This window comes from Molothrus ater, chromosome 2 (assembly GCF_012460135.2).
Source record: "Molothrus ater isolate BHLD 08-10-18 breed brown headed cowbird chromosome 2, BPBGC_Mater_1.1, whole genome shotgun sequence".
In the NCBI taxonomy this organism is placed as follows: domain Eukaryota; kingdom Metazoa; phylum Chordata; class Aves; order Passeriformes; family Icteridae; genus Molothrus; species Molothrus ater.
In genome coordinates, this window is record NC_050479.2 from 76,160,800 (window position 1) to 76,288,678 (window position 127,879).

The 127,879-nt window shown below is 38.3% G+C and overlaps 2 protein-coding genes across 5 annotated transcripts; both read right to left on the reverse strand.

Moving 5' to 3' along the window:
- Positions 1–1,740: 1,740 nt before the first annotated feature.
- On the reverse strand, positions 1,741–90,675 carry YAP1 (Yes1 associated transcriptional regulator). Of its 4 annotated transcripts, none has more exons than XM_036391067.2 (9): positions 90,110–90,675; positions 86,946–87,193; positions 40,806–40,921; positions 32,437–32,550; positions 20,027–20,208; positions 18,466–18,513; positions 11,241–11,371; positions 7,135–7,247; positions 1,741–6,530 (listed from the first exon to the last, which is right to left on the reverse strand). In XM_036391067.2, the coding sequence occupies exons 1-9, from the start codon at positions 90,431–90,433 to the stop codon at positions 6,292–6,294; spliced, it is 1,515 nt and encodes a 504-aa protein (XP_036246960.1). In that variant the 5' UTR covers positions 90,434–90,675; the 3' UTR covers positions 1,741–6,291. The 4 variants fall into 4 exon arrangements, with proteins under 4 accessions (XP_036246960.1, XP_036246950.1, XP_036246982.1 ...); XM_036391057.2 differs by having other exon boundaries at positions 20,015–20,208; XM_036391089.2 differs by lacking the exon at positions 18,466–18,513.
- Positions 90,676–91,189: 514 nt separating this feature from the next.
- CFAP300 (cilia and flagella associated protein 300) lies at positions 91,190–112,042 on the reverse strand. The gene is made up of 7 exons (XM_036393699.2): positions 111,924–112,042; positions 111,412–111,493; positions 109,772–109,844; positions 104,354–104,520; positions 101,965–102,137; positions 96,545–96,611; positions 91,190–91,570 (listed from the first exon to the last, which is right to left on the reverse strand). Exons 1-7 carry the CDS (start codon positions 112,031–112,033, stop codon positions 91,439–91,441), a joined length of 804 nt encoding a protein of 267 aa, XP_036249592.1. The 5' UTR covers positions 112,034–112,042; the 3' UTR covers positions 91,190–91,438.
- Positions 112,043–127,879: the final 15,837 nt, after the last annotated feature.

Consider the following 127,879-nt stretch of genomic DNA (forward strand, 5'->3'; position numbering starts at 1 on the left):
AATTCTGTGCTATATTACAGACTTCAAACATGATGGCAGCTGGATTTCAGAACTCTGCTCTCCCTGGGGACAAACTGCACTTAGTATTACAGTCCAGTCGATAGGTGTTAGGAAAGCAGAACTCACAGATGGTAAATACAATAAATAATTTAGGACACACTAGAGCAGCTCAGAATCGACATGTATGAGAGGAGGAGAAAGAGCATTTCAGGTGAGATTGAATGTAGCATTTATATGGAGCTTAGTTTGGTGTTGGAGAACAGTGAAAAAGAAGCCTCTTGGGCTGCTCCTGATCGCTCCCCTTAAAAAGAAACCTAAACCAAACAACCCCCTCCCGACCCAATCACACTTGCTAATAGACAGGAAAATCTCATAAAACCACTTTGCCTCTCATATTCTAAGTGGAGCCAATTTAATATAGAAAATTCTATCATTAGAGTGACCAACTGTATTCCACATAAAGAAAATAAAACCAGTCTGTGACAGCCTAGATCTATAGCATTCACTGTTACAACCTCTGCATTAAAGACAGAGTATGTCTGGAGAAGTAAAAACCACGAGTTTTCCACAAAATCTGTTAGGCAGCTTTGTCAGATGTGTCAGTATTTATGTGTTTCTCACTCAACATGCTCCCTCAGTGCCTGGAGAAGAACACATTGGCTGTTTTATTTAAGAGGCATTCAGCACTGGGTATGGTAGCTGGTACAAAGCTCTACCCTCTGTTCTAAAGACAATTTGATTTTTCAGTTTAAGAGCTGGATTCACCATTTCATGGCAACCAAGATTTCTCATCCTGTATCGACATCTTCCTATCTTGATGACATCTAAGTTTAGAGGGTGCTAACAGATAACCACTTCTTAATGCTAACAGATAAGGCCTGTTAGCATTAAGAAGTGGTGACAACAAAGATCAAGAAGCCCACCTTTACTCTTCAGAAGGAACATATACACTCTGGATGCTGATACTGTAAACAAAATCAGTGGCCCTGGTTTATCTCTGAATGAACCTCCAAAACAGGAGGTGCTATACAGATCATAGCCTTATTCTGTTGATGATCCAATATGAAAAATGCTTTCTTTGGCTGATAACTGGCACTTGCTTCCTTGGAAGCCTATTATTTCTGGCTTACTGAAACAAATACTTTTTATTTTTAACTAAGTGTTGAAAATATTTCAAAGAGAATTGCAAAGTGAGGCCTGTAATACCTGGACCAAATATCCTGTTTTGCAGTAATACAGTCTATTTAGGGCTACCTCAGAAGGTCACTCATACTTCAACTACTGCAATATGTCACCACCTTATAAACGAGAGTGATATCAGCAAACAAAATTGGTACCTTATCATTCCCTGGTACTGGCCACCTACTCCCAGGTGGAAGGTGTGATGTTACATTTAAATTTAAAGGATTTGGGTGACTAAAGCTGGCTATGAACTCAGAAGTACAAGACAAACTGATAAATCCATCAAGGGCTGTACCCTTAACCAAGAAAACACAAATTTGCTGAATTCCACAGGGTTGGGGCATTTGGTGCTGAGCCATAACAACTCTGGGACTGCTAAAATGCAAACAGCGTATGACTTTGGCCTTTCCAAATTGCACTACATTTAAAAAAATCCCATCTTTCAGACTGTTATACAGAAGGTCAAAATTAATGAAACCTGTCAAGATATTTTAAACTTAAATCTTCAGGCACTTTCAAGGTATATCATTACATATTTCACAATTCATAAGTCAAAACTTGGAAATGAAAATAGTGTGTCTTTATTGATAGTCTGCCACAAATTAATGCATAAACTTAAGAGTTAGCCAAAAATGTATCTGCCATCCGAACATGGCAAGCATTATCTGCAAAAAGTGGATGCTTTCTTCTAGTAGATACCCAGATGTTCTGTTACCAGGTCTCACTACAGTGCCATTTGCAATTAAAGTATTGTTTTACACAAGCTGCATGATGCTCACCAGAGTCACTGTCTCTTCATTCCTGCAAGCACACAGACATGTACACTTTAATGTTAAGCCTTTACTGAAGCCAGTGGAACTCATTTGTCTCTCAGGCGAGCTTGCACACCGTATTTGCAGAACTGGAGTTTACAACTACAAAAGCAATGACAAGGGGGACAAGAACAGACGCACTACAGTAGGCATTCCAACAATTCAATGCATCTATCTTACTGAAGGAAATCACATCTTTACATACTATTGAATGTTAAAAATGAACAAAGATGTTTAAGCACAAAGTATATATTTATACCAAATAAAACAACTGAAAAAGTATTACATAAAGAAAAATAATGTAACAGAATGTACTTAAGTACCTAGCTTACAGTCATGCTCATATCTAAAAATAACATTGTTAAGTAATATATATAATTTTGGACATAATTCTCTAACATACAACATGATTCTGTGATTCTAAATGTGGAGAGTACTTTTTCCATGATACAGAACACAAATTGTTTTATACAAGCACACCTGCTAATTTGTATAAAAAACATGCTTGTAAGTGAAAAGGTCACTGTAGTACTAATTTACCATGTAGTGTTAATCATGTTGAAATTGTCTCTTCTCCTTTTGCATTGGTGAGCGCCAACACTGAATGGTACAATATTTGATCCATATGGTTCACTGACACTGCAACCTGTTCCCAAGCAGCAGCCCTAGCCGGGTGTTAACAGTACAGCTCTGTACAGCTCCATCTGTCTGCATATAGTGTATTTAAAACTAACAGCTATTACAATTATTACAATGATTTCTGTTTCAATATATACATCAGTATAAAATACTACCAAAACACTTTTGCATTTCAAACAATTTTAACCACTTCATCAAACAATGCATTTGTAGAATTAAAAAAAAAATCCGAATTAATATTGATTGCCAACAGTACAGCATCTCTATGGTATGTTTCCTAATAAGTGAGAGAACGGAAATGTCTTAATTAAAATAAGTATCACAAAACATAATTAACGTTAGAGCTGTTCAAGGATTCCCAGTTTGTCAGTATCTACCCTAAGCCATGCTATCCAAATACAGTATAAGCCATTTAGTGTTTCTACAATGAGAATAAAACATTCAAATATTAAAGCTGTGACAAACACACAAAAGCAAGGAAAAACAATTTGTTCTGTACTCATTTCTGTTGTCGTGAGGTACAGCATGTCAGGACTTTGCACTCAGTGCATCAGATCTGGTTCTGTGCAAGGACTGAGGAATGAGATGCTGCAGAGAGGGACCTGAGGGTCCTGGTCTGTGGCAAGCTGAACATGAGCCAGCAGTGCCCTGGCAGCCAGGAGGGCCAACCCTGTCCTGGGGGCATCAGGCACAGCAGGGCACGCTGGGCAAGGGAGGGGATTGTCCTGCTCTGCTCTGCTCTGGGGCAGCCTCACCTCCAGTGCTGGGGGCAGCTCTGGGTGCCACAGCATAAAAAAGACATTAAACTACTGGAGAGTGTCCAAAGGAGGGTGAAGGGCCTTGAGGGGAAGCCACTCTTCATGGCTGAGGTCACTTGGTCTGTTCAGCCTGGAGGAGACAAGGGGAGACCTCATTGCAGCCTGCAGCTTCCTCATGAGAGAAGAGGAGGGACAAGTAAGATCTCTTCACTCTCAAGACCAGGGACAGGACCCAAGGGACTGGCCTGAGGCTGAGTCAGGGGAGGTTTAGGTTGGATGTCAGGAAAAGGTTCTTCACCCAGAGGGTGGTTGGGCACTGGAACAGGCTCCCCAGGGAAGTGGTCACAGCACCAGCCTGACAGAGTTCAAGAAGCGTTTGGGCAGCACTCTCAGGCAGGTGGTGTGAAGCTTGCCTCTGTCTGGTGCAGGGGCAGGAGCTAGACTTGATAATTCTGATGTGTCCCTTCCAACTCAGCTTATTCTGTGATTCTCTATGTGCTATGATACCTGGATACAACTGTGGAAGACAGCTGAAATAAAATCAACTCTGAATTTCCTTGCTGTTGTGGTTTTATGTCAGATTGTTCAAGTTAGGAAAACTTAGTGTGTTTTTCTTTTCCTGAAGGGAGGGAGAGAGAGGAATTCATAATGAAATTTAAAAAATGCTACTAAAATCCCTACCTTGGACACAATAACACTGCTTTAGGAGCTACTGTGTCATTGCACAATATAAGTGGCCTATTAATCGCTGAATTATTGGTGTAGCAGAATACATATAATTGTGAATGTGTTTTAAAAATTATTAAAACTTGCCTGTATCCCATAACAAGCCATAAAATTTTGTGTTTTTCAAACACTAATACATTTATGTAAAGTATTAAATGTACATTTCTAGTGGCAAATTTCAAATCTCTGCCTCTGCTGCTTCAGTTTTTAAAATAGGATTTGGTTAAGAGTTTTCATTCTTTACATCATCCTAAACCAGAATTATTTCTGAAGCATAAAAGAAATCCAAACTGCAATAGTAATATCATGGGGTTTTTTATTTGTTTTGCTGATTTGTTCCTAGCTTAAAAAATAATCAGTGTCTTGAAAAAAAATGCAAAACAGTAAACCCCAAAAAAATCTCTCCTCAGAGAAGTCCCTGCTAACTGAGAGTTTTTTTCCAAAACTAAGTTTCACACTTACAGTATCTTTATAGTCATGTTATACACCCTTGAAAATAAAGGCTCACTGTTGAGAATGGTGACAGGCCCTTAATTATAGAGGTGTTAACTGGTGACACTATTTTTCATCAGAAAAAAACCCAAAAGCCCCACAAAAATTCTTAGCTTATATTGAAAGTTTGATTCACGCTCATTTTGTTCATTTAAAAATACTCTTTGGAAACTTGTGTCAACTCCTGCAGACAACTTAGTGATACATCTTTTCCTGTTAAAATAAAAATGATTCATATTCACCTCTACCCCATGCTAAGCTCTACTACTAATATACACTTCATTACCTGCTCATGTCACCATCTAACACATATCTTTACATTCTTCTATATATAGTGTCCAGGGCTTATTTTTCACCAAACAGAACTTGACAACTGTTACACTTAGAAGTTTTCATCGAGAAGTTTTTTGGTGTTCTAGCCTTTTCATTGCAACACATAGTGATATTAATAGTTCAGAATTTTTGTCCCTGTTAACTTAAGAGAAACTTTTCATAATTTTTTTTTCCCATTAAGGATTTTAAAATCTGAACTCAGTCAGAGATCAAAACTGAAAACCAGAAGCGAGATTAGATGTAATTTTAAAATGGTTCTGCTACTTTAACCTGCACTTAAAATTTGTACACATGACAAAAGACTCTTAACTTTTACATTGCTGTAATCAGATTCTAATTCAACGTCTCACAAATACACATGAAAAATAAGCCACTGGTCATGAAATCTAATGATTACATTCAAAGCTAGCCTTTAAAAAAATAAAAAAGTTACAGGCAAAACATACTGGTTTATGTACTCACTAGCTTATCAGGCTACAATAGGCATGGTTTAAGTATAAAAAAAAGCAGACAATTTAGATTTAAATAAGACTGTGTGAAATCAGAAAAAAAACCCCTTAGATTTCACTATTAAAAAAACCACCCAGAACACCTATAATTACTTCCCATCCTACAGCTACAGTTAAACCAACTAACAAAAATAATCAAAGTATTTTTGAAAAATGGAAGTTAGGCTAGAGTATGTGGCAACAATCAAAGTTCATATATGTTTCTATGTAAAATGACTCATGATTTACTATAACATAAAATACAAACAAGAGCACTTTGTGGCTAATGCAAGAGCTACTAGTAGGAACACTTAATGCCAAACAGTCTCTTCAGCCCTCCTTTACGTCTTATCTCCAAATCAGTATTGACTTCTTTTGACCAGATACATCATTTTTGGCTTGTCACCCCAGTATGTCATGTTTTACCACTTGCCACAGGCAGCAGGAGACAACTAGCTGAGCAAACTACAAGCAGTGACATGCAGAAATTAACTCTCAAATCGGAGTACTTAGATAAAATGATACGCAAGCGCACACTAGGACAAAAGGAATGGCATTCGTCATCCAAAATAGGCTCATCATCCCTCCCCACCCCCCTCCAACAGTAGTTGCAACAGCAATAGAAAAAGATCAAGAAGATGTCTGTTCTTCAGAGTCAACTGTGAAAAAAAGTCAGCAATATATAACAGCAGCGATGGACAAGGAAGAGCAAACCCAAACAAACTTGCTGAGTATTTGTTCATTTACTTTTTCTGAACACAAGCCAAAGTGCATCACACTGGCTTGTTCTGAACTTCAGATACAGATGTCCTAATCTCCTTAGATCCTTCACAGATTTAGAATTCAGTCTCCCTGAGGCCCCTATAACCAAGTAAGAAAACTCTCTTTATCTAGCTTGGTGGCTGCCAAGACAGATTCCATGTCATTAAGGATGTCAGAGCTCAAAGCCTCTTGCAGACTTGGCATCAGTTCTTCTCCTTCTATATTCATTCCATCTCCTTCCAGTGTCCCAAGGTCCACATTTGTCCCTGGAATGGCTTCAAGGTAGTCTGGGAAACGGTTCTGATGGGATGGTATGTTACTTTGGCCGATACTGTCACCTAGTTATAACACAAAGATGGATATTAAGTATACTGGAAGTACCAAGCCTACAATTTATCAGGACAACTGGTTAAAGGTTAATCATGTACCTCTTGCATCATACAAGCAGTGTGACTCATAGAAATCCATCACAAACCCCAAAGATAACTTGGCTGCATGCAGATGTACAAAGAACATGCCTTTGTTTCCAACTTGCACCTACTGACCCAAATCTTACAGATCTTTGATGGCATTTAGCACAATTCAATTTTGACACTTGAAGGAAAAAGACAATACTGAGTCAAATATAGTTTTGGAGTAGTATTAACAACTCTGGATGAGGTACTATTCTTAGCCCTGAACGACATTACTTCAAAAAGCAAACACACTTAAATTCCTTATAAAAACAGGAGTGATACTACTTACAAGCAATTTCCCCATCCTCCCAATACACTTGATTACAAATATATTTTTTCCTAAATCTAATGTTTCTATCAGAGAAATAGGGGAAATAGGAAAAAACAATGCAAAAAGTATCAGAGCTTTTCAGAACTGCTTGTTTTCATTGCAAACGGATACAAGTGTATTTGGAAAACATGCATTAAAAATGTACACAAACCAGACCTGTATCCATTTCATCAACACTGTTCAGGAAGTCATCTGGGGTTCTGGGTACACTGTAACTGCTCATGCTAAGTCCACTATCTGTGCTTTCATCTCTGGAGTGATATGTTCCACTGTAACAGAAGATAAGGAGGAAAAAAAGTGAGGGTAGAGCACTGAAAAAGAATAAAATAGATGCTTGTTTTCAACTAATTTATGGGCTTTGAAAACATTGCTACCATGAGAAATCCCCTATTCTAATAAAAAACTGAAGCATTTGTTTGCATGAGACACCTGGGTTTTATTTTATGCAGACCTTTTCCAATTAAAACTGTATTATTTAGATTCAATTAAACTTAATGAGAACATGTGTAAGCAGCTTTAAGAAATGGCCTACTTGTGTTGTGCATAATTTTAGTCTTTTCACACCCACCCAGCTAAAACCTTTCAAAGCATATCAGACAATCCATAATGATTATAAAAATAATAGGAATTATGGTGCACCCTTTTATGTTTCCATAAGGATAAAAAATACTTCTAAGTAATGTTCCCATGTTTAATCAACCACTGAAGTGTATTTTTAGGTCACTGCTGTTATAAATAGTTCAAACTCCTTTAGCAATTCTTCAATTGCTTCCCACTGCTGCATTACTGCTTGTTCAGTCACACATGTCAAGGCAAGAGAGCACCCAAATATAAATCAAACCCTGGTACAGAAGCCATCCTATAAACAAACCCTGCTCAGAATGATCTTGCTGACAGAACAGTTAACCAAACTGATGGCATGGGGCCTTACATGCCTTCACTTTCTTACTTGCCAGCGCAGCAAGCAAGAGCAAGAGAGCCACAGTGGAAAATGTGGGAAGGGGAGGGGAAGCAGGCCACTGTGTTGAGATTATATAGCCTGGTTTTGGCAGCAGGGGTCTGCAGGGATCACTGTGTGACACAGCAGGAGGAGCTGATCCCATGTCAGTCAGCTGCTTCCAGGTGTCTCCAAAGTGGTCCAGCTGCCCAAAGCTGAGCCCATCAGTGACAATGGTGGTACCTTTGTCATAACATATTTAAGAAGAGGGGAAAAATGCTGAGCAGCAGATGGGAGAGAAGAGTGAGAATATGTAAGGGGAACAGCCTGCAGACCCCAGGGTTGGGGCAGAAGGAGGGGCAGGAGGTGCTCCAGGCACCAGAGCAGAGATTCCCCTGCAGCCCTTGGTGGACAGACCATGGTGAAGCGGCTATGCCCCTGCAGCCTGTGGAGATGCCAGGGGGAGCAGAGATCCACCTGCAGCCCGTGGAGGATCCATGCCAGAGCAGGGAGATGCCTGAAGGAGGCTGTGACCCCATTGCAAGTCTGTGCTGGAGCGGGCTGACAGCCCCTGCAGCCCCATGGTGAGAGGAGCCCATGCTGGAGCAGCTTTGCTGGCAGGAGCTGTGGCCTGCATAAGCAGTTGTTGAAGGCCATCATTACCTCTCTCCCCCTGCATCCTCTAATATTCAGTATTCACAAAATATTTTCAAAATCTGTATTTCTTCAGGTTATGTATTCCGAGATTCACTGAGAATCCTTACCGATTTTCCATCTGGCATCCTCAATGAACATCAACTTGATTTACTGTTCAAATTATCATTTGAAGACATACTAATCCTCCTCATGATGTACTTGTGAAGTATATAGTATATGCCTTTTTGTCAGGTATGAAGACCAAAAAAAATTATGAACAGCTATTCAACATCAGATGCCAGAAGAATGCCTTCAGCAGCTATGTATATAAATATATATATATTTGATTCCATGAAGGCAACAAGAAAGGAACCTAACATTTCTTTATAGATAAATCATAAATACTTCTCTTTTTTTAGACTGATTTAAGAACAGAATCCCCACACATTCGATACAATCCTAGTAATTAAACTTAAACAATTTAGAACTTCTGTGAACAAAAATCTGGTTTACTTTATGGGACGAAATACTAAAAACAGAACTGAGCCTATGCTGAACTAAATCACTCCAGTGAAGAAGGCTTTTTGGCTGTTGGTCTCACACTTGGAATATCCAGCACTTCTCTTCAAATCGCTCCTTAATACACATTTCCTCTTTCTTCAGCATGGATTTGTTCATTTAGTAGTCACACCACCCAAAATTACCACATGCAACTAAACAGCATTACCCAAAATAGAGTGGATTCTTCTTCAAATAATCATTGTTAAAATATGTGAATACAAAAGAAGAAATACCAATTTAGGAGTTAAACAGAGAACTACCATCACTACCAGTATAAATCTAACCGACAAAAATACATAAACAAGTGTGGCAAATCAAAAGGTGAAATAGTCTAATGAAGTCTGCATTGATGAACATCAAATTAAAAAAAAAAAATCAAATATACCATAATGTTGGTAAGTACTGAAGACAGCAGGCAGATTTGATTATGCATTTTAAACCACTACTGAGCATTATCTCAAATTGCTCCAATGTAGTGATTCTCTGTGATTTTTTAATGCTTCTATTATATAGGCAGCAGAAAATATCAAACAACCTAAACTCTGAATAGATAACTCCGGGGTTACTAAATTTAGTACTGTCTCATGAGGAACTTTATATACACCCTGTAAAGATAGAAAGGAGCATTTCTTGAAGTCTGAACTTTAAGTTAAGGAGTATCAACAAGACCTTTAGGTCATAGTCCGAAACTACTGGACTGCTTTCTGAGACAGCAATGCATATTCACAGAAATATCTCCTTTCTTAAAAATCCCTTTCCCACACCCATATGGCAGAATTAAGTGCGGTGCCACACATACACCTGCCTAGAAGGGGACAAATTTTCAGACCAAAACACAAATTAAGATAATCAACTCAAGCCAAATACAGATTTGCAGTATTTTGTATGGGGTAAGGGCTACATTAAAAAAAAAAAAAAAAACTAAACCCAAACATATATGCAACCAGGCAAGCAGTATCTTTTTGCACTTTGCAGTAAATATCAATCTGCCATAAAATTACAGAATGCATATTTGTCCTTTCTAGCTTTTTCCTCTGTTTCTAGTTAATGGCAAAGATCCATCACTTTATATTTTATGTGTGTAGACTCACAATGGATAAACTGCATCAGTCCACTGCCATGGCCATTTGAAACCTAAAGATGCACTTCCTTCAGGTCAGAAGACAGGTTTTGAAGATGTGAGGACCTGTATGATGCACGATGGCACAGCCTTCCAGCAGTTCAAGCTAGAATTTTACTACACCACATTGATACCATCCCCTATCTACAGAGGCTTCCCATACAAGAGGAAGTCAGGTTTAAATTGTCTTGTCTCTTTTATTTCATAAGACAAAGCCAGCACAGTCGAGGCTCACCCAAGAACACCCTACAGGATGAATTCCATGTAGGATTATCCCTCCAAAAAACATCAAGTTTTCTAATCATAATTGTCTGTGTAGGAGATAAATCTTCCCAAAGGGATTACCCAAAATACAGATATCACTTATCTCAAGCTGCAGCAGTGTCTCTAAAGTTGTAATGTTTGGTGGGAAGCATTTGCAAGCTGAAATTTGAACAGTATTTCCAACAAAATAAACATTTCAAGTCAGAGGGATTTAGGAAAAAGTTTTATGAAAGACTAGTCTATATTGTAAGATTCTAAATCTTGAATGAAAATACCCACTTCAAAATAATACAGCATTTAAAATGAAACATGCCACTATTTGTAGACCTAACATTAGCAGAGTAAAAATACTGCTAAATACCTGAAGTGGAAGGGAGGGGTGAATGGAGAAACCTTAAAATGAACCTCAAGCTGTAATCCTAAATGTGCCTCACAGTTCATTTGATCTCACAGCGAGCTATTCACAAATTGAGTCAGTAATTTGAAATGACTGTTAGTCAACAGATTATGCAGAGGCAAACATGTTATGACTTTGAATAAAAACCTTCCTACAAGTCTGAACAGACTACTTCCTCCCACAGGAGACAGCTTTTAATCTTCAGCGTTTACTAGACTTGCCATTTAAGGAAAGATTCATTTACAGCTGTGGCTCTTGGCACGGACAGATGTTCAAAATAAACTATTACATGTACCAAACAGAATTTTAAATCAAATTTCTTTCCTCTAGTAACTATTTCTACAAACCTGTTAAGAAAGGGATCAGAACTATTTGTAGTCATTGTTCTCAGTTCCTGAGACATTCCAGGAGATGACACAGGGTTTTGAGATCCACCGTCTTGTTCCATTGTTGGAAGCTGGCTACGGAGAGCCAATTCCTAGAACAGCAGGAGAGGGAGAAAGAGAGATCGTGTTAGGCATTTGAATGCACTTTCTGGATACATAAACACATGACATTTTAAATAATTGATGCTTTTACTGCTTCCAGTTACAAGAGTTAAATGAAATGAAACTCAAGTTTCTGAGGACAAAGCAAGAATCTGTACTGGCTTCAATGAAAATGCAAGTTCCAGCAGCCATGATCACCATTACAGAGATTGCACTGTACATGTATTTATGAATATAAATATCTGTATGCTTACACAAAGATTTTCTAGTTCACTTCAGTATCTTTCTGCTAAGTTTATACTTAAACCAAGACAAGAATTGTTAATACTATCTGAGCCCTAATATAACCTGTATAGCTCTGCTAAATAGCATTTTATCCAGATTTCTTTTAAATTCTGATTTAGTTCCTAGCTTCCTTTGTACCTTTCTTGTTTCAGTCAGCAAACTTTCAAGTCTTTCCCTAAAAGTTTCCATTCATTCTTCCGGTTTGAGGCATGCACTTGAAATTTCTGACTGATCAAATCAGTGATTAGTTCCCTATGTAAATTCCAAAGCTCCTCAAATGCGGAGTAATTTCTTAGTAAGGCCTAGACACTGCACTTCTGAAGCTACAAACCTAATTGCATATAATTTTTACCCATCTGAATGTTCACCAGCTTGAATCAAACCATTCATTAAGCTTGTAATTACTAATTGACGAAAGCGTTAACATAAAATACATCACATTAAGGGCAGATGGAAATAAGCAACGTTTGATGTAATTTCCAGTGACCCCTCTCCCCTTTTTTAACAAGTAATCCACGAGTTACACATGTGAAAATACAGTCATTTTCTTCAAGCAACTCTATTCAAACATCATCAATGTCCCACCAAGACTGAGCTTTGTTATTGCAGAGACTGATAAATCTATTGACTATCCTGTCACCATTGCTGGTAGTATGTGATTTCCAGGCTGTGCCTGGGAAGATAATCTCAGGCAAAACCAATTCTGTCAATCTTGACAATACTTAATATTTCTCACTTTTAAAATGAGAGATCTTCATCCATTTTCAATGATAAGCTTAAGGACTACTATACTGTAGTCTCTTAGTATATAAAATTAACTTTGCCCCAATTCTTTTTCCAAGTGATTTCTTTCTAAGAAATTTAAGATTATTTCATTTTATTTCCAGCAGACTGTGTATTGAAGCTTCCCTGCTGACAGGTTTTTTTTTCTTTTCTAATCTTCATATGCTTCACTCTTATTCCTGTGGATTACTATTCTACATATTCTTTTAGGCTTTATGTCTTGCACTAGAAAATTTTCTCACTACAGCTAACTAGATCTCTGCAGAAAGTGTACAAGCATACCATTGGTTTCTGTGTTCACCACACCCAATTACTACTTCAAGTAAACCTAGTCCTCTGCTCATCACCACTTATCTGGCCACTGTTCTAACAAACAGTAATAATGCTCCATCCCCATTTTCAGATCACAGGACATTAAACATCTTTTAATAATTTCTAAAGGCTTATCCACATGATTTTCAACTGGTTATGTAATAAAACCAAATGTAAAGCCTATATAATGACCTCTTACTTCACAACTAAGTTTGCAGCCATGTATCAGTGAGAAGTTACCTGATATACAGGTAGACTCATCCATATCTAAAAAAGAAAGAAAGAAGCGTTCTTTCCTGGAATTTCCCGAACACTGATCTGAAGAAGGCAGAAGGTCTTAGACCAGCTATCCCAGAGACAGCTCAAGAACTGCTCACCCATGTGCTGTGTCCTTTTCCCCTTCCCTCTTGGTTTGATCTGTATATTACATCTTTATTTCCTTGGGCTGCAGTCCCTGATTTGGATGAAGAGGAGGAGCCAAAAGTGCCAGCAGAGTGCAGAAGCAGCTTCATCACACACCAGTGCCACAAAGAGTGGTAACAAGGCAAAGTCTACATGGAGTCATTTCTGTATATGAACTAAAGTGACATTTTATCTCCTTTGTGTGGCCTTTCTGGAACTGGAACTGCCTCCTGATTCAATAGTTGTGAGGAAGAGAAGAAATCCAGATGTCCCCTTTTCAAGAGCTACTGACACCAGGAAAGAAAAAAACCCACAATTTTTCTTCTGTTACTATAAGAAAAAAAGTCAGTACAAAGCCACAAAAAACTCAGAAAAATAGTGAAATTACCTTTGTATTTTTCTAAATCCTCAGAGTGTAGGAGAGATTGAAGTTTCATCAATACATAAACTCAAATAGTACGGTAAAAATAAATGTAGCTCAAGACGCTAGCCAGCTAAAATAAAAAAAATCTCATTTCTCTAAAGGCCCACTATAGAGATGTATTAAATCGGGAGAGAGAATTATATTTTGCCTATTCTTTGGCATGTACTACGTAGTGAAACTAGTATTTTTAAAATTAGTACTGCTTTTATCTTTGTTTTAACATCGCTAAAAATGGAAAACTGCAACTATTTTTAACTATTTATAAGTAGCATTACTGCTACTTTTACAGGAGTCAGAAGCACTTTCCCTTCAAAAGAATGTTATTACTCATCTAAGTAATAAATTTATGTCATTCTGGGAGTCTGAAAGAGAAAGGAATTACCAAAAAAGACAAGCTATTGAGAAACAAATACAGGGCAATTTTTAATAATTTTGTAAGACAAGCAGAGTTTCCTAAAGGCCTAAAGACTATTTTTCCTAAAAGGTATAAAAAATGGAAGCTGAAGTTGTGTTGCTAAAGAACAGTCTTTTCATTTCTCCTTCATTATAAACCTGTTTTGCAATAAAAAAACATTGTAGGTTTTCTATACTTAAAAAAATGTATGGGAGTGTCCAAGTCTCTCCCAGCTCCAAAACAGAGCAATGTGAACTCAAGGCTTTTAATTCATGCTTTGAAATATGTGCTTTATTAGAAGTATTTAAAGTCTGAAGGCAAAAATAAAACTATGACAAAATCCTGGCTTAGATTTCTATGAATTGATCGCATCCTATTTTTTAAGTATGTCAAACTTGTTTTAAGTACCTCTGGGAAAAGAAAAAAAAGTATCATTCCTATTGTTAGCACAAAAGCTGAATTTTAGTTATTACACACACCAAAACGATCTGTCATCTCCTTAAATAATTTTAAAAATAAGGTCAGCACTGTGTAATTTATCTGGCTGACCTCATGCACATTTTTTTTTTCATAATTCCAGACAGATTAAGTTTTACATTAAGTTACAGGTCATTCACACCATGTTCAAATTAACTTTATATAACTACCCTTTTAAGAGCATTTTTATCTTCACTGGCTTTTGAGGAAAGGCAGATGACTTGTGCAACTCATTTATATTCTTACTGTATTAAACCTATGATATGCTACTCAATTTTCCTTGATATATCCTGATAATTGGTTTTGCAAATTTACTTTAAAAGTGCCAATTTTAACATTTCTGCCCCCAACCATCACCTGACTTTCAAATGATCCACAGGCTTTCCTGGGATGGGACAGAAGTTTTAGGGGAAAGAGAAGACCACAACACTTACGGGCAGACTTACAGCACAAGTTGCTTCTTCAGATTAAGTGCCTGCATTTTTGTGAGGGCCACAAAGTTACAGCACACAAAAGAAACAGGGAAGACACGGGGACTGATGGAAGACAAATGAACTCAGCAATGAGGAGTTGGGCAATTTGTGAGGGCTGAGCAGGAAATGGACCATTCACTGCTTCAGTCACAACAACCAGCACAGCCAGTGAATGCAGTTCTGATTTACTATACAGACTTTTAAACAAAGTATTTATCCATAAAGATCTACACACATGAGCAAGCAATACAATTATTTTGTTGATCTGTAAAGCTTAGAAACAAGCTAGAAACAAGCAGCAGATACAGGATCAGCAAGCATATACAGAGGAACTTATCTCATAAATATGTAGTATGCTGATCTTATTAGCAAATACTCTAATATTAGCAGCAAATAAATAAGAAATCTTCCATTCTCAGCACAAGAAAATAATCTGCACAACAACCAAGAATAATGCCATCAGTACCTCGACATTATTTGCCTCTATTTCTTTCCACAGCACACTGTAAGGGAAGAAATCTGTTATGTAACTTCCTGTTCAATTTTGTGACATATACAAAACTTGATTGACATCTGCTCTACATTAGAAATTGTTGACAATCAGATGCTAACTGCAGGAAAATGGAAAGAGAGCTAGTGGGGATGGAGTGAAAGTCAAGTCATGCAATCTCTTTATTAAGACAGACATTATTAAGGTTTCACAAATAACTGATGATGATAAGCACAAGTAACTGAACAGATGCTTGGTGTTTTTAAATATCCTGGATGTATGAACAGTTCTTGCTGATAAACAGTAAGTCTGAAAGTTGTAATTTTTGCTACAGGTACCTTTGGCATTTTTAGAATTTCAGTAAAATACATCCTCATTCAAACAAGAAGAGTCTCTTACAGTGCTTTCTATAAAAAATTAAGCTGAGCAATTATTTGCTCTTTCCAGAAGGTAAGGCTTCCATACACAACACTTGGAATGTTAGTGTCACCACAGGATACTGCAGTTCCATGGCAGAGCAACCACAACCTGGCAGGAACACTGTGGTTACCCAGTACAAAAAAAACCTGATCATAGATTTAAATACAACCACGGTACTGTATCCAGGCTACATAGGGAATAAATGTCAAGAAGGATCAGGATGTTGGGCTAGATGACCTCCACCAGTCCCTTCTAACCTAGTGATTGTGTGACATGAAAAGTTCAGATACAGTTAAAAGTTAAGGAACATTTCTCAGATGTTTTAAATCCATCTATAGAAGAGATTTCATTGGATGCAAGCTTCAAGAATGCCAGTGTAACATAATTTCTTTACAAACAAAAGACCTTGGCAATCCCTCTCTAAAATAGACTTAGCTGTCCCAGAACTAAGAGCACTGGATATATGAAGATTTAATTTTTATTATTTCTTAAAAGAATATATAGAAGTTGGCAAGAGAAAAAATTACTCTGCCACCAAGCACAGCTTTATCATTAGGGAAGCAGGTAATTCCTCCAAACTTCATTAATTTTATTCAAAAAGAAATAAAGACCTGTCTGCAAGAAAAAGTTGAACAAAGAAATTTTAATTCTTTCTTTACATTTTTCAGATTAACTAGGTCAGCTGTGATCTGATCAGATGTACAGACTGGGACATCAATAGCAGCAGCATCAGAGAAGACAGACTACATTTGCCTCAAGAAGCATTTAGAGAACCAGAACCCTGAAGCAGTTCTCTAAGCACTTTCTTCCACCTGTGGCTATTCATTACTTTACTGAGGTGATATGAAAACACAAAAAGTACATTTAGATGGTGTGACACGAATAGTCTAGTATTACAGGACTTTAAAGGTGACATGATTGTCCACTCTTCTACCCAACAGATCACTCACACACACCTTGACTCATTAGCAAGTGCAGACTAATAAAACTGATCCCAGGCAGGAGGTACAGTAGGAAGCAAGTTTAAATATAAATAGAATCCTGATTTTTGTATGACTCCTTTCATCAGTTTCCACTCCAAACAGAGCAGAGTGACCAGTACATATACATTTAATGAATTATTAGTATTATCAGTCCCTTTGAGTTTTCGCTGTTTTGTAGGATTTAAAGCCATAATTTCAAGAAGTTCCAAAAACCGCATCTTGCAGAGTACAGTATGAAACTGATAACAAACTTCTCCATTTCCTGTATTTTTTTGAGTTGGCAACAGGAAGAAATTAGTGGAAGAGTGAACAATGACAGGGCTTCAGACACAGAAGAAAACACAGAATAGACTTTTGGCATTCTGTAAGAAAAACATCCCCTATGAATGACCTAATTATGCCAGAAGATAAGGTATTTTACTCCACTACTGTGGAGTAGTTCTCCTTTGTTTATTCTCTTGTATACCCATTATTCTTGAGGACTTTTTTTTCTCCTCCAGAATAGAATCTAATATTGATTGATAAGATCATTATGTGGCTAATGCTTTGTTAATTAATCAAATTACTACATCTCAATTAAAATGCTTCTGTTTAAGAGTGGCTCTGGTATTGCCAAACAAGAAAGTATTTATTCCAGGGTGTCAGCACTAAGGTCTGAGGTTTCTGTATCTCAGAACTAGTAACATACAAGGTTGTGGTACTCTTCAGAATGCAACAGTACATCAGTACTCATGGCTTCCAAACAGAGGATACTTTCATTTATTCTGTTTTTCTTGCCTAGTGCATACAGAGGTTTTTCTTAAAAAACAAAGAACAGTACAAGCTAATATAAATATTGGTACTAAGAATCAGTAGATTAAAATACTGTAAACATTAGTAGACATAAAGTTCTCTGAATATATCCATAAATCCACCCTTCCAGATATTCATTCTATGTTCAACTTCTTTAGCAACTGAAAGAAGACTACATTAAGCTGTTTATTATGCTTCACATTTTGAACAATTTTATTTTGGTCTGAGCTTTTCATAATTGCTGTTTCCTATACAGAAAATGTATGTGTGCAAGAGCCAGTTAAACGTCCAAATGGAAAAACTATACTGCATAGCAATTATTTTGTTCATCTAATCTATTAAGTAGTTCTGTTATACTATGCATGCTTAAAAATCATAACTATTTCAAGTGACTCTTCATTAACTGATAACAGATATCCTTCTCTAAGATCATACCTGCTTTAATGAACTGATAAGAACATTCATATGAACAGTACTTAAAAGTCACCAACTACTACCTTAGATAGTTTGCTTCAAACAAACATCTTGATGACATCAGGACTGGAACAGCAGTATCCTCAAGAATGCTAAACAAGAAGGCTGATTTCAATGTAAAAAAATGTGCAATGAATTCCTCGTTTGCTCTTAAATATTGATATAAAGTTGTGGTAATGCAGCACTCCTAAAAACAGTGTTAGGGCTGTGACCAGAAAAGTGATTCAAAAATGTGCATGGCAGAGGCTGGTTTTTTGTTTGTTGTTTTTTTTTTCTTCTTTTTTAGAATGTTTTCATGTAGCAAAAAGTTCCCTGCTAGCCTAATTTAATGCTTTCATTTTTCTAATTACGCTGAAACATCAGTTTAGAGCCTACCTGATGTTTTGGAGAATTTGCTGTGCTGGGATTGATATTCCGCAATGCCTAAGAGTAAAAATAAGATGGATAAAAATTACTTTAGCTGCACGGTTTACCTATGCAGGCTGTCTTATAAACACCATCTTGTAGTATCAAGCCCCCAAGACAGGCCAGATGAGACAGGATAAGGGAGTTAAGAACTGTGAAAATCATGACACAGTGAAACAAAACTCACAGATTTACCAAGGATGCATATTTGACAGACAAGCTTAACGACTAAGGAGACCAACATGAAGAGAATCGGTCGTCACCTGCTCCAAAGTTAGTCAGGTTCTCAATGACAACTGAGGCAAGAAGACAATTAGAAGGCCTACCTAGAAGCATGCTAGCACAGGGTAAAATGTCTGTTTGTGGATTAATTGCAAAGCAGAAACAGCAGAAGCCCAGATGCTTAAGCAGAGAGAAAGTCCTGATGCCACCTTTGCAATGTATTCTTACCTAGAGTACTATAAAAAGTAATGGCTGTAAAGATGACCCATCTTACACCAAGAGATGCTGAAGATTCCTACAAAATAGTCCTTGACTACAAAGGGGATAACGGAAGTCAGATTCCAGGACAGAATACTGCAGGTGATGAAGAAAGAGAAAAGCTGTCTTTGAAGACATTAAGATGTTATCCTCTTCTGATACAAGACCCATCACCCAAAGTGAAAAGGGAAAGATTTTAGAAGGTTTTCCTCAAAGAAAAGATTAGTGCTTTTTCTGCCAGTGTCAAAAACCCAAAGAAATATCTTAAGTATCTAGCACAGGTAGTTGTAACTATTAAAACACTCAGATTGAACAATCAAAGCAGAAGGCTTAGAGTCAAAAGGAGATCAAGCCCAAATTCCAATCCAGAGATTGCAAAGTCCAGCCCTACACTTTAATATTTGCTACAGCCATATCCATATAGTAGAAAACACTGAAAGGCATAGTTTGCAGCCTTATTATGAAGTTTGAAATTCTTCAGGATAAGAAAGCCACAGGTTCAAAATGTAGCACAAGTTATTCAATTATTTCATGCTCACTCTACTATTGAACAGGTAAGATTTTGGCAACAAGGCATCTCCTCAATGTATCTTATATAAGATAACTTTGAAAATACTTCAAAATCCTATAGACTGCAACAGGTTCTAAAACTGAAGACTTTCCTCCACTTTAAAGGGAGAACTAAAGTAATTGTGGGAAATAACTTTTTGCATGACTTGGAACTCAATGAATAAGAAATATATTATTAGGAGGAATATCCAATCATATCAACAGTCCACACTGTCATCTTTATAGTTTGTGAAGCTTGCTCTTAAAGAGTTTTGTTAGAGGGAGGAATGAGGGAGGAAAGCAAAATTCTTCAGTCTAAAAAAATCAAACACTTTCACCACCAAGCTGATATCATTAAGAGAATGAATTCAGACCTTTTTAGATCTCAAAGCTTTTTGTATGGTCACTGGTCTCTAGGACTCGCTGAAACAACAACTTGGAAAAATCAAAACATAACATACAAAAGAAATAGTGGAAGTAGGTGTCTAACCTGTGGCCTCACCTGCCGAAGCAGTTCTTGATGCTTCAGTCTCAGCCTTTCTTTCTCCATCTGTAGCTGCTGAAGTCTCATCTGTTGCTGCTGATTGGAGCTACTCCCTCCCATCACACCACCCTGGGGACTCTGAGGAGCCAGAGGAGGTGGCTGTTTGACTGGAGCACTTTGGCTGATTCGCTGATTCATGGCTAAGGAACCAAAACAATAAACATTTAAAAATAAATTCAAACAAATACATGCAAGGAAAGTAGTATTCATGAAAGGTATACATTAAAAAATATACAAAATTACAAGGCATGACAGTACAAAACATGCAGCTACATTAATATTCAGAGTGTGAAACATATGCTTATGCGTGAGCAATTGATGTGTGCAAAATTAACGCAACAGTCTCATGGTTAAGACCATGTACTTATTCTAAAAGCTTCTAAAAACAGTTTAATGGGCAAACTGGTGAAAAATTCAAAAGTGGTAGTAAAAAATATTTCAAGTTGAATTAGAAAAATCTCTCTTCCTTCTAATAAACTATTCTCACTACAGACACAAATAGTAAATAACTCGTTTTATTCATGTGGAATCACAGGTACATTTAACTTGAGAACACACAGAACGACAAAATGGATCATTTCACTTTTACCAAAAACAATTAAAGGCTACCTGTTGTGGTGCAAGGTCATGCAACCAGCATTCACATCCTTGTCACATCACTATTTTAGTGTTAGAGACTTCATTTAGAGCTTCTTGATATGCAAAATTACAGTTGGTGCAGAAATGACAGATGAATTATACAGCCATAAATATGGACATCAACATAGAAAACATTTTGCTAGTGCTTAATTTTCTTTTATCCCCCAGAATTATGCATTGCATTTTTCCTGGGGAGCGGAGACTAAAAATGGAGCTTTGAAAGATAATGCACAATGAGAACCCATCCTCCCTTCCCCTATAAAAGCAAGGCCTAAGACAATTTTATTTTATAAAATAATACATAACTGGGACGCATGAGGCCTGATTTCTCCCTCACATGACACCAATATGGTTAAAGTCAACAGAGCACTAGAGTTGCCAGAGTGAAAGAGAAGGTGGGAAAAGCTAACTGTATTGCAAGGGCACTATTTTCAGGGGCTTTCAGCTTGGAATTAGCTCTCCATCTCTATCGTGTTCCCTGTAACAGACTGAATCTGTTAACACTCAGTATTCTGCAGAATGCATTTGCTGAAGCAATGATGGGAGAATGGCAGGGATTTTTTTTTCTGGAAATGAGGATTATGGTTTACAGAAACTAAGAAAAAAAGAGAGAGGTTCTTTTAGGATGACAGGGTGAAGTAGGGAAAAAAAAATCTGCAGAATTAGTCTGAATTAATGTTTTCATCATATAGAGGATTCCTGGAATACTAACATTTCTAACTACCATAAGAAAGGAGAATTCTCTCATAAAAAATCTGTATAATCTTTTCACTGAAAAGCCCTTCAGCCTCCACTGTCTTTTGAGTGTTCAATTTAAGGTAACGTAGTGCTGTTCTTCTGTTCCAAGAAAGCCAACATATATTTATCACATAATACTAAACCAATTAGAGACCCAACCCTGCAGTCTACCCTTTCAACTAATCCACTGGTCCAGCACAGACTCAGTCTAATGGGCAGAAGGGTCATATTTTCATGAGTCCAGCCAACATAAAATGCTGTAAAATAATTTACAGTAATTTTAAACAGTATTTCATGCAGTTACTAGTTAAAGAGCTTCATACATATAATTGCTAATATGATAGAAGTTCCTGTAAGGTAAGTGAACCTGTGAAGTAGGATACAAACTGGATCCCAGTACCAAGTAGAAACAACTAGGGCTGCAGTTCAGTTCCAACCTACAAGTCTCATCCTGATGCAGCATGAAAAAAGAACAGTGGGAAAATGACATTCCTGTGGATCAAAGCCTAAAATCAAGCAGTTGATGTTACAAGACATCCAGCACCACTTCACCATCAGAACTGAACTTCAGGACAGAAGGTGACCAGAGCAAGCCAATTAACCAGCTTTGCCATGCATGCTGTGGTTTCTGGGCCAGTGGCAAGAAGAATAGCCCAAGACACTACCTAGAAACTGTTAAGCAAAAGTCCTAACACCATCAACAGCTGTCCTGTAAGGATGTGGGCAGTGAACATTTAACTACAAGCACCAGGAGCTCCACTGGGCAATATCTGCTGGAAGCTTGACAGCAATTACTCAACCTTCATTTATCAAAGTAGAAGCAAAGTTGAAGCTGGAGAAAACAACGCAAAAAGCAAGGCAGCCCATCTAGCAGCTTTAGATAAGCTAGACGAGATATTGCTGGAGTGGGGAATAGATCTCCTCCTTTCTCTCTTTTCAAATCTGGAACCAGGACCATGCCTTTTGCTCTGTATATCTTACTCTCTTTCACAGAATAAGCAGAAATGAAGTTAATAGGGGACAACAGAAAACAGCATTCTCCTGCTGTTAGTTAATTCTGCAACCCTATCCAAAGTCTGTGCTACCTCTCAGAAGTTCAGGATCCAAACCTTGCTAATAAACAAGATGGAAGGTCAATTACAGTGTAAAGTCAAAAGGGAGAAAAATTCAAAAATTACAATCACCTGAAATGAGCGCATTTAAGTTAAAAGCAAACTAGCTTGTAGAATTTAAGTACCCAAAGCTGAAAAATGTCAATTTTCTTTTGGTTAAAACCACTCCCTTTATAGTCTAGTCCCCAGTTATATAATCATGGTTTCAGAGTCCTACCTCAATGCAGTTCACAGCCAAGTCATGTTACGGATAACCTCATAAAAATTTAATAGTGTCTAACCTTAGTTAAACACTTCAGTGCAGTATCACTAACATTCCTTTAACATGTTATGAATTTGTTTTTCCTGCAGGCACCATACAAGTATCTCTTTTCCTCAAAGAGGCAGCTTTGTATTTCCTGCTCATGCCACTTTCTGCTCTTTTTATTTCTGACAGCTGCTTGTATTATTCCTGTTCTCTCTGACCACTGTTTGCCCCATTCTTCTCATCTACTGACTTTGCAACTTTAAGAAAGAAATCATGTTTCTCTGATGTTTTCCATTTTATTCCCTCATCCTAGATCCCCCAAATGTCTTCTAATGTCCATTTTGAAAGTTTTTCTAAGAAAAAGCATATCTAAAGCAGGAATATCGTAAGATATTGAGACTTTGGTGCATACTTAAAATTCATCAATAAATATTAGGGGATCACTTAATTACATGATTTGGTAATTATTTGGAAACTGAATCTAAAATTCCATTTTCTATATTATTATTATTATTAACACATCATTGAAAGGATGTTTCTGAACATTTTATTATTTCAGGAAAGTGCAAAAGACTTCTAATTGATAAGATTTTAAACTGTCCTCAGATTTTTTATATGAGCGAACTCTTTTTAGCTGTGAAATTCAACTAAAAGTCAGGATATTAGAAGAAGATGCTGCTAACTGAATTTTACTGACTTAACATATCCAAGTGAAAAAACCACAACAATAGTATCAATGATTTTCATACACCTTGGTGATTACACAAGCATGCTATCTTCAAGGGAAACTCAAAGAAGAATGTAATTATCTATAATTTCCAACACAGTATTTAATGAAAAGGTGGGGGGGGGGGAAACACATCTTGTTTCAAGTGACAGGAAAAAACAGAGGGTTTTAAAGCTTTTTGGTTTTGATTTGGGTTGAGGTACTTTTGCTTGCTTGTTTTGTTGGTGAGCTTTTTTTTCTTTTTACATTCCCAATTCCCCATTACTTACCAGGACACAACTGCAGAAATCTGCACTCTAAAGAATATGTTTATTAATGTGATCTCAGATAGCAGATTTTATTTTTTCTATACCTCATGTATTTGTAATGATCCTGACATGCACAGCTCTTATCAAGTACTTCAAATTCAAAGGTGAAGAGCTTCATTTTATCTGTTAGCTAGGACTTATGAGTTTCTAATACATTTTGTTCCTTACCTTCCATGGCTATGGAAAGCATTTAAATAAGGGGCTCTGCACCCACACAGCGGAGGATGCAAAGACCTCACAGGCAGAGCAGGAACAAACAAGTCTTTGTTTCTAGAAGAGGGGGATTTGAGAGAGGAGGAGGGGCAGACAAGTTAAAAAACATGGGCAACTTAAGACAATAAAAAAGATCTTGTCCTAAAATACGGCTTCACAATCTGCAGAATACAGTCAACTGCAATTGCTGCAATATGTTTTTGAGAAAATTACTGGTCTTTAAATGCTACACAGTAAATGTTCTACTGTCAGCAGCAGAAATGCCTCTTCTGTACTATACCAGACAATACCTGACAATTCCTGAAAAAAGTTTAGACTGCTGTTGACATACATGAAAAAAACCAAACAACCAAAACCCAAAAAAAAAAAGGACGAAGAGAGAGAAGCAATTACCAGGCATTGGTGTTAGAGAGAAAAGGCCAACAAATTTTCAACAACTCAAGCATAAAAGGCTAATTTCTCTCCCAAGTACTCTGTCAGCTGAAAATCCCAAGTCCCAGGGCAGTGACAGTTTGCAATAACACAGCACCTCTCTCCTATGCAGAATTACATGCAGAGATTGCACCCTTAGTGATTAGGAGACACAGCTGAATGTTGTTGTTTTTTTCCTACTTATAATTCCACCCTTCAAAGCTAAAACCAATTTTAATCAGCCAATTCAGAGATACTATTTAGCTGAACAAACAACAACAAAAAAAGCTCAGGATGAGAGCATGCTATAGCTGAGTGTCCTTACTAATAAGAATCAATGTTTTCATTGGGGGAACTAGAGAACTTGTCCCCTTCAGCTGCATTTTGAAACTAGATATTTTGAAAATATTGTGCATAATTTTTGGCTGTAGTCAGGTTTTAACCTGGTGATAGTTTGCAACACTTAAACAAAGGCAAAAGTCCTCTTTGATTACATTTAAAAGAGCAGTGAAGAAAAAAAATAATACCAGTAGGATCTGAAAGAGTCTCTGAAGTAATAAAAAACATGTTCCAAGGGGCTTTTAAAGAAAGGCTTTCTAAAACAATTTGTTGTTTAATCAGGATGTAAGTCATGTTTCTGCATTGTATTCTTTATAATATATTGCTATGTTACTCTAAGGAAATCCCACTCACAGTTTCATAATGCTGCTGTTATGAAACAACCTAAAAATTAGCACAATAAAATACTGCATTGCTTTCAGTCTCTGATTAATCTGACAATCCTGGATCTTAGAATATGGGGGAAACCACAAATAGACTGTTCTCTGGGCTCATTTTGCTGCTTTAAGTGTACAAACAAATCTTAGTGTCTTAGGCAAATAGAAATATTCACAGACTCCTGAGGTGAACTTTTCATTAAAGCAAGATATATCCAATGAAAATACTATTACAGAATCATGTCCAAACTACAGACTGGTTACTCTCCACTTATCAACTAGTTTCATTCAAATTAAATTAGTATTTTTCTTTTTGTTTTAGTACCACTATCACACCTGCTGGTTAAAACAATATAAATTAAGTTCCTTTTTCTTTGATAAATCTGCCATTGTTTTTGAAGTGTTTCTGTATTGTCAAATGTGGATTTGACAATAAGACTCTACAGCATGCACAGACTCTTGAATTGTCAAATGTGGATTTGACCATTAAGTCTCTACAGCATGCACAGACTCTTGAATCACTGGTAACTGGAGTAAAAAGCTGTGTCAGTTCTTTTCCCCCCACAGCAGTAAACAGCAGTATTTATAAACCACTTTCACTCAATGTATGCCAGTTTCAGAAGAACCAAAATATTCTGGCCAGCCAGAAAAGCAAATATAAATTATATTCAGCAGTAAAGTAAGTAGCTTTTAGGAACTTCAGTGCACACATATAAAACAAAACTCTTTAAATAACAGGCTCTTATTAGAATTCTCTTTTAACTCTCTACATAACTCTTTTTCACTTTTCTAAAAAAAATCAATTTTAATTTTGGAAGGCTAAACAAGTTTTAAATTACTTTACTTACAGAACACAACTGACACTGTAACTATCAGCACTACAGAACTATATAAGACACAGTGCACTGGACAGATTATGAGAAGAAACCTGAACTAATGTTGTTTAAATTTAAATTTTATGTATGAAACACTGAAGACTACAGGAAGTGCAGGAATCTGAGCTAACCAAGGCCTCATATGCCTGTCCAATGACTCTCTGGCAAAATATATTTAATGAAAGCTAGTCCACATGTTAGACCAAAGTTTAATCAGCAAAGAGTCTACATAAGGCTATTAGCTGTGAACAGGTTCGCTGTTTAATCACCACATAATACTTCCTGGGTTAACTAACCAAAAGACAAGCTTCTTTACAATTTCTTATAAAATAATGTGATAACTTTTTAAAATGCAGGTTTCCTTTAATTTGAGTGGAACAAACCCTGTATATATGCATCTGCACATCTTCATCTTTTTTTTAATTTGTCATATGCCCATTAGAAATAATTAAACAGAAATCACAAAATCAAGTAAAAACTACTGCAAAAACAAAATCAACAGTATACTGTCAAGAAACACTTCTATATAAAAGAAACTACCATCATGTTTCAACACGACTGAATTCAAAGACAAAAAGCCTGATGTCTTTGAATTTAAGATCATATATGATTAGATATAGACTATATAATTACTGTGGGTACATATATTTAGATTACAGATAATGAATCATGTTCAAAATGATCCACCTTCAACTTTTAACACAGTATGCTCATTAACAGGAAAGTGCAAACTGCTGTGTTAGAAGGATATGAAGGAAAAAGTGTCCCTGTTAGGAGTGCAGTTTCCTTTCATTATCACAGCTGCTTAGCACAACACTGCAAGCATGCATTATTTTTACTGGCACCCAGACATCATTAGCAATAAATCTCCTTTCCCAAACAGGATTCAATTACTCTGAAAACAGAACAAACCACAAAACAGGTGTAAACTTACATAAACCTACTGTCCTGATAAATTCTTAAGAAAAGTGTGGGTTTCTCTCTCTTTCATAGTCTAGAAATATTCTATATAAAGTAGGTAACTGCATCCTGACACAACACTTGTGGACAGATTTAGTGATTTCTTCAGTGAACTTCAGTTAAGAGGTATAAATATATCCTGCTTTCAAACAAACGCAGATTTCACTTTCTGGTATAATCATACACAACAAATAATTATTTATTGTCATTACCATAAGGCAGCACCTGCCTTTTACAAAGGGATGCTTACCAGTGAAATTTCATCTGCCTCTGCAGATTTGCAGCAGGCTTTGACAGAAGTCACTGGTTCACTGAAAACTGATGCTGCTTCATCTGTAAACATCTCTGACACACATAGCAAAATACAGAAGTCTTTACCCCATCCTAAGTGATCTCCTGAAACTGTTCTTCTGGAAAAACAGAGATAGGCAAGTGAAAAATCTAATACCACTGGACCTTTTTTAGATAGAGTCAAATCCTCCTTTGTTTTACAGGGTATATAAAGAGGATATGCCATTGCATTTGCAGACCAAAGCCACTTGTGGTCATGCTCTGCTTTTTGTGCAAAAAACTGAAGGCAGATCTGGAACTTAACAAGTCTTAAATGCTACTATGATCAGACACAAAGTCTGGGCTTTTTTTTTTTTGACTAGACAAAGGCCAAACCCCAGTTTTCCAATCTAGAGCTCCAGTTCTATCCTGTCCAAAAATCTGCATCTTGAAAGGCATCTACAAACTAATTTGAAGGAATTTATTTTAAACAAAGTGCTAGATAGGTAAGGAATAAGAAAGCAACACTACGGAATACCTCCTTTTAATTTCTGATACTTAAAAATTAGCAGATGCTCTGAAGCTTAAGCTTTAATTGAATTTCAACCTTGTTGTGTGTTTGCTTGTTTTTTCTTTAAACAGAAATGATGAATATATGTTTCAATTAAATGTACACTTTACTACAGTGTTTCTGAACAAGCTCTTTTTCACTTTTTCAAAGACAGTTTTTATACTACAAAAAAAAAGGAAGCAGAAAAACCTGGTGTACCTTCTCTGTAATCATACTATCATCATCACTTTTATTTCATTTTCTAATTATGCAGTCAAGCAGCTACTGTACGGAGGGCCCCTATGGCACTTTTCCTAATGATATTAAACATTGTTTTGCCTTACTCTCCCCCTCATCCAAAATTCATGCAGAACTTCAAAGAACATTATCTCTAAGTGGGAGTGATAAAGTCGTGGCAGTGATTTCAACCTGAGGTCACATATTTTGCTTCATATCCCATTATCACAGCTCCAAGAATTGGAAAACCAGAAGGAAAGAAACTGGGAGTGTGCAACATTGGTATGACCATAAGTTACAAGCCTTTAAAACCCAAGAAAACTCAAACAATATCTTGTTTTACTCCAATCCCTACAGACACTTGTCTGACTACTCTACTGGAGTAGTAAGGTCTCCACACCAAACTTAAACCAGCAGAAATCAACTGCCAGTTTTCCAGTGTTTTCCCACTTCAACTTCATCTTTGAATTTAATATATTAAGGACCCTCAAAGGGCAAAGTATTTAAGGTTGCATTTCAAAACAAAGTCCTATCATTGGCAAACATAAATAAGACTTAAAATCCCTTTAATGGTATTTGATACAAAAGCCAATTTTTGGAAACTTACAGCAAAAAACTAAACAATTTTAAACCTCAACTGGTTCTAGGAAATTTGATTTTATAGGAAAAGCAGATGTTCTTCTACCTCACCGACTCCAGCCACTCCGAATTCATAGCTGACCTGCTTCCTAACCAGATGTCTGAATATCCAGAAAATGCATTATGTTATCTGAAAGGCTCAAAAATCCAGTAGGATTTGTGAAGAATGAACATTGTGACCAATGAACAACAGCAGAAAAGACAAAACAGTCCAAAAGACAAGTTCAACCCGATAGTCCAATTCCATTAAGGAAAAAAACCCTCTTCTAAATAAAATTAAAAACCAAGGCAATTTGAGGCCTCTTACTTAGAGGCCTGCAAAGGCACTGAGAAGGTAGGACAGCATGTTTTTACCAGATGCTCCATCAGACAAGAATCCTGCTGACACAAGCCCAAGGACCAACCCCCTCCCATCTCCCTACTCCTTTGATCCCATGTCATCATTATGACTGCCTGTGCTTGGGATCAGAAGACCCTCCTTTCATACTTAGTTCTTTCCTAGATATTAAAGTTTGTGAATTACCCTAACACAAAACTGTTTTAAAGTTGTATTTGTAGACTTGGAGGATGAAAGTCTGAGCCACAGGACTTCACTGACACTTAAATGGTGTAGCTGAAGACCTCTAACCCATTTCAAAGATGTTACACTTGAGTCTTGGAATGAAGTTCTTATCTTCAACTTGGAGCACTCAGGTTTGAGACCCAGCCTACCTACAGCTATTCTGACAGAGGCTCTTTTTTGATGCATTATTTCTAAAAGCCTGGTCCAAGAAAGAATACATACTAATTACACTCCTTTATCTTTTGTTTAAAAGCATGAATGCTATACCAGAATGCTCCACACCAAGTCAGTCCACCTAAAATAATTTTTCCAACTGATTTTCCTTCCACTCACTCTTTTCTAGCCACAATAATGGAAAATTCCAAGCACTATTTAAAAAAGAGCTATATCCACACCTACTAGAGAAAATAAAGATGAATGCAAACCTTCCATCTGATGAGGAACATACAGAGACATAAAGGCTGTCTCCCTGGAAGCTGGGAATTCAGAAGCAATAAGGGCAAAAACTCTTCATACCTTCTGCTTCTGAATACTGGAACAGAGGAGTATGTTTGCACATACCATTGAACAGATTTGTTTTCCTCAATGGTTCTTACGATTGGTGAAAGTGGCAGAGAGAGACATTAATTCCTTCTTCATTTTCAATTAGCATTACCATTAGCATCACTGTAATAACCAAAAGCTTCAACAAGACAAAGATGAATTTATCCTGCTTCCGGAAGTATTAGTAGTCACAAATATTGAAAACCAAACACTTATATTAAAGCACAGTGATAAAAAAGGGTATGGTCATCCTCAGGGGAAAAATACAAACAGAAGTTTCAACCTATATTAAGCACAGAAAGGTAAACTTCTGAGTCATTCACATGCTATTTATTTAGGGTCACAGCACATATTTGTTGAGGATCTCCACATAGTAAATAAATGCAAGCTCAGTAATTTAACTCTGTCAAAGAGATTTTTTTTTCTTGACTGGAGTGACTTAAGGAGGTCACAAGTAAGAAAGCAACAGGAATAGAATTTTGAATTTTCTTGGCTCAAATTATAAAAACATAAGCCACAATACAATGTGTACAACTTAGGTTTTCAAGGAAAACTCCTTCAAGCTCAACAGCAGCTAGCAGCTTGTCTCTATTTGCCGTCACTCTAGATCAGAAGAGCCCACATGCTTTTTTTTTTCCTTTCCTGCCCCTTTCAGTTACACTTGAGCTCTTTGACTGAAAAGGTCTGGAACAGATTAAAAGTCCGACCACAAAATAAAGAGCCTTGGCATGTACTCAAGCCTGTCTGGGATACACATACACAGTGGGCCCAAAAAGGGAAGCTATGCAGCAAGAAACCCTTAATCAGTCTTTTGGACATTTCTAACTTCTTTCAGTTTAACTGCACAGCCTTAACATTTGATATAGTTTCAGTACGCACAAGACAAGCAGCTTTTGCCCTTACAGTTGGACTACTCTATTTACCGGAATACAAAATAGTTGTGAAAAACAAGATTCATCTCACTCACAACCTCTGTCCATTAAGGCATTTTCCACACCCCTTTTTAATTTCAGTTAATCTTTAGAAATGACAAAGTAATGCATGTAAAGGAAAAAAAGATACCCTGCAAGATTACCTGAGTAAATGTAATTGCAAAAGGCAACACTGATTTTCAAAATGACTGCTTCCTTTTCAGCCTTACTCACATACTAAGTAATTGTGAAGTTGCAAATTACCCACACACTCCTCTTGCAACGTGCAAACAGGTCGGTAGCTCTGGCTGGTGTTAAAGCCAGCATGGACATTTGCCAAAGCTGACACCCCACCTTTGGGCTCAAGTTGCATAGTGGTTCAACCTGTCTACAAACTGGTGAGCAGTTTATAAACAAAGCATGACAATCTGGTGCTCTCCATAAGTGTAAACGGATGTTGTAAGTAAGCACTCATGCCTACAAACCAAAATGCAGAATTTCTAGCAGACATTTCAGAAAACAAAACAGAACAGTGACTGTTGAGTTTTGTAGCTCTGTATTTATATGGCATTCATGGAGTTAATGCCTCTCCCAGAAGGGGCCCACAGTTGTTGTTAGGTCAACCCCTGTAAAGCTTCAAAGGTTTTGCATCCCCTCAGCCTGACCTACTCAGTGATCTGCACACTGTTTTCATTTAGCTGCACTGAGTCCAAAAGTAAAGCCTGAAAACCACAATAATCTCTTCTTTTTTTTTTTTACTCCTACTGTTTTTCCATGGCTCTGGAAAAATAACTAAAATCCAAAGGAGTTGAAAATAGTAAGTTATTGGGAAAACAAATCAAGGGCAAGCTAATAAGGCTGACACCCACAGGTCATGGCTTTACAAAAAACCAGAAATTTTAACGCCATACTAAATACATCTTGGATAATCTATGAAAGTAGTTTAGAGTCTTCATATTATATGTGATTTCTATTCACAGTCATCAGTGCCAATACTTTATTGAAAAGCTTGCAGTTCTGCTCTTCATACAGATCAAAAATATAATTGAAAAAAATTACATAAAAGTTCTGTTTTGTTTAATTTCTCCATCCAGACTTTGTGATCGTTAAGTTACTATTTCTATTTCCAATATTAAATAGTCTTTATCCCACAAAAAGGTTATTTCCTTTTATAGTAGGAACAACAAAACTAATAATTCCTCATCATATTGTTTAATACAGAAAGTTTTGTCATGATAATCACTGTGACAAGCTGGAATTATAAGCTGGTATAAGTTTCAAGTGTATTTAAACAGCATGAACTATTATTTGACAATGCCCTCTTAAGATAGCACAAAGGAAAGTAAATATTTGTTTAGGAATTAAAAGATTCTTCTGCAGTAAAGTTTTGCTAATTTAAAGGGACGAGTGAGCTTGACTGAAACCATCTCAATAAGTAATTTCTGAATGTCACCACTTTGGGGAACTGTATGGATCATGTGGCAAAATATCAACCCGTAGCATTAGAAACTTGGGTAACATACAGTCCTGGAGGATATAAGCTAATAGTATTTATCTTAGAAAAAAAAAGAAAAAAGTTATTTAAATAAGGCCTCTACAACTCAAAATATATTTTAATCATACTATATAAAGTTTTCAAAATATGCCTGCAAAATTAAAGCTGAGTGAACTGAAGCAAATCAAGAATTCTGAATTGAGATGAACTTTTACCAAAGCGTGGGTCAAGCCTTGGGTCTAGCCAAGATGTGGTCTTGTTCTTATGGTTTATGTAGTAAATTTCTCCATCCTGGGTCATAGCTTGTTCCCATCCATCGGGGAGTGGGCCTGCAATATAGAAGGAAGGAGTTGATGGCGGGCTCTTGCTTGCTCCACCTGAAATTGATCTAAAAATATTTTAACATTCTACATATATAACAATATATGAAACAGAAGAGTTTCAAGCTCAATTCTGGGATCAAGGGCAAAGAAGTGCTGGGTGGGAAACCAAGGAACAGGAAACACTTCTATCATTTTAATTTAGGATTTGGACTTTAACTTTCAAGCTTGTTTGCCTTTCATATGCTTTTGACATATCATTTTGCTATACCATTCTAGTATGAAACCAGCAATAAGTCAAGCCTGCCAGAATGAAACCAGCACGTGCACCAGGAAAAAGAAGCATAGAATAATTCTACCTCTCACAGAAAAGTTCATCTAGTGATTAAGACACAGAGTAGCAGCAACAAGCTAACACTGAGGAGAGCCTGAAATGATCCTGTCTTTCACAAACAATTAAAAAAATAAGTGAACAAAACCAATTTCCTCTTTACTTCATACTCTAACTTTCGGTGAAAGCATTCAAAGCTTAAGCAGACAAAAATGCAAACCTGAAGAACAAGGCGGGCAAACAAGCAATGACACAGCAAAGGCAAGGAAACACCACGAGCAGTCACAAAGACACAGGGCTATGAACAGCAGTGCAATGTCTCCACAAGCAGAAAGGCACACACAGGAAAAACTACTTCTAGAAAATGGTCAAAGGGAAGTACATAATGATGTTGTAGAGTCCATAGTTGATGTCTGAACACAGCCTGAGGAATGGTTCCCATATGCTCCCATCAGCAGCTTTCAAGAAACTACCTTTCATTCCTATACAGATCTTAAACCCCTCGTTCCCATCTCTATATGATCACATACATTCACCAATACTTTGCTCAGACTAAAAACTATTTAAAAAAATATATATCTCATCTTATCTGGAAGGTGCTTCACAAATACATGGTTTTGAATTTTTATGCTCACATTGACATGAACCTTTAAAAATGTCTAAATTAGATAGAGGATGATCTTCCCTGTATTTTAGATTTAAGTACAATCCTCAAATTATACAACAAAAGATTCACTACACATGTTAAGAATGTAAAGAAATTAGAACAAACCTGCTGTAGCAGCAAGCCATTGTATTTCAAGTTCTTCTACTCTTAGTCAGTGTAATACAATAGTAAAATAGCAGAAGCCATCTGGCTGTTAAACTTGGACTAACAGATTATTCCGTATAATGTAAGATACACTAAGTATACACAAATATCATTATTTCACACATGAGATTCAGGTATACCAAAAAATATGTGCCCATCCTGTAAATGTCTACTACATCCATCTTCGAACTACATTAGCTCTTGACTGTAACTTTGTCCCAAAGTCATGCTCCTGCTGAAGAAGTCAGTCTAAAGCTGGGAGAAGAGGTAGGGAGGATAGATTAGTTTGCTTAATCTCAAAAGATGTTCTTAGAGAAATGTCAAAATGAGTAAAAAAATAATTTAATTGCATTCCAGCAATATCCCAAGGCATAATCAGGACAAGAATTTCTTACTGTGGTCTTTGAAGATCCCTTGCAAACTACATTTCTAATTTAAACTTTCATTTTGGCTCAGAAAACAAAGCCCTTCTCTAACAACTTCACTACTCCATCATTAGTGCTACAGATGAATTTCAAGTGAGGAAAAACAGTGAACACTAGCTATTTTCTTCCCACCTCTACTGCTCTAAATATTGCCTACAAGTAACGAATACCTCAGTTTTATCAGAAGCTAGTGAACAGAACAGGCAAGAAAGAGTGAAAATACTGCAAATGATGCTTAAAGCCTAAGATACTCACTGTAGAAAAGACTTTGATGGAGAAATGAGAGCTCCAGTGCAAAGAATGCTGTATTTTGTTACCATACCCGAAGACCAGCCAGCTAACCAGTGAGGTGTTTTTTTACATAGCTGGAGCACAGGAGCACAGCAACATGCCCTCCATCATCCAAATGCAGAAGTCAATGAAGAACCAAACCCACTCCTTTACTGCTGAGCCAGCATGCTAGCCATGCAGGCAGACCTCACTACCACTCTCCTCAGAGTCCTGCTAAGCCATACATGCCTTGGAGAAACCCAGCAAGAAATTCTTTGTGAACTGCAAAGCCAGAAAAACCCTCTTTGGCTTTAGGAAAAACAAAACCAGCCTTGGGGTGTCAGTCCTGCTGAGCACCGAAATCTCTACTGGTCCAGCATGTTCCTTTGTAGCAAGTATGAACAAAATGCCTTTGAAGAAGGCTGCCAGGAGCTGATCAGTCCATCCACCTGGTGGAATAATGCTACTTAAGAGATTCGGTGATCTGATGAGTACTAGATTACTACTAGAGACAAACCTGGACAAGATTCTCTTTCTAAATAAAATGCTGTGGAACAGGACAAAAAGGTCCATCCATCTGCTCACCTGGCTATCACAGCAGCAAGCCTTCCTTGCTAAGTGCTATAAATGACTGTAGAAGCAGAGCTTTTATCTCTGGAAACTTTTGGCATTAATAATGTAGCTTGCTTCCTTTGCACAACAAACTGCTCTCATGTTTCTGCTGTCATCGTTACATATTGAAAAGGCAGTTCAAAAATTGAAATTATTCTCTTCTGTAATTCCTGTTTGGTTTTGTGAGTAATTGTGGAACTAGAAGACATGTCTGATTTTCTAAAGGGTCACTTGACAAACTCTGTATTTGAGGCAACTACCAGAGGAAAGAACTAAACCCATGCTGAGGAATAGGAGACACATTCACCCAGGGCATCTAGGAAAAGTCCTTTGCAATTACATGCACATTTGCCCCCAAAAGGCTGAATAGGAACAGAATTTTTAGCGTTAGATAACCTAGGTCACAACAGCTGAGTCCTATAGATTGCTGCTATTCAGACCTTCCCAGTAAAATTTCCATAGTTACTGTAGCTCATGTTGTATAGAAACAGCAATACTGGGTCTAACCAAAAGTCCAATTAGTCCAGACATCTAGCCTGGGGTGATGGACAGATCTTGTTGGCTGCTGAAAGTAGCCCATTTAGGGACTGTCACACACTCTATAAACTTTTAAATAAAGCACCAAATACATAAAGAGACCTAAAAGGTACAGAGGATATGAATAGTCACTTGGCCTCACAAGTATGTTGGGCACTGGAACAGGTTCCTCAGGGACATGGTCACAGCCTCAAACCTGACAGATCTCACGAAGTGTTTGGACAATGCTCTCAATGGTGTGACTCTTGGGGATGCCCTACACAGGGCCAGGAGTTGGACTCGATGATCCTTGTAGGTCCTATCCAAATCAGGATATTCTGTGATTCTATCAGAAGTTATTCCTTGGGCCAGTTTCTGTCTGCTTACTAAGTGCCAAAATATCTCTCAAGTACTTCTCCAGTCTCCCCTCCAACTTTTGTAAATATTTAGCACAAACAATACCCCTGTGACATGGTCCCCCTACTAGTTCTGTTTGGTGCCTCCTATGACAGCTGAACCCTATCCCAACTGTAAGTTTAGAATTCTGTGAAATAATTTGCACAGGGAGATACAACCCTTCTAGGCAGGGAACTCAGCCTGCACTGTGGTACTTTTTGAGGACAAAGATACAAAAAATTAAATTCTAATTTCCAAATGTAAGCCAGCTTTCCAAAACTACTGGTAAGCCATACCTCTGTAACTAAATATTTATATAATGGTGTAACTTCATATAAATAACATGCAATTTTAAAAGCCTGTGTGCATGTCTCTTTGGTGCATGTCTCCACTTTTTGTGAGTGGTTTTTGGGTTTTTTTAACTTTCTCATATGCCATGGAACCTGGAATGCAAAGTAGAGCTTGCTGCTGGCAGATAGAAAGCAACTGGAAGAGTAACAAAAGCAAAAATGTAGTAGAGATTCAACCTATGCTGGGATAAGAAGTGAATCTTGCAAGACTCTACTGTTCCTAAAATTTATTTTTAAAATAAATGTAAACAAAGCCGTATTTTATCAACAGGTCAATGCATATAAGAGGGCATCTGTATTTATCTACCAACTGACTATGCATGGACAACCTAGGAACTAGAATACCTATGTTCAACCACAGGATTCACCTTCACCTCATACAAACACTGATCTCCAAGATTTTTCCCAATCTTTCTCCGTGAAAGCTGAACTTCTTCCCTTCAGTCATTGTGGTTCTTAAGCTTCCAAAAATTGTATCAAAGTCTACAACATTTACTTTAAGTACACCTTTATCCTGTCAAATTAGTATAAAAAGACACTATTAAAAAAGGGGTGGTTTTTGCAGATGAAGAAAGAAATTAACATTATTGTCATGCAGATACTTAGAAACTCGAGTTTCAGAAGAGATCATAGTGCTAACTGTACACAAAACAGAATTTTGTAGTATGACTGGCTACACAGACACAATCTGCAACTGAAGTGAGCAAGAACCTACGAGAAGAGCTAGAACTTGTTTTAGTTATTGGTATATTCCTTCCTACCCACCTGTCCCCTGAGAGTTATGAATTCAAGTGTCCATTTCCTTACCAACATTTAACATGGCACTACAGCCTTACCTTAAGAGACAATGGAATTACACTAGGTCTACAAACTTTCACTGGGAAACTCAATTCAAAATTGCCACATAAGAATGAAGACAAAAGAGGACAAAGACACAATCTGCTCCAAAGCTCATTATCGAAGGTCTATGTGCAAGCGGAAAAGGCTAAAGCATGCAGTCCTGTCAAGCCTGATTCAAGCATGATTCAGAAAGTAAAAGTATCTGAAGAACAGAAATACACTAATACAATTATACCATCTCTGTTGTATCAACTGTAATTGTATATGAAACAGCCACTGTTTATTTTCAAATGTATAACTTTACCTCAGTAGGAAATGTATAGGAGATGCTCCTAAGAATAGCATACCATTATTACTATCTTTTTGTTTGTTTGTTTTAAATCAAGGCAGAAGAAACTATGGTTTTCTGTTCTTTCTGTTTTCCTTTAGGGAAAAATGGTTAGAAACATAATGCAAAAAAATGAGAACAGTTACAATGGCTTTTTATATACATGTGGCATATTTACAAATAAGAGGCTTGTTTCCTTTCTACTACTGAAGATGCAATCCTATTTCACATATTAACCAACAGATGCCATCTAACAGAGCACTGTGCTCCTTCCCTGCATACATATGGCCCAAACTATTTTAGTTGATTACTTGTAGCAACTAAGTTAAGAAAGACAGACATAAACCCCCTCACTTTTCACACACTGATGACTTCCTATAAAGGATGTAGCTAACTAACACTCATAGAATAACTCATTCACAAAAGTCATGCCTGGAACAGATAAAACTGGTTCAGATGTCCATTAACTTCCTTGAAGAAATCTAATTTGCAGCAAGATACCCAAGTGCCTCAAGAGACAGAATTTCTTATGACAGATAACCTTAAGATTGCAATCTCATGCTAAACTACATCTTCCCCATTTTTATATTTTAACAATCTTTTGACTTGCCCTCATCACGTCTTTCCTGAGTTCTTCTTCCCCTATTTATCCAAAAAGATAACAGGTTTATCTCCAATATGTACACATCAGCTTTCACAGTTCTCTTCTCTCTGCATCTTCAGTTTGTTTTCCTGTTCATAATTCTTGCTAATGTCAAGAACTTTAATTCTGACTAAATGGTTAAAGCTTCTAAAGGCTGTCACAACAGCTCCCAGAAATCTCTCCTATGTTTCAGCACAGTAACTTGACTTACAGGCTCCTGAGGCAGTACACTAGAACTTGGACAGTAACTTTAAGGGCTAAAATTAATGAGCATCATACAAGGTCTATACAGAAAGGAAAATATTCTCCTTTGTGGCATTTCAGACACTTTTTTGCAAGTCAGTGATCTCCAGCTGTCACAATACTTACACTCGTTTTTTCCCAATATCTTTCATGAAAGGCTCTCATGCACTAGGGTATGTTTCACTGCCAGCAATATTTCATAACAGGAAACTTCTGTCTTTAAGGCCTCAACTTGATTTCTCGAGGATGAATGCCCAAATTAGAACATTAAGTAGTCTTAAATCTGAGTGCCAACATCATGACTGTAAGTTCCACTGTGCTGAAGTGGTACATAGTTACTTGACTTTTCCATTTCTCTCAAAGATTATTTGAGAGGCTACCAAGGAAGCATAAGCTACCATGAACTCAGTAATAAAAAGTAACAAAGCTAGGTATAAGAGACTTTAGTAAAAACAAATAAACAGTCATAATTTAAAGTTTGTACATAAACATTTGCCAGATCAAGTATCAGAATCACATCCAATAAATGCAGATTTGGTATTATTTAATTCAAAGGAGACTTTTGTTAATAGCAAATAAGGGTAATAAGCAAGTGCATCCAAAGAGCCAGTTCCAAGTCATACTACCTCAACTGACTTAAGCTTAAAAAAACCTAACTCCACATAACATATGATGTAATCCAGTATACACAGGAGTTCTGAGTCCTTCATGCACAATTATCAGACTCAGAACACTTGGGGAAAAAAAGCTTCACGGGATTTTCAGTTGATATTCAACACAGTATCATCTGTGAAATTAAAAATAAATGTTCAATGAACTTGTATCCAAGTAAGTACTTTCTCAAATCACAAGACAACCCACTTGCACTTTTCAACTGTTCTTTACTGCATGAACAACAATATCTATGCAACCTCACTCTCTCACACAATTACATCAAGCAAATACATGTAAATGTTCTTTAAAAAATAATCCTTGTGTCCAGATTGCTAGCTTCTTTTCTATTTGTTACCACCCTGTTACAATTTAACAGTATTTTTTTTGCTAAGAACCCTTCATTTCTAAGTACATGAAGTGATTCCTATTTTACTATCAATATTTTTTCCTGTGAATTCTTGGTACAGTGGAAGGTTTGAGGAGTTATCTTAAAATATGTCAATATTGAAACAGCAAGCATCTAGTTTTAGCACAAAAAAGCAAAAAGGCAGGACAGACCAAGGGAATTGTTTCCTTTCTCCTATTCTCCCTCCTTTAGAAGTGTCCCTACAAAAACATGCCACCTCTATTGCTGCAGGTTTCCTGGGATAAATTTACACAGAAAATAATCACACTGTTTTATTTTCACATCAGAGCCTGAGACCTTAATTGCTGTGAATCACGACTTCCTGAACTTGAACAGGACTCATTTGTTTCAGGATAATCCAGCCTCCTGGCCTAGCCAGCAAAAAGTTTGATTAACTTCCCCTCTAATACTCAGTCATGAACAGCACAGTTTGGTCACGCCTGTTAATCTTTTGGTATTGTCTGCAGCACATGAATTGCAGCATGAAACAAAGCTGTCTAAACAGACCACAAAAAGCAGCACCAGAGAATAACCCTTGGGAAGTACAGGAACAGCAGACACACACAAAATACAGTCAGACTGTGAGAAAATAAATATAACATGAACCTCAGTGACAGACAGGAGGTGACAAAGCCAGGGCAAGACCAAGCACTCAAACAAGCATGGTACCAAATTTATCTGCTTGCTCTCTGCATAATCAGATGAGAGAGGTCTGAAAACACACAGTAGATCCTATAGCAAGAACAAGAACATTTTACTGCTGTCTAGTGAGAGCCCTCCCGCAGCCCTGCCCCCAGCCAGCTGAAAAACAATTCTATATTCCGGGAAAAGACAACAAACTTCCTCCAGTTAGAGCAATAATGACCATGATACTGGATTTTGGAAGTAAGAGAAGCACGAGAGGAAAACAAAAACATCTCTGCTTCTAAACAAGACTTTCAAGGTATTTGCTTGATCCATTCAGGGAGGACAGGAAAAAAATTTTATGTTCATATTAAATGTAGGAAATGTAAATAAATGGTGGTATAACATGTCTAGTCAGTGAGCAAATGGAAGCAGAAGAACGCTGTGGAGCACAAAAGCTTAAATGTAAGTTGATATTAATTGAATGGAAATTCTGGTCTTCATCAATTTAACAGCATTTTGTGGTCAGAAGAAAATAGAGAAAAATTCTGCTTCCTTACAACTTTGAACCATTCATTTGAAAAAATAAATACATAAATCAAAGAACAGTGTTCTTTTTATTGACAACATAAATATACAAATTCTCTTATTTCAACTACCAGCCTCTTGCTTGATGAATCAGGCATCAACAAATTTAAAGTTTCAAACCAGGATAAGTAGAAGAACATTTATTAAATCTAGACTCCCTCTTCCCTGATTAGAATAGCTTGTGGTTTACTTGTACGATCTTTTCCATAAATGCAAATTTTGCTTACCTGATGCTGAGTTCATGATGTTCTGCTGCACAGAAGGACTGGTGGGAGCTGTAACATTCATCTGGGAAAGCATAGCCTTCCTAGGATCTTGCCATGTTGTTGTTTGATCAATGTGACTAGGACAAAACAAAGCAAGAGTTAGGACAGTCATGCATTCACAACAATGACCTGCTAGCACAGAAAGTTTAACAACAAAAGGTTAAGTTTGCCAACAACAGCTACATTCAAAACCAAACAAGAACTTTTTGGATTCTCTCCAAGCATCATCACTGTATGTCAGATTCTCAAACCCTCGCCCTGGCCACCACCATTTTCCCAACCAACATTTGCTTCCTTCTCTCTTTGATCACTTATTTGCCATTTTTAAATGTGACTTCACAGATTTTCAAACCAAGCCAGTTATGTCTGGAATCTCAAGCACAGTCCAGTACCTCGGCATGATGAGTTCATATCCAGGGCCTAGGGAGTGGTAAGGAACTGGCTAGTATGTAATCATTAGTGTTCCTAAACTTTCTGTGCATAGACCACATCCTCAGATTATCGGGCAGACTACTCTCCTCCCCACTGACACCTGAACAATCCCTCTGTGGAAGCTGAAGTAACCAGTCACAGTAAAGCAGTAATATGAAAGGAATGTGCAGCTGCCTTTCAACTTCAAGCAAAAAGATGAGGACAGTAAGACTGTCAAGTAACCTACCCAGTCCTCTGCAAAAGTTTGGAAGCTTAGTTTCTCTGTTTTGAAAAATGGCAAGTACATTCACGACTGTCATTCATGGAAGTATTCAATTCAACAGAAATACAAAAGTGTAATGAATCATTATTTTTCTTTTGGAGTATATGATTAGCATGCTATGCTAATGAGCAACAGATGCAGTCTATTCATAACAAGCATCAATATTATCTTCATGCCATTAAGCAACACTGCTCTGAGACGTACATGGAGACAAAGATACAACTCCAAATGCACATGAACACTGACAACAAAATTTGTTATCTGATCATTTAGAACCGGTACAAATTAAAAATCATATTCAGATAGTATTGTTATAAATTAGAATCCAATGCATTATTAACTTGGTACCATTCATACTTTAAATAAATTATCCTTAAAATTATGCTCTTCTGGATTACATGGAATGCCCATTTTCATATTCTTCAGCAAAACCACAACAAGTAACAAATTCAGAAGAACCTAAGTGAAGCAGTAGTCACCAAAATAATTACTTATGTCAAACTACTCACATTCTAATCCTCTGTTACAAGGTAGACATACCACAAACTAGCCTTTAAAGAAGTTTTAAGATATGTACATTAACACTCTCTAACCATGCACATAAGCTATTTCTGACCAAAGAGTTACAGACACACCACAGTAGCTCATTTAATACAGTATGTGCTGGTTTTGTCTGGGGTAGAGGTTATTTTCTTCACCATGGCTAGTACTGGGCTATGTTTTGGATGAATCTGGCCTCCCTCTGATCATCACACCAATAAATTATGTTTGATGGCTCGGGTTAAACCTTAACAAGATACTATTAAGCACACTGCATCTTTGGTAGCACAGGTTTTCAAATATTCAGCTTCACTGAGAAACATGCTACATACAGCAAGACTTCTTTATTTCTTTTTAAAGCCTATTTATTTATAAAACATAGTGCAACATAGTAAAGACTGCCCTATATATACTGGACTATATATAAACCTTCATACTGGGGAACAATTTTTCACTTTTCTGCTGGTCAGTTTTGCAAAGCAATGAAAACAGGTAAAGATAATACAGATGTAAAAACACTGCACTGTAATGCTTCACAGACCGTGTGTTTAAATTACTGTACCAGCATGTGCTACTCCTCCCTTACATTTCTGATTTGTTATATTTGCTCAACTCAGTTCTGGCAATAGTGGAAACTGGGAAAACATGACTGTACCCATAATAACACATTCATCTATTTCTATTTAACTCTTATAAAAATCCATGTAACGCTACGAACTAATAAAATGCAAGGTACATAATTTATAGCCTTTGTTTTTATATGCTATTTGAGTGCAGTGTAAGAAATAGAAGGAAAAATGTTTTCTCCCTGCATTACAGAACCATTTCTACAGTTAACTGTAGTAACGCACTGAAACAACATTCATCATTTTTTCAAAACACATCAGAACATGGGACAGATGAATGGACTATGGAAGAAGCAGTTTTAGATGTACCTGCAATTTTGAGCACAAGGACAGCCGTACTGATTCCTCAAGACAGCTTAAGCATACCACACAACGTACAGTTAATGTTCATATGGAGTTGTTAACAAGGGTAGCTATTTTAGGCAGTAGCAGCTTCCAGCTTTTCCCTAGCTCAGTATCACTTGAGAAAAGTCAGCATGCTCCTTACGTGACCAGCTGAACTACAATCAGCAGTCTTAGAGCCAAGAGCCATGGAGGAAAATCTTCAAAGTAAGCAAGCTGATTATATTAATATCATACTGACTGTATGACTGGTTCAATAAGGCAAACTTTTTTCCCCTCCCACTCAGCTCAGTGCTTCATGACCTACATATCCATTTCCTCCATACCTTCCCTCAAAACTTTTCTCCTCAAACTCCATAAAATCACAGTCCTCATACCTTACCTGGTCCATATGCTCAGTGTTTTAGCACCCAAAACACTTCACAACAGATCAGTTCTTTCGTATAAATTCCAAATAATGCTCAGCTGATGGAATACAAAGTAGGCAAGCCCCCACTTATATGGATGAAATGTTTAAATAAATCCTAGTACTACATGGAGGAATATAGGAATTTATTTTGTTCCTATTCACAGCACGTGGACCAGGGTAACTTACTATAAACACCATGTATTTTTAATTATCAAATTAAGTATTGAAACAGGACATTCTACACAAGTAAAGATCTTTCCCTCTGTTTTGAACAGCAGCACAGAAAAGGTCGCAATGGACATTACAAGAACTGACATCAACACTGCATTATCTTTCCCTGCATTAAGTAGATTTTTTTCTCATAGTAGCTGAATTTAATGAAAACTGCCCCAATCCTTACATTAAAGATCTTCAATTTTACATGAGGTTTACCATATCTCAATAAGCAACTAGTGTCAACACAAATAAAAGATTAAAAAATATCAGCAAATGATATGAAATCAATGTAACCTATAAATCAGCCAGTATATGTAGCATGTATTATCAAATTATAGCTTAAAATTCTACCTACTCAGGAATGAGAAACATAGCTCTGTACTGTGTGAACACAACAAAGTGAGTAAATATTCCTGGAATTAAGTCAACATCTCTAGGATAATCAAGCAATGTAAGACGTTTTATTTCACATAATGAATTCTCAAATATAACATCTATCTATCTGGCACTATTTATGATTGTTCATTTATGACATGGAGAAGCAAAACTTTAGTAAACTGGACAAGCAGAGTATAAACGAAGGAAATCAGACTGTACCATAAATGTAGGTCTGTGGTAACAGGCCTTAGAAAAACAGAACTAAAACACCCACCACATGCTAAGCATTTGTTAGCAAACTTATGTGAATTCTAGTATCAAGAAGAGTGACTGTTCCAAGACACACCACCCACCATCCTCCACCAAAAAAGACCTTCAAAGTGCTGTGCATTATGAAGAGCACAAACTGCATCTCCTCACCCATCTTCAACTTCTACAGCCAAATACAAATGATTTGCATTTTAACAAGAACAACTTCAAAGAAAAGAAAAATGTTCTAATTTTATGGACACAAAGAGAATTTCTGCAGTTACTAAGAATCAGAATTTAATTGAAAGAAATCTTTACTGGCATTAAACACTATCACATGCCTAAAGATTTGTCAGATTCAAACTCTAACCTAATTTTAGAGTTTAAGGTCTGGGTTTGTTGTAGTGGTGGTTGTTTCTTTTTTTTTTTTTTGAGGGAGAAGGGTGTTGAAGATTTTGGTTTGAATTTTTGTTTGTGTTTTTTTTTATTTTAAAGTACATTGGAAAAGAAGTAGGATATCTAGAGATCTAAAAAAGAAAAGGAAATTTACTTTTTATTTTAAGAACCCTTTGGATCCCAGTAGACTAATAAAATAACACCATTCTAAAAACAAAGCCCTTGTACAAAGTGTAATATACCTTCCCATTCATTGTCCAGTTGCTGCACTAAAAAGACAAGTACTGTTTTGTTAAAAGCCATGCCAGAATCAAACTAACACAAAAAAGACAGTCAAAGAATTACTTAAATTCTTCAAGAAAGGCTTTTCTAAGATGCTTTCAGTTTTGACATTCTGTAGTATGTACTGCAACTACAGTGTCCCCATTGGCAGGTGCACTTTCCAGGGTATGCTGAGAACTTCATTTGTGTAACAGAATTTCCAGTCATTACAAAATTATGTCTTTCTCACCCTTTCTGCCTTTATTAGCATAGAGTCACCCTATATATGCCACATCATTTATAATTAGAACTTCCCTTTCACAAAAACAGATCTTAGTATAGACATTATTAACATAAGCAGGTCAGAACTGCAAGACTATTTTACTGGCGTGTGCAATAGAAATGTAATGTTAGTAAGAAAAGCCAAAGAGAATGAACAGACATTCTAATCCTCAGTACAGATGATCATACTGCATGACATTTCAGCAACAACAAAAAAAATAAGAGGTCTGATTGACACAAAAAAATAGGTAAGAATAAATAAACCATGGCTTCTCAGTACATTTGGATATGGCTCTTCCTGAAAGGACATTTCAAAAATTTAGTCTCAAACACACAGAAGGACAAGTTTTCCTAAGTATAAGCATCTGTAAAAAACTATGCAAACATCTCTCCATAATGTAGTGCTTGCGTTTTAACAATCTAGACAAGACTTATTTATGTCTGTGAGAAAGTTATTTTCAGTCTCTAGTGAACTTGAGATAACTAACCCTGGATTTTAGTTTTCAGATTTTTGGGACTGTTAAGAATTCACTGGAAATCACATTTTATGAAAAGCAAAACAGGAACACATACCACTGACCACATCATGACAGACCTCCCAAGGGTGTTGACATGGCATTGAGTACTTTTTGTTCTGGGGATAGCTAGGAACATCTTTGTGTAACATAAGCAAGTGCACAAATGAAACTAAACCTAATTATGCTCTATTTTCAGTGTGAAATTAAAACTTTTCACTAAATCCCAAATGTCAGCTGCTCCATTGACAAGCATGTCACCTATGATTCTTTTTACGTTAAATGAATGAGATATAGATTTTACTCTTTCATTTTTTCTTTGTTTTCCTAACCAACCAGCTTCTTTAATCCACATAATGCATCCCGTTCTGAAAGGTTTTCTCTTTTTATTTATATTTGTCTATTAACTTTAAGGACTAGTAAAGAGAAAGTGTCTCCTCATAAAAGCCAGAATTATTTTAGAGCTCTCATCAGTACATTTCAGCCCGTCAGGTCTTGATGTGTATACTGAAAGTTAGCTTTCCTGGTGATTGCAGGAGAAACTGTATATTTCTGCTCTTGAAACTATCACAAATTGTCAAAAAAAAAATCAACTAACCTCTTTACCAAATCTTATACAAACTTGTCCTGTGCAGAGGCAGTGTAGGGTACCTCCAAGATACCCACTTATCTATCATTTTAGCAGGCAGGGAAGAAATCAGAATATCTACTTCTGCAGAGGCCTGAGCTCTACAGCAGAATACCAGTGTGGTGGTCTGACCATAGGGCAGCTGTCAAAGTGGCAGTATCCACTAATTCAAAAATAGAACTGGATGTATTCTCCTAAGAAAGTGACAATAGCTGGAAGGCCTAGATCAGTTTGGCAGATGAGCTAGGTAAATTTTCCATAGCTGCATTTAGAAATGGGATGAAAAAGAGGGTTTTGAGTATAAGGAGCCTCGACATGAACTGGTCTAATTACCACTCTCAAAAACTGGAGTGCAGCATGCAGAGACTTTTGGGTTATGGTTGCTGATGATCTTAGGATATTTACACACAATGGAGTGGATTCAGCTTTGCCTGAGGACAGAAGGCGTGACATTCTTTGTGCCTGCACCCTTTTTTATCCTATTCAGGGGATTTTCAGAATTGGAAAGGATTAAAACATGAATCTAAGTCTTCAGATATATGGGCCATTTTTAATTAGCATAGCTGACTTTGCAGGTGCTGTAACAAAATTACAGATTTATACTTTAAATACATCATTTGAGATTATTTCAATTCCAAGCAGCAATAGTACAGAGAAAAGCCTGAAGGGGAGATGAGACAGCTCATTACCTCTACCCTTAGTTCAGTCCTCCATAAACATTTCCCTGAATTTGCACCATTCTTAGACAAGGATACACTCTTAAACTGACTGTAAACCCTTTAAAGACTTTTCAACTGGCTTTGTAAAAAAAAAAAAAAAAAAAAAATCCAACAATATCCAGCAAAAGAAAAGGCTGGTTACAGAGCAATGAAAATCCCATCTGCTGAGAGATTATATTCCACCCATTGCTGGGGAAAGCACTGTTTCTCCACTTGTGTAGTCCATTTATTTGCAATATTTCCTTAGGTTTCAGGACTGTTACAGCCTAATTTCTACAAAAGTACATGGCAGTAAAATCCAGAACTTCCTAATCTCAGTGTTTCCCAAAAAGCATCAGGAAAAGCCCCTAAAATTTTCAACAGTTTATCTCTTAAGGATGGTAATGTCTCCAGGCATGGTCTAATTGCCTGAAAGAAACAGAAACATGGATACAATTTTCTGAATATTCCTGCAATACAAAAAATGGCTGTATTTTTGAGTTTTCCTTATTCTTCCTTCTGCTTGGCAGCCTTAATGCATTACCTAAACAAAGCTTGTGTTGGACTACTCCATCTACACCACTGATCATGTTCTCACCAAACTGCACCACAGACATATAATGCCAGAGAGTACACCAGTAAAATGACAACAGACATTTCTAACCTTCATTCAGCTTGCAGAAGCATAGCTTAAAATTGACATTCAAGTGCTCAGTGTGCAATCCTGTGGTGCCACAGCTGTGATTTCATTAATTGTGAAATAGAACGAAAAGAAAAAAGTAAGAGAATGGTGGGCACAAGCATCCTGTTGACCAGGTGGGAAGAGCCTGTCAGAGCTTAAGTTCCTTAACCTTAGTATGAAATAAAACCACATGCTATCCCATGAAATTACAGTCCTAGGCAGCAGAAATTCTTCCAGCAAATTAATGGTTTGAATCTGAACTAGAACAATGCAATAAGGGAAACTTAAATGCATCTGACAAAGTCTAATTCATCAAGAAACAGATTTTGCACACAGTCATTACTAGTCAGACAAGTTCTTCAACAAATCTCTCTGGAATTTATTCCTAAGGTGGTTGAATATTGCAAGATACTAAGAGGTACCAGAAATTCCAGAAAGCATGGCCCACAAAGCTGTGGACACTGATCCACAAAATAAAGAGCTTTTATAGATACACAAAACACAGTATTTAGTATTAAGGTATTCAAAGGCAGCTTTCATTAGCACTGGCCTGCCTGCAGACAGTGCACAATACATACACCAAGGACTTAAAAACTAAGCTTCCTGTTCTGATTATAAACACCATGCTGCTTTGAAGCTGCAGAACAGCACTGTACTTCTTAGGAAGCATTCGCAGACAGGTCCTCACTTCAGAGTGTGTAATGCTAAAATGGATGTGAGGGCAGTAGGCAGCCTGACCACACATGCACGATTAAGAGGTGAATGCATGATATGATGTTCAAAGGTTTGCCAAGGTAGCCCCACTTTTATTATAATGTGCTCTTGAAACAACTACCTTTTCTCAAAGCCAAAATGGAAGCAATAACATGCTTACTTTTGCACTTATTATTCTTTTCCTCCTGCCCCTTTTCCTGCCCTGTATTTAAGGACCTCATACAGAAAAGTAGGGCTGGCATCACAATGCTTACAAGTTTTAAAATTGATTCCCAGAAGTATTATTCTTGGATACCACTGTGGATTTCCCAAATAAAATAATTTTCTGAGTTTCAGGAACAAATAAGGAGTAAAAGGACATTTTCATTTCCAGAGCTTTTTCCATTACTTTGAAAACTGTAAGACATAGCAGTATTATAGAGAGTGAAAAGTCCTTGTTTTGCAGTCTTTTTACCAGTTCAATTAATTTCCAAAGTCTATAAAGGATTAAATGCTTTGATCACATTCTCTGTCATCACATTTATTTGAACTTCCCCTCTCAGTTCCCCAGCAGAAAAAAAAAAGAGGCTACTTTTAATGGAAACCTCCCTTTCTTTCTACCCTACCCCCAAAGTTAAGAAGTTTGCTTTTTATAGCTAAGTCATTCAGCATATGAAGAATTCATCTTTTTTTCTCTCCTTAATTTTCAATGAAAGAGATAAAGATACATCACCATGGAGGGCAAGTCTAAAGGAAGAACTGTCTCTGCTGCTATTTCAAGTGAAATTACGATATTTGTTTGACTTTACAGATACCCTCCTACACTCCTGCTTAGCAAATGCAGAAGGCCTCCCCAAGATGCCGTCTGTAACACTAAAGACAAGATTACACAAACACTAGCTTTCACATTTATTAAGGGAATGCAGATGATTTTCAGAAGTGATGGGCCATGGAATACTTTATCACTTTTGTGTACTTTTATCTCTGAGAGTCTATCTCATTTCTCTCTCTTAAAAGAAAGCAAGAGGGAAATCAAATGCTTCTTTGCATGAAGAGAAGCCAGGCAATTTTACGCCCCTCTCAAAACACCCTGCTTTTGTTGCCTGAAGGTTTTCAAGTCAGAGAGGCTTGCCTAAGCATGCTGCAATAAAAGCTGCTATAGCCAGCTGCCTTAGTATCTATAGGGGGCTGTTCCTCGCAATCCTGTCAATTAACCCTGAAGCTAACCACCACTAAGGAAAACAAAATATGAAGATAAAAAGATTCTTTAGGTTGTTTCCTTATTGCTCTAAGTAGGAAGTCTCAGAGGGCAGTGCAAACTGGTTGCTTTAGTGTTCAGACAATGATCACTCCCAGATGGCCTTGACAGGATGAGCTGACTCTTAGGGAACCATTAGGTAGGACCTACTGGAAATGAAGGCACAGCTTTCTGCTACAAAATGAACCTGTTTTTATTGCCATTAAAATCATTAATATTGACTTTTCTTTTTAATTTATGTTTCAGAGCTCACACTTCACACCTTAAGTTGATCATCTGTTCAGATGTTCTCGGTTTAACTCATAAAAATAGTCTTATGGACTATCGTTTCCCTCATTTGAGGGCTGCACTTTATTCATAAAATACCCAAGTCATCTGTTTCCTTCTTATGACTCTGTTTCAGGGAGAGCTTTTTATTTTTACAATTCAGACAACCAACACGTGCTGCTGAGGTAGGAGGCAATTATTCCTATCCCTAAAGACTCTGCAGCATGCTAAGTAAAACAAAGAAGAGAATCTTCCAACAGCAAGTTGCTGCCTGAGTCAGTACTTGTAAGATACCTGCTCAGTCAACCCTAGGCAATCTTGTATACTGTTTTTGCCAGCAGAATATTCTTTTTCCTCCCCCACCCTTCAACCCCCTGAAGACAGATTTCACAAGTTGCAATCCACCAGAGGCAACAGATTTCTTGACCGCAGATACACCATATTGTCTGAAGGCTATGCTTTGAAAAGTTATTTTTATTTACACATTTAACCTAGAGTAGCAAAGAAAATACAGAGTAAAAGCCTGAGAATAAACTAAACTACTTAGTGTATAATTTTAATTATCATTTAAATGTACAGTATTCTTAAATATAATAGCTATTACATTTATCTTTAAAAATGACCTTAAAATGTTTTTGACCTGAGGCTTTTAAAGTTGCAGGTTCTACATTTCTCTTCACCATTCAGAAAGAGTTTAAGAAGCATCAGTTTAAACAGTATTCAAAGGCCCCTTGTAAAATAAGCAAAGGAAACTAAAACTAATTTTGAACTCAAACTTCACTGTATGTTTCAGAAGTTATAAACTGGAAATATTAATTTACTTTTTGGTTTATTATTAAGAATTTGGATATTCACAGAAATGGAAAGTTTGAAGGGATTACTGGAGGTCATCCAGTCCAACCGCCCACCTTGAGCAAGTAACAGAGTTATAGCAGAGTCCAGGATCGAACAGAAACTAGAAGTTTGACTGTAAAATCAGCAGCAAAACAAACGATAGCTTTCTAGCAATTAAAGTCTTAATTTATTTCATTAAATCATCATAATAAATACCAATACCTCAGCATTTATGTATTTGATTTGTAGTAATTTGATTTACTTCCTGAGTATCTTCTGGAACAGAGGGAAATACAAATAGGGATGACAAAATATGCCAAGCACATGATTTTATCTAAAAGCATATCACTTATATTACTAACAGTTCTTAAAGTACTAACAGTTTAGTCTTTGCCAAAATTAGCAACTACCACGCTTTACTTATAAACATAGTGAGGTATTATTTAGAAGTTGTTCAACCCTTAGATGCAAAATAGATCACAAAGCAAAAATCACAGATATCCTAATTTCACCGAATTTCAGCAGAATTGTAAGTGTTGAGGTTGCAAATGAAGCCTATATAACTTAATGTTATCACCTTATCTTAGTATAAATTAATCCCAAATTTATAATCCCTGCAGTCTTCATCTACTAGTTATGAAAATCAGCATTTGTCATTGGGGGAGTGGGATGTTGAAGGGATTGTGCTGCTGCCATGAGAGAGGGGGATAAACACTGTTTTTAATTATTGTCATACATTTTTAAAAAACATGTACTCACTAGACTCATATGTCTAGTATTTAAAATCATGCTTACTAGTAACAGGCCTCTCTAAAGAGATGAATACATCCTACTCAAGACAAGAGATCGGACTACAGGTCATATACTAATGATTACTACTAACTTCAGTCTCAGAAGACAATTGCGTGGGTTTTTTAATGGCTAACATCATTATAATCAAGCTTTCTTTCTAGCATTGCCCCTCCCCACTTTCTAACAGTTGAGTTTAGAGACCTCCCCAGCCCAAATTTTATGCTTGGATAATATAGTTTATTTTTCTTCAGGAAGTGAGATCAGTTCTCAATACAAGAACTCCCCTACAATGTTTGCTCACCATTAGTCAGCACTTCCCTATGACCCATCCCTTTCCTCCACTCCCTTTCAGTTCCAAAAGCTGCCATTATCGGCTTCCAGCTTTTTAGGATTTTTGCCTGCAAATTCACAAACTATTTTAGAAATCCCCTGGAGGGTGAAGCAGCTTTTTTTCCTGTGAGTATTGTCACTTTGAACTCTTGGACAAACTGAGTTCCTTTAATCTCTTCTATAAAATAGACTTCCTATAGCCAAGTGTCTTATCACCATCCTATAGGACAACTTTTGTCCATCAGCTAGGCAGCCAAAATTGTTTTGAAACTTTCAATTAAATCAAAATTCTAACTGCAAGCTCTGGAGGTTGTCTAGGTTTTGTCTATTTGCTTGGGTTTAGCTCATTCAGTCCTTAGCATATAAAATTCCAAAGACAAAACATATTTGTTTCACAACCCATGTTTGGAAAATATAATGCTCCTGATGTCAGAAGAGCAAATGTGCATATCACATATCAGTAATTTCAACACATGAGTAATAAGACACAGCTTTTCTGAAATTTAAGCAGTAGATTAGAGAACACAGTTAATGGAACCGTATTGATGCCAGTTTTATGCCAAGCTCCCAGGAAGCAAGCCTGTATAAAGGTTACCTGATACACACCTGCTGGGGCAAGGCGCCTAAACTGCACATGAACAATTACAACACTCAGTGATTCACTGTCACTGCAAACTGCAGCATATATCCACTCTTGTCCTTGAAACTCACTACTCTAAACTGTAATCTTCCGATCAGAGGATGCAAACAGTACCTGAAGGCAAAAGATGAAGGATATATAAAGAGGAGATTGAAATTCCCAATATATTTTTTAATTCATAATATTTCTTAGATATCCACACTTAGCTTGCTAAAATTGAACACCAAGCTAATATAATCCTTTTGGTCTGCCCCATTCCAATAATCTTTGATATTCCTATAAAATGTCTGAACTGTATTTATCAAGGTGAATCAATTGCTTCTAGTCACCATCAAAAGAAAGCTTATTGTAACAGATGTCTTTTTTTCCCACATAATTTTTACATTCTGAATTATGGAAGAAGAAAACAAACCACTCTGCTCTTCAGCTCCAAGTTTCTTAGTTTTGAACTAAGATGCTTGAATAAACCAAAAAGTAAACATTCACTTGGCTAATGCTTTCTAAGTTGTGGTTTAACACTTCGTAGTTCCAGGTACTTACACAGCAACTTCCTTCCAGAATTTATCACTAAAGGTTCAGTAGCAAACATTCACTGTTTCATGTTATCTTAAAATTTATTTTGCAATCACTTCATTATCACTGCACAGGTCATAATTTTAAACTTTATCTCAAAACCTTTTAAAAGTAAACTGTACAGTAAAAAGAAAAAATCTATTCCTAGATACTGTGATTCTAGTTGTATAAACTGGGACATTAAACATTCTGGTCACTCTTCTCTGACATCTTATTATCCTTTAAATATATTTTCAGAAATCTATTCCTTTAGAAAATGGTTACAAAATATTTATGTTCAAATGAGACCAGAAAGGACTGTTACATGTCTGACAACATAACCGGCTTCTTTACAAGCAATCTACTTACATTTTTATGTATATCAAGAACAACAAAATTTAAGAGTACACCAAGAGCAAAGACTATACTGTAGAAGACATATGAAAGAAAGTCAACCAAGCCCTGGAGTTGACTGGATGTATTTCAGAGTCCCATGTCTTCATGCTACATTTCTCCTCACCTCTGACTTGACTACTCATATACGCTGAGCTTGTCAGGATTGCAATCTTAAGTAACTTGCACTAGTCCTGTAATCTTGCAGTCTATCTGGTAACTCTCCTACTCTACTACAGGGAACAGCTGCTTGGAAAGCAAGCATCACCCAAGCAGCCAAATATCCCCTTCTGTGCTAGAGCATGCATGGAGCTGGCTGGAAGCTGCAGCTGCCAACGCTGCTCCCACATGTGGGAGGAGCAGGGCCTGGGGCACTCTCGCCCCGCTCACAGAGCAGCCAAAACTGTTCTTTGCTGATTCTGCCCATGCAATCAGTGGGGGATTTGTCCCTTAAGTATAGTAACTGTAGTGAGACCATATCAGTGTCAGTACACAGAAGACAAATTAAATCTGCTGACAGACTCATGCTGCTACAATATACTTAGAAAATCATCTGAGATGAGGGATTTCAAACGAATCAATTTCCTGAATATCTTCATGAAATGTTATCTAGCACCTTATCTGAAAATCACTGGATATGTTAAAGTAAAAATGTCCCGCAGGTGAAAGCTGCTGAAGAGCAGTTTGCACTAAAATAAATCACATCCATTAAAAATTAATTTGCGTCCTATCCAGAACTGTGCAAGGATCTAATAAACTGCTTAACTACTGAACACCGGTAGCTATTTTGTGAGATAATGACACTCAATTTCTGTACTTTCATAAAATTGAAGAGGACTACACTTCAAAACAGCAGATGTCAAAACATGGTTTACCTGATTCTGTAACTGCTATTTATTTATTTATTTATTTATTTATTTATTTATGGTCATGTAAAAAAACCAACATCACTGTGAACACTTCAGCACAGTACTGGAGGTGATTAATTAGGGAGTGGCAGACGAAAGGATGAAACATCAAAAGAAAGTGAATACTGTAAGCATAAAAGAAGAAACGTCTTGCAGAGGGATCTGGCAATCTTGCAATATCAACTTCTCCCAAGGAGTCAAGCTGCATGAAGAGATGCTGAAGTAGCCAAGGAAGGAGGTGAAAATCTGCAAATTTACAAACCACAGGAAGAATTCTTGCCAAGAATGAACCAACTGTTGAATCCACTGGACAGAAATATACTGGTCTGGGAGATTAAACCGGGAGGCAGACTCTCACCAGACTTCAACAGGAAGTACTGAATAAAAACATTATGAACCCTCTCCTAACTTGCAGGCAGAGGAAGAACACAGACCACTTCATCTCAGGTGGGAGAATGAACCCAATTTGTTGAGCAGAAAACTACCACAGATGAGCAACACAACTTATCAGAATACCAAGAGTAACAGAAGGACACAGAGGCATCTGTGTATCAGCAGCAGAAGAACAGTGAATGAACATAATGGAGAAGAAACACTAAAAGCTGATTTAAAATTCTCCCAATGTTAAGAACAGATTCGATTTTCAATCTGTACAAGCCAAAACATACTTGCAAAGCAAAACTACAATTCTTTCTTTAAGCATGTATCTGAAATTCACTGTAAGCATCAACTGAGAAATGAAAAAAACATAATCATCAAAAGCTGCAAAGCAGTAAGTTTTACAGTAAAAATATATGCCAGCTGCATATAAGAAATGATCGCTTCCCCATGTTAGACTTATTCTTTTAGCATTGTGCAATGCTCTTTTGAAAATACTGACCTCCCAGAAATAAAAAACAAAAGTTTCCTCACTCTCACATTGCAAATTATTAGATTAAATGCTTTTAGTTCACCATAACTGGTAAAAACCAAGATTTTCCCTTAGTTTTGAACTGAAGGGTTTTCTAAATATGCAACAAATATTCCAGTATCCTGTAGAAATGTGCACATACTCTATATAAGGTGGTAACACTGTTCTCAGCACAGAGAATGCCAGTACTGACTTAGCAGTTTTTTGCACAAAGCTGCCCATTTGCTCCTTGCTCTCCTTGTTTTTGCTTTGCTGATCAAAGGAGTTGCCAAGTTTTTTCTTTACCATTACAAGCCAGGAAAAATGGCTCTCCTCAGAGAGGCCCCTTGTGAAGGTCACAAAGGTTAGCTCCACGAGACCTGGAGTCTGCTCTGATGCTGGAGCGATTGGCTGGCTTCCCTGCAGTTAACCTGCATTTCCCCTCCTTCACAATACTGCACTGGTTATGGAAACTAAATATGAAAGAACTTGGTGGGGGAGGAAAGAATTTCTATGGAGACACATTCTAAAACACTCCCAAGTTCTACTTGTTTTAGCAGCCTGAAAACCTAGCATTCGAAAACAGTTGATTTCTTTCTGGAGAACTCAAAAATTTCAGCCTGCAAGTCTCTCTATTTTGAAAGGAAAATCCAAAAATTTTGGGGTTTTTTGGCATTCAAATACATAGACACTAGTCTGCCTTGGTCTGGAAAAAGTTTAAGATGTTTCCTTGCCCCATCTCTGGACTTAAACAAGAGGAACCCACATGTCACACCATCTTAATGAAGACTAAAATGAAGCCAACTAATCCAGATTCAGATTTGTAGCACTTTCCAGCTCCAGAGCAATATCACACCCAAGACACTTTTTTACTTCTAGGTCCTAAAGTTAAGTCATGAAGACATTTTGAGATACAAAACAATCATTGTGTTTTAGATGGCTGATTAAATACACTTCCCATTTTTCATAAATTCAAACCTACCAATCCCCAGGTAGCCACAATTATTCAGGTTTTTCTTATACATAAAAAATTTAACCCATAGTGTATACACTGAAAGCTCTAAGCCACTTCAAAGCATCTACTTCCAGAAAACTGATTCAGTGTTGGTCCAAGTAGGGGAAAGTAGTACAAATTTTGTATCTTGAAGAATGAACTTTCTGAGGCCTCATATTTTGGGGACACAATTTCCTACCACTTTACAAATAAAACTTTGATTCTTAGCGTTGCTCAAAAAGCTTTCTTACCACTCCGAAAGTCAAGCCAGGCTCTTTCCTCTCTATATAACTATAGGTGTGAAGTTCTGTCTGCAGTGCCATCACCCATATGTTTGGACACATGAAGCCAATTAGAATTCAGCCAATGTGTCTGATGCTGAATCTACCTCTGCAGCTGTTTTGAGTTCATTACGTTACCAGGAGTCAAAACTACTTCCAGAATAGTCAAGATGTACAGCCCCACTAACTAGGTATTTCAAGCTGTTTAAGTACTCTCAAGATTTAACAATACCTAGTAAGAGAGAGGCTCATACTACAGTTTTATCTTCCTAGGTGGAATCAATAGGCTCCCTCTTCTTAACCAGTTGCCTCTGTTCACAAAACATTAAGGAAAACAAACTTCTCTATTGGGATGCAAAACAAAATACTGAGAATGCCAGAATCCTAGGCTGAAAACAATAAAACATATAATTAAAGAAGGAATATTATAGTTCATATAAAAGCACAGAAATGGAAGTGGGATTTTGACCTTGTTCACCTGTAAAAAGATGTAACAAAAGTAGAGACACCTCACGAGGTCTCCAGAACTACTTCAACAAGTTTAAATGTAGATGTAAGGAGAAATCCATACAATAGCCATATTGTAATAAAAAGCAAAAAGTATACGTAGGAAAGAGCTGCATCTGATCATCATCAATATTTACTGGAGAAACTTTTAAAGAGGTTCAAAAACACAATACCAAATTCCTTTTCTCCTCATTTGCAGGAGAGCTTTTACCACCAACACTTGTCATTTTTTGTCAGCAGGTATAATGAGGCATAGCACACTTCTAGCAAAAAGCTTTATCAAACTTCTCAAGCCTCTTTAGGGATGGGCCACAAAGGTCAGCACACCTAACACCTACCAAACCCAAGCCTTCCTCCATTCTCATACAAATGCTGGGTACACAATGTGCTGGCCCGCAGAAAGCACAGACACCAGATCACCTGAGACATTTGCAACACCAAAACATTGAAAGTTCGCTTAACTTTCGAACTTGCCATGACAATAAAACCCCAGAGGAGAAAGAATTGGGTCAAGAGTCCATAACACATGCTATTTTGCTACCAGGCACATCTTTGACCCTCTCAGTACAGAACAGAAATTCTTATCCTTCTGACTGATGTTGCTATGCAGACAAGAAGCCTCCCATGGTACATGTTGTGGAAACATTAAGGCATTTCTCCTGCTTTTGTCATTCAGACAATACAAGGCAAAACCCCCTTCTTATACCACCACCTACCCACACCACACCAGGGGGCTCTGCTGGTGTAATCACATTTTTTGACAAGTATTACTTAATGATTATATTAACCCATTCCTATCTAAGGAACTAAATTTATTATCTGAAAAGTGTGAGGCAACATCAGCTTTCTGCAGCTCCTGCTCTTACAGCCCCCACAGTTAAGAAGAAAGAAAAAGCTTTGGTCTAAAATATCTAAATATCCAAAAGTAAAAAGCCAACAGTAGACACTGATAAATGAACAAAAAACCCTCACCATAAGCAGCAGCAAGACAGGGATACCACTCAAATCTGTAACGGGAAAAGGCTAAAGTGTAGGACTACAGTTTTGTAAGTTTTTGTGTTAAAGGTTCAGATTGCTGTAATGCTTTAATAATGACACAACTGGGCCAAGGAATAGATGCACTGTAACCAGCCTCTTTCTGCTGTATGTAATACAGGAAGGACATCCAAGACTATTTTGGTAAGCAACCCCCTTCAAAAACATACTTTATGAAAATGCTGAGTAATTCCCTGATACAAGACTCAACCAATATAAGAATCTTTGGAGTGGTTGTAGGACCAAGTGTCTTACATCAGTCCTGCAACCGTAGAGAAGAAATATGCTCAGACCTATCATCTTTTTTGAGCAAGTTACAGAAAAATTACTACTTACACCTATCTTTCTTAAAATTTGAATTGAAAAGAGCTTCATGTATGGCAAAAAGCTTAAATGCTTCATTTAACCTATGTTTCATTTTATTTTATAACTTACAATGTAATCAAGAGGTCAATAAGCTTATAATTTCCAAATTAACAAAACAAACCTCCATAAATTGACATATAACATTAAAGGAAAAAAATACAGACATAAATGTGGATGAAGATCAAAATAATTCCATTTTATGTTTTCCACCTGAGTAATACAGATGTCTCAAATCATGAATATGACACATGACTTCCAAAGTTAGGTTTTTACCTTAAAATTTGACAGGCCTTATTTTTTAATTTAGCCTATAAACACCAGTAAACCTCTGTTGTTAGTGCAACTTCCAAGATTTTTATACCAGAGCAACTGGACCAAAGCAATCTTTACTATAATTTCATTGTTCATACCAGACATATATCCATAGAGGTAAACCTCATCTACTAAAAAATTAAAACCCCTTTGTTCCTGATATTTTAAATACAAAGTTTTAAGAGAATGCAGAGGTTTTCCAATAGGAAAGGGGAGCAGGACTAAGAACACAACAAAAACATACATGCCAAAATGTTTGCTATAAGATAGCTTAGCCCAGTGTCTCCAAACTTCCTTACCACAAATACAGGAAGAAAAGGATGTGCTAGAGATGAACTAAGCATTATTTTACTCCTTAATTTTTTTTTATTAATGGTCCAAAATACATGTTCCTCACCCCACTGGACTGTCTTTCACATCACTTGGGTTATACACACCCCTAAACCCCATACTGTCTGAAAGATCAATGTCATCCTTGTGAAATGCACTCAGTTTCAGAACTTGGTCTTTTAAATGTAAGTTGAACAACTTACATTGAAAGGCTGACAGCAGCTATACTTTAAATCAAGGCTAAAATCATACATGCTTTCATCGTAACACTTTTATTTTTAACGGGGATCACATTTGTTACATTCTACCAAAAGTTTTTGAGACTTGTAGAAGTGTAGGGAGGAGACCAGACAAAGCTTGTCATTTAACAGCATTTAACAGTGCAAAATACTGTTTTGTAAGAAGTTACATTGCTTCAATTTTCCAACTGGGGGATCCATTTAGGCACATTACAAATATTACCTGAAATTATAAGTCTAGAATGACAGCTACTAGAATTTCTGTTGCCTGTTTTCATAAATGCAAAGATAAATCTAATCTGAGATTCATGCTGAAGGAGATTCAGTCTGAATTAATTCTCCACCAAATACAACAGGATTGGGAGAGGGAGTGAAAGAAGGAAAAAAGATTTTTTCTAGTACAAAGCTGAGTCCAAATCCAGAAGACAAAAATCATAAGCAGCAATGAAACCAGGCCTGATGCAAAAGGCACCATCCACTACAGAGACAAGATTCCTCTATTTGCTGCTTGCTGCAGACAAGAAACCTTTTAGTTTGCTGATGATTTTAACATCAGTTTACATCTACAAGGTGACCAGATAGTGACCGATCACCTCCTGAAAACTATTACTTCAGAGGATGATGACTTTAGCTTGAAGGATGATGCTCTATTAAGAAAACAGCTATGATAATTTACAGAAATACTTACTTGTTCTAAATGCTATTACTTTTTGCTAGATCAAACAATCAGGTGGTGTATTCAAGCTACTGAGAAGAGGGACAGGTTCAGCAATACTCTTAGTGATTTCTGAGCCATTGGGCCACAAGGTTCCATTTCCACATATGGATAAACAGAAAAAAACAAATAAAAATCGTGTGCCCAGAAAAGTCAGGAAGACAGACAACACTTGGAGAAAATCAGCCTTACATTGATCCAACACTCCCTAGGCATATAATATTAGCACCTCAAGACAGTCATCAGAAAGCCTGAAATTCTTTGTGAGTACAGTTGCCTAAAAAACCCTAGTAAAGCAGCAGGGGAAATTATGGCCCACTTTCTAAGCTTACATTGGTTATGAGAGAGTGCTATTTACAATGTCACATGCTGGAACTTGTTCCCAAGCTAGCTAAACCTACACGCTTAATTGACTCAACAGACAATGCTGCATTGTTAAGACTAATCTCTTCCTACAGGCTACAGTTTCCAAACCATGAAAGTTTTTATACATTTTAATTTTTTTCAGCAGTTCTGAAATCAGAAAACTTCAAAATACACATGCACATACAGACACACAGTATAATAGCGACTATCACTAAAATTCACATATCCATATGCAAACTGAGTCATCAAAAACTCCAAGTACTTTAAAGAACACAGGAGCCAGCGGGTTTTTAAAGCTCCTATTTCAGACATCCAAGATGGAAAGGACCAAGGAAGAAAAGCCTGGGAGCGTGTTCATGTCAGCATGGAGCAGCAGGTCTCACATCACACTAGATTTTGACTAGGTCACCTTATAAAGTTTTTGTTTCAAGTTACTTCCCAAGAGTAAGGTTTTGGGAACTTCTAATTAGTTTAAAGTCTGACAAGTTCACAATTAAAAACCAATTTAAACAAAAATTACTGAATGCTGCAGACAGACTAGATTGCAGACAACCTTAGTTTTGCACAGTAAACAAATTTTATTAAGTAATTCAGCCATGAAAAGAAACTCCAGTTTTTAAATATTTGTATACCAACTATCAAAATAACTGCTGAATTCTGGAATTTAAGTGATTCAATTAATTTGAATCAGCAAATTTATTTGAATATATTATTGAAATTTAAATTATATTTGAAACAGCAAATTGGTTCAATCACTTTTATAACCAGCTTCAGAAAACTGAATTTTGATATCTTAGGATCCATCAAGATATTTTGATTTTAAAATACTCCTTCTGACTCCACCCTACCCTGAAACTGATGAAAAGAAACAACGTAGAGAACACTACTAAATCTTAAAATTTCTCGAATAGCTTTAGGAAAAAATAACAAATAAATTGGAAAATTAATAAAACTATGCCTTCTCAAACTACTGCCAAATGTAAGTGATTAGCAGAACTGAAGTCTTCATAACATCACCAAGCAACTCTGAGAAGAGTACTTGAGTTGTTTAAGTCAATCATGATCAGCTGCTCTAAATGCCTATAAACACACACCTAACAGTTACCAACATACAGAGACTAAAAGTCCAGATAAACATTAAAAGGCATCAGTGTACACATGTACTTTTATTTCTCTGTACAGACCTGCTGTTTAATGAGTTCACCTTTGAAAATTTTATAGTTACATAATGAAGATTTGTATTTGAACTCCCTCTTTTTGTTGCTAGTATCTCAACAGGATAGCACTCAACAACCAAAACAATCATCCTCATTAAACAACACTGCTCCACTGAAAAGACAGCCTCCAAAAGGATATATTTACATATATGCAATGTTTCTCGAATAACATGACAGCAGGAATGACATGCTGAGTGAGCACTGCTGATAAAACCTGGTTTAGATAGTCTCCCATGTCTCATGTCTCATTGACTCAAGCTGAAAACAGCCTTCTAAAACATTGGAGGGATAAATTAACAACCATCACGGCTTTCCTCTATAATGCATCTCCTAATTTTTCCACACCAAGAAGCCATCAGGTTTATACTGTAGGAGGATAAAACACCTTTGCAAAAACAATGTATGATTGATTCCCTTTAATCTGAAGGGGTTTTTAGGCTGAAGGGCATCTGGTCCCACTTGTTTCACTTTTTTCTGATCTTCACAAAAACACCATTATTCAAGCTGACTGTAAAAATTAAAAGAAAAAGATGTAGATAGAAAATTGCTAAATTACTTAAAGCATAAAAAATGGACTCCAAAAAGTCAAACCATATTGGAAAGATGCTCTTTCAATTGCCACAGGGTCTAATGATATTTTGACAAGACTGCAATTATGCTTCTGTTATAAGAAGAGATCTTGTTCTCCACGTCTTGCCAGGATAATACTGCTTTTAATTAATGCTTTTGTTGTGAAGTGTTCCCTCAGGCAGTAATAACTTTTATAATAATTTCAGTATGCAGCATGTATTTCCCCACACCGTTTACTCAAAATTTCTCATCATTTGGCCTCACGGATAATGCCCAGGCCCTTGCTTCCCAGAAGGCTTCAAAACATGGCTAACCCCCTGCCATGCTGAGCAAGACACTGTTAAAACACGTCTTCGCACAATTGTTTCCTCTGCTTCCCTCAGGAAGAAAGAAACATTACATGCCTATCAGACTGGCACAACCACAAGAGAACCAAATTTCCTTACAAATATAAGTGCCAGTATCACTTTCAGGAAGCAGCACACGTCTTTCTTCTTTTCAAGTAGTTAATGCACACCTTTTGTGTACATTTTAAAAAGAGTTGAAACCATTGCCAAAGTGTCATAAGATGCTGATCTTCAATTCCATTTACTGATCATTAAAACTGGGTAAAACAATACAAGTGCAACTTTTCTTCTTAAAATCCACTGTATAACCCACCTCTCAAACTTGTAAAGTTATGCTAAAGGAAGTTCCAGACCAGAATTTCAGTGAACAGGCCATTACTGAAGCTGTGGAACTACAGACAAGTATTTATCCGAAGCTTGAGATAAGTACAGTAATGGGTGGGACATATTATGAAATCCCTGTCAAGAAAACTAGGCCTCAATTTAATCCACTCACTGCCTCTTTCTACCACAAACAGCTGTGAAGTAACTTGTTTTTGGTTAAATGCTACTAATTAATAAAACATGACTGTCTAAGTCCACAAGAAGGTGAGAAGTTTCAAACTAATTTCTATACGTCAATTAAAATTGGCTTTACAAGGTGTTTTGATAGATTATATTGACTTGTTAAGTCAATAAACACGCTGCAGGGACTCATTTTTACCTGTCATATGTTCTCTGACCATTTTCAATAAAAGAAATTAAAATATTAAATCTCACTTTCACTGAAATATTCAAACTTTGTGCCTTTTCTTTCCTTAATTTAAGTGGTCTCTGTATTTTAGCAGGTTCAGTTCTATAAAGTTTGAGGAGACAGTATGTTCCAAAGCAACAGTACATTTATACCTTCAACATAGGGAAGAATTAATATTACAGTTGCAAACAAAATGACAAACAGTATTTCCAATTATTTTTCGTTACTTTTTATTTCTTTAATAAAACAACTCCAGTATTCTGCCTGATCTCTAAAAAGCAAAATTAATTTCAGAATTCTGTCCCCATTTCAGGCACAAACAGCTTCTCCTGCATGGTCTTTGCATGAATTTACTGGAAGTCAACATTTAAGTAGACCACTGTTTGTTAAGAATAAACGTACATATTGTCAGCGGCAAAACTGAAGGATTACATCATCCTTTGGCCTTTATCAAGAATGTCAAACTAGGTGACAGATGCCTCTAGTGCTTCCAAATTGCCTGGCAGTAGCTGGAAAGTGCACCTATCTGGAAGGACATCACTTGAATTTTTTAGCGAGGTTGGATTTGTGTGATTAGTCTAAAATCTGATGAACTAGCAAAACCAACAAGTTTTGTGATTGTCATTCACAAAAGCAACCAGTAAAAGACTTCTGAGGTTTTCAATGTAACAAAAAATGAAGTTATTTAGTAGGAACTCTATTTAACACACATAAAACCACTCACACAAAAAATAGAACTGTGATTATGTAATTATTTTTAGACTCAAACCTACCACAACATTGAGCTTTTGCAATCTTAACTGCCAATTTCTTTCACACTGCTGACATATTTGCCCAGAAAATAACTACTGATAGACTTAATCAGAGGTCAAATCCAAACCAGTAATAAACACAGGCTTTCTTTATAAATGGCTGAATTGCCCCAATCAGTAGAGATCGCCTGGTTGCCTCTGAACAGCAGGCTATAGCATCCATTTAAGAAATTATGCTTTTGACCCCAAATTATCCTTCTTTTATCCTCCCTTTTCTTTCAGAGGAAGCCTTACTGCATTACTCTATTCCCAACGCTTCTCATAATAAAGCAAAACATAATCTTGGAATTAAAATGGACTCACCAAACAGAAGCAGATTGAATAAAGAGTGGAAATCCTAGACCTCTGGTGATCAATACTATTAATACCAAATCATTAACTAAAGAAGGCAGTATCCAACCTCTAGAAATCTGTAGATTGTCTTCAATTAATCCTACAATCAAAAGGCTCGTACTATGAAATAGAGAAATATTACAAAAGGAAATCAAAGTAATTCATTTTTACTGTCTCTCTTCTGTAGTTACTGGGTGACATTACCACCAATGGCATATCTAGTGCTACTAGAAACAAAAAACAGCTTACAACCAAAGTGTAAAAAAAGTGTGTAACTCAGAACTGAGATTTGTTTCTTTCTGATTTTGTCACACTGGCTAAGCTGCATAGTTACTATGTAAAGACTATTAAAAATCACATGAAATCACTTCAAATACAAAAATTTCCAGAATCAGAACTACCACCTTTAGATCTCAGGCACACTTGATAATTTTACTTTGAGAGAAATTTCGGGCTATACAAAGTCCTTGACTGAATTTACACAAAATACTTAACAGTGTTGTGCTTTTTTTGTTCCAAGGATGTGTCAGCCATTGAAGTTCTGTATTGAGCGCTGAGAATTTCAATGGCACTTATTTCTTAAAACATGCTTTTGTGTTACAAGTCTGACTTCTGCTTAAAATCAAATTGCATGTATTTTGATCTGTGTATCTGACTATATACATATGGGAGAATAAAAGGTTCACAGATGAGTTGAACAGATCTTTCTGTAATGAAACATACACTGAAACTATTTGCTGGATCCTCATATAGTATGAAAGTTAATTAAAGCATTCAAAGTTTACTTTAGTTTTACACAGCACAGCAGTTAAACCAAGCTGGTCAGCTGGAAGAACAAGTCACAAATCAAAAAGGAGCCATGTGTAGCAAGGAACAGGGTCATTTTTTATTCTGATGTTCGAGATGAACTGCAACTCCAGTAACTATTTACATAAGGAACAAGAGATTTTAGAAAAGGATTGAACTTAAGAAAATTTATAAAATACTACTGTTTACTAACACTTTTAAATGTTTAGTAAAATATCTGAAGAAAATACTACAGGCTTGAATTCTGTGTTAGTATCAGTTCTTCCAAGAATAAACCATGACAAATTCCTTTAGTAGCAGACCTGTATCTATTGGCTTCTTGAGGTCAGGATGAAGGCACTTGAGACCATGGTTCATGTTCGGACTCAGGCGTTTATTATTTCTTATCAGTGAAACAGCCTCACAACTATGAGTTCTGCACCCTTTCATTACAAAGGCACAAAATGGCTAACTATCTCTTGTGACAAGGTCTTTTAAGACTAAACTTTCCAATTAAGAAATGACACCTAGATTATTTTCCCTTTTAAGCCAATAACTGATCCCTCAAAGCCTGCAATGCGGACTTTTCTGTCTAATTACAAAACATCACCCAAACCCATGAAGAAGAAGGAAGAAGAAGGTAAAGAAGAACAACCTGCCTCCTCCCTAAAACCTCCATCTTGCTTCATATTTATTTCTATATTCTAAAACATCAAACTCTAAGTTTTCCACTCTGTGATATTACACACTTCTAACCAACTATACATCCATAATCCCAGTGCTATTAATAAATTTTGGAAGCCTTCTCCACAGCCTCAGGTCAAATGCAGTGCTCTCTTGCAAGTCTGTGCCTTTCAGCACCGAAAGTTTAAAATTCTCAGCATCCAGGGTTCCAACATGTACATACATGTTTCTTGTTTTCTTGTTTCCGTACATCAGTTCCTGTTGGTCTGACACTCAGTACTCTTCATCACCCTGTTTAGCCTATGGCAACAAAACAGCCACATGTATTTTGAGAGAAAAAGACACTGCAGCAAAAACCCAACCCATCCCTCCTCTTAGGTGTCCATATCAAGCCTAACTTTATGATAGGACATAAAGCAGTAGCATGCTAATTTTGTCACTAAAAAGCATAACAGATTGTACTGTATAAGCTTGCAATTGTAATTTCAAACTGTCATTATTACTTACAAGTGAACTAAATCATTAACTCTTTTATTGCTTCTGTTGGACAGCTTTTCTTTAACATGAAAAAGAAATGAAGAAATGCCAAAACTGCATTATTTTTATGTTCCTTTCTATTTCTATCTCCCTCTAAACCCACCCTCACATTACCTGCTGTATGAATTTGAACCTTGCCCAACATTTCAATTTTGCTGGTAAGTGCACTTCAAGAACTTGCAACATGTCAAGCAACAAAAAAAACCCCCAACATGTTAAGCAACAAAAACTCCAACCAAGAAACAAGAGTGTGGTGTGGATACACTTATGAACAAATTTATGCATTTACCCTTCTTAATAAAGCTTGCATTCTGTGATTTATTCTACTGAAACAGACCTTCAGAACATCCAAGACTTTTGCTTGCACAGGTGTACTTACAACAAAAAGCTTTTGAGAACAGCAAATACTTGTTCTGATTTTACCTGGACTATGAGCAGTCAGAGTTGCAACAGACCTACTTAAAAGTTGAGCTGCTAAGTACAATAGTTACAGCATTAACTATCCTGCTTGGATCTAGTACAATTCACAGTATTTATCAACACCTCACTTTAGAGCTAAACCACTCAGCTTTTGTTAAAAAAAAAAAATCCCCCTCCATTTTATTTTTAGCACACTTAGATCAAGTTATTACTGAGTACAATTTTATGCCAACAAGGCAGATATTCTGGTAGGAGTCTGTTATAGACCACCCAACCAAGATGAAGAGGCAGATGAAATATTCTGTAAGCAGCTGGGAGAAGTCTCACCATCTCTAGCCCTTATTCTCATGGGAGACTTAGACTTACCAGATGTCTGCTGGAAGTACAACACAGCAGAGAGGAAACAGTCCAGGATATTCCTGGAGTCTGCAAGAGACTTCCCTTACAGAGCTGGTGAGGGAGCCAGCTAGGGAAAGTGTCCCCTTAGACCAGCTGTTTGTGAGCTGAGGAGGACTGGTGGATGGTCAGAGGCCATCTTGGTCACAGCACTCACAAAATGAGTTTTCAGTTCTCAAAACAACAACAGGCATCAGCGGTACTGCCACCATGGACTTACGGAAGGCAGATTTTGGCCTGTTTAGGAGCCTGATTGAGAAAGTCACTTTGGAGGGCATCCTATAGGACAAAGGAATTCAGGAAGGCTGGACATTCTTCAGGAAGGAAGTATGAAAGGTATGGGAACAGGCCATCCCCATCTGGTAAAAAGACAAGCTGTTGCGGAAGACTGGCCTGGCTGAACAGACAGACCTGGCCAGAAGTAATGATAAAAAGAGTTTGTGATCTTTGGGACAAGAGGCAGGCAACTCATGAGGACTACAAAGATGTCATAGATTATACAAGGAGAAAATTAGGACCAAAGCACAACTAGAACTTAAATTGATCACTGCTGCTCAGGGTGATAAAAAAATGTTTCTATGAATTTTGCATTGGCAACAAAAGGAGAGCTAAGGAGAATCTCCATTCTTTACTAGAAACAGGGACAAGCATAGTGACTAAGGATGATGAAATGCCTTATTGCTTTCATTGCGTCAGCTCCTCTTCATAGTAAGACCAGTTGTTCTCAGAGGACCCAGCCCCATAAGCCAGAAGAGTGGGATGGGGAACAGAATGAAACTCCCATAATCCAACAAGAAACAGTCAACAAGCTGCTACACCACAGAGACACGTCTCCGTGGGGTCAAATGGGATCCAACCAAGAGTCCTGAGGGAGGTGGTGGAAATGCCACTTTCCATCATTTACCAGCAGCCCTGGGAACTAGTGAGGTCCTAGTTGACTAAAGGTCAGTAAATGTGATTCCCATTTATGAGAAGTGACAGAGGAGCTGTGAGAGTAGAGGCCTGTCAGCCTAACCTCAGTGCTGGGAAGGCCATGGAACAGATCACCTTGAGTGCCACCACTCAGCTCATGCAGGACAACCTGGGGATCAGGCCCAGCCAGCATAGGTTTGTGAAAGGCAGGTCCTGCCTGACCAACCTGATCTCTTTATGTGACCAGGTGACCCTCAATGGATGACAGAAAGGCCGTGGATTTCATCTAGGCGGATTTTAGTAAAGCCTTTGGCACCATTTCCCACAGCATTCTCCTGGAGAAGCTGGGTGCTCGTGGCTTGCAGGGCTACATCGTTCATGGGATAAAAACTGCTGGGATGTCTGAGTCCAGAGAGGAGTTGTGAATGGAGTCATGTCCAGCTGGTACACAGTCACAAGTGGGGGGAGCCCAAGGGCTCAGTATTGGAGCCAGCCCTGTTTAATGTCTTTTCTGATGATGTGGATTAGAAGATCAAGTGTCCACTCAGCAAGTTCACAGATGACACCGAGTTGAGTGGGAATGTTGATCTGCTGGTGACTCTGCAGGGCAGTCTGGACAGGCTGGATCAATGATGAAAGTTGGTCAATGCCAACTGTTGAGGTTCAACAAGGCCAAGTGCTGGATCCTGCACCTGGGTCATTGCAACCCCAGGCAGTGCTACAGGCTGGGGGCAGTGGCTGGAAAATTGCTCACTAGAAAAGGACCTGGGGATGTTCATCAACGGCAGCTGAACATGAACCAGCAATGTGCCAAGAAGGCCGATGGCATCCTGGCCTGGATCAGCCAGGTGTGGCCAGCAGGAGCAGGGCAGTGACCGTCCCCCTGTAGCCAGCACTGCTGAGGCCACAGCTCCAATGCTGTGCTCAGTTCTGGGCCCCTCAGTGCAAGAGAGACATTGAGGGGCTGGAGCGTGTCCAGGGAAGGGCAGCGGAGCTGGGGAAGAGTCTGGAACAGAAATCCTATGAGGAGTGGCTGAGGGAGCTGTGGTTGTTTAGCCAGGAGAAAAGGCAACTCAGGGAGAAGCTCATCACTCTCTACAACTGCCTGAAAGGAAAGGAGAGTGTAGCTGTGGGGGGGGGGGGGGGGGGGTCAGCCTCTTCTCCCAGGTAACAAGGGACAGAACAAGATGAAATGGCCACATGTTGGGCCAGGGAAGTTTATGGTGGCTATCGGGAAAAATTTATTCACTGAAAGGGCTGTCAAACACTGGAAGAGGCTGAACCACTTCCAGGGAAGTGGTGGAATCACCATCCCTGGAGGTATTTAAAAGACATGGACACATGGCACTTTGTGATGGTGAACACAGTGGTGTCAGGTTAGCAATTCGGCTCCTTGACCTCCTCCTTTCCAACTTCAACGATTCCAGGATTAAAAGTCACTCGTAGATCAGTCATTAATTTAGCTCAATATGTTTCTTTTCATGGTAACTTTCTAATACCACCTACACAAAATGTACACTGTTAAAAAACTAAAATTAATATTCTGTTCCCTCAATGAAAGTTAACTACTGTAACATTATTCATTTTTTGCAGATTTTGGATCCTGTTAATGGCTTGAACAGGCTGAAACTTGGTTGAGCACTTGTAGGCTCAAAAATCAACACTTATATACAGTCACAAAAATCCAAGTTGTCTTCCTCCCAGCACTCCTCCAAAAACCCACACTATTTCAGATCTTCCAGTTAAGCTAGAAGTTTTGGATTGTGATAAATTACAAGGAAACAGAACATTCTATACAAAGGCAACAAAATCTTATTTCAGCTTCATTAGTACATCATCTTTGATAGCACATATCATGTGAGCTAACAGCTCAATTCAATGTTCAAGTTTTTTAACTAAAGGAAAAGAAAAACCCCAAACCAAAAACCTCAAAACCACAAACCAAAAACAAAAAAAAGAAAAAATCCAACCACAAAACCACCACACACCCTTTACTGACTTCAGCTGAATTTAGTTCACACATCAAATCTGTAACTGCAGCAAAGCCAAGTTTATGCATATTGTTAAAATATCAGACCTCAATGAATTAGCAACAGAACGCATACTGGATCACAACAAAGCACAATACTTATCAAGCATCAAAGTATGCCTTTTTTTGGGATTGTCCTTTTATTTTTAGTTGCCAGTCCTAAGTAACTAAGATGTGTATTGATGAGATTGGAAGAACCATTGTGCCACCCTAGTCCAGTTTCAGTGAAGAAAGGTGGTAACTCTACACAGATGGCTGCAATAAACCTTGAAGTTTACAAGCCAGACAAACATGATTGTTTTTTAATTTTTCTTCTCTATACGGCTCACTAAAAACTCCTTTTCCCCATTATTTTTCGCTGTTTGCCAAGTTCATATTAAGCTAAATATTAATGCATGTGTTTATTTAGTAAAAAGAAACCAAAACTACCAAGAATGACCCCTAAAACCCCCATATAAACTAAAGAATTATACAAATTTATCTGTATTATTTCCTTTGTCCCCCACTGATATACCACATACTGGACCAGAAGACTAACATTTTCAGATAGGCACCAAAGTAGACAGTCTTACACCCTGTTTCAGGCTACTCCATTCAGTGAGACCTGTGATTCTATAAACAGAACAAGAATGCCAATTCCACAAACAGAAGATTACGATCACATACCTACAGGAGCGTGCACAAGGGGGATTGGGGTTTTTTAATGGTTTTTGAACCAAATATCTCAAAATACAATTTAAAAAGTGAAATTTTGTACACTTTTAAAACTCACTTCTTGAGGACTGTAGTCAATCAACTTTCTGCATTTTAGATTTAGGATTGTTATATTTTTTGAGCATCACCATAGATGAAATGATGTGCATAAAGATTAACAGAAAAACCTAAAGGGCCCCTTTTCTGGAGGTTCCTAACAGAATCTGGATTCAAGAGAGACAAGAATAAACACTATGCCTTATTACTCAATTATTCTTGCAATGACTGTGTTTAATATCCACAGTGAACTTAATATAAAGAAGAGTATCAGAAGAAAACTGCTTAGAAGCTTTAGTCAAAAATTTACAAGTAACATTTCAATAAAGCCTTCAAATTTTATGTTATTTCTCCTGTACACGTAGGTTTATGTTCAGCCAAGAGTAAGTTCATTAAAATATTGTTTGATTGCATCATAGGGTAAAAGAGTAAAAACAGCATCAGTTGAACCTAAGATATATTTACTGCAGACAAAACAAAAGTATCAAATGCCCACTAAAGCTGCCCGGAACAAGGCAATATATAATTTACTAATTTGTCCACAGGAAATGTGATTTTGAATTGCAGAGAATAGTATTGACAGTAAATGTAAAAAATAAGCAAACTATACAACAAAAAACTGATGCACACCTCCCCCAAAAAACCCCAAACTAAAATCCATAAACTACCACACAACCAAGAAACTCCTCTAAACTTCAATCTCATTCAGTACATCCCAAGCGTAAACAAAATACTTCATGGAATAGAGGCTTGTTTTGACAAAAAAGTACAACTAGATTCTGATGTCAGATGAAATGATGCCACATGCATCTATCTTTAGTGCCATCACTGATTTGCTTAATCAACTCTTGGGAAGCATCTACCTCGCTTCCTCCTCTGAGCAGCCACACCATGACCTGGATAAGAGAATGAGTTTAGCTGAAAACATATAATCACAGAAAAAGGCTGATATATGGCTTATAACATAACTCCACAACAACTATGCATAGCTTCAGCTACAAAACCCAGAAAGACTGCTTCAAATTAAATCTGTAAACAAAGCTTGCTTTCACCCTTCCAACCTCCTTCCACCTCTTCCAACATCCTTAACCTCATTAGGCTCTGCTGTCTTCCCTTCCTCACATCCCATCTGCCATGGCAAGTTCAACAACCGAAAGAGAAAAATTAAGACTGACTGTAGCACCAAGAACTGGGGAGTACCACTGCTGACAAAAGACCATCCCTAGGTACCAGTGTGATGAGCTCACATTACAGCCACACTTTGGAATCAGATGAGAAGTCAGCGTCTTAGACTCCTTTCCAAAATCCAACTACATTATAAGACATGCTTCCCCAATGGAAATAAGCTTCTCTCTGTTTCTATCTAGTTTCCTCTTCTCAGTTCAAGCTTGCTCAGAAACCCATAATCACAGTACACCAAGAGTACAAATATAGAGGATGATTTCATAGACAAGGAGCAATTTCTTCTATTTTGAATAGGATTCCCTGCTATTATGAATTAGCACTCACCATATACATTTAAGAAACGTTGTCATATACTGACTGAAATGTAATTACTGTATTACACATCCAGTAACCTGTCAGAGCTTCATGAAATTTAAAAGAAATTGCATAAATATGATCACAACTGTAAGCAACAACCAAGAAAACTGATGTATGTTAACCAGGTATTCCAGTAAGGCAGATCCCTGGATGAATTACTGACTACATACCACACTGTAGAGTACAGCACAGTCATTTGGAGAGCTTACTCAATGTAAGAAGGTCATGGAATATCACAACACAGGACTAACTTAAGTATATGAAATAGACCTCAAAAATGTAGTAGGCTGACCCTGGTGGGTCACCAAGTGCCCACCAAAGCTGCGCTACCTCTCCTCTCCTCAGCTGGAGAGAAAATATAACAAAAGGCTCGTGGGTTGAGGTAAGGACAGAGAGAGATCACTCACCAGTTACAGTCACACACAAAACGTGATGCAGGGAAACAAGTTTAATTTATTGCCAGTCAAACCAGAGTGGGATAATGAGAAATAAAAACAAAATCTAAAAGTTGCCTTTACCCCACACCTCCTTCTCGCTGAGCTCAGTTTGACTTCTGATTTCTGTACTTTCTCCCTGACATCAGTGCAGGGGGCAGGGAATGGGGGCTGCCATCAGTTCATCACACACTGTCTACTCAGGGGAAGGGCCCCTGCTCTAGTGTGGGGTCTCTCCCATGGGATGCAGCCCTTCACTAACAGCTCCAACATGAGGTCCACCCATAGGCTGGCAGACTGCTCCTGTGTGGGTCCTCCCCACAGCATGGGGCTCCCTTCAGGAACAGGCTGCTCCAGTGTGGATGCCCCATGGGCTCACAAGTTCTGCCAGCAAACCTGCTCCAGTATAGGCTTCTTTCTCCATGGTGCCACAGGTGCTGCCAAAAGCCTGTTACAGTGTGGGCTTCCCATGGGGTCACAGCCTCCTTCAGGCATCCACTTGGTCTGGCATGTGGTCCTGCAGGGGATGCAGGTGAATCTCTGCATCCCCATGGACTCCAGGGGCTGCAGGGGCACAGCTACCTCACCATGGGCTGCAGCAGGAGCTGCAGGGGAATCTCACCTCCAGAGGCTGGAGCACCCCTGCCCCTCCTTCTGCAATGACCTCAGTGTCTACAGGGCTGTTCCTCTCACATACTCTCACTCCTCTCTTCAGCTATTGCTGTTCTGCAGCAGTATTTTCCCTTCTTCTTAAATACATTATTCCAGAAGGATTACCTCTGTACTGATGGCCTTGGCCTTTGCCAGCTTCTTAGAGCCAGATGGCAGTGGCTCTGTGAGACATGGAGGAAGCTTCTAGTAGCTTCCCTATAGCCCCCCCCCCCCCGCTATCAAAAGCCTGCTATGCAAACCCAGTATAGCAACTTCCTTAATTGCTTTTTTTAATCATAAGAAAATTCCATCTAAAGAATAAACTTTTTTTTTTTTTGCTAATAGAGAAACTTCAGCCCCTTTACAAAATCTACATTAGATATTTTCCTATCTAGATATAGGATATATATATAGGATATATATTTTCTATTAGATATAGGAGCTACATTAGATATTTTCCTATTCTGCAGAGAAATCATCTTATGGAGGATCATTTTAATAGGAGGAAGGGAGGATGAGGTATCTCCAGCATTGGATGTTTTCCAGACTTGGCTCAACAAGTCACTTCTGACCTGATTAAGCTTTAGCAACATTTGTGTGCTTTCAGCAGAATGGTTGGATGGATGACCAACCTTCACTAAGTACTAGATTAGATAGATAATACTAATGACACTAATGGCTATGGTTGTGAACTTCAGGAGGAAAACAGAAAAAACCCAAACCATGTCTAGATTACTTGTTGATTCATGGTTCTTTGTACTTCCAGTCAACTTGAGAGCCAAACAATGCTGAGCCTGTCTATGCAGAAAAAATCAACCTTTACTGCTGTGAGAAGAAAGCTTCCCCTGAGCTAATTACTCAGATGTTTTTCAGACTCAAACAACTGTTTCTTATTATTTATTTACTAATTGCTACATTTGAAACAACATATTCAAATCACAAAATCAGTTACAGATGGTTGACAATCTTTAAAGAAATCACAACTCTGAAGAGCCAAATACTTCTCTTTTGGTTACTGAACTGTTGTGCTATGCAGACATACTGTATGACAGAGCAAAATATGGTATAAGCATCTGGCATTCAGATACTACGAAGTAAAGCATGGTATAGGCAGAAAATTTAGTAGAATATCAAATGACAGTTTCAAAGCATGGTTGAGACTGACATTGTTCAGCATCACTGAAACTGAGTATATGAAGAAACATAAGCCATCTTCCAAATACACTGCCACTGCTCACTTCTTTAATCACATTTCCATTAAATTCAAGACCTACATACACTGAGTAGGTTCAGTAAATCTAGTAGATCATTTAGTACATGTGTCACATCATCCACAAAATATTTTGTTCTAGAAATGGATCTTGCTTGGGTATTTTAAAGCACATACACATCATTTTATCAAACCAGCATACTTCCATTTGGAGGAAGCAGCTCCGAAATACCAGCCAGATGCAAGTGCAGATGACCTTTCTCTTTCGAGGTGAATGCACCAACGGAAGTATTTGCATCCCAGCGTTTATACAGAAGGCTCCCCCCCTTCTGCTGACACAGCAATCACAGTGGGCTTCAGAGGTAAACACAGTAAGCTTCAGAAACCAATGACTACACAATCTAATTAGGAACAGCAAGTATTCTTGGTTTTTATTCAAACAAACAAAAGGCAGCTACAGGATGCAGATAGGTCCTGATATGACACAAAGAAACATTTACCAGTAAGAAAGTACAAAGCAAGCACATGGCACGAGGAAGGAGGAATCAGCAGCTCTTGCACCAGAGGTGGGACTCTTGCTAACTTCCACAGGGGCCTATACACCAGAATCTATCCAAAAGAAAGCAGCAGCACCACCATAGTTCCCCAATGATACAAATTTACTTTTGGTCAACTGCTAACTGCAAAGAAATGGGGAGAAAAAACAGGTATAAAGAGTAAAAGGACAAGGACAAGTAAAAGGACAAATGGGTACTTTTTAGATGGAAGGCTCAGAATGGTGAATGCTAGGAAAACATTCCTAACCCTTCACTTGAAAAATAACATAAACTAGAAAATGCATGAGTTCAGGATATGAAAAAAAAGGATGGCAGGGTTAACTCAAAAAAAGTTTCTATTCCAAGAAGATCCTGCAGATATTCAAATTTCAAAAGAAGTAGTTTCCAGAGAAAATGACAGCAATCTTAAATAGAACTAGAAATATGTACCAACTGTTCATTGTCACATTTAAAGTAAGAACTGAGCACCACTGAAAGCAGCTAATGGGGGCCAAGCTTAGTAGAGATGGAAGATGTTTCTTCATGCAGTGGACAGACAACCAGTGAGACAGACTCCCTGCCAAAGCAAGCAGCCAGTGCTAAAGGGGGCTTCAGGCGCAGACAACACAAGTCTTGGAGGACAGTCAGAAGCCAGCAGAGTTCTCAGAGAAGAGTATTTGCTTGAAGAGCAAAGAGATACGCTTGTCCTGCTTAGTCTTTGCAAGAAATTTGCTCCTGACCACTACTAGCAACAAGACACTTACCTGGACAGGCACCTGGACTCGGTTTGTATAAATGGGGGAAGTTTCAAGTGATGCTGTTAACAAGCTCTCTTACAAAAGCAATGTCAGCAGGGCCCAGCAGTCACTAGGTTTTAAAACTGAACATCTTGGACATCTCAAACACCTCAAGAACAGCAAGAGGAGAACAGCATAGCTACTTCTACTGCATCCCTACTGCCAGTACTTCTAGTTTTTATCTCCACTTCTATCACGTATCATCTTCTGATTTTTTTCCTTCACCTGATAATTTTAAGTATAGTTTAGATGTGTTACTCAGAAAGATACCTCTATTATAAACAACACAACACTATCATCTGATTCTGCATTGCAGCCTTGCTGTAGGATCTACCAGCACTAATCTAAAATGCTGGGCATCAACACGAGCTAAAGAGCCTAATAGATTTGACAAATAAATATTTTATTCTTGGGCAGAAATATTGCTTCAAATGGTATGCAAGATTTATACTAACCTAAATGAAAACCTACTAGTCTTAATGAAGTGCAAATGAAAGGACTGTGGTATAAAGCACAGTGTGACAGCACCAGTTGCTACTGCACTGCAGGCTGTTTATATTAATTTAATATAACTCTTTGGTGTTTGCTTACAAGAATTTGCATCTTCTTTACTCTTCTGCAGCTTGTAGAACAGACAAGATTTTTAGCTGGCAGTCAGGAACTGAACTGTATCCTATACAAGAGAAGAACACCTTTTATCTAAAGTGTATCTTGCAGTTTGACTAGATGAAGAGAGACAGTACGTGCATAAATACCTGCATACAGTAGTTGAGGCTGGAAAGTTTTAATCAATAGTGAGCACGTAACTGAATGGTAGCACTCAGTTTTTATATACTTCAGTAAAGTATTCTAAGGTCTCATAAGTTCATGTCCCAGCTGCAGGTAAGGGCTATAATGATCAAATATATTTATCAGGAGAAATCAGAAAGAAGTCATATAAGCTAGTTAAGAAGTAAAAGCACCATGCATCAGCGAAATTGTAGGTCTACTTATACCTTCACCTTTGTCTTTCACATAAAGAATTTTACAAAGTTATAGGAAAATTATGCAAAGAGCCTGCATCCAAATTATGGCAAAGTAAAAAGCATCAACACCAGAATCACCTGTATTTCAAATAAATTCCATACAAACACACATGCACAAAACAAGAGCTGAACTGTTTGTTGTGAATATAAAAGACTTCTTCCCATAAACTGATCTATATAAATGTTATCCATGACAAAAGCCAGCAATTTTCACTTTATTGCCACTCCCTCAATTATTTGGTAAATTACTTGTTACCTTAGCTTGGAAACCACTTAAAATCCCCCTTAGGTTTCAGAGAGCAAGCATTTTGAGGCCATTTTAAAAAGGTCAAGTTTGCCACAGACAGGAGCCTACACTTCTACTCCAACAAGATTGCGGAGCAAAGGAATCAGTTACAGTTCATCCACAATCTCTGAGTTGCTCACCATCACAGCATACACAGGATTCAAACTGTAGCTGTCAGCAGAAGCTACACAAATAGTTGCACCAGAGAAAACAAAGGCATCCCCCTTCTGCTTCCCTGCTCCCTACTCCAACACAACACTAAAACGAAAGTTGGAAAATGGGTGAGGCTGATTGACTGATTCTTTTTTCCTGAGTATATTACCACATAAAACTGAAATTTAGTTCATTAAGAAAACAATGAACTCTCCAACTTCCTCAACAAATTTGCATAACACAAAGCTGATCATGTCAGGACCTGTCTGACAGCGTAATAAAAAATGGGGACAACTTTGAATTACAAACAATTTTTAAAAGCATGCAATTAAGACTTCCTTTGACCTTATTAACAAGGATGCTAAAATGTTAATTCTTAACTAACTGTTTATGCTAAGGTCTGTTTCACATTTTCTCTTCCTTATGCCTAACCAATGTCTAAATTACCAGGATATTGTTAAAAATCCAATAGATCTCTTTCCTGTTATTAGTCATTACAGGAAAAATAAAAAGACAAAGCCAAACCCTCACAATCATAATGATTAACAGTTCTAACACTACAAATCTGGAAGTTCCCGCCCTCTGTGACTTACTAATTATTTGGTCCCAAAATCTTAGGTCTGCTTAGTTTTAGAATTAAAATCTCATAAAAAGTGAAAACATAAATACCAGTTATGAAAGAGAATGCTTACTTCAGTTCAAATGTTATACTCACTGGCCAGAAGTAAGTGATATACATGGTCAGAAATTAAATGTGCATGTGTTTAGAGGCCGAAGGTATAAAAATGAAGCACAGGTCCATGCTGATGATAATATAATTCTGTCAAAAGCAGCATAACAAAAAGCTCTCAAAAGTCTATCCACACATAAACTAGGACACAGGCAATTTTAGCTTAGTCAGGTACTTGTGTACAAATCCATGTACCCACAGAATCTGCTATGAAATGTTTTCACTGAAAAAACAGTGAAACAGTATTTAAAATATTTCACTGTTAAATGAGTACAATTCATCATGACCCAAAAACCATCACTGAAGTCAATGGACACCTAAAATCCAGTTACAGCACAGTATTACTTTTTTCTGCAAATATGTTTTCCTTATATTTATAAAAACAGTCTCTAAAGATGACATAGAACACACTTCAAAGCAACATTGTCACAGCCTTTAATGCATCAGGTTACACCTTTTTAAGGATATATATTTCATATCCTTGACTCGTGAAAAGCTGGCTGCTCTGGGAGTGACAAAAATTTTGCAAATAAAAATCACTACTGAATTATTTGTTCATTGGACATTTAGGTCTATTAATCATATCAACTACACTAACAGCAACACAGGAAGACATTTCTCTTTTACTGTATTTTTCACCATTCTAAAGAGACTATATGAAATGTTGCAATCACAGTAATTGCAGAGGACTTGCCAACCAAGCTTTTCAAATAAGTACAATGAATTAGAAAAAATAACTGAGAAGTAAGATCCAAAAAGAAAATATACCTGTGAGTTGCATTTATTTCCTTTAATCAAAGAATTCAATTTTGCCTGCAAACCCAAGATTCTCTCCTTTCAGATGCTTTATTCAACCATAGATGTCTAACTTGATAACATATCAAGTAAAAGCAAAAAAGTTTACTTGCAACAAGGGAATCAGAAAGGTAAAGGCAACCTTGAAGCTGTAACACGGTTTAAAACAAATCTGTGTAGTGCAGACAGACTTCCAACAAAGCTCTCAACAAATCAGAACTCACTGGAGATAAACTAGCAATAGTTAATGACCTTTACTTGACTTTCCTATAAAACAATTCAGCAGAAAAAAACCTGGCTTCACAACCTCGGTGTAATAATCAGTAACTACACTGAACCCCTAACACTGATCTAAGTTACCAAACAGCATGTCAGAGACTCAACAAAAGAGATCTGGTCTTTCACTGTGACGCAGCAAAGCCTCGTTAGCAAAATTAAAGCGAAGTCCAAGACTGTTTTCAAGACAGCTTTGTCTCCTTAGCAACTGACATGACCGACAGGCAGCATACTGGTAAAAGTCTTACTTTACAAGGCAGCTTTGTATTATTACTTTGACTTAACCAGTAATTTAGAATACTTGCCTGAAACACAGCCTGAAGTAACTTAGCTAAAAGCCAAATAAAACAGCAACAGAGTGAATCCCAGAAAACAGACTCCAAGAAGCACTTCAGGAGGCCATGAAACAGCGACACAGCTTAGTCACGCCTTACAAAAACTTTTGTTCTCCAAATAAAACTCCAGTTTTATTTTGCAAAAAGCAACTATGAGGTACCGTTTTCACATTAAAACCAAATTTCCCCCATGCTGTAAATGCCTATTCGAGTGCTTAACAAAAAATACAGTTCATCTGGTAAATTTCCCGAAAGAGCTTGACATCAAAATCAGATGCAGCAAACTGTTTGGGGGACAGTGTCCAGCCAGTACCTGGCATCTATCTATTAACTTTCCAATACAACATTCTTCCAAGAATTTTTTTCACATCATGCTAACCCCCCCATGCTGTTAAATTTCCCCTAGACACAATTCTGTCATTCTCTGGGGCCAACTACATGGTACTTTGGCCAAATCTTAGGGGCACCTACCAGAGGACTGCTACTCACAGAAATCTCCCATAAATTTCCTGCATTCAAGCAAGTGAAATTTTCTTTATAATTTACATGAGAAACTGAGTCAGGTAAATAACAGCATTTACATAATCACTCACAGCTTGTTGTCATGGGGAGAGGGAAAAAAAAAAAAAGAAAAAAACCACACCTTAAAAAAGGAATATTTACTCAAATAGCAAAAGACAGCAAGTTCCACCCACCATTATTGAGTTTGACTGCACAAGTATATGAGAAGTGTACAAACAATAAATGCAAGTATGTTGGAATGTATAAAAACACAAGGACACAAGTTAATATGAGAACTGAGCAGCTATCAGTTTTAAAAGGTTAAACTAAATTTAATCTAATTGCATCCTCTGAATTTGTTTCCAGCTATGAAGATAAACACATGCAGTGCTCTGGCCACATATAAAAAGACAACGAACATCCCTAGTTTTGGATGACAGATCTCTGTTGCTGTTTACCTCATTTTTGTTTTTCTTTTCTTTGGTTGGTTGCAGAGGAGAAGTGTCTAGTCTTAATCAAGATTGCCTGTAACTAAGACTAGTTTTAAGAGTTAATCTTGTACCTCAGCCCTGAGCAACACCTCTTGCTCTCCTGGGCATCACCCGCTTAAGCGCCTGCATCCAGTGCTTATGTTCCATACAGGAAAACTTTTGCTGCCTTTGAGAGCAAGAAGAACTCTGCTTTACTTTTACATGTGACTTAATTTAGGTCCTGATGTTAAATATTTCAGCACTCTCAGTGCTAATAAGTTACTTTCTCTGAGGGTTTAGTCTAAAACCAGACAGAATTAAAAATCCAATTTGCTTGCTGTGTCAGCTTTTAAAAATTTGCAGCTGTTGTGTCACAATTGCAGGGGGAAATTGAGCAAAGTATAAATGGTGGCTTTACATTTTGAATTTTAAAGCTACTGTTATTTTTTCATTTCCAGAAGGAGAAAGATAAGAGATTAAGAGATGAATCTTTTAAAAGTTGGTATGATTTTACCCAAACATGCCACCAATCAGTTCAACAGCATTTACACATTAGAAGCTTCTTGCAGAAACATGATGTAGTAGTGCTCAGTCTTACCTCAGGGGAATTTTCAAATTAAGATGCTTTTATTATTTTACTGCTTTCTATCATGCAGGAATTTCCATCATGTAACTGAAGGGTTAAGACTATCCTGTGCTAGAAGCCAGATGACTACTAAAAACCCCACTACTGTAATTCTTTGCCATCTTCCGCATACAGGGAAAAAAAAGCAAAAGGATAAAAATCCAGAAGACACTCATCTTATTTTATATCAAATTCTTGTTTGTCTTTAGAAGTCAAGACCTCAGAAAACAGAAGTAGTTCCACAGCAGTGCAGTTACACTCATAGAGCTTAATGCTACAATTCTAACTCAAATTTAACCAGAAGAAATATTTAATATGTAGATTTGCAGAAGCATCTTTTTCTAAACATGAAATTCTGATTAAACCTGTATTCAAATACTCTTCTTATTACTAATCAGAGATACTTTAGTACTTTAATTATAAAAGACTGGTTAAGACTTAGTCACAATTACAGCTTTCAACACAATAAAAAAATTTCAGATAGCCAGTAAGATAAAACTGATCTCAAATTTGATTCAGGAGATAGGAAAGTAGTGCTACAAAGCAGTACAAGATACCTAAAGCGCATAATCCCAAAATCAGATACTACAACACACAAAGACTATTTTTATGAGAGATATGTGAAAGACAAAAACCCATGGGAAGAAGAAAGGTTCAGATCAACAACTAATTAAAAAAAAAATCCTCAGAGAGGATTTAATTATTAACTTCCAACTAGGTGCCACAGATGCTGTATTTTCCCCAGTTCTATGTTCTTCTGAAGATAATAAATGTCAATATGCTTATAAATTAAAAATACCCTATTTGTGAAAACCATGAGGTATGTTTTTGGTTTACCTGAAATCATATCTCAAGTGCTTTTTGGAATTGTCTTAAAATCACCTTGGTACAGCGGGGTACTGAATGCATGGATAATGTTGTTTCATCAAACAGAAGGAAATGTGTGCCACTGCTTTCTCTGATGCCCAGTCTCAGTGCTAATGCAAATGAGGCACGTTTGCCCTTATTCTTCCTCAGCCCTTTCAAAGATATTGAAATGTTCAGTAGAACTGCGAATTCGAAAAAATTTGTGTTATTTTCTTTCTTAGGACTCTTCAAAGTAAGAGGTAGAAGGAAGAATACACACTTAGTAGTACTGTGACTGTCTTCCCTTAAATTGTCAAAAACATACTACAGCAAGCTTTCCTTTGAAGTGTTTTAACTAATGTTTTTTCCTTGATACTAATGATACTTGTGATACTAATTTCACTGTGTCGAAATGTTCTGAAACTGACAGTGTCCTCGGTACCATTTTTTCATGGCTTCTAGAGATCTTGATCTTTGAGTATTCTCCTAAACAGTCAAATCATCAATATAAAAATGCAACTGACTTGACATATTACAAATAGAATTTAGCAACTAAAGATCTTCAAAAGTGGAGAAGCCCATCAAAGCAGTGGCTACAGTTTTGGCTTCCAACAATGCTGCTATTTTACTGACCAGCTTGCTTGAACTATAGAACTACAAGCATAAGAAGTCATATTGATGACTCTGAATACACACTTCACTAAATTAAGGTATTCAATAAAATATGCAGCTGTGGCTGCTGCTTTTCCAATGAACATCTTTTGTCCTTGAAAACTAGGATTACTTTGGTGGGAAGACCAAGGGGAGCAGAGGAAATTGGTGTAGTGGGTAGTACCAGTCAGGGGTAAAAACAGGATGCAAGAGAAATTTAACATCATCACTGGATATTTTTTATGTGCGACACAAGGAAATTTAAAAAAGACAAAACCAAAAATCGTAGCAACAAACTTCCCTGTTGTCTTAACACTAGTTGGTTTTGTAACACCCAAAACCATACCTCCATATGGAGCACGTGAGAAATGTGTAACAGCAATCTTTTTTTTCTGCCAGATGGATAAACACCTCAAAAACACCCACAAATACTAATGAAAACCACCTTGGCCTCCTTCAGGAAGTCATTCAACACTTCACAGAAAAAATAGGAAGTTGTTGATAAACTGCTTGCAAGAACTACTTCCTGTAGGAAAAATAATTACAAGACTTGTTTGCTGGACAATCAGTTAACTTTTCCTCACACTACAACAACAGAAGAAGTATTACACAAGCTCTGTAAGAATTAAAAGCATAACTCTAATTTAAAATGATACAAGAGTAATTCTAAAACTGAGCAAAATTTGTTTATTCTTTCTGCAAGCTGCTGTCTGCTATTCCCATTGCACATTATCTTTTGCCTCGAGAGCGATTCCCTATCTTTCTGCACAGTTCACCGAAATGTCAAGCAGCAGCTGGCTAACAGGAAGTGGTTAAAAAGCAATGCAATTGACATCACCACACAAACCAAGCTCGGCTTCTTTACTGTATGTTTAAGAATGGGCTACATCAGTGAGAGATGACTCAGATGTGACCACTTACTAACCAGCAAGTCTTAACTTATGAGCTCCACCGAAGGAGCAGTATCACTAAAAAATAGTTTTACCAGCTGTACAGTAAGCAGGCCTTAACCCACTGCTCAAAATCATCACTAAGGGAAAATGAAACTCAGCATTACTACCCATAACAGTGAGATGAATGCTAATACGTGGAATTCTGGCAAATCATATGTTGGGCATTCATACATAAGGGGGTCTATTTATCCAGATGACAGTCTAATTTACAAGAATAGTTCTGGTTCAAACCCTATAGTACTGTCCTCACCTTCTTTTAATGTGTATGGCTACATGGGGTGTGTGTGTATAAAATATCTGGCCAAACAACTCTGTGCATCTATCTCTATAAATACACACACAGATGATTAAGTATTTTCTCTCCCATATACACTATTTTCATTTCTTTGCACAAATTACTGTGTTTGCAGTGCTTGACCCACTGATTAGTGGAAGTGACTGTAATTCCAGAGTGTATTAAGTATGGTACTCAATTTTGTATTATTCTCTTTGTACTGTAGCATATTATGATAACTGTAACCATAGGGCTTACTGACATCTGGAAAGAATCTAATATTGTTACCTATTCTGCAAAGATGTTTTTAGAGCCTGATTACCAGACTGTTCATGGAGCTAGGGGAAACAAGGAGTGATGCAGCCAACGAAGAAAAAAAGCTGAATACTTGAAGAGACACTAAAAATCTGCATATGGTAGAAGGAACCACATTAAAGGTGATTTAGAATCAGAAATCTTAGTACACACATTTCAAGCAAATGTTTAAGGTATAACCAGGCAAGATGAGAACTTTAGCAGGCTTGTAGATGTGAACTAGAACTTTCCACTCATCACTGAAAAAAACCTTTAGTATAAAACTTGCTACTCAAAACTAGTCTTAAATTTCTTTAGGCTTCCTTTACAGACAGAGCAAATGTTGTGCTAGTACTTTAAATGCTTTTTACAAATCTCAAAAAACTCCAATGAAGTTGGTGGATCTTACCTGCATATATATTAAGCAACCTTTTATGAACAAATGTTCTTCAAGTGTGAACAGAGCTGTCCTCATTAGACTCTCCCATACCAGAGTATCACCCAAGGAAAGCCAAAAGGAAACAGCCCATTACACTGTTTAAAATCTCCCAAGGTCAGCATGTGACCCAGCAGGGAGAGGTTCAAAAAGCACAGCCTTTATTTTTTTTCCTAACAACCTGGTTTGTTTCCACTCCTTTCCCCTTCAAGACACATCCTTCACAGCTAGCAGCTCTTTCAATCATTTACTTTGGATGTCTGCTTGAGAACAAACGATCTTGCTCATGCAGATGAGTTTGCCAGACTTGTGTGTACTTTCCAGTCTCAGGCTCTTTATTGTTCTTGCTGAAACCTGACCCTTTGAAATGGATACCAGGACACCAAGAAAGGACAAAAAAACTTGCAAAAGAAAAAGGAAAGATTTTTGTGGTAATAATCAAACTGCAGAAAAAGCTTTCCAAGAATAAATCTTTCACTCTAATTTCACCTGAATGAGCAAAATTTAAAAAAATTCATTGGAAGAGCAGGAAGACATTTTTTGTCTCTTGAACTCTTTCATCTTCTGTAAAATTGACAGTGCTATCAAGAACAATTACTTGTGGCAGTAAAACTTTAAAATCAAATATCTATTTTTCATGCTTCATAAGGTGCTCTTTAAGAGCTCTCACTAACACAGTCAAAACAAAAGTTTGCTTTTCATTTCAAAACTCATTCTGTTCTTTTCTCAAGGTTCAATGAGCTACACTTCTCAAATGGCATAAATTACACAGTTCAAAAAAAACCTTCTACTTGTGTCTGATGAAGAGCTCATATTCTAGAGCACACTGATCTGTTAAACTTCACCAAAGAAAATATCACATCTTCAAGATCTGTAGCTAATGCTTATTTTCACATTTCTAATAGAGAATGATTGTTCTCAAAAGGGAACCTCCAGGCTCAAAAATTTTCAGACAACTACTGCACCCTCTTTTTGGGTGCAGTAAGAGTAAAAGAAAAGGCTAATTTCTCTGTATGGAAATATCACAGCTACAGGAACAAGAAACATTTTTAAGAAGTTCTGCAAGTTCAATTTTCATTGCACACAATGTAAATTTGTTATTATTTTTGAAGCCACAAGCTCAACTATTTCAATCAGATGCAGCTATTAATCACAGTGTTTGAGAGGGAAAGGTAGTAATAAATACATTTTTCTTGGCTGAAACAAGTTTTCCATAAGTAACACTGCATTACCTCTCGCCACCCTGCAAATGACATATAATGGGTTATTTGGAGACTTGCTGTTAAATAAAAAAATCAAGTATAGTCAAAGTATTTGAGGGCAAGTTATGGTCTTGGTGGGCACATTTTCAGAATGAAGGACAAGTCCCTGCTGTTTTTGAAAACTGCACAGAATAAAAGAAAGTGCTTCCTGATGGATTGGGTGTCAAATGGATGGCACGTCTAACTTTCTTCAGCTATGGAAAAGGTGATACTAATTTCACTGTGTGGAAAAGTTACAGCTCTAGGAAGATGAAACAATGTTAGAAATTCTGAAATTTCCTCTTCATTGCCAGGAATGTAGATGAGTTAATTTACAAACACAAACACAGTAATCAAACACATATGTTAATTACCTCAGGAAGAAAGAGTAGGCAAAAAACATTTTAGTTGTGTATTTAAACAATTGTCTTTAATCAAAATATTAGAAGTCCTGACATACTGTCACTACAACACTCTCTAAAGTTAACTCTGTGTTTTTACATCTGTATTATTAAAATGAGGTAAAATGTATCTTGACCTGCATGACAACTCTAACAATATTCAGCAAATCCAAAAGTCTCATTGTTCAAGAACAACTATGCTAATTTCACTGATTTTTTTAGTACACAATATAATGGGTAACATTCTTTCGATAAGATTAAGATAGGACAAATATTCACAGACTACCCTACAGTTTTCAGAAACAGCAGAGTTGATATGTGAGAAATACTGAAGTGGTAGGGTCCTCTACTTAAAATCCCAAGCATGTTTTTAAAAATACATATTCTAAACACAATGAAATTTACTGACATTCTAAGATGGTAAAAACGTATATATCCCAACAACAACAAAAAAAAGAGCCAGACATACAGCTAATTGAAAAGAAATTTTACTTACTTAAGAAAGTATCTCTGTCCAGATGGTGTCTTAGCCATCTCCCAACCTGGTGGCAAAGGTACATCATCAGGGATCTCAAAAGAAGACTGGCGGAGGTGTTGAGAAGATGGAGCTCCAGGTCCAGTCACTACTCCAGAGGGTGTAAGTGTCCCTGGAGAAACAGCTCCCAGCTGCAGTGATGCTGGAGAGGAATGAGCCCGGACATGCTGTGGGGTCAGGGCTCCTGCTGTCCCGGCATCAGTGCTGGCCTGCCAGGAGTGAAATTATTTTTATTAAGATTCCTCATTTCAGTAGAAGTGCAGCTGTCAGAAGACATTTAACTTTAAATGAACGTTTCAGTAGAGATTCATAGCTCAGTTGTTCTAAAGTTCTGCTTATTTTCCAGTTGTAACTGTTCAACAAGCCTCCATGTAGTTTGGTTAAAAACCCCTGTGCAAGTCAAGAAATATTAAGTGTACGTGTTGAGAGCCCTTAGTTTTATTTTGAAACTAAAGTTCTTACTCCTAACACAGGGTTAAGAACAGACCTGCCTGCAGTCAGCAGATCTCATGCAGTGCATTGAGTGGTTTGTTACTGGACTGCACCCACTCCCTACCATCACACCCACTTTCTGCTGGAGGAGTTAATTTCCCACTGTCCTTTTCAAGTGGGGGTGTGGGGATTCAAGTAGATGCACACGCCGCACACCATCCCACCCCCCAGACCGTAGGGGTTTAAAAGATCACACAAAGAGAAAAGCAATAGTGAAATGCCAACTGGCAGCAGCGAGTTCCAATGGAGGAAGACTCATTAATTCAACCATTAAAAAAACCTAAACAAGAAGACTGAACATAACATTTCCTAATAACTCGAACTTTTGAGGGTATAAAGAGTCTGTCCATGCTTGATCCAAAGCAAAGCTTCAGCAAACAGTTGAACCAGTCAACCAGAAATGACTCACAAACCCATTCACTGGAGTCACCACTCATAAGTACACAGAAAGTCCTTGCCAGTACTAAACACACATCCAACATGGAAAAGGCAGCTCTGAAAACCTGGTTAAAGTAAAATTGGCTTTTAAAAATATATTTACCAATTAACTGGTTTCATAGACAGACCAGAACAATATTGACACCTATAATGAGATGCATGTATCAGTCCCTGTCACACCTCTCTACACAAGGTATTACACCATAAGAGGCCCCACTTACACACTCTTACACATCTGCTTCACTCCATCTGTATGCAAGCACACATGAAGTTCCATGTGTTCAACTGGAAACAAATCAGTTTGCACTTACATCCAGACAAAAGAGTGGATTTGCAATATTTAAATTCCTGGGAATCACAGATTTATATTCAGTTTTTTTCTTTAAACTGAATCTTTATGTGGCACAATTAAACAGAAAGGAAAAAAATGAAAACAATCCACAATGAAGCAAATTATTCTCTCTTGCTTTAGCTAGATTTCAAGTTAATGTTTTAGGAACCACTGAGTGGTATACAAGGAACAGTGATCCAACTAAATATGCTTTACAGACAAAATTAACATACACAAGGAATATAAAGCTAAGCCTAAAAGTACAACCGAAAGTTGTACTTTTAGTGCATTTCAATGCACTAATGCACTTTAGGCTTTTCAAACATGGTAGCTATTTAACTGCAGTTACTGTATTTAACAAGACATAGCACCAAGTGTTAGATGAATGTCTACCCATTCAGATTTGTACACAATGGAATCGCAATGAGATTTGCGCAGGCTGGGAGAACACTATACATGAACCCCTTATTCCTTGCTGGATTTCAGTATGTTATTAAACGTCTGCAACTCAGAAGCTAGCAAAACTACAGAAGCAGATCAGCTCCACCCCTTTCAATTTTCTTTTCAGTATTCCTATATGAAGGCCAGACTGCTTTTTCGAGTATTTGGAAAATGAATTAACTCCTAGGCTGGGAGAGTACGTGCCAAGGTTCAGCCTGGAATGAACTTCTGAAGTCAAGTTATAAAACGTTCAAAACAGAAGTTTAATAATGGAAATGTTGACAGGCCCTTAACAACATGGGTACCAGGCACCAGTACACAGTGAGTTTCACCCTTACTGGCTACACAGATAAAGTGACAATAGCCAATAATAAAATTTATTTTATAGCTTAGCAACTAAGTTCATTACTTAATAACACTTGACTAGATATGCACAGTCTCCATCCAAAACGTTGGTTAACAGCAGTAGCTTCCCCTCGTATTCACACCAGCACTTAGGTCTTGGTACAAAAGTCCCTCTGCTTAAACACCAAAAGCACCCGGAGGCCGAGCGCCGACCCTGCCCCGCATACCCCACCCCGTTCCTCCTTGGCCCTGCCCCCGCATCGCCCCTTCCCCCCGGCGCTGCCCCGCCCCTTCCAGCCCTGCCCCGCATCCCTCCCCCGCTCCCTGCGCGGCCCGGCCCGCATCGCTCCCTCCCCCGGCCCGGCACGGCCGAGGCCCCACGGCTCCGAGCCCCGCTCCCAGGCTGCCGCCGCTGCCCGGGATGCGGCGCTGCGCCCGGCGGACCCTGGACGCCGTCGGACCTGGCGTCTGGCTCGGGAATTAACTTCGGATGTGCGTGCCTGTGTATGTGGGGGGGTTAATCCTACTCAACCCAGCGCCGTGCTGAAATGGTGGAAAAGTCACATCCATATTTACTCTCTGACGGGGCGAGGGGGTGTAGGTTTGGCACCACTTCATCGACCCCTTCCACAGAGGGCAGGGAATTGGACCGCAAAGCGACATTCCAAGCGAAGCGTTTTCACCCAAGTTTTAGGGGCTCACCCCCGCTGTCGCCCTCCCGGTGAGGCCGAGATAGCCAAGGAGCGGATGTGGAGTTCGAGGCCCCACTAGAGACCGGGACGGGGCCAGCGCTCGCTCGCCCTCCCACCGCGGTCCCGGCCCCGGCGGCGTCTCGGGGCGCGGGAGGCGGCCCTGCCCCAGGGGAAGAACAAATAAAGGGGTGTGGGGGCGGCAGAGAGCGCCCCGACAGCCCCGGCCGGGCGCCCCCCGCCCGCTCGGCCCCGCGAATTCCCGCCCCGGCCCCCTCCCCCACACGCCTCCCCCGGGAGGAGCTCGGCGGCGGGGAGGGGGAGCACGGCCCGGCCGGGCCGCCCCCCGCCCGCCCGCGGCGCGGGCCCCTGCCTACCCTCCCCCTCACCTGGCGGGAGTGGGCCTTGGGCTCGGGCGGCTTGAAGAAGGAGTCGGGCAGTTTCCGCAGTCGCATGGGCAGCGTGTGTGGCACGTTGGCGCCCTTGGGGTTCATCACTGCGTTAAACAGCGCCTCCAAGTCGGTCTCCGAGTCGCCCCGCACATGGACGATCTGGTGCCCCGCCGGAGGGGGCCCCGCACCCGGGGGCTGCGCCGCGCCGGCCGGGGCCCCCGACACCGGGCCAGGGGGCTGCGGCGGCGGCTGCTGCTGCTGCGAGGCCGGGGGCTGCGCTGCCTGCGGCGGCTGCTGCGTTTGAGGCTGCCCAGGATCCATGGCTCCGTCGGGACCCCCCGGCGCTTCCCTGGCGGGGCTCGGCGGCTCAGAGCCCGGATTCCCAGTCCCGCATGCCCCGCTCCCCGGGCCGCGGGCTCGTCCTGCTGTCGCCGGTGCTTCTCACCCCTCGGTCGGGAAGCCGACCCGCCCGCGGCAACTGGCAAAACAACTCTGGCCGTGTGGCGCTTCCCCGAGCCCGGCCCAGCCCGGCCGGCGCCTCTGTCCCGGCGGCGGAAACTAACTCACACAACACACCAAACAAAAGTTCGCAGTTACGCCCGCCCGAATCACTCTCCGCCGCCGGCTCCGCCCCTCCTGAGCCCGCCCGCACCGTATCCGAGCGAGGCAGCCCGTGCTCGCAGCGCTCCTGCGCGCGCCCGCCCGCGCCGCCTCCCGCCCGGGGCGCTGCGCGGCCTCCCCGGACCCCGCTCCGCCCGCGGGCCCGGCCGGCACCGCACCGCCCCCCGCTCCGCGCCCGCCCGCGCCGCTCCCGCCCGCCTGCTGCCGCCAACCAGAACTTTTTTTTTGTCCCTAACTTCTATCCCAACTTCCAGGAGGCCGCTCCGCGATGGGGTGGGGAGGGGTGGCCGCGCTTCCCTGCCCCCGGCCCGGAGGGGGCATTGGCCCGGGACCCCTCCCGCCCGACCCCTCCCGCGCTTTCTCCAGGTTCCGCAGAGCTTTCACCGACTGCAGAGCCTCCCCTGCAGTTACGCGTCGCGGGTCTGTAAAGCTGGCTCATAAAAATGACGAGACCTCTAGAGAAATACTTTTTATTAGATAAAACGGGTGAGGGAATGGGGGAAAAGGCCAAGAAAACAGCTTCAAGAACTATAAATACCGGAAAACTTTTGTCACATAGTAACATCTGAGTGAACGGGAAGCACTTCCGAGCACGTAATCCAAGGAGTAGAACTTTCCTCGTCAGAAAACTATGCAATGTCTACCTGAACCCAACAGAAAGAAGGCAACCTCCACTATAAAACTGGGGACCAGACGGGTTTATAACTAGTTTGTAAATAGGCTTCCACCGAAACAGTGATACAGAATATTCACGTGTCGCTTGCACGGATCCACAATCAAGTAGGCAAAAGTCTGTTGGTGGCTTTTGCTTGAAGGGTAACACAGGCCATTAGCATCCTGAGACGAAGAAAAAAACCAAAACAGTATTAGGGACAATAGGGATATCTGTAAGTGAATTTATAAAATCTGAAGTTAATAATTTTGTTCCAGTTGTAACTGTTCATTGCACAGCAAAATAGAACAAATACACCACAGTTTATTTAAACGGTATATGTCCCCATGAGGGTCCCAACACTACAAAATGCACCGTAATTCTGGCTGGATGTATCAAATAACCTTGAGGTAAATGTAATATTAATATAAAAAATAAAATTAAACATGTAATCATGTGTTTACACAATTAGAGCCTAAAATACAAATGATTAAATATAAAACAGCCCATCATGTTTCCTTTGAAGGAGAAAAATAATCACTTACTCTATATTAATACATAAAGCTGTTCCATCCATAATTTTTTTTCACTTAACATTTGCTAATGCATCTGTTCAGGTTGCAATATTTGCATTTAAGCAAAATGCTTATTACAGATCACATTAACAACTTTGGACTATTATTGGAAACATTTTGTGTGCCACTCCTCAGAAAGGGTTTGAAGGGATTCTGAACACCTATCTGCAAAATCCTGGTTCTGAAAAAAATACATTCAGCTGACAATCAGCAGGGGAACTGGGCTCTTCACATTAACATCCTACGTCTGCACATGTCAATAAAAGCTTCAGTGTTGACAGAGCAGCACAGCTGGACACACTTCAAATCCAGTAGGGATCCAGGAACTAGATGGAGGGATTTTTAAAGCGTTGGGTTTTTTTATTTAGTTGGGTTTTTTTATTTAGTCAGTGTGGTAATTGAACACCTGAAAGAGTAGCTGACACTTCCTTTCTTTTAAAACATGTAACAGTTTCCTCCTGCTCCCCAACACCTTTGTACAACAGTTGAAGAGATGTGGGTTCTGTTACACTTTTCCTGCTTGAGGAATTGCTACATTGCATATATTGTTCATTTCCTCCAGGAAAATTTTAAACTCACAGACTACAGACTATTCCAGATTTTACATCTCTTGCATTCTTCTGTTGAACTTGTCTTCCTTTGCATAAAATAATCTTTTTTTGGACCAAGGAAACATGAAAACTGTAACTCAGTGGTTAAGTCAGTCAGCTGAGAAGAAAAGAGCTGGGTCCCCATTTCTGCACCAAGGACCATTTGTGTATTTAATCCTTTAGCTTTTACTGGCACCCCATTTTCTCCTGCCGTTTTGAAGAGAATTAATCCATTATTAGATGTTCTGGAGTCTTCCTTTGAGGGATTATTCAAACCCCTAAATCTTAAATTAAGCTAAGCACCTCATAAAAGCACGGTTTTAGACAGGTAGAGATTTGATAATGTTTATTCCCAGAATTTTCCAATGGTAGTCAAATGCCACAAGCTAGAAACAGCATTCTATTTTTAAGTGGCACAGCATACAAACTCTGTAGCTCCAATTGTAAGGTACCTAACTTTCTTCAGGTGTTTTCTAATGATACACGTGTAACAAACACTGGAGAGCAGTAAGGAGAGCAAATTTTAAGATTTTATAGTGCTCAGCATCAAAAGGCCTTTGGAATTTGATCCAAAAATAACCTAAGCTCATGCATGTAACTGAAGAAAAAAAAGTAAAAGACAAGATCAACATCAAGATGTGATTGGTAGTTAAACTCTTCTCCCATTGCTACCAAGGATCCCACTCCTGCAGTCTGTGTGGAATTGATGGATGGCAGTTGAGGTTTTGACTGTTTAGAGGCAGTGTGAGCCCACTAAAAATTTGTTCAACAACTCAAGAACAAAAACAATGTAAGTTCTGGCGATGAGGCATTTCAAGCAATATACCTAACTTGGTATCAGGAAAATAATCAATATAACCTAATTAAATGAAAAGGTTCTTAATTTTAATTAGCAAAAGAGGTCATAAAACGCCTAAAATGCTTGAGCATAAAGGCTCTGATATTTACATTCATGCATGTATACAAGAATCATACCAATTCCATCTGCAGTGTGGACTTTGGTTCACACATGCAGGGGGTGTAATGATTGATTTACTGATGTTAGAGTAGGATCATTTTATTTTTTCTTTGTAGCAACACAGCTGATGATTTAAGAATACATATGCATAGCATAAAAGAGAAATGAAAATACTGCTGAACATTTTCAAAACTGCATAATGTAATTGACAATTTTTTAAAATACTTATTGAATAAACTTTGCATTATTCTGATTTCTAAAACTGCCACAGTTTGGGTTCAGGTAAAGAAAGTTCTAAAATAACAGTGAGCACTCCAATACTTAAGCTGTAAAAGTATTTCATTATATGCAAAGCTCCAAAGCTCTCAAGGGTATTTGGAGTTCAGCAGAGTACTTTGTCACCAGATCTAAAATTATTTCTCTTGTGATACCCAGGTCTATCAGGTTTTGACACTCAAGAGCTCTACAGACATTTGTAAAAAAGACCTCAATAAATTAGAGGGTTGGACAATCACCAGCCATATGGAGTTCAACAAGAGAAAGTTCTGGATTCTGCACCTGAGATGGGGCAGCCCTGGACATAGAGACAGACTGAGGAATGAGATGCTGCAGAGCAGTGCTGCAGAGAGGGACCTGAGGGTCCTGGTCAATGACAAGTTGAACATGAGCCAGCAGTGCCCTGGCAGCCAGGAGGACCAACCCTGTCCTGGGGGCATCAGGCACAGCATGGCCAGCTGGGCAAGGGAGGGGATTGTCCTGCTCTGCTCTGCCCTGGGGCAGGCCTCACCTCCAGTGCTGGGGGCAGTTCTGGGTGCCACAACATAAAAAAGACATTAAACTATGGGAGAGGGTCCAAAGGAGGGCAATGAGGATGGTGAAGGGCCTTGAGGGGAAATCGTATGAGGAGTGGCTGTGGTCGCTTGCTCTCTTCAGCTTGGAGGAGACTGAGGGGAGACCCCACTGCAGTCTGCAGCTTCCTTGTGAGGGGAAGAGGAGGGGCAGGCACTGATCTCTGCTCTGTGGTGACCAGTGACAGACCCAAGGGAATGGCCTGAAGCTGAGTCAGGGGAGGTTTAGATTAGACAGCAGGAAAAGGTTCTTCACCCAGAGGGTGGTTGGGCACTGGAACAGGCTCCCCAGGGAAGTGGTCACAGCACCAGCCTGACAGAGGTCAAGAAATGTTTGGACAACACTCTCAGGCACATGGTGTGACTCCTGGGGATGGTGTTTGCAGGGCCAGGAGTTGGACTTGAGCAAGCCTGTGGGTCCCATCTAACTCAGAACATTCTGTGGTTGTGTGAACTATAACTTAGAACTTTGAAATATTTACATTTCTAATAGTGTGCTTTTTCAGATACTGTTTTAAAATTGTGTTCAGCCACACAACTCACTTTTACAAGACCAGCTTTTTAAAATCCATTTATTTTAAAATTATTTATCTATTTACATCAGGCTAGGAGGGTATGTCCTTTCCTTCCAGATATAAACCAAGAAAACTTGGCTTAAAACTGTCAGCTCAACATAAGGATTATAATAACACTCTACAGTTATTTATCAAATGAACTCAGAAGCTAACTCCACTGCAGAAATGTAGTTATTCCTTAAGAGAAACTTTTCATCACAAACATAAGATATTTGTGCTCCAGTAAGTGTCCTTCCTGTAAGTGCCATGTGGAGTGGAGTAGTTTTGATCCACACAACCATCAAACAGTGCAGACACACTGTTTAAGCCTTTCTGTTTTCTGAGAGAAAATTCTTCAGCATGTTCTTTAATAGAAACTGTAATTTCAGAGTTCTTCTCCACCCCACAAATTTTCAGATTGTGCAGTAATGCCCAATTTTCCTCCAAGGATACAAGGATAGCCTGCTCTGCATTAACACTGGATCTTCTTTTGTCCATCTATTTTGTTTACAAAATTTGCTGAAGTTTGGTTGGGATTTTGTTTGTTTGTTGTTTTTTTCTTTGTAGTACTGATGATATTTAATGTATGGCCAACACAGTTAGGGGACCTCTTTAATGTCCATCTCCCTAAACACAGAAATCTGCAAAGTTCCCATCAATGCATTTGATTTAGAGGTGTGAAAGGAGCAGTAATAACAGGAGAACATCCAGTTACCAGGGTTTTGCCTTTTTATTTTTATTACAGTTTGCAACTTAGCAGAAAGATAAATTTTGATACACCCATAAAGTGTTTATTTTCAAAAGCCTTTTATGAATCATACATAGTACTTAAAAGATGATGACCAACAGATGAACAACTGGACTATTGGCAACCTGCAGGGAAGTTTGTGCAGTCTGAAATGACATCAGCTGCTGCTGTTGAAAGTCAGTACATTATCTGACATTTAATTATAACATATTCTGGTTACTCAAAAAGAATTTGAAGTAGTTCATCCTACTGTAACAACTTAAATGACAGATATACTGAATCTGGTAAACATGCCAGTTCTCAAACTTATCTTGATGGTAAATGTATGGTTTTGCAAGGGAAACAGATAGGAACGAGACTTGACAAGGGAGGGGAAAAGAGGTTAGGAGTCATCTCACTACCCCAGCCTTTATGTATACTAAACTTCCTTGCAGTCTTTACAGAACTAGATACAATATAAGCTATTCACAAAGCTCTAGCATCATTTCAAAAAACAGAACTATAGGAAGTCAAGAGTGCATCCTTGATCCTTACTGTTAACTCAAGTTTTATTATTATCTAAACCCTTCTTTTTTTTTTTTTCATTAACTAGTTTCTGGATGACTATTATGACTTCCACTGTAATCCAGTAAACCTGTTTCTGTTTACCTATTTTTAGTGAGCTACCAAATAAAACTTTAGCTGGTGGTTACTAATGAAGAGTTAGTAAAGAAGATGAGAAACAGGATAAGATCAGAGAAAGAGTTCATAAATAAAAAAAGTGACAACTATGGGAAAATAACCCATTACAGTGGAATATTATATTTTCTTTGTGTAAAAGTAAATTAATTATTTTCATATTATGTATATTACTGTAAAATCCCATATAAAAATTATCAATACTTACATATGCAGACACTCTGAAGACTGTAGAAATAATATGTATTTCTCTTGTTTCAGGGTTCTTTTGAACGCTGAAATACAGGGGTATAATACATACTTATTATATATCATAAGTACTGATAATTAGACTGTTTAATTTATTAAATTCATTTTAAACATATGCACTGTATCCTTGCTCAAATTTTATGAAGGTCAAATTTATAGCTAAAATTCAATTTATGTCATAGTGAGCAGGAAAAGTTATGTGGCCATTGTTAGTTAACATGCTTATTATGATATTTTACTGAAAATATTGAATATATCTAGTAATCTGACTTGGTTTCACTGTTCTCAGCTACTAAAGCACAGCAATATTACCCAGACCTAGATGATTCCAAATATAGAGTTTTCATTTTGATAGATATGAAAAATTATGCAGCTAAACATTTCATAAAAATCTTTTCACATATTCTTTGAGAAAGAAACCTGCAAAGTGAAATGCATATTAATACAGACTACAAGAAGTAGCAGCAGTACTGGTGAAGAAATACATTCTTTAGCTCATTTTTAATTAGTACATAATTATAGTTTAGGTTTATTTTTTCTCCTTTGGAATTTTGTATATGTAGTCAGCTACGCAACTTGGGATGGGATTAGTTCTGAGCTTTTCTATTTCTAGACTGTTGTGAAGATTGCCATTTCTTTCATCAGATTTACTAATAACACTGAATATTATTGCAAAGAATCCAGGTATCTCAACCTATTAAAGTATTTTAATATATCATTTTTCCTCAAGTCTGCTTTAAGTGATTCTTACATTTCTTCAGAAATTAGATAAAGCAACTGCTATTAATTTATCTCATGTTGCAGATTCCCACTTACATTAACTCACTGTGGAACAGCTGAGGCTTAAAACTTCCATATTTACACGCTTCCAAGAAATGCATATCTCAAAACCTGCCGTGTCACAAATAGGTTCCATTCCCAAGAAAGGTCCCAGTATAGACAAGTTAAAAGAGGATGTGTTGAAACACAGCCCAGCTGGACGCCACACCAGGTCCAAGCTGTGACAGCAGTCCCCTTGTTACCAGTGCTTTGGCAAAGTTTCTTTTTGTAAGAACAAAGGAGCCCCAAATCAACCAACAGCACCTTTGTTGATTCAATCTCTGCAGCCAATAAAAGAGATTGACTCTCCAATTAACTGATTTCATCTGTAGAGTAATGACACAGTCATGTTCCAACCTATACTATGAGGCTGATCTTCCCTGTGGTCAGTCAGTAATGAGGCTCTCTCAGAACTTTTTGTTGCATCTGACATGTTGACATACTCAACGGTGGATGAAGACAGCATTGCTGAAATCAGTAGTGACCCCAGTTGTGTGCCTTCCCACCCCTCCAGAGATGATTGCCTTCCCAGCAGGACAGCTCAGCTACCTCATGACTCAGCATCTGAACCACTGCAGTTTACAGACCAGTGCATTAAGCCAAACTAACCCAGATGTCACTTTATGCTGACACACCAGGCTGTAACTGCAGCAGTTCAGAAATTCTTCACCCATCTCTGTGGAAAGAGTGATAACTTTCAGAACAAGACATAGAGGATTAGTGGCATTATTGCCTTCTACCATGTATCACCACCCCCAAAATCAACAGTTGTATTTAAATCACTCTGACTTCAGATTCTTCTGTCAGAAAACTATGCTATCAATTTCTGGTTTCTTAATTTTCATTATACATATATATTTTATATATATATATATATATATATATATATATATATATATATATATATATTTTTTTTTTTTTTAGGGTACCAAAGTAAGAGTTGACAAAGAATAAGTCTTCCTATTTATTCCATGACCTTGAGAAATTTTCCCCTTGTGGTTAGCTTCCTGTAAGTAATTTTTCAAAATGTTTATTTTCAGTACTTTGGTTATTTTTTAAGGCAAAAATTTGTGTCTGTTAAAATCAGATGAGATTCTTCCTTTGCTGACTTGAAAGAAAACCAGGAAGTTGCCTTTGACAAACTTATTTTCTCTATTTCTTTTTTTCCCCTGAAAGCTTTTAGAAAAAAACCTTGTCCTTTTGAAGAGGATAGTATTTCCTTAAAAATAATGTTAATAGTCCCATGTTCTTTCAAATTGTTAACTTCTAAACTATTCATTGGATATGGTAGTTCATAATTTTAATGTGCATCTATTCTCTTTTTATGAAAAGCAAACATCCTCATGGTCGCTCTATTCACTTTGGGCTTTATTTATATTCTAACCTTACTGGCAATATTTTACTAGGCTTTCCAAACAATAAAAGAACAACGTAATGCTTTCACATACATTCATTCATTATGGGGAAAAGGGCATGGAGATGGAGATTAAGAAAGGAGAAGAAAACAATCACTACTACATGCTACAGCAGCTGTCACCATGGAGAGACAGTCAGAAAAATCAGGGGTTAAGTACAGAGGACAAGATTTATCAACAGAGATTCATAGATTATATTTTAATTAATGAGTTTTTGTTATGTAAATATATCCTTTAAATCAAAATACTACAACAAGGGATAGTGATTTGAAATTATTTAGGTTATACAGGACACAACACTAAACACTAGAATTTTGGATGGATTCAACTGATCATGGATTAATTACCGATGGGATAGTAACAGACTATCAGTAATAGACAAGTTGTGCATTACTTTTTTAGTAAGAATATATCACTCTTTTTGCAAAGAAAAAATGTCTGCCATTTTAGCTGTATTTGGAAGTTCCTAGCTTGTAAAATATCTAGAGTTGTTAATTTCAAAAAAATTATTGCATTCTCTCATAATACAGCAATGCACATAGAAATGCTTTAATAAAATGAAACCTCAAAACTTTTGACACTATTTTGAATGCTACTGCCTTGGAGTTAGAACTCAGGTATGGCCAGGAAAAAAAGTTGTAATAAAGGTAAGTAGGGAAAAGCTCATTAACAGGTCTGCTGCTCCCTGCAGTAAAGGCACTTATGTGGAACTCTTCATGCCAAGGCTCTTGCCCATGAGGAATACTGTAACAGGACTAAACAGTGGCAGTTTATACATCCATAAGCTTACTGTTATTAGACTGAATTCATCTGTGGCAGCTAATTTTTCAATGCACATCATCAGCCAGCAGATAATAATTATTGAAGTATCCATTTTTTTTTTTACCAAGCCTTCTGATCCTCAAACATAAAAGTTAAACCTTAAGGACAGTACAGTTTACAGATTTTTTAATACTGTGAAAAGTTTTTAATATCACTTTATAAAGAGTAGAAAGTGTCCAATGCAACTGTAATCCAAGATACAATGAAAACACACAGAGGATAACAGTGTAAAAAAAGAATTTAAACAAAACTTGGTATTTAATAGGAATTTGAGGGTGAACTTTTCGGTAAGGAAAATTTAAGAGATTACTACTATAATCAGCAATCTTTTACTGAAAATAAGAGGCTATAAGAAAGTAATTTTAATTGCTTTATTTTCTGGTGTAATTTGTGCAAGAATGAAGTAACAGAGTGGCCAGAAATTAGAAATTAAGTCAAGACTGTCATTAGCGTCCCTATTCAGAGCCTGTCACTGCCTTTTTCTTTCTTAACACAGTGGAAATAAAACAGAAGCATAATTTTGGATAAACTGGGAGCAGGGGGAAATGAAACCAAGGAAAAGGCAACTGTGATTTGGAAGAGGGAGGAAAGGTCTGAAATCTCAGGATTAAAAGCTTTTCTCATGGGACTGACAAAGAACTCAATACCAAAGGAGAAAGATAAAAGATTCAGTGAAATGGTAAGTTTCGTTTTCAGCTGCTAACCAGTGCTAACACCAGCTCCTCTGGCAGTGAGAAACCAGCAGACATTTACAGGCAACAGAGAAACACATGGTAGACAAATTCAGAAGATCAGTTACATCCCTGAAAACTTGGGAGGACAGAGAGCAAACTGCCAACTGGCAAAAAAACCCAAAAAAACCAAAAAACCCAAACAGCACAGGAATATACACTTGAAATATTTTCTCCTAAATATTTTATAAAGGACAGAAACTGCGCACAAGAGGAAAATAGAAAAGGCTAATAGGGAACAGGTTGAGGATACAGAAAAGATAAACTTTGAAAGCAGGATGAAATTGTGGGAGGATCTTGGCAGAGGCTTTTTTTCTGTTTTAAGTAATAAGAACTATTTCACATCCCTATCAAATTTCACAGCATGAAAAGGAAAAAGAATGGAAAGACATTTAAGGATAGGAAGGTAAAGAAAATGAGTGGCTTAGAACAGAACTTGAACATGTTTAGGATAAAACAACTCCACAGCAAAGGGGAGCAGTAAAGTGAAGGAACTGATTGCATTTGCACTTTGTCCTAGTTTAATTCAACAACAGAAGAGCAGAAACAGCTGCAGTCAATGCAGAGTCACCTATGGCCCAGCACTGAAGGAACAAGCAGCTTGATTCAAGTGCAGAATGAACAATATAAAAGAAAAGGCAGGGTAGAGTTAAACACTGATGGATCCTTTTATGTCAGATGCTGTGTTTCTGAAGAACCCACTTGATTCTCATCTATGTATGAGATGAAAATACCAAAACTACTCAAACTAACAAAAATGTTAATAGTATCTTTTACAATCTTTATATTCCCATTAGCTTAACTAAGAATGAGTCTGTATAACCAATAACTGCATTCCATTTCCCAGCAACCAGAACATACAAGTTTTGTCAATCAGAGAAGTCAGCATATGGATATATCAAAGCAGGGAGAAAGTTGTGGTTTTAGTCTGAATCTAAACCTCTGATCAATTACCTCTAATCTCAGTGGAAAAAAAACCCCTCACATAAAGTTCCAAACAATTCCATACACCAAACCTGGTAAAAAAAAGTGTGTTAGTTCACACTGTCATAACAGCAAGATTCTATCACACTTAGCTTTACACTGTGAGAAGTGTATTTGCAGAACTAGGAAGACCAAAATCCAACTGTATTAAAAAAAAATTTAAAATTAGCAGGGTTAAAAAATATATGGAACTGAAAGTTTCAGCTAATTATTTCAATTTTTAAATCCTAAATTAAAAGCAGTCTAATTGAAAGTAGCCCAAGATCATACAGGCAAGACTTAATTGTTGATGTTTTATCAAGGCAGTGGGAACAGTCTGTTTACAGTACTATGCCATGTTTTCAGCAGATGATTATGGAAAAAAAGTATCTTTAAATTGGGAATGAATTGAATCAGTAGGACTGATGCAATTAAAATTGCTTATATTTTTGCCACAGAACTACTGCCATTGTTCCACGGCATTTTGATTGTTGGACGCAAATAAGCTTGCAAGTGGATTAAATAACAGCCCCATTTTTGAAGCAGTAATGTACAATAAATTTACACAAATCAACACTGTCTATGGATAGTACATGTACACATTTGTACAAAAAGTGAGTAACACTTACCTCACCAAGTCTTTATAAAAAGCTTTTGTAGTTTCTAAGTATGGGTCAACTACATCTTCATACTGGCAAAGAGTTCCTCCAATGCAAAAATGCTTAAAAAGACAGAACAGAAATTCCTCACGATCCAATTGAGTGAATAAATCATAATGGTCCGAATCCTCCAGAAGCAAGACCTTGTGGAACAAGGAAAAAACACGGAAGTCAAATTGATAAAAATTTATTTAGGATTCAGTTTATAAATAATGCAGCTAGTATGGTGTATGGTACACAGAAGTTATGTCCATGTAAAATATGTGAATGAGGGATGGAAATACATATTTCCCAATCCTTCTTCCATTGATGCAATTTGGCTCAAAATTTTTACATATAATATAAAGCAGAATCACGGTCAGATTTATGCCCAAAAGACATGAAGGAATATTTTTCAAGTCTTGTTATTTCACTGGTTAATTATCTGTCATGCTAGTGAAACAAGCAATCTGAAAATAATCTACCTATATTTGATATGTCAATTGCTGTTAATCAATGGGGTAACTGTTTTTGATAACATTTGCTTTTTCATTTTTAAATTGACACAGTTATTTCACATTTGTAAAGGAATTCTAGGATCTCCCAGAGGAGATCACTCAAACTCCCATCATTCTTTATTGCCGACTCCAGTGAGCCCTGATCTGTAGCCTGGATTAGCCAGACATGCATCCAGCTGCCTCCATGCGTGTCACCTGCCTTTTGCTGAGATATTATGTGAACACAGAGGACTTGCTAGATTAGTGTCAATATTCATGTAAATGTGGACAGGAATTGTAACTCACAGTGGCTGTAAGACATTTTGAGTCCTGTCAGCCAAACTGCAGATGCCAACCCAGGCAAAGTGGTCAAAATTAGACATGAGCCCACTGCTCTCTGGCCCTCTTTATAACAAAACTACACAACCTGAGTAAAAAGGGGTCAGGGCAACAACTGTTCTGGATGGCCACCTCATACATATCCCAACCTCCTTGGCTGAAACAAGAGAAGACATGGCAGGTAGGAAAGAAACGTGGAGTCTTGCAGCCAAAGGCTACCCTCTGACACCAGGAGACAGTTTGGTGCCCCCTACAGTCTTCTGTCCTAGAGCCCTGACTAATTAATTTGAAATGCTGAAGTCATTCCTGGATTTTGACTTATTCTTTCTGCTCTCTTAGTTCTTAGGAGTAGGAATCACCTTTGTTTCAAACCAATGTTAAACCCTCAACTTGCAAATGCTGACACACACATCACTTCCACAGGAAGGAAACTGGGAAGACACTGAAACCCCAACAATCTCTAATTTTAAATGTTGCCTCTAACCCTCCTACATACAATATATTTAATTTTTAGAAAACATTTCACATGTACACAACTTATAGATAAATACACAGTATGTTGAACTGCTAGGCTACAAACTACATCTGAAATTCAAACATGAGCTTGAGTTCTCACCTTTTCCCAGAACTTTACAAGACAGACCAGTATTTCAGGCCACATCCTGTAACCAGTGTCACTGGTTCAAATACATTGCCTTCAAAGGATTTGCCAAGTGCAAATGAGTGCAACTCTATAATTATTTAGTACTTATGTTGATTATATATACAAGGAAGAGCGAAATCCAGTTCTCCCACACTATGCTTTGCTAATGCTACACAAACATAAGTTTAAAAAATGGTTTTAGCTTATGAAGTCAAAAGAAACACAGTAAAGACATACATTGATTAAAAGGGTGCCACTGTTAGAGATTCTTTTTCAGATAATCTGCTTTCTGACACTTCCACTAGAGTATAACAAACAGTTTCACATTGCAGGCCTGTTCAGGAATTGTATTTAGTCATTTTCCAGTATTATACTGAAAAATTTCCTCTTCCATAGTTCCTCTTGCTTTGGAGAAAATGTATTAAGACAGCTTTCTTTAAATGCCTTCAGATATGATATGATCAGCATTCCTGTCCAGGAATGCTTCAGGATGTAGCTATTGAATACATTCAATTTTATCCACTACCTGGAAGGCTGGGTGAACCTACAGCTCTGAGTATCACAGCACCTTCTTTTGGACCTGACCCTTTGTTTCCCCCTCCTCAGCAAACGAGCAGCTGCATTTCCCCACACACGCTCCAGCACTGACTGCCTGAGACACAGGTGGGTAGAAGAAAGCTTTACCTTTTTCTTCCACCCAAAAATGAAAGAGGGCTCACCTGGAAAACAAGTAATTGCTTTTATATATTCAGGCAATGTAGTGCCTCAGTTGTTCGTAAACCATGGCTACTGATGCCTGGTTTTACCACTGTCAGAAAAAAAAAACAACCTGAAAAATGTGTCCTTATAGCACCTAATAGAGTAGCAAAACTTATAATAAATTATTCATTACCATACTGACCTTCCTTAATTCATCAGAGATAAGAATATCATCATGATAGTCATCATAACATTTCACAATAGTTCCAGTTTCTCTAACAATTCCTTCAGAGTACAGCCGATCAAAAAATGACATGGAAATCTGTGTACAGGGTACCACTGTAGCTTCAATTTTTGTCACTTTGGAACCTGAAAGATACAGGAAGCTGGTTGCATGTTTCATGTTTTTAAAAAAAACACACATCATGTAAGTATGACAGCCACAGAGTCCCTAAAAAAAAAAAAAAAAACCCAAAAAAAAAGCCAAACAAAGCTAAGAAGGAAATAAGTGTAAAGAAAAGATTAAATTCATCTGAATACTACTTTCCATTAAGGCTCATGTGTCTGCTCCCCCTGTTGGTAAATACCATCAACCGAAACTGGGATAGATGGAACACCGTGTGAACCCAGCAATGCATTAGATCACACCCTTAGAAAATCATATTCCACAGCTTAAGCCTTAAAGCATAGGAGGACATATGCCAAATTTGGCATGATGAAGTACGGAAGTCAATAGCTGCTAACAGCACCCCACAAAGTAAAAACCAAAATTAACATGGCCTCGAAGAATTTTTGATTTGGTAAGTACTATATTGAACTTTTAAAAAAGTTATTTTGTAGCCACTGTAGGTTTTATTAGGCAGCTATTTCAGAAGATGAAAGAGGTACTATCAGCACTTCCTGCATGAATCTGGAGTATCACCTCTGTAATCATTAAATGCAGAATATATTTTTCCATCATTTCTTTCCCTCTGCTTGCAGATCATCCAAGCTGGATCCTGTTGCTCACAGACATCTAGTGCCATTTGAGATGCCTGCCCTACAGTATTTTCCTTAAAGAGTTATCAGTCCATAAGGGCACATATCTTCTCTATATACAGTGTTACATCTACAAATCTGTCTGCATGGTGTTGGATAACTTATGGCATCTCAAAAAGCATTAGGCCCCATGTTTACGAAGCTTTGGATTCAGTCCAGTTCTGTCTGCTCTCTGCAGTCCAAGTGTTCAGCCCAAATGTTAGAACATGTTCTCCACCCATCTCCAGGTGTGCCTGAACGACCTTCAAAGCGCTTCTGAACAGGAGAGGGGAGGAGAGCACGAGTGAGCATTCAGCACAAGGGCACTGTGAGAATATTCACAACATTCCAGCTGTCCATGAGTTTATTCTTATCTCTTCTCCTCTGTAGGCTCCCTTGATGGGAGACTGGCCAGCAACATCACAGTATCTAAAGGCTTTTTACCATACAATTAAAGATAAAATTCAGTGCTATCCTGACAAACTGACCTAAAGGATCACTAAGCAATACTCTTCAGGAAATGTACAAATTTGCCTCTACATGACAGTATTTCAGGACCAGAAACATGCCAGAAAGGGATGCATGAACCATGGTGCTTCCAAGAGCACCTATGATTTCATTCTAATCCTAGTATTTGTAAGCACAGCATAAAGTAAAGTTTCTCTTGCCCACACCTGCAGAAAACCTTGGGATTTCTGCCATATACTATTACATAGAGACTACTTATTCATAGGTTAAGTAGGGCTGGCATTTTAATACCTAAGCCTGGGTAAACTGTACCACCCAACCAATCAATACCAGGAAAAAAAAATAAAGAGAAATTATAAATTGATAGCTTGAAAATATGCCTACTTAAGCTAAAATAGTAACAGGAAATATTAATATTATTTTATTGGACCATTGTGATCTCAAGAAAATCTGTTAAAGAAAAAAGCACAGCATTTAATTGCTTGGCTTCCTGTCTACCAACAATGGTTATGAAAAAAGGCACTTTTTGTTAAAGAATAAAAGGTTTAGTGCCTTCACCAACCTGTACAGATAGTGACTGTACAAAATAATCATATTACATAACCAAGAACAAGTCAGAAAAATCATCAGAATTACAGCTTTACAACCTATGCAAAAAACCCAAACTGATTTATATTTATTTATTTGTACTTCCTCCCACCCCCTCACTTCCAGTTTCCTCTAGTTCTCCAGCTCCCTTTCACAGGTATTGAATTTTTATTTTATAAGGGATTTATTATGAGACAAATCAGCTTTCATCACATTAATTATTTTAAAATTAACATTAAAACCTGAGTTGACTAACAAACATCAGATGCTAAGTGACTTGAGAGAAGTGAAAGATCCAATTACTGAGCTAAAAGGATAGGAAATTTAGATATTTATAGGCTTTCAGTTATAAGGATTTTATTGGTGGAAGGGAAGGAGACTTCTGCTCTGAAAAAAGGTTTCATGAAAACTTTAATAATGAAAAAAAAATCAAGAGCTTTGTAATTTATTCAGTAGTTCAGAAAACCAAACTACACATGGAAAAGTTTAAATACACTGGAAGGTCCTACTCACTATTTGAGAGGTGAGATTTGTAATTCAAAATTTCCTGGACAAGAATGATAGGTTTTAATAACACTATAAAAGTAAGCAGTGAAAAAGGAAGAAGAAATGCCTTGACAACTCTACAAGTGGAAAACAAAGAGCTGAGAAATCCTGAAACAGCTTAAGCTTATTATAACAGCCAGCTCTGGAATATCTATAAAGTGCTCCCAGAATACTTTAAAATTAACATATCACATATCTAGTAAACCATGGATTGGGTATATTTAGAATTCTCCAAAATCTAAGAAAGTTTTTTATGTCAGAAGAATATCTTGTAACTTACTATTTACAAAACAGTTTATATGTAATGCAAGTTCAGTCCTCAGTATTAAAAAAATATGGTATTTCAAAAGTAAAAGGTGTAGGTTGATGATTTATGGTTTCATATGACATCTAAAATTCTTTGCAAATTATAACCTATAATAGCAGCTTAAAAATTGCTGATTTAATATTCCAGATTTTAAAATCCCATTCTAAAGACAGAAGTTGTTGAAGATTTAAGCACATATGGCAACTCAAGAATCCTTTTTTAGGCAAATCCTAATATTTTATTTGCACAAATAGATGGTAACTGTACGCCTTTGAAGATAAATTTTCAAGTGTTAATTGAGCTTAAGCAGATACAGTCCTGCCTCCCTAAGACTGCTGACAGGTGCAAGGACAGCAATGTATCCAGGGAAAAATGACTATTTAGTTCTCATTGCAGCTATTTAAAAAACACAAGACTCAATACATAAATGGGTATGCATCAAATTTGCTCCTTTTGCTGCTTCTATTTTTGAATTATCAGAGTAACAGATGGATAGGTGGCTTAAAGTACATCAGAAATATCCAATACTCTGCCATGCAGCCAGAACAAGGTGAAAAAATATCCCTATTAGGAAAATTGCCCCACAGGCAAAAAAGTTTGGTGTGAGACTAGGTCATTAAGTATCTTTCTGATCAGAGGAAGCAGGCTAGAGAATATCCTTGTGTATCATTTACCTAAAATGTTTTATTTCAAGCAATGTTGAAGCTGAAGTCCTTGAAACAATGTATTATTGTGGAATTCAACCACGACAAAAATCGTAAGTAAAAAGGTGAGAGGAGACTATAGCCTTAAAAAAGAAAAAAATTATTATGAAAACAAACACTACTGCAATGTTTTATTAATTTCCTTTAAAATGCTGACATCTTTCTGCGGGTCCATAAATACTTTCTGCCCAGTCTCATGGAGGGCAGGGGTAGGGAATTTTCTGTGGATCTATCTAAACCCCCCTATATTATGCATTCAAATTATCTCCCCCATTAAAAAAACCAACCAAACAAAAAAACCCTAACATTTTTGTTTGTAACAGAATGAATGTAGTATTTGAATCAATGCAGACTATGTATTTTCTTCAGATTTTCCAAAGGGCAAAATAAGCATGTTTCCAGTATTTTTTACCAACAGATATGTTGTTTTAAAGTTACTCCACAGTGATAAGCAAATGGTATATCTGGATTAATGTATCAGTGCACCCGAAGAAGAAAATACTAGAAGATCATTTTTACCTCCTCCCACTCACAGCTAATTCTTACTATATTTTCAAAAAATGCACATGAAGACTAAGTATAGAAAAATGTGCCAACATTCCTCACCAAAAATAGGCAAAGAATGGGAAGATGAAATTTTAAGAGCAAACAGGGTATACCAGCTGTTCAGGATTTAGAAAGGGAACCCTTCCAGTCCTTGGGACAAAATGCTTCACTTCTGTGCGGAGGAAGATTGAGCAGAACCAAGAGTTAAGCTGGGTTACTTGGCAAGAGACCCTCCACTCTTAACACAAGGTATGTAACCTGCTGACCTCCACTACAGGGACTGTCAAGTTGCAGACTAGACAGATAGCCTAAAACAAATCCTGTCTAAAGCAAGAAAAGGTTTACTACTGGCTTAAAATTCATCTATTTTCTTTCTGCTTGCCAGAGAAAGAGGTACCTGAAGGGGTACTTGACAGGTTTTTTGCATTTTATATATATTTCAATTGTTTTAACAGTTGGGTGAAGTGTTTGGAAAATGGATTTTTGCTGACAAAAAAGTGGCAATGTCTAGTGTCATTGTATATAGTGGGAAAAACCTATGCCAATTCCAGAGAGCTGAAAAGGAAAAGTAAGAAAATTCCCAAAGCTCTGTTAAATATTTACACACAGTAATATTTGTAGACAAACCAAAAGAAACAAGGGCTTCCCACTACCCTCTTCTAAGATACTCCTGTTAGGGAAAATCATTTTGGCAATATCAGAGATCACATTATGCATAAAACACCATTACCTTATCACAAGCAATTGCCATGAATTTTTGAGTGCAATTTCAAAGTGGAGCCACAAATTTGCTGTTTGCTTTTGGCATTCCTGCTTTAGTGTTTCATCTGCATCTCCAGACCTAATGGAGTGTGTCCAGAAGTTTCTGATTTGGCAAAAAAGTTGAAGTGACCCTCATGGCATGGTTGCAAGCATAGCAACCTGTCCCATGGGGCTCTTCTGTGCCTCCATCACCACGGCTGTACAGACAGCAGATTTACACGAGCTCGGGGTGTGCTCTACCAGTCCTCTGCTCTCAATTTTTATTTGTAACAGAGCAATCATCTCAGATCTCTCCCAAGTCAGGCTGCAAGTTTGCCCTTCTCTAACATTTGCAAATGTTATCTGCATAAGGTACTATTGTAATTCCACAAATAACGCAGTTGTTTATGTCTGGATACATGATCAAGTCAACTGGATGCTACAAACCCATTTATAAACAGCTTCAAGTGCTTGATTTTTGGAACGATGCAGGGGTCAAAAGAAAAATAGGCATTAATGGTGACAATTTAGTTATTTTATTCTAGAAGTAGACTCTCTCCCTATTACTGAGTAAAAGAAATAATTCTTTAAGAGATTTCAACTAGCTGAAAGCATACATTTAAGAACTGTCATTATGGTAAATTAGAGCAAAATCATTAAAATACAGACTTTTTTTTTTAAGATTAATTTATTCTAAATTTACCCAAAGTAGTCCATTGTCCTGAAGCTGACAGCAACTTTAAACTGGAGTTCACACTTTGATCATTAAAAAATGCCTATAATATTAAAATAAGAGAATACAAGTTAATGAAATGAAACAGAAAATCATCATTTATAGTGCCTTGGATACTTTCAATCCAAATTATAAGGCTCCAATTAGTAATTAGATCCCATATGATCTACGACTTTGTGTACTAAATATCACACTACCAAATCTATCAGTTTGTAACTCAGTGTAGCCAGTGTCTTTTATACATAGAAGATCTCTTCAGGTGCATATTTTTATATGTAGTATTAATTTTTTATAATAAAACAGTTTTAGTCCAAGAACACACAAAAATGTATGAAATTCATGGAGGTACAAAAAACTGAAGATGAAAGTTTTACCTCTGCATACGATGTCCTTGAAGTTAAAAATGAAATGCCAAGTATGATTTTAAAATTCACTCTTTTTAAATAAATTTGAAGCTTGGAGAAATGTAGAGATACACAAAAATTATTAAACAGATACAGAGTAAGATCTGAAGAATTCAACTTATTGATTTATCAATTAAAAGATGGAGACATCCACAGTAATGTTGATAGCTGACAAGTTTCCATGATAGATAAACCAACTAAGAAAACCCACACTTACAGAGTGAATAATCACTAAAGAAACTGTGAAGAAAATTAAATTATGGATCTTTCAGTTTCTGGATCACTAAATTTCTTTATCACCCCTCTGGGATACAGAGAGATCAGATATTACATGTAATGGTCCTTTTTTCCCCAATTACTTCACAGCTCGTCAGATTTCATAACTTCACAGCAATATCTTTACGTTTTTAATTCAAAAGAGACAAACATTGAGAGGGTAAATGGGTATTCTGTAAACTTCAATAATTTGAAATGTTTATCAGTGGAAGATGAAATAAATATTGGTGCATCTCTGTGTGAATTTCTTTAAGATATAAAGAGGCTGAATTCTTTATCCAGGATAACAATATAAAGTAGACATATAAAATATCAAAGAGTTTTTTAAAACAACAGATGTAAAAATCACATAGTTCTTAAAACCACAGGTCCTGTCTGCAAACAGATGAAGAGATTTGACTTTGCAGATGACAGAAATGGAGGACACAAAATCAGCAAGTGATTTGAGTCTCAAAAAGCTTGGAGTTCAAAATTCTAGTATAAAGCAATGGCATTCAATAAATTTCAAAAGTTATATTTCCAGATACGTGGTGCACATGCACATCTAATTGCACTGTGAATTTACTGTGAGAAATTTACTGATAGGTGTGAGCGTGTACTCTGTTTGAAGTCTCACACTAGGTGGACTTCCCAACACGAAACCCTGCAGCCAACATCAGCATCCAGTTCAGATTTCCATTCTTGGGAATCCTGAAAGGCTAAATTGTTCCCTCTTAAAGCAGAGTAACACTAGTACAGACTGAAATGTTTTTACTGGACAGTACAGTTAACCCACAAATCAGAGACTTGAGCACCACACCTAAATCACCTCCTTTCAAGGAGTCATGAGCAGGCCAATAGCATTCAACACTGCTAATGTTGAATATAATTTCATGGTGGGGGGCGAGGGGGGGGGGGGATCAACTTAAAATACAAAGGATTTAGAACTACCATAAGAAACTCATCCTTTTGATAGGGCTTAAACTGCTGGTCAAAACTGAACGCTTGTGCTGTGATCCTGCCTTGCATGGACCTGAAATGGAAAAATGAGATTAAATATTCTGAAGGCATACATAATGCCCTATTCTGACCGATTATACTTTGTTTTTTCACCCCCATTCTCAGTTACAAGCGCCTCCAACCCTTCGTTGGAGGGCTCGGGCTGCGCTGGAGCCCCGCTGCGAAGCTGAAATAGATCTCGGCTCGCTGTGGGAGGCCAGGACACACGCCTCACACCTCAGAAAGCGCAATTTGCCTGCCTGGAAAATACCAGGGGGACTTCAAATTTAGGGGTTGGGAGAATAAATGAAAAAAAAAAATTAAAAATAAGAAAAAGAGAGGCGGACCCGCCGCCACCGGAGCGGGCGTCCTGTGGGCGCGGCAATGGCTTCAGCCCTCAGCACGGCCCGCCTGTTCCCCACCGCCCCCAGACAGAGGCATCCCGCAGCGGGCGCTCCCCCCACCATTTGAGGAGTCGGTCCGCGATGTCCCTGTCCTGCAGGCAGGAGAAGGTTTTCTGCGGCAGCGCTCGGAACACGACCTGCCCAGCTCCGCGCCCGCCCTCCGCGGACATCTTGCCGCGGCCCGGCCGTTGCCGCGGAGACGGCGCCGCTCCGGCGCGGAGCCCGGCCCCGCTCCGCAGCGTTCCGCCGCCCGTGAGGGCCGGCCGACTCGGCTGTCCCCCTTCTCTTCGTTGTTTGCTTACAAAATCCCTTAATTCAAAACCAACTTCTCTCCTCTCCCCTCTTTCCCTGTCTCTGCTCCAGGAAAACTCAGGCTTGCCCAGCAGGCCGAGGCAGGGGCTGCCATTGCTGCCTTCGCCGAGGCCAGCCCAGCGCCAAAGCACCAAAACGAACCGGGAAAGGCCAAAGTTATGAATTATGAGCTTCTGGGGAATCAGGGCTGCTGCTTGCTTCCCAGGATGCAAAGCCATTTGGGAACAGCAAAGCCGTGCTTTCAAACTCTTCCCAGTCGAAATTAAAGGAAAGACCATTGTTATTTCAGGAAATTATTTCCTCAAGTTTAGTAAAGCAAGGGACACCTTGCACAGGTTGGGGAATTTCCTGCCCTTTTGCAGGGAAAGCAGTGAGAATTTAAGGCTGCTGCACATCTCATGCTATTTCCTTCAGCAGCCTGCCCCCTCCAAAGCTTGTGCTTGCTTAGCCACAAATTTCCAAAACTGTAATTTTCCCATTAATCTATTGCTCAGGCTTAGCAGCGTTCCCACGTCTAAGAAGTTTGGCAGTGATTTTGTTGGTCTCTAATTATTAAAAAAAAATTTAATTAAAAAAATTAAAAATTAAGCTGGCCCACATCTTTGATTAGAAGTCAAAACTGCCAGCACACATCACCTGGTCTCATCGGCCTCTAAAAGGCTCTCAAAGATTTAACTTGTTAAACATTCATCAAACAGGCTTGTACCAAAGGAATTCAGAAGAAATTGACATCATAAACCTGTTAAGAAGCCCTGTGTTAACACAGTTTCAGTAGAATTAATTGCTCACCACATACTCGCTAGATTTTCTAACAGTGCAGTGGGCTGCAGTTCAGCAGACCAAGTTGCTGTATAGCAGCTATGTATGTGAGATTTAAGGAGCTATTCCCCTATATTTTCTCCATTCTGTTTTCTCCAAGCATTTTGCAACACAGTTCTGTGGTTTTTTTCCCTGATAAATTTTGCTCACACCTAAGCAATAAGGGAAAATAAAGCTATGATACTTCAAGATGTTCAAATGGTTAAAGATTTTTTTAGTGGTAACTCAGGAGGGGATAAAGAAAAAGTGTGCCTTTCTTCTCAGTGTTTAAATATAATGTAAAGTGGTAGCATGTGATACAAATTATTATAACCTTCTTCTCAACTAGTCTCCACCTACTCCAGCACTAGTCCTGTCAGTTAAATTCCTCTCGCCACTAATATTATTAGCCGGTGATTAAATAGCCAAAGTGAAAGAACTGGTTTGGGCAGGGAGTGATGTGTAGCAACAACTACCAAACACATAAATTCCTAATTTCAAGTTGTGTGGACTCAAATCAGTATTTAAAAACAAAACAAATAAAAGACTGAAACTTTAGGTCTTTATGGAAAAAATCCTACTGACTTTAGTGAGGATTTTATCTGATTAAAGTGTTGAATCAACTAGCATATGTTCAAAACCCCACAGAAATTTAGAGTGTTTAAACACTCTGATGAATCAGGAGTAAGGAAATGAGCAAGGACTTCAGGACTGGCCCAGAGGGATCAGGACAGGAAACTCTAAACTATGGAATTAATTTCTTTAATGTTGTGCCATTTACCTATCATAGATTATGATTCAGTAGTTCCAGTTTAAGCAGTACACAATAATAAAAGCTAAATTGGGACTTTCAGTTTAAACACTGACCTCAGTACCCTCTGATGTCATGAACTACAGCCACGTTCACGGCTCTTGAAGAAAGTCAGGCACAGTGCTCGTTTAAACACAGACATTGAAACTGGTTTTTTTGAATGTTGAGGATTTTAGCATCTCACAGAAGACATTTGGAGGGTGGAAAATGTATCTTTCTGCTGTCTGAAGAAAAAATGAAGTCTGGTTAGTATATACTGTTAAGCAATAGTAGTCACTCCCTTTTAAGCAGACAAATTTTCAGCACTGTTTGTTTTTAACTTATTTTCTTATATGTGATTGTCAAGAGTTTTACACTGCTGAATAAACTGCAGGCCTTAAGTGCAAAGCAAACAAACCAGCCTTTCCATGGCAAACAAAAATCAAATTACAGAGGACCAGCCCTGTTGTACCTCTGCAAAGTGCATCAGTCTTTAAGGCAAAGGTCAGCTGGTGACAGAGGAGCAGCCTGTTCCAGTTGGGGTGGTAGTGGAGAACCTGAATGGCAGCACCTCCCTCCCTCCCTCCTGCAGAAGTCTTCAGCATTGCTGAGGGATAGTTAAGCCATGTGAATTAGCCAAATGGAAGAGGAAAGGGGTAATTATCAGTCTGTATATTAATCTGTGAAATAAATTAGTCTTTCCAGTGTTAAAATACTGTGGGATAAGTCTGATGGAGAGTGAATTAAAGTTCAGCTCCTGCATCCAGTCTGTAATGAGAACTAGAAACACCCAGCATAGAAGGCACTGTACATTAGAGTGAAGTTCAGCTACTGCAGAGGATTTAGGGGGTATCAATGTCCAATTCTAGGCACTTACACTGATAAAAGAGGTTCAAGTCTATGAGAGACAGAGGCCAATTAGAAGCCAAATAAAAATGTATCTAAAACAGTGATTAGAAGTCTGTGGTATACCTGAATTTCTCCCTTTCTCCACCACCACTCCAAAGATTACTCTTCAATAATTCAAGATTGCAAGGCAGGAGTCATTGTCTGCTCCAGAGTCAGACTGGATCCTCAGGTGAGGGCAGGAATTAGTGCCTCTGCTTGCTCTGCTTTTTTTCTTTTAAAAGACAAGCAACTGAAAGCATCACCCAGGAAGAGGAAGCTCAGGATTTTACCATCTTTCAGCCTGAGGAAGTCCAAGCTCAAAGCTTTTATATCTCAAGTGCCTCAACCACTAGGGCTGTTGTCACATCCTGAGTTAACTTGCTGCTGTCCTAGCAAGTGTATTTTGGGATGAGTATCAGGACCCTACAGACTCAGCAGCCACTTTTTGCTAGTAGTAGGCCTGCTGCACTCAAGGCTAAGTCTACTGTGACCTTGGATCAGACAGCTGGGTGGGACAGAGGTCTAAAGCACCTCAATGGGACCCTAATCCTCTTGGCTTGGGAGCTGCATTTCAGCCCCAGCTGTTGGCCCAGCTTCTTGTTGGAGCTGCATGGACAGCATGTTTGTGCCTGGCCATAAACCCACCAGTCCTGGGCCTGACCTCAGATTCAACCTGTCTCATCCCTTTAGACTGGTCTGATGATCTGGACTTATGGTTGAACATGGTCACTGTTGCCAGACCTGCTTTGCTGGTTAGGGTGCTGTGGGATGGAGCTGTGTCAGGGAGGGCACTGCCCTACCAACTTCACTGTCACCCTTGGCTGCCAGCTCAGCTGATTTTACAGAGCAATCCCCTCTTGCAGCTGTCTGACACTCAGTGTGTGGTTAAAAGATTGTTATATTTATGGCAGATTTGTCCATATTGTCTGTCTTAGTTTAATCAGCTTCATATATCTGAGTGACTGCTCCATTAATAACCTCTGCTTCCAAAGTGTGTGGGGTATATTGCTTTATACATGCACTATAGCCTATTAATTCAAAACAAATGTATATATCTAACATGTCATGTATAGATCTAAAATATGGATAGCTTACAATTTGCATCTTAAAAAGTATTTAGAAATACGTAATAAAGAAAATATGTGAGGTTTAATACCTACAGTAATAGGTATAATAATAGAATATAATAATGTGAGGTTAGGTGTCAAAGCAGCAAGCATTGCAACATCTAGATTTTCTTTAGTCTCAAGAAAGAGACATGAGATGCTAGAGATGCACAGTTAGAGTTATAATGAGGCCTGAGAAACTCAACACAGTGTATGTGGAAACCATCCAGGCCTATTTCCCCTTCTCCAAGAGGGAAAGGAAGAGGATTCACACATTTAAGTCTCATCTTTCAATTACAATTTATATACTGTCCTGGAGATTCACTGCCTTCTTCAAAGGCTGGTGTCTAAACACTTTCTCTGAATCAGATATGGGCTGCTGCTGCTTTTAAAACAAGCAGAAGACAAAAAAGGGTTTCTAAGCTGATAATCCTCTTTTCAAGCAATACATAAGTTTGTCATATACACAACAACTGAGATACCCAGTTTCAAATTCACCTTATGCTTTGAGAGTTCAGCAGTATACCCCATTTCTTCTAGACCTACAAGCCAAAAATATACTTGTGTACACAGTTTTCCTGCACAGTTTACATACAAAAGCTTACAAGGTGTCTGGGTTGTTGTGGCTCAGAAACTGCTTCGCTGTGTAGAAAATAATTTTTTACTGTAGTAGTTGGAAAACATAAACATGAATTTGTATCTGTAATTTCGTGGTTAAAGACTTTATGAAGGAGGGAATGACTCTGGGGCCTGTTTGAGTTCCAAAAGATTCTTTATTACTTGGTTTTAGGCCTGCAAATTCTTCAGAAATCCTATTTTTAAATGTTTTTTACTTATTCTGGCTATTTTTTCCCTTATTATTTGTGTAGCCATACTTCAAGGAGTTCTGTTACAAATTCCTTTAAAGCATAACAGTTTATCTCCCTGTATATGCCTCAGCATAGCAGAACCAGGCTACCAGATGTGCTGTTTTTCTCTGGGTGTTTTTAGGAGTGACTGAAGGTCTGGGTGCTGGAAGTTTGATTCAGTTGCTTGAGCTTTTTGTCTGCCACTCAAAGAGGTGGGAACATCTTCATGGGCCTGTCAGACGTGGCACAACACCTAGAGGAGGCCTGTACTTCTCCAGACTGGTGGCTGGAGGCCAGCTGGGAATTCTAAATGGCAGTAGACTTAGAGGTGAGAGCTGACACCTGGAGGTATGTTTCAGGTTCAGAGACATAATTTTAGGTATCTACTTGTAGGTCTTTATAGGTCAGATAAGCTTCCATTATCATCAAGGGAGATCAAGATCTCAATTTAATTGCCGAGAGAGGCATTTCAGATGCCCAAGGTAGTTTTCAGATTGCCCCAGATACCTCTTTTCTGGTTTTCTGGAATGGCAGCTAGAGGCTCAGTCGACTCTAAAGTAGTGGTGCATCTGCCAGTTCCAGAAAGGCCAGACCCTTCTTTGTCTCAGATGGGACTAGGTGACTGTGTGCAGGCACCTGAACTGGGTTCCAAGTCAGTACTGTGCTTAGAGTGAACAGATTTATTCAGTTGGTGAGATGAATAAATCTCCATAAGGTGAGCTCAAAACATCCTAAACTCCATAACTGAACAACAAAATTGAAAGCACAACTGTCTCTTCTATTGTAAAATTACTCACTATCCTTCTGGGCTCTGTACACCTTACTCTCCACCTATACTCTCGATAAAGCATCTGAGACTATTACCTTCCCACCAGTATTTTGTACATCCCAATTTAGCCCCTCTCCTCCAAGAGTAAATTACAACAATCTACAGGATCCTGTCTTTCTCCCTCCCTCCCTTGCTCCCAACTCTCTCACATTGTACCCCGCCTTGGGTTACTTTGTTCCTTTTACCCACACTGACCCTCAGAGTTCTTTGAATCCTATGCTGCTCTCTATGCCATGGCTTTAAGGTCTCACTCATATGACCTTCACTTTGTGTACCAAAGCCAGGGAGTTGTTGATTTTCCTTATAAAGAGAGGGCAGAAATACATCACCACTATCTTTTCCCCACTTTTTCTTCTCTGAAAAGAGGACACAATATTAGTCCTATATTTAAACATCTTCTTTTAGCATATTTTGTATCAGACTGCTGAAGTACAGATGGTTCTAAGCAGTTCACTAATGTATATTCCTTGAGTGCTTATTCTGTTAATTATTCACCTTAATATTTCTTGGCTCTTCTTACTGAATGGGACTTCACAGGATTTCCATTTTTGGGGTATCAAATACAAAATTCAGTCAGTAACTGAGGGTTTTACAGGGTGTAATACTGCATTTGAGGAGTTTATTAAAGGTTTCAAGGAGGGAAAAGGAAGGCTTCATTCAGAAGCAAACTGTGTTTGCTTATCCAGCAGGATATATTTACTAATAATGTTGAGGTGACTTTGGAGGTGCATGTGTTAAAATGAGCAATGGACAAGCAAAGGTTTGCCTGCAATATTGATTTTACATTGAGAGGGATGATCATGACAAATCTAAATGCAATTTGACAAAAATAGGTTGAAGTTAGGATATTTAGGACCCACAGAGACCTTGATTTCTCTCCTACATGTATATGAACATGTGTCATGTATGTGAGCTACCCATCAATACATTTCACTTTGAACATTTTGCCTAGTGAAAATTCAGGATGTCTACAGCTGATATAACAGTCAGGAGCTATAAAGGGTTAAGCCTTACCGCGTGGGGTTTTTTCTCATCCAGAGACTGAGGCTAAGGCAAGGAGGGAAGCTATAAATATGTAAGATTTAGAATTTAGCACTGTTGCCTATCAAGACCTCCATTTTTGGCATTAAATTCAGTCTTTTTCTGGGCTGACAGGCAAAGCAAGTTCTGTTGCTCTCTTAAAAGCTGGATAAGAGATCATGTGACTTTTGCTTTTGTAAAAATAGCTGTTATTGCAAAATCAATTTTTTCCTTTGTCTGCTGTTTATACTGTTTAAACAAAGCTTATGAAGCGTTGTAAAATAAGGTACCCAAATGTCATCTTCCTTTCTGTCTGACAAGCATCCTTCATTGCATAATCATGGATCTTAACCTAGTCTGTCTGAGAGACTGGCAATCTAAACCCTGATCCAGTCTGGAAGGGTGGAGGAAATGCTCTGGTTTTGGATTTGTCTACTAAATTTATGAGGTTTTTGCTGAACTGCAGTATTTGTTCTTTGACCTTTATAAAGTGCCTTATTTGCTTGTGAACTTATTTTAAACCATTAAACTGGTCTAAAAATCCTATGCAGATTTTTTCTTGCTATTGTTTTCAATCATATAGGGAAATCTAGTCTATCCTATTCTTCCTAGACAGGGAAGGAAAAGGTAGACTCCACTGTGAATTTGCTTCTTCTGGACTTTGCAGAACTGAAGTCAGTTCCCGATGTGACCACAAGCTTCTACTACAATTTAAGTGAGTGAATTGACACTAGACCACAAAGGGCAGAGAAGGTAATGCTGTTGGGCTGAGGTGACCAAGATCCAGATTTTTAGTTGTATGTCTGAGCTGCCACTTTGGAAAGTACCACTCTAAGCAGAAAGATACCTAAACTATCCAACAGGAAACAATATCTGACAAAAGGACAACTACCATATGAATGATGAGAACTGAGTCATGTCCTCGAATTGAAGTGTCCCTGATTTCAATTAAAAACTCTGGCTGCTAATTCTGTGGCAGAGCATTTTTATGCTCTTCAGCTCAACAAGTATGGCACTTCTACCCAAACAGACACTTTCAACAGTGAGGCTGATAGACACCTGTCCTATACTGTCCTCTCATCTGGAGGTTATAAAAGGCAATACATGAATGCACATTTCCCCTATGGGTAAAATCCACACAGATGAAAGGAGAAGGGTGACACAGCCACTGTCACTCTTGTTTTATGCAGGATTCTCTCTAGCAGGACACCTCAGGGAATGCTTACTGAATTGAGCTTGGGAAGTCACATCAAAGAGGAAAGTCTACACTTTGAATCCTGATAGGTCTAGGACAGATATTCTGTGAAGTCAAGTTTAAGATTGCTTTAGACTTGTCCATAAAAATAAAAAAATACCAAGAAAAGTTTTTTGCGGCAAAATTTTTCTCCCTTTTAAATTTTCCAGCCAATTATCTTGCTGTTTCCCTTCACAATTATGATTTCTACAGCAGCCAATAGACTACCAGCCAAGACATTTTTTTTCTCAGGGTGATGCCAGAACCTCCTGCAATGGAAAAGGCAGATGTTTCATGCAATTTGACTCAATTTTGTTCAATATGAGATAAAGATTCTCCCATAGACCTGGAAATAATGGGTTCCTTGTTAAGCATCAGGTGCTATGACTGTCCTAGTTCACCTCTACAAATTCAACTCTAGGACAGACAAACACGTCTAGGGACCTAAGCATAATAAGTACAGAGGAACAGAATGCAAATGTCTGAAGCAAAAGGTTCTTGTTATTCTACTTAACCTAAGAGACAGGCTGTAGCAATCAGGAGTAATTGAAGAGTGAGGGTGGCCTTTCAAGGATATCTATTTTGAGAGTACTAAGGCAGCACAGCCTGAAGTCAAATATAGGGTCAATTTAGGAAAATGGTCATTGTCAAAACAAAAATGTCACTTAGTTTAAATGAAAGCTTGACATTTCTACATTTCCTATGGAAGAAACAGGAAACAGGTAAGCTTTTTGGTTAAGTTCCAGGAATTCTGCAGTTAATTCAAACTGTTGGTGGCTCTGGGACTTTTCTTCAGTGTTGCAAAAGACTTCAGGGTTCCAGGAGACAGGAAAACCCAACATAGTCCTCCAGGGCAGAGCTGAAAATCTAAAACTTGGGTTCCACAACTTATGATAGAGGTCACCAAATGTCCAGGCCTCTCCCTCAGTGCAAGACTGAAGTTCTCATTAGTGTTAGAAATTTTAGGCTCTGAGGACAACAGTACAGAGTTTAGGAATCCAGATCTATTTGCACAATAGAGCTATCTTGAGTTCACAGAAGAGGGAAGACCCAGGTCCTTATTATTCTACCAAGCAGGAAACTAGGAGGGTTTTTTTTTGGTGAGAATTCAGAGTTTTGGTTTTGATTCATATAAATTGAGATTATATAATGGAAGTCTGCTTCTCCAGAACTTACAGTTACTCAACAGAATAAAATAACATATCAGTGAATGTGATTGCTACGTTATCTTTGCAAACTCCTCCTCCTGGATCAGCTGGTGTTTTTCTTGCCTACTTTCTATTCTGAGCTTCTGTGTGGTTGCTTTATAGTGTTAAATAGTAGTCTTCTGACAGCACTGAGCTTCAGAATCCACATTGAAGGAGGCAATTCCTCTCCCCAGATGCAGGTTCAAGACTGAAGGAGAGGTGGAGCTCTTGTTTATGGGCATGAAATGTGTGGCCTAAATCTTGTGTATGTCCTCCGGTAGGAAACCAAATCAGAGAGCTCATCACTTTGTCTGCAGATGCCGGAAGATAAAAGGATATGTACACTAGTTTGCTTCTGTAATTTATCTGGCGAGAATAAATTTGCACCTGCAAATTGAACAAAAAGGCTGCCACCGATCCACAGCAACTAGAGAAGGATAGTATTCTTGCAAGTGCAGAAGATTCTTCTAGAATCTGTCCTTATATTGTCTTCCCCACAAGGTGTTTGCATCTCCTTTCAGTCCTTGAGTCTTACAAATCATGCTGTGTAGTTATGACATCAGCATCAATCTTGGTTTCCCTTTGACTCCATTCTGAAAGGATCACTGTGAATGAGAAGAGCACCCTCTTAGCTCTCCAAATGAGTGTGCACATCTCAGTGACTAAAACAATACTGTCCCAATGAGGAAATGACAAACTCATTCTAAGATATGACCCAGTGAAGCACTTGTGTTTTGTGCTGCACTGTTTCATTTGAATAAAGTATGTAAATGCTTTCTTAAAATGTTTCCAAGAAGATATATGTTTTACTTGGAATAGTAAGAAGTCACACTGAGCCACAAACTATGAAATTGAGGAAAGCAATCCATTCCATCCCCTGCAAAAGACCCCTGAATTGTCCTTTCTATTCAAATGATGGGATGAAGAAATGAATAGTCTGCTTTTATTCCTTAGCAATGAGTTTGAAAGAGAAACAGCAACATTTTGATTTTGATTTTAATACTTTCTGTATTTCAATGTCTAAATTAAAATTTCCCTTGCTAGAGCTCAAGCTAAGAAGCGATTTTAAAGTTTTCAACTTACAAACTTAATAATCAGAAGTCCTGGCAGAAGGATGTGAGGTTTTTCTTCTGAGGGATGCATGATTTATAGTGCACAATCTGGCTCACAGCAGGAACAATGGGATCATTGCCATTTTCTCTAAAGCTGCAATTCTCTTCCTATTCATGTTGTAGTTCAGCTGAGGAATATTTAGACTAGAGTGGTAAATGTTTGGGTATTAAGACCCTCTTAGGAAAAAAATGCATAAAGGACATTTAGAGAACATTTAGAGAACTAACATTTAAAGAAATTATTTATATAACAATAGACCAAGAGGTCCTTGCCAAAATATAGACTAATTGTGCCAGACATGTGCATACAATAAAAAAGTTTGTAATCTGGAGGAGAGGTGTAAAGGGTTTTCAAGCTGTATCCAAGACACAGCAAGTAGGGAAAGGTTAACATGCTCTTAATAAACCCATAGCTTCCTTCAGAGCTTAATCTATTAAATACTCTCAGAATAGTACACAATCTGACACTTCACAGTTCTATTTAGAGATCTTCATACATTTCAAGAAAGCGCTACTTAATTTTCTAGAGAGCTTGTAAGCATTTCCTTATTTCATGAACACAAAGAAATAAAATTATTTTTCCAAGAGGCTTGTGAGAGAACTTCATACATGAATATCTTGAAATGCAAAATGATCACTTTTTGTGGATACTTAGGTTTACAATCTTAATACAAAGTTTTACAGAACATACTTTTAAAAGTTAGATGTAGAACACACTGAGAGTTAATAAGAGAATATTTAACTGTTCAAGGAATAAACAAGGGATCTCAGGAAGCAATTTTTCATACTGATATATCTTTTTATTTGTCATGAGACAATTAGATCTCTGATGTCAAATATTCTGACAACTGTAATTTTAGAAAATCATCAGGCTCTAAGATGCCATTACTGTTGCCATTACTGAAACTTGGTGGGTTAAATTCCATGACTGGCTGTTGATGGCTGCAGGCTGTCTAGGACAGACAGGCAAGGAAGGAGGACCAAAGAGGTTGCCCTCTACACCAAGAGGGGTGTGTGTGATAGAGCAGGAAGAGACCTCTCTGAAGAATAGCCATGGACAGATTGAAAGCTTATGGGTAAGGATCAAGATACTAAGACAACAGAGGGAACCTCATGGCTGGTCTCTCCTACATCTTGCCTCATCAAGGGAAGCCCATTGGTGAAGCCTCCTTGCTCCAGCTACAGGAGGTATCACGCAGGCTCTTGTCCTGCTGGGGGACAGTAACATAGACAGCAGGATCAAGTACACCCCCAGCAAGTTTGCAGATGATACCAAACTGAGTGGCATTGTTGACGTGCCTAAGGAATGGGACTCTGTCCAGAGGGACTCTAACAAGCTCAAGAAGTGGGCCCATATGAACCTCACAAAGATCAACGAGGCCACATGCGATGACCCAGCAATGTGCACTTGCAGCCAAAAAAACCAATCATATTCTGGGCTGCATCCAAAGCAGTGTGGCCAGCAGGGTGAGGGAGGTGATTCTGCCCCTCTGCTCTGCTCTTGTGAAACTCCACCTGCAGTGCTGCATCCAGTTTAGTAGTCCTCAGCACAGGAAAGGTGTGGACCTGTTGGAGTGGGTCCAGAAAATGGTGACAAAACCAATCCAAGAACCGCACAGCCACTCACTCATCCTGTCCTAGTGGGATGGGGAAAGAATCAGAATAATGGAGATGAGAAAACTCATGGGTTAAGGCAAAGGAAGTTTAATATGAAAAGCAAAAGCCACACATAAAAGCAAAGCAAGGAATTAATTCACCATTTGCCATGGACAGGCAGGTGTTCAGTCATCTCCAGAAAAGCAGTAACAGTTGTGTGTAACAGTTACTTGGGAAGACAAACAACCTCACTCTGACATTCCACCCCTTCCTTCTTCTTCTCCCCACTTTACATACTGAGCATGATGCCATTTGGTCTGGAATATCCCTTGGGGCAGTTGGAGTCAGCTGTTCTGATTGTGTCCTCTCAACCTCTTGTGCACCCCCTTGAGCATCCTCATTGGTGGAATGGGGTGAGGAGCAGAAGAGGCCTTGATTCCATAAACCCTTCTCAGCTATGATGAAAACATCTTTATATTATCAACAGACTTTTCAGCATAAATCCAAAGCACAGCCCCATTCAAGCCACTGTGAAAAAAAAATAACTCTATCTCAGCCAAACCAGCACAATGACCTTTAAAGGTCATGTGCAACCCAAACTATTCTATGAACCTGTAAATGAAATTTGATTACATTGGAGCACTGAAGGTCATCATATATATGTAAGGTGGCCCTTGCATAGAAGTATTCAGATGTTAACAGAAAAACTTCAAACTCATTGGCATCAAGTTCCCTAAGGTAATTGAAAACATAGTCAGAGTTAGATTATTCCTGTTCATTATTTGGTTAGCAACCAACTAAAAAGGCTGGCATACTACACCTCTTCCTCTCTGGGCAAAAATAAAGTGAATGCCCTTCCTAGGATCATGTTTATTTTAGTGTCTTCCTTTATTCCAGACATTTATTTTAGCAAAATCAACATGTTGACTATGTCCTAGTGAAGCCTTGATAGTAAATGTGAACACTCTCTGCAACATTATCAGAACAGACAGATTTCTCAGACTCTCATCCTGTCATTAGACAAAAGCCCTCAGCTAGACAATACAACTGCTTGATTTGTGGGAAAGGCAATGGTAAGAGCCGTAAACTGGCATTAAATGGAATCAGAATTGTTTGCTCCTTTTCATCTCATTGAACATACAGACTGTTTGGCTGTGTTTATACTGCTGAGTTGATTCAAGCCTTGAAGCTGAATAGCACTGTGTCCACACTCCACAGGGTCAGCTCCCTGTAAACTGGCTTCTCTCAGTGACAGCTGAAGGGCTCCAAAACAGAGTCAAGGAGAGCAGTAAGAATTAGCCCTGTAACAGTAAGTGTGAATACCTGAGCTCATTACCTGGTCCCCTTTGGTTTGGAAGTGTAGATATTCCCTACAGAAAAAATATCCAGTTGCTGTGAAAACCTATAAGTGACTGGAGCGCCAGTGATAATGCATCCATCTGACCAACTCCTTATGCTGCACAGGACCATTCTCAGGAATCACACCACATGCCTGAGAGCATTGTCCAAATGCTTCTTGAGCTCTGTCAGGCTTGGTGCTGTGACCACGTTCCTGGGAAGCCTCTTTCAGTGAGTCTATAGGAGTAGATGTCACAGCCTAGAAAGAAAGCCTAGAAGGAAAGTCTTCTCCTGGAGACTTTCAGGGATATTCATTCTGGAAAAGCAAAGCAGAGACCTGCTTCTCAATACCATGGTCACAGCAATCAGGAATCACAAAGAATTCTGTTGAAAGCTGGGCTTACAAGAATCACATGTATGTTGGTATAGCCTAGGCAGCTTTTCCTGCTTGCACCCAAGGGTTGGTTACCCCTCCTGCATGTATGTATGCACACACACACACACACACACACACACACACAGCTGGGACACAAAATTCATATACATGGACATACAGATAGAGCTGTGAAATAAAACTAGCACTAGTCCTGTTTGTATAAAACCAGATTGTGCCATGACACTCAGTGTAATATTAAAATGCTGCTAAGAAATCTTCCCAACAATGGAGACATTGATTTGCTGTGGTCCTTTTAAGATGTTGCCCTGGGCTGCTATTGGGAAGCTGCTTTGCAGGCTGCCAGATATGTCTTTTTGTTGTGTAACACCAAGGGTGGCTTAGGACATGAGGCCATCTGAAATACTGGTTAGTCTGGGAGAAGCCAAACCCGACATGAGTCACACTCACACTGTATCTTGGTGCAGTGTGGGGGTGGGACACAGGCACACATTATCTCCTCCTCTCTGCCTACCTCTTTGCAGTCCATAAACAACTAACCTTTCTCCAGATTTAAGCTTGGGGGTGAACTAAACTCAGGTAGCATGAACAGTCAGGAGATAACAGGCACAAAAATCCAGCAGATACCAACAAGATAGTATAGATGTATTTTGTGTTTACTAAATCTGAAGTAATATTTTTCTTTTGTGTTTAATCTTCCATCTGGAGTAACTCAAACTTTTATAGGGGAGTTGGTTAGGTTGGATTGGAATAATTATTTGGGTAGGATTGAAAACTCTGCCTTGATAGCTTGAGTCTAGAGACTAGGAAGGTGTAATATTAAAACTCCACTAATAGTAAATATTGAACATGTTACTGCAATATATTGATTTCCTTTGATATGCTCACAAGGTGATATGATATTGAAAATACAGCTAATTGTCCCTTACTGATGGCCAGATTATCTTTGTGGAGACCATATCCTAGGCACACAGATGTGTGATCTGGCTGACTGATGGAAACTGTAATCCAAATTCACTGGGCAGAATGTCTGAGCCTATGTATTTTATTAGACTCTTAAAGTACCTCTATAACTTTCCTCTATAGGAAACAAGTGGGCTTAGAGGGAATGTGTTTAGGCAGTGACCTGCTGATGGTCTGTACACTTTAACTGGCAGCACAGTCCTGGGACTCTTCCCCAATGCCATATTAATAAAGATACCTGCTCTAGGTGAAAGGAGAGATTAGCTGTGTGGTTGCAAGCTGTAGTGTGTTACTTGTTTCTGGGGCCAGAGAATTGTCTCTGATCCATTTTATTTACTGACAAATATAGCCAAACTGATCCATGCAGAGCCAGCTTAGCTTCTGAGCACCCAGTGTCCCAGTTGCACTGGACACATCAGGAATTAGGATGCAGATATCTCAATTTTTCTCATTTTAGGTTTGGCAACACAATTTCTCATTTACTTTTGGAATTCCAGCACTTAAGTTGCTCGGATGAAGGAGAATTGGCTACAAGTGAACAAAGTTTTGTCTACAGGAAGGTGTTCAGTTTTGCCCAAGATATGCCACAGGTGCATATGCATTGGTGATCATCATGTTTGCATGTTATATGCCCTTTTATATCCAAATTTGGTCATCTCAGCTTGAGATCTAGTTGTTTTTTTTTTAAACAAAGCACAATATGCCAAGAGGGAAAGTGAAGAAGTCAGTAGACCACTTCCAAGTCCGTCTCCAATGGCATGCATGTCACCTAACTTCTGTGCAGCACTTATGGCTGAGCTCATCTGTAACCTTTCTTTCAAGTAATTAGAAACAAATAAATATTTTTAGGGACTGATTTATCTTACCTATTTCAGATATATAGGAACAGGTGGATCATATCTTAAAATTGCCTGTTTCTCTCCAGTTGTTATAAAGGAAGCACTTGGCAATATTCTCATACATAATTTCTTCACATTTACAGCAGATGTACATAGCTTCTAACTCCTCAGTCTACAATGGTGCCATACAATTATTTGTTGCATTTTCTTCACACTTTCTGAATAAATCCATACACAGCGCAAGAAGTCTATCAAGGCATAGCTCTTGCTCACTGTGCAGTTGTCCCCATGGTGGTCAGGCAGTGAAGGGTAGGAGTGCAGACCTCAGTGGGGTGTAGGTGACACGTGGTGGCCCAGGGAAGGGGGGCAGCTTGGGGGCCCTCCTCAGCACAAAGCAAACACAGTGGCCATGGACCTGATGGGACCTGGGCTCTGCTACAGCTGCAGATTTACAACACGGTAAATCTTCGGCTTCTCAGCTGCCAAAGGAAACATGAGCGGCCACAGGAGTGGCGTTCTTTATAGGAAATGAATAAGCACAAAAGGGTCATCTGATACCCCACAGGCTAATGTGTGACCACTGTCTTATTAAGGACAAAAGAGATCTGAGGAATTGGCAGAGATGTCAAATTTAGTACTCTGGCTTTTAAAAATATGTTAATAACTCCATCTTCTCTAACACTTCAGATTTTTTCTTCTCCAGAAGAAACAAAAAAAAACCTCCAGTAACTTTTAGATTCATTTGGTTTAATATATCTTGCA

Bases quoted from the DNA above. Each gene is read 5' to 3' on its own strand.
- CFAP300 (XM_036393699.2), bottom strand. From the start codon at position 112,033: ATGTCCGCGGAGGGCGGGCGCGGAGCTGGGCAGGTCGTGTTCCGAGCG. The intron at 111,494-111,923 runs GTGGGGGGAGCG...TTTCCATTTCAG, and splicing joins GCGGACCGACTCCTCAAATG to GTCCATGCAAGGCAGGATCA. The intron at 102,138-104,353 runs GTCAGTATGGTA...TTGTTCCACAAG, and splicing joins TCTCTGATGAATTAAGGAAG to GTCTTGCTTCTGGAGGATTC.
- YAP1 (XM_036391057.2), bottom strand. From the start codon at position 90,433: ATGGATCCTGGGCAGCCTCAAACGCAGCAGCCGCCGCAGGCAGCGCAG. The intron at 32,551-40,805 runs GTAAGCAAAATT...TCTATATTGCAG, and splicing joins CATCATGAACTCAGCATCAG to GCCCACTCCCCGATGGATGG. The intron at 11,372-18,465 runs GTAGGCTCTAAA...CTGCTGTTCTAG, and splicing joins CAAATTCTCCAAAACATCAG to GAATTGGCTCTCCGTAGCCA.